Source organism: Myxocyprinus asiaticus, chromosome 5 (genome assembly GCF_019703515.2).
Source record: "Myxocyprinus asiaticus isolate MX2 ecotype Aquarium Trade chromosome 5, UBuf_Myxa_2, whole genome shotgun sequence".
Lineage (NCBI taxonomy): Eukaryota > Metazoa > Chordata > Actinopteri > Cypriniformes > Catostomidae > Myxocyprinus > Myxocyprinus asiaticus.
Genome location: NC_059348.1, coordinates 20638984 through 20780664, shown reverse-complemented (window position 1 = coordinate 20780664; position 141681 = coordinate 20638984). Strand labels below are relative to the sequence as shown.

General features: G+C 39.2%; 9 protein-coding genes and 1 pseudogene across 28 annotated transcripts; 5 read left to right on the top strand and 5 right to left on the bottom strand.

Moving 5' to 3' along the window:
• Positions 1–2289: 2289 nt before the first annotated feature.
• On the top strand, positions 2290–19264 carry LOC127441251 (S-arrestin-like). 5 transcript variants are annotated; one of them, XM_051698435.1, is made up of 20 exons: positions 2290–2427; positions 5457–5570; positions 6045–6061; positions 7200–7263; positions 7587–9173; positions 9444–9504; positions 11487–11547; positions 12349–12393; positions 12497–12696; positions 12846–12905; positions 13068–13135; positions 13373–13508; positions 13632–13716; positions 15160–15232; positions 15318–15455; positions 17700–17777; positions 17891–17905; positions 18163–18215; positions 18323–18363; positions 18611–19264. In XM_051698435.1, the coding sequence occupies exons 6-19, from the start codon at positions 9457–9459 to the stop codon at positions 18349–18351; spliced, it is 1089 nt and encodes a 362-aa protein (XP_051554395.1). In that variant the 5' UTR covers positions 2290–2427; positions 5457–5570; positions 6045–6061; positions 7200–7263; positions 7587–9173; positions 9444–9456; the 3' UTR covers positions 18352–18363; positions 18611–19264. The 5 variants fall into 5 exon arrangements, with proteins under 5 accessions (XP_051554395.1, XP_051554394.1, XP_051554396.1 ...); XM_051698434.1 differs by lacking the exon at positions 2290–2427 and having other exon boundaries at positions 4808–5570; positions 7587–7634; positions 8368–9173; XM_051698436.1 differs by lacking the exon at positions 2290–2427 and having other exon boundaries at positions 4808–5570; positions 7587–8943.
• Positions 19265–22163: 2899 nt separating this feature from the next.
• On the bottom strand, positions 22164–32861 carry LOC127441141 (complement C1q and tumor necrosis factor-related protein 9A-like; annotated as a pseudogene).
• A 1528-nt stretch (positions 32862–34389) lies between these two features.
• On the top strand, positions 34390–42235 carry LOC127441247 (vitamin K-dependent protein C-like). 2 transcript variants are annotated; one of them, XM_051698425.1, is made up of 9 exons: positions 34390–34504; positions 35027–35110; positions 35532–35689; positions 35795–35819; positions 35898–36008; positions 36563–36703; positions 37373–37494; positions 37674–37791; positions 41551–42235. In XM_051698425.1, exons 2-9 carry the CDS (start codon positions 35038–35040, stop codon positions 42108–42110), a joined length of 1308 nt encoding a protein of 435 aa, XP_051554385.1. In that variant the 5' UTR covers positions 34390–34504; positions 35027–35037; the 3' UTR covers positions 42111–42235. The 2 variants fall into 2 exon arrangements, with proteins under 2 accessions (XP_051554385.1, XP_051554384.1); XM_051698424.1 differs by lacking the exon at positions 34390–34504 and adding an exon at positions 34654–34806.
• A 1898-nt stretch (positions 42236–44133) lies between these two features.
• LOC127441267 (dual specificity phosphatase 28-like) lies at positions 44134–51394 on the bottom strand. Of its 4 annotated transcripts, none has more exons than XM_051698470.1 (5): positions 51270–51394; positions 50942–51062; positions 50413–50831; positions 45787–45875; positions 44134–44744 (listed from the first exon to the last, which is right to left on the bottom strand). In XM_051698470.1, the coding sequence occupies exons 3-5, from the start codon at positions 50755–50757 to the stop codon at positions 44723–44725; spliced, it is 456 nt and encodes a 151-aa protein (XP_051554430.1). In that variant the 5' UTR covers positions 50758–50831; positions 50942–51062; positions 51270–51394; the 3' UTR covers positions 44134–44722. The 4 variants fall into 4 exon arrangements, with proteins under 4 accessions (XP_051554430.1, XP_051554432.1, XP_051554431.1 ...); XM_051698472.1 differs by having other exon boundaries at positions 51161–51331; XM_051698471.1 differs by having other exon boundaries at positions 51170–51331.
• Positions 51395–67940: 16546 nt separating this feature from the next.
• LOC127441238 (pre-mRNA 3' end processing protein WDR33-like) lies at positions 67941–87438 on the top strand. Of its 4 annotated transcripts, none has more exons than XM_051698406.1 (23): positions 67941–68115; positions 71101–71323; positions 71406–71474; positions 71561–71665; positions 73214–73309; positions 73423–73574; positions 75235–75332; positions 79051–79177; positions 79300–79454; positions 79607–79685; positions 79775–79885; positions 80143–80237; positions 80789–80875; positions 81056–81189; positions 81306–81458; positions 81584–82351; positions 82509–82572; positions 82917–83178; positions 83306–83377; positions 83957–84102; positions 84191–84292; positions 85681–85878; positions 85981–87438. In XM_051698406.1, the coding sequence occupies exons 2-23, from the start codon at positions 71120–71122 to the stop codon at positions 86154–86156; spliced, it is 3453 nt and encodes a 1150-aa protein (XP_051554366.1). In that variant the 5' UTR covers positions 67941–68115; positions 71101–71119; the 3' UTR covers positions 86157–87438. The 4 variants fall into 4 exon arrangements, with proteins under 4 accessions (XP_051554366.1, XP_051554365.1, XP_051554368.1 ...); XM_051698405.1 differs by having other exon boundaries at positions 85978–87438; XM_051698408.1 differs by lacking the exon at positions 84191–84292.
• An 838-nt stretch (positions 87439–88276) lies between these two features.
• LOC127441265 (vesicle transport protein SFT2C-like) lies at positions 88277–89568 on the bottom strand. Its single transcript, XM_051698463.1, has one exon. The coding sequence runs from the start codon at positions 89368–89370 to the stop codon at positions 88696–88698; it is 675 nt and encodes a 224-aa protein (XP_051554423.1). The 5' UTR covers positions 89371–89568; the 3' UTR covers positions 88277–88695.
• A 2363-nt stretch (positions 89569–91931) lies between these two features.
• On the top strand, positions 91932–94838 carry LOC127441266 (dual specificity protein phosphatase 18-like). 4 transcript variants are annotated; one of them, XM_051698464.1, is made up of 2 exons: positions 91932–92005; positions 92662–94838. In XM_051698464.1, the coding sequence occupies exon 2, from the start codon at positions 92666–92668 to the stop codon at positions 93230–93232; it is 567 nt and encodes a 188-aa protein (XP_051554424.1). In that variant the 5' UTR covers positions 91932–92005; positions 92662–92665; the 3' UTR covers positions 93233–94838. The 4 variants fall into 4 exon arrangements, with proteins under 4 accessions (XP_051554424.1, XP_051554427.1, XP_051554425.1 ...); XM_051698467.1 differs by having other exon boundaries at positions 91934–92054; positions 92659–94838; XM_051698465.1 differs by having other exon boundaries at positions 91970–92054.
• A 152-nt stretch (positions 94839–94990) lies between these two features.
• On the bottom strand, positions 94991–105172 carry LOC127441259 (erythroferrone-like). 3 transcript variants are annotated; one of them, XM_051698452.1, is made up of 10 exons: positions 104754–105172; positions 104237–104356; positions 103897–104108; positions 103463–103579; positions 102875–102989; positions 100904–101031; positions 100556–100667; positions 99669–99759; positions 99455–99533; positions 94991–97636 (listed from the first exon to the last, which is right to left on the bottom strand). In XM_051698452.1, the coding sequence occupies exons 3-10, from the start codon at positions 104032–104034 to the stop codon at positions 97538–97540; spliced, it is 879 nt and encodes a 292-aa protein (XP_051554412.1). In that variant the 5' UTR covers positions 104035–104108; positions 104237–104356; positions 104754–105172; the 3' UTR covers positions 94991–97537. The 3 variants fall into 3 exon arrangements, with proteins under 3 accessions (XP_051554412.1, XP_051554411.1, XP_051554410.1); XM_051698451.1 differs by having other exon boundaries at positions 103897–104155; positions 104754–105171; XM_051698450.1 differs by having other exon boundaries at positions 94992–97636; positions 103897–104131; positions 104754–105171.
• A 1531-nt stretch (positions 105173–106703) lies between these two features.
• LOC127441240 (mitofusin-1-like) lies at positions 106704–123629 on the top strand. Its single transcript, XM_051698411.1, has 18 exons — positions 106704–106822; positions 106939–107062; positions 107667–107802; positions 108731–108893; positions 109846–109970; positions 110590–110698; positions 110922–111029; positions 111999–112152; positions 112448–112515; positions 113141–113262; positions 113518–113644; positions 114667–114771; positions 117461–117563; positions 117731–117951; positions 118125–118247; positions 118395–118591; positions 120023–120157; positions 122021–123629. The coding sequence occupies exons 2-18, from the start codon at positions 106948–106950 to the stop codon at positions 122088–122090; spliced, it is 2181 nt and encodes a 726-aa protein (XP_051554371.1). The 5' UTR covers positions 106704–106822; positions 106939–106947; the 3' UTR covers positions 122091–123629.
• A 1271-nt stretch (positions 123630–124900) lies between these two features.
• Positions 124901–141182, bottom strand: LOC127441254 (guanine nucleotide-binding protein subunit beta-4). 4 transcript variants are annotated; one of them, XM_051698442.1, is made up of 10 exons: positions 141065–141182; positions 138385–138527; positions 135291–135329; positions 134700–134806; positions 134217–134280; positions 133263–133425; positions 133051–133117; positions 132295–132496; positions 131953–132169; positions 124901–126553 (listed from the first exon to the last, which is right to left on the bottom strand). In XM_051698442.1, exons 2-10 carry the CDS (start codon positions 138439–138441, stop codon positions 126447–126449), a joined length of 1023 nt encoding a protein of 340 aa, XP_051554402.1. In that variant the 5' UTR covers positions 138442–138527; positions 141065–141182; the 3' UTR covers positions 124901–126446. The 4 variants fall into 4 exon arrangements, with proteins under 4 accessions (XP_051554402.1, XP_051554401.1, XP_051554399.1 ...); XM_051698441.1 differs by lacking the exon at positions 141065–141182 and adding an exon at positions 139975–140134; XM_051698439.1 differs by lacking the exon at positions 141065–141182 and adding an exon at positions 139975–140134 and having other exon boundaries at positions 138385–138493.
• Positions 141183–141681: the final 499 nt, after the last annotated feature.

Here is a 141681-nt window from a genome sequence, read left to right as displayed (position 1 = left end):
TTAATGTTGTGGCTGATCGTTATATATATATATACACACTACCGGTCAAAAGTTTTGAAACACTTGACTGAAATGTTTCTCATGATCTTAAAAATCTTGTGTGTATGCTTAAATGTTTGAAATTAGTTTTGTAGACAAAAATATAATTGTGCCACCATATTAATTTATTTCATTATAAAACTAAAATTTAATAAAAAAAAATAATTTCAAATGTATGACTTGGATCGAATAATTAAGAAAAGCAGCCAGTAAGTGCCCAACATAGATGGGAACTCCTTCAAAACTGTTTAAAAAGCATCCCAGGGTGATACCTCAAGAAGTTGGTTGAGAAAATGTCAAGAGTACATGTCTGCAAATTCTAGGCAAAGGGTGACTGCTTTGAAGATGCTAAAATATAACACAGTTTTGATTTATTTTGGATTTTGTTTAGTCACAACATAATTCCCATAGTTCCATTTATGTTATTCCATAGTTTTAATGACGTTACTATTATTCTAAAATCTGAAGAAAAAAATTCTAATAAAGAATGAGTGTTTCAAAACTTTTGACCGGTAGTGTGTGTGTGTGTATATATATATATATATATATATATATATATATATATATATATATATATATATATATATATATATACCAACATGAGACGACAAGGTGTCTACTATGACCAAGCTAAAACATTAACCGTTATCAGTTATTTCATACATCTTCAAATAGATAGTGAGACCAAGAGTGAGAAAGGATCAGTAGGGAATGCAAAAAAAAAAAAAAAAAAAAAAGGGAGGGAGGGAGAGAAAAACAAAGAAACTCTGATGTCATGTTATTGGGAGCATGTGGACTTTGAGCTCTGATGATAATCAACCATTAACTGGCTAGACATAAAGTCATAAAGCTTTATCACTCACAAAACAGTTCTGACCGTCGAAACCAGGTTATTTTTGAAATTTCACAGTTATTCCCTCTATTATCTGGATCGATGTGGTGTCATTTTGCTGATCTATTTGAAAGGATTTTCTGCATGAATCAATTCTATTCTACCTTAATTAGGTGTTTATAAATGTCCCACATAAACACATCCTGGCAACTTCCGCTATCAAGTTGTGTAAGGGGAGTGTACAGTAAGCTATAAAATCCATAAAGTTTCTTCTCAGTATCATGAGTCATTGGCAAAGACATTTCAGTTTCTCTTTGAAGGTGTAATCACTGGTTTAATAATAATAATAATAATACATTTTATTTGTGTAGCACCTTTCAAACATAAAATGCAGCTCAAAGTGCTCCACATGTGAATATATAAAAACATTGGAAGAAGATAATTCAAAGTAAATCAAATCAAGACAGTAAAGATCATCAAAAAAAATCACACACAACAAGAATTATAGAATTAAAAGAATAAAAAGAAAATTAGGGGAAACTAAAATTAATAAAAGGTACAACATTTAATATTATGATTAAAAAACAAAGTAAAAATTAATAAAATGAATATGTTCAAAATAATTGAGTTGATAAATGATCACTGATTTGATAAATGAGACTGCCAATCGCACAGTCTCAATTTCTTGTGGGCTGTTTTCCAAGCATGTAATATAATCATGTATTCAATGAACACATAGTTAGTATCACACTATATAACTAGATAATACATTTATTATAAAGTGTACCTTGCCAGAGGAGGCTGGTTCCCTCCAAAGTTTTTTCCCCCTCCACTACCTAAACATCTTATGGAAGTATTTTTTCCTCGCCATAGTTGAATTTGGCAAGATCATTGGTTGCATTAAGGCACAATTTTCTGTAAAGATTCTCTGAAGCAATATGTATTGTGAAAAGCATTATACAAATCAACCTGACCTAACCAAACATGGTAATTGTATCATAAGAGTAAATGTGTCACTCTGGCCCCATGAAACGTTCACACCCTTCATCGATATCATTGTCATCACGAGCTGAGTGGGTTCTTGGGTGCAGCTTTGGCTTTATGACCCTCTGCAAAGGTTTAAGTCCTGCTGCTTAACTGAAAGTTGATTCAAACTCAGGTATCATGAGCAGGGAGAGGACTACTCTACGAACTCTTCATTGCTGAATGATCTGTACTCTTTGAGTTTGGATTCCATCACAGCAATCTAGCACAGTATGCTTAGAATTTGTGTGTGTGTGTATGTGTGTGCTCGGCCTTGTGATTTTCACTCTCTTTGTGTGAAAAGTTTGGGGTGACAATGTCAGCCGCATTAGAGGTGACTGGATTCTTCATGTGTGTGGCCAGCTGGCTGGTCACTGGGGTTTCTGTGGCTAACGACTACTGGAAGATCTCGAGTTTGTCTGGGAGTGTGATAATTTCAAACCGTCAGAATGAGAATCTGTGGCATGCATGTGGCGAAGACAGCTCTGGAGTGTCAGATTGCCGAGACTTTCAGTCCATGCTGTCATTGCCAGGTAGGGCACCAATTTACTGAAACTAGTTTTCTGGGCTTGTTGTAAAAACTCACAGCCATATGACAGTTTTTAGAGTGATTATTTCATATCAAACATGATCATGTAATGGATCATTCTAGAATCTCACGATAGATTTATGGGGAACTACAGTTGCAATCAAAATTATTCAACCCCCCCCAAGACAGTAAGGATTTACAAAGGTAAGCATTTCTGATGACCCAGATTTTTTTTTTTACTTTACATCTATATCAGTTGAGTGATACATTCAAATTCATAGTGTGAATATATAACCTAATATTTGTAAATAGCAGGATTTTTTAAACATACAGCCATGTCATAATTATTCAACCCCTATTGCATGTAGCTGTTTCTTAAATATGTAAAGCTACACAAGTAATTGTTTTAAAACAAAATTAAGTCATCAATCTGCAATGGCACTTATTTAAGTTTTAAAATGTAAGTTTAGCATTGTAAGCAAAAATGTATTTCTATGCAAAAAATGCAATTAAAAATAAGCTGTCTCAAAAGCTAATTGAGGAGATTATTTCATTACACAAGAAAGGTCATGGCTAAAAGTACATTTCCAAGGAACTTCAATTTCCAATAGACAAAGTTGGCAGCACCATTCATACATTTTTTAAATATGGTACAACAGCAACCTTCTTGGGGTGTGGAAGAAAGCAAAACTTCACCAAGGGAAATGTTGACTTGAATATTCAAGAAGTAATAGGAAAGACCTGTGGAGTCCTGGAAGAAGGTTTTATAGACGTATGACACTAAACTGAAAATGAGTTTTAGACCCATGGGTCAGCAGTACGTCTGGAGTAAGATGACAAGAATGACACCATCCCCACAATCAAGCATGGAGATGGGTCAGTCCTGTTTTGGGGGTGTTTTGCGGCTACAGGAAACGGCTATACTGATTATGTGACTGACACCATGGATTCTTTCAGGTATCAGGCCATTTTGGCATGAAAAATGTGATGCCTTCAGTGTGTAAATTGAAGCTCGGTGATTACTGGAGACAATAGTGACAATAACTCCAAGGATACATCCAAGTTGTCCAAAATCTGGTTCAGGGATAGGTCGTGGAATGTCCTTAAATGGCCCTTTCAGTCCATCAGTAAAATCCCATTGCAAACCTTTGTTGGGATTTCAAGGAAGCAGTGGCAGCACAGAAACCAAAGAATGTCAATGAGCTGGAAGCTTTTGCTCAGGAGAAATGTGTAAAAATTCTGGTGTCCGAAGCCTGAGAACACTTACCTGAAACATTTATTTGCTGTTTTTAAGGATAAAGGATGCTCCACAAATGATTGACTTTGGGGGTTGAATATTTTTGACATGACATTTGTGGAGAGAATTAGTTATTTTTTATTTTAAAATTTGGGTAAACTGAACTCTTTGTTCTCAAAATCACTCAAATATGTATTAAAAACATACTTTGACTGTTTACTGAGGTTTTAGTTGATGTGTTTTAGTTCACATCACCAGAATGTATTGCTGGTCAGGGGGGTTGAATAATTTTGATTGCAACTGTATAACTGGATATAGAACATGACAAAATGGTTTGTTCATGACCTCAATCTCTAGCAGTCATTTTGTGTTGTAGTAGTCATTATATAACAATACGAAAAAGTGCCTAAGCCCACTTTATCTTGATTCCCTTTTTTCCAGAACTGACTTTTTCTTAAATGATAAACATATGAATCACAAATCCAAAATAACAATCATTTCAAAGGCCACTATAATTATTTTAATTAATACTTTTATTTACTGTAATTATTATTAATATTATTAATACTTTAATTCATATAATCAGTTAAATGTAGTTAATTTTCTCATAAACTATTGACCAAAAACTCACTCATGAAAATATGATGATGGTCTATGTAATGTAAAAGTAAACCTGTACACTGCCATACAAAGGCAAAACACAGTAACTACAAACTTTGTCCTGTGATAGATGGGTTTGGCTCAACTTTGCTTGAATAAAAAAAAAAAAAAAAAAAACAGAAGTGTAAAAATTTGATAATTCATTTTTTGCTGGACAATCCAAAAGCTTTTTCAGTTTCAATGTTGGCGCATTGACTGTGTTTTGCCTTTGTAGGGCAGTGCACACCAACAAAGTTACATGTGTATCCTTGGTTTTAATCTATATGTCAAAGACTAAACTCAGAAACTGTTCTCTATGTTTTTGTCTCATTTTCAGTGCATATTCAGGTATGCAGAGCATTAATGATCATTGCCCTAATCTTTGGCCTGATCTCTATAATTGTAACTACCATGGGGCTGAAGTGCATTCAGATTGGACAAACGAAAGATGAGTCCAAAAGCAAGATTGCAGTCAGTGGTGGCATTCTATTCATCCTTGCATGTAATCACTAAAAGCATTATGAACTATATCTGTCTATATACAGAATATGCACAAAATTCTTCACAGTCACAAAGTAATTAAAATATTAAAGGGATATTTCACCTAAAAAAACATTCTGTTATCATTTGTTCCCCCTCGTGTTGTTCAACCCTGTATTACTTTCTTCTGTGGAACACAAAATGTTGTAGAAAAAAAATGTTGTGTTAGGCAGAATGGCAGCTTCAGCATTCACTTTCATTGCGGAATAAAGATGCAATGAAAATTAATAGTGACTGACACGAACAAATTACCTAATATCTTCTTTGTGTTCCAAGAAAGAAAGAAAGTCACATGGGTTTGGAACAATATGAGGGTGAGTAAATGATTACAGAATTTTCAATTTTGGGAGAATTATCCCTTTGACAATTTCTATAGCTGTTTAATTGCCTAAATTTTTTGTTTCATCCCATTTAGCATTTCTGTATTGATATTCAGTACTTATTGAGAGTAATGTTCTTCTTTTGCACAGGTCTTTGCACTATGGTGGCCGTATCTTTGTAGGCTGCATGGGTGGTTAAAGAATTTAATGACCCATTCTATGGTGGCATCAAGTGAGAAAACTCACAAACATATTCTCAAGCACATACTTCCACTAATCATTCATCTGTGTTTGCAGGTTTGAGCTGGGTTCTGGTCTTTACATAGGTTGGGCTGGTGCAGCCCTGTCTATACTGGGTGGTTCATTCCTGTGCAGTGCCTTTAAAAGAATCTCTAAAGCAAAACCTAAAGGGTAAAGTTCACACTTAAGACATTTTTCTATCTTCTTTTTCAAACATCTGACCTTAAAACGTCTATAAATTATTAAATATCAGACTGCTCTCATGGGAAAATCGGAGACAGCAGGTTGATTGTTTTGTCTGCTAAAATCGGTCTATGATTTCTGAATGTTCCGAACCCTCTAGTAGCCGAAGGTGGAACTACTGCTGAGACGAAAACAGCGTTCTTTCACTTACTTCTTTGAATGAATGTGGTGTTAAACGGCTGATTGTTGGAAACATTTGAGTAGTAATTACATGAATATAGTCCTAAACCAAACTCTAAACAAAACCATAACAGTATTGATTGGAAATCAAAAAAAAAAATACAATTTCACGTGTGATCATGTTGCTTGGCTACTTATTTCTCTAATCTTGTTTTGTCTCTGTCTTTTGAACTTTTAATGATGTTTTTTCTCTGTTGTTTTTCTCACATTTCTTTTTAAAAGGGCATACTATCCAAGTGGTAAGCCAGCGACCATCTATACATCAGCTCCTCTATCTAACACAGACAATCCAAGAGCCTATATTTGAGTTACCAAGATCATCCACATGAAAAAGTCTGAACTGTTGTTACATTGTTGTTTGTTTTATTCTCTTATGTTTTTGCTACTTTTTTGTTTTAGGACTGTTGTTAATGATGAATTTAAAATCACTTTAATGCAATTATCATGGAATACTGCCGAATGCTTGGAATAAAATTAGTTTGATTATCTAGGTATGCATGTAACTGTATAACCATGGTGGTTTCAAATGTTGAAGTTTATTTGTAATGAATAAACATACTTGGTTCAAGTAGAGACCATTTAATGTCTCTAAAACTAGAGAAACAAGTTGATTCTGTTTTACATGGATAATGGTGTGTGAAATAAAATTGGAATAAAATATACAACTGAAAACTGTCAGAAGGTCTGATTTTGTGACCATTTAAAGGCACAACCAAACTTTCTGAAAAGTAATCACATTTTCACTTAACAGTCCATTTATGGATCCTATTTCTTCTGCTAGATATATGAGTTCCTTTAGTCAGTATATCTTTGCTGCTTTCAATGTTTAGTAGCACATTTTAAAGTAGGATGCATTTTCCTCTCTACTTTAGCTCCCTCAGAGAGAGACAAATGTCTATGCTGTGTTCCTGTGACAAAGGAGCATTAAAATATACAACTGCCACATCTGTACGGCAAATAAGCAATTTCATTTTGTACTTTTCAAAATCAATAAAATCAAGTTAATTTATAGTGCTTTGAGGCACAAGTGCATTGCACTCACATCATAGTGAAGGCAGCAAAAAGTATCAAAGGTTTCAAAATCACAACTGGCAGGGCCGTATCTAGCTATAAGCGGTATAAGCAGCCGCTTCAGGCCACGAGCCACCAGGGGGCCCCACAAAGGGGTTTTATATATACAGTATATTTTTAAATATACTAAAAGCTAGAGTAAGACTCTAGCTGTTGAGCCTCAATTAGACCTTTATAGAGGGCCCCCCTTGTGGCCAGAGAGGGAAGGGAGAATGTAATTGCAAGGAGAGTGTTGTAAGCTAGATGTGACAGGCACGTGCACGCTCAAAGGTTTTATTTTTTCTTTTCTTTTTTTTCATTATGGAGCGCACCTATAAGTCGGGAGTGGGGGAAAAAAAGGAAGAGGAGGAGAAACGCAGCCAGACCACTGGTAAGAAATGAATGTTAGCCAGCTACCTGGTTGGATGGTGTTTGTTCGTTGTCATGCATTTATTTAATTGCAACAATTAGTTAGTTAACATTTTGCAGTTGTCCTGTTCAAGGTACATGTTTTCAGACATTTCTGCTGGCTATATACGTAACTAAGGTAGTCAATACAATTGTCACAAGAGACATAGTGTTGTAAGCCAAGATTAGCTCACAGACTCACAGAAAGCTTTCTTTATTTCAGTTAGTTAGCTAGCTAGCTGACGGTAGTTGCTGCACTGGAGAAGATTGAATAAAGCAAATTTATCTTGTATGCATTATTTTCAGGTGCCATATTGAAATATTTAGGGGCATCAAAGGAAGCTGGAGATTCAGGTACACAAATTCCTTGTAAATTAACATTTTGCATGGAATCATTATATACAAAATGGCTAATGCAAGAGCCTGTCACATAACTTCTGTAGAGTTTTCTCACTGGTCAATGTAGTTAATGTTAATTTAAAAAGATAACTTTCGTGTCATACTGTATGGTATTAATGTTTCTATGAGCAAATAATTTATTGTTAATTTTGTTTTTTGCGTTTTGTGTAGTTAATATATTGTAATTTGTTAAAGACTGTATTGTGTTGTCATTCTTGGGTGTGCCTGGATCCGGGGTGGGGCCTTCAAGTAGGATTTTGCTTAGGGCCCCCATATGGTCAGAAACGGCCATGCACAACTGGAATCAAAGAAAGCAAATTTGGTAAAAAAACCATGTTAACTCTTTGTACGAAAGGTGGGATTTCCTTGCTTTCATTGAAAGCACACAAAATCCTCTTTGGAACATTCTCAGATATTGCAGGCTAAAATTTCTCATCGGGTTTTGCACAAACTTGTGAAGGGGGGGGGCGTTCACAAGTTAAAATCCACTGTATTTGGGAAATAGTTTAATTCGTACAAGAATGTACAGTAATGCACTGACATCGCATTTTTTGTAAATCACATGTAATGAACACTCAATCATGTTTAAGGTTCATCCACACACTCAAGTAATGACCGTATGTGCACAATGACCATGGCTGGATATAATCCAGTGCTAGATAACAATTACTTAATCTCTCTTGTGAAGGTAATCCATCATCAGCTTCATAGGGTTTAACACTGCTGACACTGACAGGCTGGGATTATAACTGAGGCACTATCAACGATTAGTACCTTTAAGTAACTATTCCATTGATTAGATCTATATGTACTGTATGTATTCAAGCGTCCCTGTATCCACCTACCTATTTCTATTCATGCCTTAGAATGGATTATGCCTTTAAATTATAAACATTGCTGCCCAGTAGAGAATTTATAATGTCTGTATGCTATCCTCTCTCAGCACTACTAAACTGTGAGTGTTTTTGCATTTTTGCACTTTTCATACAAATGTCCATATTTCTCAACCAGTTGACATACAAGGTTTTCATCTCTATCTGCAGTACTTGTTTGTCTGATATATATCTTAAGCTGTTTCCACCAACCGCATAATTTTCCTGAAATCTTCATCCAACGTGAGCTGTTTACACTCACCACAGACACAGTTCTTGGCACATGACCTAGGTCTGACAAAGGAAGCGTGAATTATCGTGCCCAGAGGGTCAGTGCTTTGTAATCTCCTCCAGTGCTGACCAAGGGGAACCAACCCAATCCGCTCATGCAGGTACAGCACCTGCAGGAAACATGGCTGGGTATGTGTCTGTGTCCATCTGTATATTTGGGCGGGCTGGAGAATGGGCGAAAGGGATTGTAGCTGACCTGATTAGTTGATTAGGGCAATACCTCCTGACATCCTGGGTACATATACAGTAGCAGCTCCTCCCAACAGGTCACTGCTCTTTCTGTGTATGTCTCCAGTCTCAGATCTCACAAAAGTCGAATCATCACTACCAGGTATGAGGTTCATATTGGATATAGAATTTAGATGGCCTGTTGTTGGGTGTTTAATGGCATGAGGGATGTTAATTTGAATGTTAGTTCTAAAGTGTTAATACAAATTTCTGTGCTGTAATATTGGAAAGTCTGGATTAAGCCTGCACATTTTAATATGCTTTTTGTGTTTTTGTGTTTGTTAAAAGCCAGTGACTGACTGTGAAGGTTTATAATACATAATGGCTAAGCATTAATCTAAGTATACTGTTTTCTTTTTTCATTCGGCTCAAGACTTTAAGCAATAATGAGTCCAAAACATGTCATCTTCAAGAAAATATCCAAGGACAAGTCGGTAGGTTGAGTATTGTCATGCTTAAGCAATATCAATTTAAATGAATTTTTCAGGTTCAATACAAGTTAAGCTCAATCTACAGTGGCATAATGTTGATTACCAAAAATAATTTCGACTCGTCCCTTTTTTTTTTTTTTTTGTTGTTGTTTTTAAGAAAATGAGGGATGAGTCGAAATAATTTTTTGTGGAAATCAACATTATGCCACAAATGCAGTCAATTGAGCTTAACTTGTATTGAACCTTCCTTTAAAAATATATGGTAAAAAAGTTAATAGCCCTATGAGGAAAACTGTCAGTATCTTCTTCAAAAGACTGGAAGCTTCACTACTGTCACACATTCCCTGTTGTTTGTTTTGACTTTTATGTTGAAATTCTGGTTTAGTTCCCTGTTCCTGTTTCCTGTTAGTTTTGTAGTCCTTTGTAGTTTCTTTTCATGATTGGTATTCCCATGATTGTTTCCCCAGGTGTTCCTCATTCCCTTGTTTTCCCTTGTGTATTTAAGCCCTTGTTTTTCCCTGGTTTCTTTGTCAGTCTTCATCTGTATTATGCTGTGCTTTGTTCTCTGTGTTTTGTTTCATTATGTTCTGAGTTACCTGGTTTACCTTTATTTTATTAAAAAGGCTGCATTTAAATCCTCATTCCTCTCTTGTCTCGTCACAACTACAGTCTTCAATTCACTTATAATTAAATGTGATATTTAATGGAAAAGAATATATATATATATATATATATATATATATGTTATGATGTTATCTGAACAATAAAGGCAAAGGTGTGGATTGGATGATATGGACATGTCCCTGTCAACTTTCAGAACTATTGAGAATGTCCCAACCAACATTTGGGCAATTTTACCACTTAGAAAATAATTTAACTTTATGATATTTTTTAATTTAAATTAAAATTTTAATGACTATTAAAAATTATCAGTATCATTATTCATGTGTAAATTATTGTCCGACATCTTCTGCATAAAGACGTTGTCACGTAGCAGCTTTTACTTTTCTCAGCGCTGTTCAGGGTGCACCAATCACAGCGGTTAATGATTACTGTAAAAGAGCTTTTTTAATAATTCAGCGAATTCCAATCAAAAGTGAACATCCCTATGCCCTAGCCTACTCATTACAAAGGACAGAGCTCTTGATATGGGTAGTCTGACGGGAGAATGGCATTACAGTTTGAATGTACCCTTCACTAAAAGTCTTGTGAAAGGGCCCTTTGTGAAAAAATGAAATTTCTTACTTTTGTTTGGAAGGACCCTTCAAGTGGTGTCCCCTTCCTGAAATGCTCTTCAAGGGCGCAAAAATGCCACTGGGAAAACACCCATTCTCTGAAGATTACACAGGCAGATTTCCATTTGAATCTTAGGTCCAATCCTTTAAACTAATAGATTTAAACAAGCATACTTTTCGTGTAAAAATGTTTTCTATCTAAGTCAAAAAACATCCTGAGTTTTGTATGCTGCCCAATGGATGACTGTGTTTTTACGACCGGTTGCGCCCTCTTGAGAGAGACATTTTGTTCCGGTATACAAATTAACTTGCGGTATGATTTTAATGCATTCTTAATATCAACATTTTGAATAATGTCCTCCTTGCAATATGTTCCTACCAACTTTCAAACCAAACCTACGCCCTTGAAACAAGGGTAGTACTTTACAAAGAGGTTCTATATGTTAACATTAGTAAATGCATTAGACATCATGAACTAACAATAAACAATATTTTTAAGGCATTTATTCATCTGGCTTAATGTTAATGTATGAGAATAAAATTGTGTATTGTTAGTTCGTGATTATATTGCATCAACTACTGTTAACATATACAACTTTTCATTTTAAATTGTATATCTTGAAATTAACATAAACCAAGACTAATAAGTATTGTTCATTGCTGGTTTGTTTTAACTAATGTAGCTAACCAATACAACCTTATTGTAAAGTGGTACCCAATGAAGTAACGTTTGTTGTCTGTTTGCACCAGGTGGGTGTGTACATGGGAAAGAGGGACTTCATTGACCGTGTTGACTCTCTGGATCCAGTGGGTATGTGAGAAAATCACTTTATCAGCTTGTTATATTAAAATTTAGTTCATCCAAGCATGAAAATTCTCTCACCACTCACTCATCCGCATACCATCCAAGATGTGTATGGCTTTCTTTCTTCTGCTGAACACAAACGAAGATTTTTAGAAGAATATTTCAGCTCTGCAGGTCCATACAATGCAAGTCAATGGGTACCAAAATTTTAAAGCTCTAAAATGCACATAAAGGCAGCATAAAAGTAATCCATACAACTCCAGTGGTTAAATCTATATCTTCAGAAGTGACAGGTGTGGATGAGAAACATATCAAGTGCTTTTTTACTATAAATTCTCCTCCCTTCCCAGTAGGTGGCGATATGCAAGAAAAATGTGAATTATCAAAAACAAAAGAAGAAGAATGTGAAAGTAAAAGTGGAGCTTTATGGTAAAAAAAAAAAAAAAAAGGGGACTTAAATATTGATCTGTATCTCACCCACATCTATCATATTGCTTCTGAAGACATGGATTTAACCACTGGAGTCATATGGATTACTATTATGTGCTTTTGGAGCTTCAAAGGTCTGGCCACCATTCATTTGCATTGAGAGGACCTACAGAGCTGAGATTTTCTTCTAAAAATATTTGTGTGTGTTTGTGTTAAACAGAATAAAGAAAGTCATACATATCTGGAATGGCATGAGGGTGAGTAAATTATGAGAGAATTTTCATTTTTGGGTGAACTGTTCCCTTAAAGCACTCATCGTGTTTCCTTAAAACGTTCATTTTTGTTAATGCCACAGTGTTTCTCCCTCTCTGGTATCAGATGGCGTCCTTCTGATCGACCCTGAACAGCTGAAAGGGAAGAAAGGTGACTGATTTATTCAGAAAGCACTCTATGAAATGGAGCCTAGCGTAGGCCTGTGAATGACAACTGTATAGAGATCTCACTTTATGTTTCTCACGCCCTCTAGCGTATGTCACCTTATCCTGCACGTTCCGATATGGACGCGATGACATGGACGTGCTGGGCATCGCCTTCAGGAGGGAAATCTACCTGTCCACCCGGCAGATCTACCCACCTCTGCAGGACAAAGATCAGGGCATTCTCACCAGGGTACAGGATAAACTACTGCGCAAGTTGGGTCACAATGCCTACCCGTTTTTCTTTGAAGTGAGTAATTCACATTGTACCTCGAACATACATTTGTACTGACAAACTCATAACAGCTTGCTATTTTTTTATTTATTTATTTTTATTTTTTTATTTTTTTTGTCTGTTTGAGGATCTAATATAGTCTGTTTCTCATTTTTGTTTAATAGTTCCCAGATAACTTGCCTTGCTCAGTAGGACTGCAGCCAGTCCCAACTGATGCTGGAAAGGTAAACATATCAACATCATAACATTTTGTAAACTTAACATAAGTTTTGAGATACTGAAGGCAGTATATGGCATTCTATATTAGTGTTTATATTGCATAGTTTCCCTTGGTTTTATGTTATAGATGGCTACTGCATAACATTATATCATTTTTGTTTTCACAGCATTGTGCCATTGAGTTTGAGGTGAAGGCCTTCTGTGCAGAGAGCCAGGATGCCAAAGTTCGCAAACGGTAAGTCCATCTAGATGTCTTGTTTCATAGCCTCTATACAGCTGAAAATACTGTATGGTGAATACAGCTGCATCCAAACCAGTCATATCTATTTACACTTTTAATCTTTTTAATGTTCTACCTGCATATTATTACTACTCCCATAATATGCATCAAAAGAGAGAGCAGGTCCTGTCTGTAGAGCATTGATGCATATATGCTCCCAGCAATGGCTCTTTTCTCTTCCCAACCTATCAGGAGCTCAGTGCGTTTGATGATTCGTAAGGTCCAGTATGCTCCAGAGAAGCCAGGACCAGCACCATGTGTGAAAACCACTCGTGACTTTCTCATGTCTGACAAACCACTGCATTTGGAGGCAAGCTTAGAGAAGCAGGTGGGTCACTTTATTTCACCAAACCAGATCACTAGTTGGAACATGCATCTGTCATAATCAGATAAATCAATGTGAAGTTTAAATAGAATATTTTGGATCTTTCACAATTTTTCTCTCTTGTAGACATATTACCACGGAGAACCTATTAACGTACATGTTAAAATTAGAAATGATTCCAACAAAAATGTGAGGAACATCATTCTTTCTGGTGAGAGCGTCTCTGATGAACACATTTACAAATATGTAGACACATGGAATTAAAGGGATAGTTCACCCAAAAATTAAAATTCTCTCATCATTTGCTCATCCTCATGCCATCCCAGATATATATGACTTTTTTTCTTCTGTAGAACACAAATTAAGATTTTTAGAAGAATATTTCAGCTCTATATGTCTTCACAATGCAAGTGAGTGGTGGCCAAAACTTTGAATCTCCAAAAATCACATAAAGCCAGCATAGAAGTAATCCATACGACTCCAGTGGATAAATCAATATCTTCAGAAGTGATATGATAGGTGTGGGTGAGAAACAGATCAATATTGATGTCCTTTTTTACTATAAATCTCCACCTTTGACTAGCCCCAACCAGTAGGTGGCGATATGTATGAAAAATGTGAATCGCCCAAAAACAAAAGAAGAAAGTGAAAGTGGAGATTTTAAAGTAAAAAAAAGGGTTTAAAATGTATCTGTTTCTCACAAATACCTATCAAATCATTTCAGAAGACATGGATTTAATCACTTATCCAGTCTTATGGATTACTTTTATGCTGCCTTTATGTGTTATTTGGAGATTAAAAATGTTGGCTGCCATTCACTTGCATTGTATGGACCTTCAGAGCTGAAATATTCTCAAATAAATCTTCATTTGTGTTCTACAGAAGAAAGAAAGTCATACACATCTGGGATGGTATAAGGATGAGTAAATTATGAGAGAATTACTATCCCTTTAATTGACGAATAAACTCATTATCTCATATCTCACTGTGGTCTTTATTCCCTGCTATTTTTTTCCCCTTTTCTCCCCAATTTGGAATGCCCAATTCCCAATGCACTCGAAGTCCTCGTGGTGGCGTAGTGACTCGCCTCAATCCAGGTGGCGGAGGATAAATCTCAGTTGCCTCCGCATCTGAGACCGTGAATCCACGCATCTTATCACGTGGCTTGTTGAGCATGTTACCACGGAGACATAGCATGTGTGGAGGCTTCACACTATTCTCCGCGGCATCCATGCACAACTCACCACGCGCCCCACCGAGAGCGAGAACCACATTTTAGCGACCACGAGGAGGTTACCCCATGTGACTCTATGCACCTAAGCAACCGGGCCAATTTGTTTGCTTAGGAGACCTGGCTGGAGTCACTCAGCATGCCCTGTATTCGAACTCGCGACTCCAGGGGTGGTATTCAGCATCAATACTCGCTGAGCTTCACAGGCCCCATTTCCTGCTATATTTTGAGAAGTGGTTGACACAAATGCATTGCAATAATCGCTCTTCATTCCCAAGTCCTGACTACCGACAAATAATGAATAACCATTCGTGAATCCTCCCGGTTAACCGGATATTACAAACAGTTACCGTTACCGTTTCCCTAATACACAGTCAGTCATACTTCAGCAGACTGATGCATTTTTGATTATCCGATTTGCAGTGGAACAAATCGCCGATGTGGTGCTGTACTCCAGTGACAGTTACATGAAGGCAGTGGCCACTGAGGACTCTGGGTAATAGTTTGATTCAGATGTAATCCAATAAAAAGATGAAACTCTTAAAAGTCTTAATCTGATTAAAGATTGCCTTTTGGTTCAGGGACTCTGTTGACTCTGGTGCCAAACTGGACAAAGTCTATGCTTTGCTCCCCCTACTGGCCAATAACAGAGATAGGCGGGGCATTGCACTGGATGGAAAACTGAAGCATGAAGACACCAATCTAGCCTCTTCAAGCATGTAAGTCTCCACGTAAAACATCAGCATGAATTACAGCAATGGAAGTATTTAAAGGTACACTATGGAGGATTTCTCGTTTAATTTTACATTAGAAATGAACAAAATAGCATTATTGAGCCAGTACATAAAAAAAATCCAAACCGCGTTCTTGCCTTATCCAGTCACTACGGTAAGCCTACAATAATGATTTTACATTCAGAACTGTTGGGTTCAATTTGGTAGGAAACATCAGGCTTCCGTCATTCATTCTTGCATGTTTACATCATGTCCATAAACAAAGAAAAGAAGGTCCAACTATTCGGGCAGCATATATGCAACCTACTTACTCAGAAAATATGTTTTCGTATATACAGTGGTGTGAAAAAGTGTTTGCCCCCTTCCTGATTTCTTATTTTTTTGCATGTTTGTCACACTTAAATGTTTCAGATCATCAAACAAGTTTAAATATTAGTCAAAGATAACACAAGTAAACACAAAATGCAGTTTTTAAATGAAGGTTGTTATTTTTAAGGGAAAACAAAATCCAAACCTACATGGCCCTGTGTGAAAAAGTGATTGCCCCTAAACCTAATAACTGGTTGGGCCACCCTTAGCAGCAACAACTGCAATCAAGCATTTGCGATAACTTGCAATGAGTCTTTTACAGCGCTGTGGAGGAATTCTGGCCCACTCATCTTTGCAGAATTGTTGTAATTCAGCCACATTGGAGGGTTTTCGAGCATGAACTGCCTTTTTAAGGTCATGCCACAGCATCTCAATAGGATTCAGGTCAGGACTTTGACTAGGCCACTCCAAAGTCTTCATTTTGTTTTTCTTCAGCCATTCAGAGGTGGACTTGCTGGTGTGTTTTGGATCATTGTCCTGCTGCAGAACCCAAGTTCGCTTCAGCTTGAGGTCACGAACAGATGGCCGGACATTCTCCTTCAGGATTTTTTGGTAGACAGCAGAATTCATGGTTCCATTTATCACAGCAAGTCTTCCAGGTCCTGAAGCAGCAAAACAGCCCCAGACCATCACACTACCACCACCATATTTTACTGTTGGTATGATGTTCTTTTCCTGAAATGCAGTGTTACTTTTACGCCAGATGTAATGGGACACACACCTTCCAAAAAGTTCAACTTTTGTCTCGTCAGTCCACAGAGTATTTTCCCAAAAGTCTTGGGGATCATCAAGATGTTTTCTGGCAAAAATGAGACGAGCCTTAATGTTCTTTTTGCTCAGCAGTGGTTTTGGTCTTGGAACTCTGCCATGCAGGCCATTTTTGCCCAGTCTCTTTCTTATGGTGGAGTCATGAACACTGACCTTAACTGAGGCAAGTGAGGCCTGCAGTTCTTTGGATGTTGTTGTGGGGTCTTTTGTGACCTCTTGGATGAGTCGTCGCTGCGCTCTTGGGGTAATTTTGGTCGGCCGGCCACTCCTGGGAAGGTTCACCACTGTTCCATGTTTTGCCATTTGTGGATAATGGCTCTCACTGTGGTTCTCTGGAGTCCCAAAGCTTTAGAAATGGCTTTATAACCTTTTCCAGACTGATAGATCTCAGTTACTTTCTTTCTCATTTGTTCCTGAATTTCTTTGGATCTCAGCATAATGTCTAGCTTTTGAAGATCTTTTGGTCTACTTCACTTTGTCAGGCAGGTCCTATTTAAGTGATTTCTTGATTGAGAACAGGTGTGGCAGTAATCAGGCCTGGGTGTGGCTAGAGAAATTGAACTCAGGTGTGATAAACCACAGTTAAGTTATGTTTTAACAGGTGGGGCAAACACTTTTTCACACAGGGCCATGTAGGTTTGGATTTTGTTTTCCCTTAATAATAACAACCTTCATTTAAAAACTGCATTTTGTGTTTACTTGTGTTATCCTTGACTAATATTTAACTTGTTTGATGATCTGAAACATTTAAGTGTGACAAACATGCAAAATATTAAGAAATCAGGAAGGGGGCAAACACTTTTTCACACCACTGTAAGTCTCGAAGGACTTTCTTCTTACTATCAGGTATCCATCAGATCCATCCGTGCAGAAGAGCAGTGCTGGAGAACAACTGACGTAAATAAATAAATAAATTGTTCATACCCAAATAACTTGCAATTTTATGTCAATATAGAGCCCAGAGTTCCATAGTGTACCATTAAGAACAAATATTTAATTTGTTTTATTTTGTATGTTCATATGCCTGATAAGGAAGTATTGTTCACCTGGCTTTATTGTTACATGTTACAATGTTTCAATGCTGTGTTGCAGCCTCAAAGAGGGTGTGCTGAAAGAGGTTCTGGGGATTCTGGTGTCTTACAGAATCACTGTGAAGCTGATTGTTGGAGGGTCAGTATCCTTCTACACAACTACTACAGTATATACCACAAAACCACATATGCTTAGTATGTTTTGTGTCTGGAGTGTGACATCCTAATGTTTTTTGTTCTTTTCCTTAATAGGATAATGGGATCCAGGTAAACTTTATTATTGATTGTCTGAATCTTGCGGTGAACACAAAAGGTGATATTAGGCAGAATGATAGCCTCAGTCACCATTCACCTTCATTGCATCATCACTGCAATGAAAGTGAATGGTGACTGAAGCTGACATTCTGAGTAAATGATGACACATTTCATCTTTGGGTGAATTATTCCTTGAAATCTTGGAGTTAGAATCATTTATATCTGTAAAGCATGTACTGTATGTGTGTGCTTTGTGTTTTATATATCAGTGAGGTTGGGGTGGAGCTTCCTTTTCAGCTGATGCACCCGAAGCCTGATACAGGTATAATATACGGGTGTGCGTGAGTGTCCTTGCGTATGTTCTTCTCTCTCTCATAAATATTTTCTAATACACTTATATACAAATATGTACATGTAACTCTTTTAAAGAATTGTCCTTTCCCTTTGATGCCTCTTGAAGTGAAAGAAAGGTCAGTCTTTTTATATATATTTAGTTCTATGTATTTAAGTACTATTCATTTCTTAAGGGTTTAAACTTTTTTTAATGAGAATATTATTAAGTGCAACTTTAAAACCTCATTTTTATACCTCATACCTAGTTTTATACCAAATACCTCTTTTTTATTATTTGCAAGTCTCAAGAATACGTTTGTCATTCTCTTTGTCTCTGTTGTCTGTCTGTCTTGTCTTTTTATGTGACTGTGTGGCTGTATGTAGTGAAATGGAGGATGAAATGGTGTTTGAAGAGTTTAAGCGCTCCTATTTAAAAGGCATGATTGAGGATGAGGATGAGGGGAACATTTCACAAGGCGAGCAATGAGGAACACCTGTAGAATTCACCAAGAAGCTGTCACATCCTTAAAGCTGTTGCAAGCAACCATATAGAGGAGATTACTGCAATAGGGCACTACACTGGACTCCTTAACACTTTTTAGAAGATAAAGTTGTAATTAGCAAGGAATTCCAAACTAGAGACCAGCTGTACTGTGGAATGATATTTCCTCAGCTGCCTGAGCAAGACAAGGATGTCTTGATGTGGGTCATGTAACTGAATGAATGGAGAGCTGCTTCTCACCAAACTGGAGTTTGGTGACTATAGGTGACTATAGCTGCTAAAATAGTATAATGTCCTAGCTGTTGTTCCAGCTGTAAAACACATTATTTTTGTGATGATTATCTTAATTTTGATTGCAAAATTCTGAATTTTAATAATACCTAAAGGAAAGGTTTATAAAAGTTTGTATTGTAATAAAATGCTATGGCTAGATGTTTATTTACATTCATTGAAAAGATAAAAAAGGGAGATTTCCCTAACAGTATAATCTATTTTACAAAGATAAAAAAGTCTGGACTTAAATATACTTTTGAGTTGTTCTTCTTTCTTATTATTTAATAATAATAATGTTTCAGATACTATCTGTATATCTGTATATTCTGGGACTGGTTCAATTTTCATGCACACACATGAATTTCAGCATGACACCTTCAGCAAGGTGAAATGACTAACATATTTTCATCCATATATGGAGTTCAAAACAGACCAAAAGCACTGAATAGATACTTTTGTTTGTAATCTCAATAATGATTTGTATATAGCACAGTTGTCAGATTCTTAGTTGATTGCCAGTCAAGGAAATTCTATAATCATCATATCTTTCTTTCTGTAAAAACAATGATCAGGGAGTAAAGTGTACATTTATTTAAACCAAAATAGCATGAATTTGCAAGTGTTTCTTAGGTCACTGGAGCCATGTACAAAATCATTCATAAGAAAATGTATTAATTGCTATAGCTATAGCACTCATATTGAAATGAACCCTTTAGTTATCTAGCTTGTTGTTATCAACTGCAGCCCAGCTGATATTAGCTATTATTATACTGTATTATCTTACTCCAAGATAAAGCACATGCATTGAGATTAAATCCTTTGTCACTCATGCATTAAAATACAACTTAACTTAAAGGATTGGTTCACCCAAAAATGAAAATTCTCTCATCATTTACTCACCCTCATGTCATCTAAGACCTGTATGAATTTTTTACATCGGCAGAACACAAACAAAGATTTTAGAAGAAAATCTCAATTCTGTTGGTCCATACAATACAATTGAATGGGTGCCAAAATCCACATAATGGCAACATAAAAGGACTCCAGACAAATCTGGTGGTTAAATCCATATCTTCAGAAGCGATATGAGAGGTGTGGGTGAGAAACAGATCAATATTTAATTATTTTTATACTATAAATTATCCACCTTGCTCAGTCAATCTCCACTTCACTTTCACATTCTTCTGTTTTTGGTGATTCATATTTGTCATGCATATCACCCCCTACTGGGCAGGGAGGAGAATTTATGATAAAAAAAATGACTCCAGTGGATTAATCAATATCTTCAGAAGCGATATGATAGGTGTGGGTGAAAAACAGATCAATATTGAAGTCTTTTTTTACTATAAATCTCCACCTTTGACCAGCCCCAACCAGTAGGTTGTGATATGCACGAAAAATGTGAATCGCCCAAAAATAAAAGAAGAAGAAAGTGAAAGTGGAGATTTATAGTTTAAAAAAAAAGGGCTTAAATATTTATCTGTTTCTCACACACACCTATCAAATCATTTCAGAAGACATGGATTTAACCACTGGAGTCTTATGGATTACTTTTATGCCTCCTTTATGTGGATTTTGGCGCTTCAAAATTTTGGCACCCTTTCACTTGCTTTGTATGAACCTACAGAGCTGAAATATTCTTCTAAAATCTTCATTTGAGTTCTGCAGAAGAAAGAAAGTCATACACATCTGAGATGGCATGAGGGTGAGTAAATGATGAGAGAATTTTCATTTTTTGGTGAACCATCCCTTTAAAATAAATATTATAATTAAAAAAATAATAATAATTGAAATAATTATCCTTCTTAATTTAAAGTTAATAAAACAAGGCATCTACTTATGCATGGCTTTTAAAACAATTTGCACACATTTAGCTGTCATACATCAGCTGACATAATTCACCATTCTTATATGACCTGTTCTGTCAGCTCACATGAATAAAAGTGAAGGGGGGACCATTCTTGTCCAAAAGAAAACACATATTTCTTTTCACAATATGTTGATAAAATGAGGTAGCACAGTCAATTCCCTCATATGAACCACATATTTGCTGGCTTTGCCAGAAAGCACAAAGTTCACTGATGCCTTTCACAAATATACAGGTACCAGGGGCATCATGTATAAAATGTCTTTCTTAGGAGTGTGCGTAAGCACAAAATTCAGATTTTGCATATGCACAAAAAAAGCCAGATTTATAAAACCATGCATATGCCAGAACCTGCGCATAGTTCTCTTAATTAATCCCAGCTAGCGGAAGATTGTGCGTACATGCACGTGATTCATTCCCCACCCCGTCTCCTCCCCAAAATAACCATATGTGGTACAATGCCTGTTTTTACTATGCATATCCTCATCTGAATTCAATTACCATATGCATTTCACCATCCAGACACATGATTACTGCGTTTAATGGTACGAGAAACTGTATTATGAGATAAGACTGTAAATGTCACATGTGCCCAAAAGGTTAGATGCTGCACCATTAAGAAACATTATTTATTAAGATATGAACTTGTTTTCAAAGAATATATCTTGAATATCCCTTGGGAAAATGTTTTTATCTTTACAATGTGCCCCAACTACAAAAAACTATATGCAATTCCATGCAGTCAGATATGTAATTTACATAATTCCCCTTAATGTGTAGCCCATCTGGCACCACAATCATGCCACGGTCCAAAGCACTGAGATCACATTTTTCCCCATTCTGATGGTTGATGTGAACATTAACTGAAGCTCCTGACCCATATCTGCATGATTGTATGCACTGCACTGCTGCCACACAATTGGCTGATCGCATGTATGATTGTTGGTGCCAGATGGGCTTGTTTGAGTATTTCTGTAACTGCTGATTTTCATGCACAACAGTCTCTAGAGTTTACTCCGAATGGTGCCAAAAACAAAAAACAATCAGTGAGGGGCAGTTCTGCGGATGGAAATGCCTTGTTGATGAGAGAGGTCAACAGGGAATGGCCAGACTGGTTCGAAATGACAAAGTCTACAGTAACTCAGATAACTGCTCTGTACAATTGTAGTGAGAAGAATAACATCTCAGAATATTATTCTGAGATGCGGGTTGGCGCTGTTTTGGCAGCACGAGGGGGACCTACACAATATTAAGCAGGTGGTTTTAATGTTGGGTTGGGGTTGGGTTAGGTCATGTTAGGGCTGGACATCTGGGGCAACAGTTGTGAGCTCCTCTATTTCACCCCAGCTGTAGGTTCCGTTAATAGGCTCAGGAAGATCACGTGACATTGGCATTTCACAGCTGTCTGGGTAGAGCAGGAAGCCAGTGAAGGTACTGCTGCACTCAGTGTTGGCATCCACTGGAATTGACATCCTTCACCTGTAGCCACACTTCATCACCCATGACAAGGTGTAGGACCACTGTACCAAGATCTGTCACCCCTGTACTTTTCACAATATGTAGGAAGTTGTGGAAGAGCACCACTCTGAGCAGGTTGCTGGAAACTGCTAAGTTGTAGCTGATGACATAGGTGCCATTAATAGGAGCCCTGTAGATGCCTCTGACGGGGTCAAAGTTAAACGCTCTGTTATAAATATCATCAATAAGAGGAATGGGTGAATCTGGCTGCGGGAAACTGCTGCTTAGTGTAGCTAAAAAAGCAGTCTGGATTGCCGGAGAGCAAGGGCCAGGAAGACCGATTTCACCAATATCACCCTTTTGCCCTTTGACTCCATTTACCCCTGCTGCACCTTCATGGCCAGTGTCTCTTTTACTACCTTTTGGTCCTGGAAGTCCGATTGTGTCATTTGTGCCATCTAGACCATCCTTGCAATGGCACTCACCCATTTCTCCCTGAATTCCTTTCTGGCCATCTAAACCTGGAGCTCCAGGTGGACCACTATCCCCCAGATCCCCTTTCTGCCCCTTCAGCCCAGGAGTTCCTCCCAACCCTGGAAGTCCTCTTCCCCCAGTAATCCCAGGTGGGCTAACTTCTCCTGGAGGACCCTGGATGGAGAAACAAGTTGTTGGGCACCCTCCTGGCTCACCAGATGATCCCTGCTGTCCTGAATCCCCATCCACACCATTGTCTCCTTTATCACCTGAGCCAAAATAATTAGTTACTTAGGCCTTGTTCATACTGCAGGGAAAATCAGGTTTTACTTTTCTTAAATTCATTTTTCAGCCTGACTGTTTAAACAAGTCAATTTATATGGGTCAAGTTATATTTGGCCAGATCTATTTTCTTTTCTGTTCAGACTGCAGTTGCTTTTGCTAGCATGTCCATATTAGTTGTTATAGTAATGATGCAAACTTAAGCAGGTTTACCATGTGCGAGTCTTTTGCGATAGATGTTTCACCATTGATTGTTTTTCGAGGACATTACCCAAATCTGAACATTCATGGCAGACAACAGCATAAAAAAAAAAGAACTCAGTTAAGCAAAGGATATGGACCCATAAAAAGAGCATACGAAGGGAAATATTTTACAAGCTTGTTTTTGAATGAAATTTGCTAAACAAATTTCATGTGGTTTTTCCCTGTTCAAACTACAAAAAACTAAACAGATGATGCAGATAGACGGAAAAAAAACAACAACAAAAAACATTTTTGCTGCCCGTCTGAGCGAGGCCTTGGTGATTCTGATTAAAAAAAATAAATAAAAGGGCAACATGATCACAGAAATGAAAAGATGAAAAAAGTTATTTCCAATACACTAATCACCATTTTAAATCATAATGTATGAAACAATTATATTAAAATCAGTTTATGTGTAGGGTCTAAAAATGCCCTTAATGCCGACAAAGTGAGTTATTGTTGAGCGTAAAACATGTTCAAAACAATGCAAGGAATGCTAAAAAATGCTAAAAAAACAGGGTCACTTAGCATTTCATGTCCAATAGAGGAGGTAGAGCAGGGGTGGGAAAAGTTGTTTGGTACAATAGTTCACCCAAAAATAAAAATTCTCTCATCATTTACTCACCCATATGCCATCCAGGATGTGTGTGACTTTCTTTCTTATGCAGAACACAAATGAAGATTTTTAGAAGAATATCTCAGCTCTTTTGGTCCTCACAAAAGGACATACATCATGATGGCGCCGCGAATGGCTGCCTTGGTGTGGAGCTCCTCAGTTCTTTTGTTGTTTTTTTTGTTTGTCCTGTGTTTAATTTGATCTTTTTCCAGTCATTTTAAACAGAGACAAACTGCTGAACATTCGACAGCATGTACCAGACAATCTTTTCCCGGACACAGGCGAGGAAGATGAGCCGGTGCGCTGGTCAAACTCCGTCGGCACGGATTTCGAACAGCGCTGCCGAATATTCACTTAGCGAATCTCTGCTCTCTTCCTAACAAAATGGTCGAACTTCATCTCCTCACCAGCACAAACAAGGACTTTTTAACCTCTGCTGCCTTGTGCTTCACAGAAACCTGGCTGAGTGAAGCCATTCCGGACAGCGCGTTACATCTGCTGGGCTTCCAGCTGTTCAGAGTTGATTGCATTGCGGAGTTAACGGGAAAAACGAGAGGCGGTGGAACATGCTTTTATATCAGTGAAAGTTGGTGTACAGATGTAACAACGTTAAAGAGGATGTGCTGTCCTAATTTGGAAGCACTCTTTATTAACTGTAAGCCTTTCTACTCGCCGCGGGAGTTTTCCTCGTTTATTCTGGTGAGTGTGTATATCGCACCAAATGCATGTTTGAACACAGCTCTGCAACAGCTGGCTGATCAAATCACAGACATGGAACAACAATACCCGGACTCAGTTATTATTATTATTATTGGGGATTTTAACAAAGCAAATCTCACACGTGAACTGCCCAAATACAAACAGCACATCACATGCCCCACCAGAGACAGGAACATACTGGATCAATACTACACAATAATAAAGGATGCATATCGCTCTGTCCCTAGAGCAGCTTTGGGACTCTCTGATCACTGTCTAGTTTATCTTCTTCCAACCTACAGGCAGAAATTAAAATCAGCCAAGCCAGTAGAAAGGACTGTAAAGAGATGGACCAATGAAGCAGAGCGGAATACAAGCCTGCTTCGATTGCACGGATTGGAGTGTTTTTGAGGCTGCAGCCACAGACCTGGACGAGCTCACAGATACTGTTACATCATATATCAGTTTCTGTGAGGATATGTGCATTCCTACTAGGACTTATTTAAAGTTCAACAATGACAAACCGTGGTTTACAGCAGAGATCAGGCAGCTTCGTCAGGCCAACGAGGATGCTTACAGGGGTGGGGATAAAGTCTTGTACAATCAAGCCAGGAACACACTGAACAGGGAAATCAGAGTGGCTAAAAGAAGATACTCTGAGAAGCTGAAAAACAAGTTTTCAGCTAACAACCCTGCATCAGTGTGAAGTGGCATGAAACAACTCACAAATTACAGGACTCCTACCCCCAACCCTGTAGGGAACCAACAACTGGCTGATGACCTGAATGTGTTCTACTGCAGATTTGAAAGGCCCAATCTCACACCCCGCACCCACTCTGACCTTCACTTCACACCAACACCTCCTGCAACCCCCCTCCTCCCCCCTCCTGCTACTCAACCTACACTTAAGATCTGTGAAGATGATGTGAGCCGTGTCTTTTGAAAACAAAAGACAAGGAAGGCTTCAGGCCCTGATGGCGTCTCACCAGCATGTCTTCGATCCTGTGCTAACCAGTTGGCCCCCATCTTCACACAGATCTTCAGCAGATCACTTGAGCAGTGTTAAGTCCCATGCTGCTTCAAATGCTCAATCTTTATTCCTGTCCCAAAGAAACCAAAAATCACAGGACTTAATGACTACAGACCTGTCACCCTGACGTCTGTGTCATGAATTCATTTGAGAGACTGGTGTTAGCCCACCTGAAGAACATCACTGGACCCTTTCTAGATCCCCTTCAATTTGCTTATCGAGCAAACAGGTCTGTGGATGATGTAGTCAACATGGGATTGCATCATATCCTGCAACATCTGGACAGACCAGGGACATATGCAAGGATCCTTTTTGTGGACTTCAGTTCAGCTTTCAACACCATCATCCCAGCTATACTCCAGAATAAATTACACCAAATTTCTGTTCCCATGTCTATCTGTCAGTGGATTACCAGCTTTCTGGCGAACAGGCAGCAGCTTGTGAGACAGGGGAAACTCACTTCTAACACCTGTACAATCAGCACTGGTGCCCCCCAGGGATGTGTGCTCTCCCCACTACTCTTCTCCCTCTACACCAATGACTGCATCACCAAGGACCCCTCTGTCAAGCTCCTGAAATTTGCAGACGACACCACTGTCATCGGCCTCATCCGAGATGACGATGAGTCTGCATACAGATGGGAGGTTAAACAGCTGGCTGTCTGGTGCAGTCAAAACAACCTTGAGCTGAACACTTTAGGAGAAACACCCCAACACTGACCCCCTCACCATTCTAAACAGCACTGTGGCAGCAGTGGATTCATTCAGGATCCTGGGCACTACCATCTCACAGGACCTGAAGTGGGAGACCCACATTGACTCCATTATGAAAAAGGCCCAGCAGAGGTTGTACTTCCTTTGCCAGCTGAGGAAATTCAACCTGCCCCAGGTGCTGCTGATACAGTTTTACTCAGCAGTCATTGAGTCTGTCCTCTGCACTTCAGTAACTGTCTGGTTTGGTTCAGCTACGAAATCAGACATCAGAAGACTACAAAGGACAGTTTGGACTGCTGAGAGGATTATTGGTTCCCCCTGTCCCCCCTTCAAAAAATATACACTTCCAGAGTGAGGAAAAAGGCTGGAAAAATCACTCTGGACCCCACTCACCCTGCCCACTACCTTTTTGAACTGTTGCCTTCTGGCCGACACTTCAGAGCTCTGAGCACCAGAACCGTCAGGCACAGGAACAGTTTTTTCCCTCAGGCTATCCATCTCATGAACAGTTAAATTGCCCCATTGAGCAATAACTATGTGCAATACACAGTTTAGTCTTTCTTATATTTATCCAACACATCCAAACTCTTCTGCTATTTCATTCCTCTGAAAAAAAAACAAAACTGAAAAGCACTGTTCATAACAGATTGTATTAGATTTGCACTACCCATGTGTTTGTATGTATGTGTGTGTCTGTACGTATGTGTATAATTAGATGTATTTTTTTTAATTATTATTATCTATGTCTTGCTGCTGTTTTTGTATTGTTGTGCACTGGAAGCTCCTGTCACAAAGACAAATTCCTTGTATGTGTAAGCATACTTGGCAATAAAGCTGATTCTGATTCTGATTCTGACAATGCAAGTGAATGGGTGCCAAATTATTGAAGCCAGCATAAAATTCTTGAAGTCAGCATAAAAGTAGCTTAATCCATGTGACTCCAGTGGTTTAATACATGTCTTCAGAAGCGATATGATAGGTGTGGGTGAGAAACTATCAATCAATATTTAAGTCAATTTTTACTATAAATTCTCCTCCCTGGTCAGTCAATCTCCACTTTAACTTTCACATTTTTCTTGTGTTTTTGGTGATTCACATTCTTCATGCATATCGCCTCCTACTGGGCAGGGATAAATAGTCAATCTTTCATATTTTATCTAGATCAACCAACCAGTGGTGGTCTTGCTATATACTGTGTGTGTGTGTGTATATATATATATATATATATATATATATATATTTTATACTGTTGATCATGATTATTTTATGTTTGTTCAGAATGTAAGAATACATTATGAACATTCATAATCTTAACAATATAGAGCCTTTAAGGTTGAGTAGCCTGTCAGGAACAACTCGGGGCACCTTTCCCACATCGTGATGTTGCGAGCTCTCTGCGAGTGGGGCGCTCGATTTGGGGCACCTTTCTCACATTGCAATCTTCCCGGGGGTAGGGTGGCACGATTTGGGGCACCTTTCTCCCATCGCGAGTCATGCACTTTTTATAGTAAAAGTGTTTAATCTTTTAAGATGCAAGGAACTGAGTGAAAAGTACGTGTTTATGAACTGATAATTTGCTGTTTGACTCATGATTTGTTTGAAAGTGAATAAAAGTCATTGTAGCAGCTTTAGTATTTATTTCACCAGGAAACTGCTGCAATACGTACTACGAGACGCATAAAAATCATTTTGCAAAATGTAGGAATTGCAACGTGATTCTTTGAGACCAGGCTGGAATTTGCTGAGAATGTTGTCTCACTTACCATTGACACCTCGCTCTCCTTTGGATCCTGTGTAGCCCAATGAACACTGACATCACCTATGACAAACTTTCACAAACATCACCTATTTGACCTTTAATAAGGGGAAATGGAAGCATGATTGTTAATGCTCTCCTTATCATCTGTATGCATTCCAATATATGTTGTGATCAATCACCAGAGTCAAGTTTGGTATGGAATGGATTACAATGAAAAAACAAAAAGTTGAGTAAACTTAAAGAAAAGCAACCAGATCCAAAGCATTTTCGAGTTTACTCAACTTCAGGCAAATTAGTTGTACCAACTTAATACAAGTTGGATTGTAATTTCCATTAACTCAATACAGTAAGTTCAGCAAACTCAAAATATGAATGATTATTAAGTAAAAAAATAAAATACTAGCATTTTTAAGTGCAGCTGTCCTTAAACTCAATATTCTTTATTAAGCAGATCTACATAAGATCATGTGTCAGCTCCACCACAGTACCAAACAGTTGGTCCAACTAAAAAGGTGATCTAGGTAACAAGTACTTCAAACTATTAGAAGTTCTGTGATTCTCATTCAGAAGGCTGCAGCCTAGTTAGGCTGGATATCTCAGATGCCACATCATCTAGCACCATCGAAGGCCATCTCAATTGTGAGGACACTTTGAAGGCAGCCTCGTTTCGCAGCCTTCATTCAGCCAATTTTGAAGGAATGCATCAGGTGTGTTCCTCGTGGCCTTCAATCACCCACAATCCTTTGCATAATTCAGAATTTTTTTTAGAATATATCGGAAAATAAATCAAACGGATGTGTGCCCTCCTGGTGTCTTCCTCCATTTGTACAAAGTAGTTGTAATGGTTCACAAATAATTTATTTTCGAAATTTTCACGGTGTGACCATGAAGGCGGACTTACTAGACCATATCATTCATAGTGCTCAGAAGGCATTATAAATGAAGCCTAACAAGGCTGCAGCCTTTCATTTGAGAAGCACCTCATAATCTAAACTTTATAACCTTAAATCCTTATTCTTTCATCCCTTTTTGTTTAAATATAATATTAACTCTCTTCTTTCTTTAACCTACCTTCTACAATCATATATTACATGCCCTATTGTTTCTTTCTCCCAGTTAAGTGAACTTAACTTAAGAAACCTCATCAAAGCGAACACTAATTAATCTGATGGTGACTTTAAACTAAACAACTTTTCACAGCAAAACATAACTAAAAACACCCATAGAGCTAAAACACCTAGTAAATAAAAACAGATTATTTACTAATTATTTACATGGCACACTTTGACCAAACAACTTAAATAAATGGATTGTGGGTACTGCCTTCAGCCGCAATGCTTCTCCGGTAGGCATGCTCATCAGCTGGTGCAACAACATGAAGTTCATTATGTTTAGCCTTACAAGGTTCCCACAAAATGGACAATCTTATGCAGTTATTTTTCAAAATTTAGGAGATTATTCTGCCACAACTGGCCTCCTCAGGACTGTACATCAGTGATGAAACTGAACATGCCCAAAAGCCTGTTACTTTTACCTTCACCACCAAACGTCATGGCATAAAAATGTACTTATTTGTTTGTTTTAAGTAATTACAACTTTTTGTACATTAGATAGTTCAATGAACTTTTAAAATTGAGTTTATATGACAAAACTGAAGTTGGATTTTTACAGTATATCAGCAACAGTTGATTTCATCTGTCTTTAGAATAGCAGTGGATTGTCTCTATTTACCTTTTGGTCCCGTAAGACCAGTAATTCCTGGGCGCCCTTGAAATCCTGTCAAGCCTCTCACTCCTGGACTACCGGGAGGACCTAAGACAAGGAAACAATAGAGAAGGTATAGTGCGATTACTGCTATATCATAACTGAGAGCACAAACATTTAGGTTCCAGATGAAAAGTGTCTGAGAATTATTAATTAACCTGGCTGCCCCAGTCTCCCTTTGGGCCTCCTTTACCCCCTTTATATGGGAACAAATACAGAACCAGGGTATTTGATCCTCAGGTGGAGGCACTAGTGCTTCGAGAAGCATGTCAGAGTATGAAAGGTCTGGTTGTTGTCCAGTAGGCAATGTGCGAGATCCTTGAGTTGTGTTCCCAGCCAAAGGTTTTGGTGGCAGGGGATATCCGTCTGGCGGGATTGATAACATGGGCATAGGCTATCCTGGCCTCCGGATTGCCTCCTTTTGCCAAAGGGTTTTTGTATGGTAACACCTGGCCCCGGGATTGCCTCCTTTTGCTAAAGGGTTTTTGTCATAGACATATGTAGGTATGTTATTATGCACAGCAGAGCCATCGAAGTAGTCAAAAGGAAGAATGGGACTGTCAGATGAGCCAGAAGGTGGAAGCCCTGGGAGCCCCTTTCCATCAATGATCATTCCCAATGAGAAGGCAGATGAGACCACCTGTCCCACAATTATCCTTATCATCTGAGAAAAAAATTAAGAGAAAAATGAAGAAAAGGAAGGTGAGCACAAAGAGGCAGTGCAACTGAGCAGCTGTAACTCTCGAGAACATAATCATGAGCAATGAGTTCAACATTCAGTGCTTCTCAAATGAAAGGCTGCAGTCTAGTTAGGCTTTGTCCTTCATAGACCAGACCTTCTGAGGCTGTAGGCTAGGCTCCTCTTCAGCTTTCAACGCTACGAATGAGACGGTCTAGTAAGTCCGCATTGCTACATCATAGGTTTCCGCCTCCGTGGTCACGCCGTGAAAATTTCGAAAATAAAGTATTTGTGAACCACTACAACTAATTTGTAGAAATGGAGGAAGCCACCAGGAGGGCGCACATCCGTTTGATTTGTTTTCCGATATTTTCTTTCAAATAAAATCTGAATTGGTGATTGAGGACCACGAAGGATGCACGTGATGCATCCTCCAAAATAAGCTGAATGAAGGCTGCGTAACGAGTGCCTTCCAAGTGTCCTCACATTGAGATGGACTTTGATGGTGCTTGATGACGTGGCAGCCGAGATATCCAGCCTAACTAGGCTGCAGTCTTTTGATTGAGAAGCACCGATTGTATTTCTACAATGTCTATAGGGGTCAGGAACCCTGTTCCTGGGGAGCCACAATACTGCATGTTTTGTATGGCTTCTTTATCTGATAAACACAGTTCAGGTCATGAAGCACCCTCCTAATGAGCTGATGACTTCCATCAGGTGTGTTAAATAAGGAGACATACAAAACATGCAGTACTATGGTTCCCCAGGCACAGGGTTCCTGACAATTCTCAGGGGTACAAGAGAATTATTATTTGACTCTATTTTACTGCTTTGGATCTTCTTATTGGGCTTTATTCATGAAATATGAGCAAAATAAATATCTGTGTAAATTGTTCGGTAAATTCTTTTGTTGCCACATTGGATGATGTATGGACAATATACACAGACATTCATTCTGCTCATTGTAAGTAAAGTTTTACTGTCAAATTAGACATTTTCTTATTTAATTATAACAATGTCAATCACACCTCTTAGCTATCAAACCAACAGCACTTAGAGTTAAAGTACTTCAAATTAAAATAACACTTCCAATATCAGAATAAAGCACCAGTTAGCAAGAATATACATAATATGTAATAATTAATTTGGGTCATTATCAAATATACTTACATGTTGGAGGGAGTCTTGAGCCATCATCTGGGTGAAACCCTTGTGTTATTGCACAGTGCAACCAAAGCATTCTTCAGTTTATATGATGAGAACCTAACCCTCTCCCCATAGGCCAGCAGACAAAGCATTATACCCAGGATAGCATGGGGCTCCTGCATGCAAAATTACCTCTTTAGTGTTTAACAACATGGTCTGGAAAGTGATCATCAGTAATAATAATAGTGAACCAACAAAAGCCATCCTCCTTGTTTTCATCTCTTCCTTGTTCCTAAAAGGATCTGGCTGATGTTAAGATAAGAGACACCAGAATGAAAACAAATCGCTTTGAGAAGACTGGTGTTGCAAAACCACAATTTTTTTTTGTGTTGTCTTAGCTCAGACAGGATGTTTAATAAAGATGGATTAGTGAAAGTACTCCCAATTTCCCTCAGCAGGGCCAGTTTGGTGGTCATTTTTCAGGATATTGAAACAGTAATGAATATGTGTTCAGAGCACCATTTGTGACTAATCTGTGAGGGCTCCTGTAGCTTGTAGCTTGTAACATTGCCAAGGCTATGGATTTGACTTCTGAGGAACACACAAAACGAAAAAAAATTATAATAATTATATAAGATTTAATTTTAAATAGTTACATTTTTCAAGTTCACACACTTGTCTTTGTTACTGTTTCTGATACAATTGTAGTTTTCCCTGTAGTGATGCAAATTTTAAGAGGTAAACTTTAGCTTGCTCATGGTTCTCTTGACATCACCCTGCACAGAACTGTTGAACTTATGCCATGAGACCTCATTCTCACATGTTAAGGTAAGGAAAACACCAAGAATTAGTTTCCTAAAGAATTAGCTTCCTAAAACAGACCAATCCTGATGGCTTTATCTTTTAGGGCCAATAAATTGACACAGAGAATGTCCTGGGGTCACACCGCACTCTTCTTCCACTTTGCAACCCAAGTCTGCTTCATTCTTACAAACTCATTATCAATCAAACGGTATACTTGAAATTGTAGCCACTGGAACAAGGTCTGAGCACAAAGAAGATGAATGGCTAACCTTAATATGTGCCCTCATTTCCACACCCTGAGACACAAATGAGTCCCCAAGTGGCATGTTTCTGTGTGCTGCTGGTAAAGCTCATCCTCGTTTTCTTAAATGGAACCTGCATCTTTAAATCTACACATACAACATGTTGGTTTTATTTAAGATGCTAATCTGTTTAAGCTACTGACTAGCACACCTAGTCACCAGAGCATGTTGTGGTTTGAGCATTGCATTTCTGAGACTCAAAATGGGATACCAGTGTGTTGGTGTGTCCCTGGCTAACATGCTCATATTTCTGAACTAGCAAGACAACATTAGCTGACAAACTTAACCAGCAAGAATCCACAAGACCATGCATTAATCGACTTAACTAGAAAGGTCAAGATGGTCAACAAGCTACAAAGTTTTGATGGTGAATAGTATAGCTGTGCTAGGATTGCCAGACAGTACAGCCACCAAACCAGCATAGCCACGTTAGAACTAGAATAGTTTAAAGAATACAGATATCACAGATATTATTGTTCCACTGTAAATAAACAAAATTTTTGACACCCTGCTTGGTAGAATGTACACACCTGTGTGTGCTCTTTTTGGTGCCATTGTGATTAATTGTTTGTCTTGATCAAATGTCTTATGTTTCCAATAAGAGGTGTGTGCTGACAGCTTTTATTTCAAGATCAGTATCAAATACCTATATTGTGTGCAGTATTCATGTTTTAGAGAGTACAAGAATGCATGACCCATTATGCAACTGAAATATTAGCTAAAAAAAAAAGAATTTATTAATCAAAATGGGGGTAGATGCGAGAGTGCATTTATTGACAACAGGTAAGATCCATTATTGTAATGATAAGTCAACGGAGTTGAGATCCATGTGCAGCTTTAATCATAATAGATGTAGTAATACAGACAGGCAGGGGTTCAATCACCAGCAACAGTACTATCAAAGGAAATCCAGAATGGTAGTAAATAAACAGGCAAGAGGTCAGGGCAGGTGGCAGACAATCACAGGTTATATCCAGGAAATCAAGGCAGTAGTAGGCAAGTAGCAATGGGTCAAGACAGGGTAAACAGACCAGGATCATACACCAATAATACAGAAAACTCAGAGAACACTTAGAAATTTCAGCCAGGGCAAAACAAGACTTCACAATGATAAAGAGTGAGAGTGAGTCTTAAATAGCTGAATTAATGAGAAACAGGTGAGCAGGTAATCAGTGCCAGGTATGGGGATTGTGGGAAATGTAGTCCAGATAGTAAAAGTCAATACCTGGGTGATGGAGCCTTCTGGTGGTGAGCGGGAGGAACAACAAAGGCGGGATTCGTGACAACTATAGAGAGAAAATACCAATGTGGGTCAATTTGGACAAATACCTAAAACAGGCAAGGTTAAAACTGGAACAATTTTAATGCTTCAAGAATTGTATGAAAACATGAAAATGCATTATTACAGATCATATCAGTTACATTGAAAGATATACCTATAGTGAAAATTATAAATTAAGAGGTTATGAACCACAAATGGGATTGTGTAGTAAATAAGCCATATTAGCTGTAGTAGAGTTTGACATCAGTAGGTGTATGTGGGCAGACAGAAGACGAGAATTCACAACTATTCAGACTGTGGACTCTTAGTAAACAGATTTAGTTAGTTATTAACACACTTTAAACACCACATCCATCATTCCAGTTTCTTTCTTATTTTTCAAACTGTAAGTTAATATTTTTTAATAATATGTAAGGGTTTGTTAAGTCTTCAAGAACTGATTGATTGTTTCTGCTATAGTGGAAGATATTAATGTACTCGCAAATTAAATTTCTCATTCAGTTTATCTCAGCCAATATTGTTTGTACTGTGCAGTATTTGTTGGAGTTCAGTTAACTTGCTAAAGGCTGTATGTGTTGTGCCCTCGTACTAGGTTGTAGACAAAGCAGAGATAGATAAAAGTTAAGGCAATTAAAGGTTTTGGTTTCATATTTCTTCCAATATAGTTCTCATCTGAGGACAAATCTGGTAAGAATTATTTGTGTGTGTGTGTGTGTGTGTGTGTGTGTGTGTGTGTGTGTGTGTGTGTGTGTGTTATTACATAGTATTTCAGATAGTGTATACTTTGTCGCCTTTAATATAATCACCCATGTACTTCTAGTCAGTTTAAATATGGTAAAATCTTCAAATCTAACAGATGTTCATTGTTGAATTAAAATTGTAGTTTTATGTCTTGATGTATTTACAGGGACTTATACCATGATGAGGAGCCTTTTCCTCTGTATCTCAGTACTGGTTATATTTTGGTCTGCCAGGGCTCTCTGCAAGACAGGTAATGTATGAGAAATAAATATCATTTTAGAATTTATAAACGGTTGCAAACCCAAAAAATGACATTCCTGTCATCCATTACTCACTGTCATGTCATTCCAAACCGGTATGACTTTTTATCTTCTGTGGAACACAAGAGGAGATGTTAGGCAGAATGTTAGGGACTGACAGCCTCAGACACCATTCACTTTCACTGCATCTTTCTTTTTCATATAAAGTAAATGGTGAGGAGGCTGTCAGTACAAATGTCTTTACATTACAAAAAACATTTATTTTAATTTATTTTTTAAACACTCTTATGAAGTTTAATGGTCATCAGAAAAATTTTGTTGTGCGCATTGTTGAAAACTAATTATAAGTCATTATCTCTGGTGCCAATTCAGATTTTTCTGTTCTATGAACCTTGGATTTGTTTTGGTCAGTTTTTTCTAGCAGCCAAAAAGCACACATGCTCCTGCGTTCAAGAAGAGCTAACACATTTATGGAGGAAATAAAGCCCCCATCATTGGAGCGTGAGTGTAAGGAGGAAATATGCAGTTTCGAAGAGGCGAGGGAAATCTTCAACACCCGGGAGGCCACGGTTAGTCTTGTTAGCATTTAAATTTATAGATGTGTTTTTCATTCTTTACTTTTTTTTTTTTTTTTTTTTTAATTATGATCCAATATTTTTTTGTTTTTTTTGCAGCTGGATTTCTGGACGGTGTATACAGGTTAGGCTGGTCTGTCTTGTGGAATATCGCTGCAGGCCATCATATCTTTTACTAATTATATGTGTTGTGTGCTCTTAGATGGAGACCAGTGTGCCTCAACTCCATGTGTTAATGGAAAGTGTGTGGACCTGTTTCAGGATTACTTCTGCAACTGCAACCCTGGGTTTGAAGGGAAACGTTGTGACTCGCGTGAGCCTCTATCTCTCTAAGGGTGCTTTCACACTCGAGTCTTGAAAAGGTTGTTTGGGTGTATAGTTCTTTGAACTGGGTTACAGTTTGGTTCACAGTTGGTCTGAAAGCAGTCCATCTGACATTGATGAAGCATAATTTGCATCTTCACATGTGGCATAAAAATATAATTTACACAGTCTGACTGAAATCAAACTTTTAAAATGGGCTGTAAATGTGCTGGGTGAAATCAATCTCTGGTTCGGACCAACAATCGAACAAAGTGTGAAAACACCTCTATATACAAGTTACAGCATTTAACCTAAGAGAATTATCAGTAATTGATTTTTCTGGCATATTTAAATTAGAGTGGTTTCATCCACTAATGACTGGTGCAAATAACTCCCTTTGCCCTTGCTGTATTTTGACTGCTTATTCAATGATTTTTTTTTAATATACAGTGCAGTGCCTGATTTGGGACATTTAGCAGTGAATTTCTGGAGTTCTCTCTAGTGGTATGCACTGAGGTCATGGTGACAAATATCCTGACAGCAGTTTTGTGGTTTTGTCCTCAGGCATCACAGCCACTAACTGCTCTGTGAACAATGGTGATTGTGGTCATGATTGTCACGAGAAAGAGGACGGTCTCGGTCGCAAATGCAGTTGTATTAAAGGATACCAGCTCCAAGATGACTCTAAAAAGTGTACTCCCAAAAGTATGTTTTTAATTTTATTTTTAAGTGTCGTGCACAAACAAACAAAAAAAAAAATGTTAAAAAAAATGTGCATATATATATATATATATATTATTATTATTATTATTATTATTATTATTATTATTATTTTTATTTTTTTATTTTTTTTAAGTGGTGGGAGGGTAGAGCCTTTATGAGCAGAAACACTGTACAGAGTGAAAATGTGCTGTTATTACTTTACAGAGCTTTTTCCAACCTGAACTGACCTTTAAAATTACTTTTGTTGCAGTAACCTAACATAGTCATGTGGATTTAGTCATATTAACTAATATTTTTGACTTGAATAAAACCAATCATTTAGATATTATCACATGAAGCATTTTAAGGTTACCTGACAAAAGATTTTTTACAGTGTAAAAACAATAACAACTTTGAAATACATGGCAATTCACAAATGCATGCAACAAAATGCACAAATATACATGCTTTTTTTTTTTTTTAAGGCTTACAATACAATGTAATGTGTAAACTGTGAAGCAATCAGTTGACAGCTTGTAAAATGTGTTATAAAATGTATTATCTTCCAATCATTTCTACCATTTGTAATTTATTTGTTGCATCTCAAAGTGTAAGAGCCCATATCATTGGAGTCAATGAATTATGGTATCTGTGCATGTTTCTCATTTACAGATGAGGCTTCATGTGGCCAGATTCGACTTGCAAAGTCATTCTATAAGAAGAAGACTATGATAGGTTTACAGCCATGGCTTATGGGGGGTACAGTTGGTAAAAAGGGAGAGAGTCCCTGGCAGGTACTGTCTTATCTTATATAATATCTATGTTGACTAAAGAGGCAGATATTTATAAATGTTAATTTGGACATTATATATTGTACCAAAACCTCTGCTAGAGCCACATTTTTTTTTCTTCAGTTTGTAATGCAATAAAATGCTTTGTAGCTACCTAATTACATTATGTGTGTATTTTGCAGGCACTTATACTAGATCATAAGGGTAAGCTTCACTGTGGTGGAGTTTTGATTGATGAAAACTGGGTTCTCACGGCAGCTCACTGCCTAGAGTCAAGCACACGCTTAACTGTCAGACTAGGTACGTAATTCATTTTGGCTATACTAAAGTAACTCTTTAAAGTGTAATACTTTTTAATCCCCCTTCACATTTATACTTTGCCTGCGTTCTTAGAAGATCCTTGTCAGGTCAAGTCAATTTTATTTGTATAGCGCTTTTCACAATACACACCATTTCAAAGCAGCTTTACAGAAAATTATGCTGTAACAGAAAAAAACAATTTTATATATATATATATATATATATAATTCTAGAGACTGTTGTGCATGAAAATCCCAGGAGATCAGCAGTTACAGAAATACTCAAACCAGCCCATCTGGCACCAACAATCATGCCACGCTCCAAATCACTGAGATCACATTTTTTCCCCATTCTGATGGTTGATGTGAACATTAACTGAAGCTCCTGACCCGTATCTGCTTGATTTTATTCACTGCACTGCTGCCACACGATTGGCTGATTAGACAATTGCATGGATGATTGTTGGTCCCAGACAGGCTGGTTTGAGTATTTCTGTAACTGCTGATCTCCTGAGATTTTCACGCACAACAGTCTCTAGAATTTACTCTGAATGGTGCCAAAAAAATTAAAAAATAAAAATAAAATAAAAATAAAAAAACATCCAGTGAGAAGTGAGTGGCAGTTCTGCGGACGGAAATCTCTTGTTGATGAGAGAGGTCAACAGAGAATGGCCAGACTGGATCGAACTGGCAAGTCATTTAGGACATCTACTTTGTGCATGACACGAGTAATTTTTCCAACAATTGTTTACAGACAGATTGTTTCACTTTTAATTGACTATATCACAATTCCAGTGGGTCAGAAGTTTACATACACTAAGTTAACTGCGCCTTTAAGCAGCTTGGAAAATTCCAGAAAATTATGTCAGGCCTTTAGGCAATTAGCCAATTTGCTTCTGATAGGCTAATTAGTCAATTGGAGGTGTACCTGTGGATGTATTTTAAGGCCTACCTTCAAACTCAGTGCCTCTTTGCTTGACATCATTGGAAAATCAAAAGAAATCAGCCAAAATCTCATTAAAAAAATTGTGGACCTCCACAAGTCTGGTTCATCCTTGGGAGCAATTTTCAAACACCTGAAGGTACCACGTTCATCTTTACAAACAATAGTACGCAAGTGTAAACACCATGGGACCACGCAGCCATCATACCGCTTAGGAAGGAGACGCATTCTTTCTCCTAGAAATGAACATAGTTTGGTGCGAAAAGTGCAAATCAATCCCAAAACAACAGCAAAGGACCTTGTGAAGATGCTGGAGGAAACAGGTAGACGAGTATCTATATCCACAGTAAAACAAGTCCAATATCGACATAACCTGAAAGGCTGCTTGGCAAGGATGAAGCCACTGCTCCAAAACCACCTTAAAAAAGCCAGATTACAGTCTGCAAGTGCACATGCGTTTGAAGATCTTACTTTTTGGAGAAATTTCCTCTGGTCTGATGAAACCAAAATGTAACTGTTTGGGCATAATGACCATCGTTATGTTTGGAGGAAAAAGGGTGAGGCTTGCAAGCCGAAGAACACCATCCCAATCATGAAGCATGAGGGTAGCAGCATCATGTTGTGGGGGTGCTTTGCTGCAGGAGGGACTGGTGCTTCACAAAATAGATGGCATCATAAGGAAGGAAAATTATGTGGAAATATTGAAGCAACAAGACATCAGCCAGGAAATTAAAGCTCGGTCGCAAATAGGTGTTCCAAATGGACAATGACCCCAAGCATACCTCAAGCTGTGGCAAAATAGCTTAAGGATAACAAAGTTAAGGTATTGGAGTGGCCATCACAAAGCCCTGACCTCAATCCGATAGAACATTTGTGGGCAGAACTTAAAAAACATGTGTGAGAAAGGAGGCCTACAAACCTGACTCAGTTACACCAGTTCTGTCTGGAAGAATGGGCCAAGATTCCAGCAACTTATTGTGAGAAGTTTGTGGAAGGCTACCCAAAATGTTTGACCCAAGTTAAACAATTTAAAGGCAATGCTACCAAATACTAACAGTGTATGTACACTTCTGGAAATGTGATGAAAGAAAGAAAAGCTGAAATAAATAATTCTCTCTATTATTATTCTTACATTTCACATTCTTAAAATAAAGTAGTGATCCTAACTGACCTAAGACAGGGAATGTTTTCTAAGATTAACTGTTGGGAATTGTGAAAAACTGAGTTTAAATGTATTTGGCTAAGGTGTATGTAAACTTCTGACTTCAACTGTATATATATATATATATATATACACACACACACTACCGGTCAAAAGTTTTGAAACACTTGACTGAAATGTTTCTCATGATCTTAAAAATCTTTTGATCTGAAGGCGTATGCTTAAACGTTTGAAATTAGTTTTGTAGACAAAAATATAATTGTGCCACCATATTAATTTATTTCATTAAAACTAAAATTTAATTTAAAAAAAATAAAAAAAACTTTTTTGAAATGGATGACTTGGACCAAATAATAAAGCAGCCAATAAGTGCCCAACATACAGGTGCATCTCAATAAATTAGAATGTCGTGGAAAAGTTCATTTATTTCAGTAATTCAACTCAAATTGTGAAACTCGTGTATTAAATAAATTCAATGCACACAGACTGAAGTAGTTTAAGTCTTTGGTTCTTTTAATTGTGATGATTTTGGCTCACATTTAACAAAAACCCACCAATTGAAGTCCAGTAATAATTCCCATAGTTCCATTTATGTAATTCCATAGTTTTAATGACTTTACTATTATTCTAAAATGTGAAAAAAATTATAATAAATGAGTAAGTGATATATATATGTATGTATGTATGTATTTAAACTGAAGGATTTTGTATGAACTGTACGATTAATGACTAAATGTCTTTTGAAGTCCATTCTAAATTAACTGGACAAGTGCACGTAGATGCAGTGTCTTTTTTTTTTTTTTTTTTTGGCTGATGACGACTTTAGTTGGCATTAATTTGTTGTCTAAAGCAACATGCAATACAGTGCACATGTTGCATAAGAGACCATTGCCAAGACAGGTGGCTGAGAGTTATTAGCCTAATATTCTGTATAAGGAAAAGTTCACCCAAAATGTTTTATTTTATGTCATATTGACAAGCCCGTATGACGTTCTTTCTTATGCAAAACACAAAAGGAGATGTTTTAATGAATACATCAGCCCTGTCTTTTCGATACAATTGCACTGGACAGTGCCTCACTTTAAAGCTTAAAAAGAAGTATCATAAGCGTAGTCCATGCGGCTTGTGCAACATATTCTAAGTCTTCTGAAGACATGATAGGTTCTGTTAAGAAACAAACCGAAATTTAAAAATGTGAAAAATCACTTAAATGTCGTGTTATTTCTCACTAATTCCTTTCTAGTATATGCCCAATATTAAAAAACAACCATTACCATGTGCCAGTTTTGTTAGTGATGTCACTGTATTTTAAAATCTCAGTTTCACCTGTCCTCATGCATCACAGAAAACAGTATTTTAAAAAAAAAGTACTTTTTTTTTTTTTAAACATCAGTTTTCAGTGACATAATAGGCTGGAGAAAAAAAACAGTGACAACTTTAAGTTTTCAAAAATATCATATTTGTGTGAATGGGGCCTTAGTCTGGCAAAGTTAGAAAAATAACAGAAATTTAAAAAGTAGCTCTGATGATGAACAAAGGGTCCTGATTTTTTTATTTTGCTATTAGCAAACAAAAATATCAGCATCAGGCAAAAAAGGTACTTCTGTGAGGTCAGTTTGAATGTTTTTAACCAAGTGTCATTATCATCTTTCCAGGTGACTATGAACGATTCAAGATAGAAGGAACAGAGATGGTCTTTACCATAAAACAGGCCATCGCTCACCCACAATACAACCGTTTCACAGTGGACAATGACATAGCTCTGTTGCACTTGTCTGGACCAGCAACATTTTCCACATACATCCTCCCAGCATGCCTCCCTAGCCGGGACTTGGCAGAAAGAGTGTTGCATCGCAACGGTACCATGACAGTTGTCACTGGCTGGGGGAAGGATAATGAGACAGCTAAACATTTCATTTCAACTCTCAACTTCATTGATATTCCAATTATAGACAGTAAAGTGTGCTCCAGCTATATGATTAACAATCTGACGCAGAACATGTTATGTGGTGGCGTGCTGGGGCAAATAAAAGATTCTTGTAAGGGGGACAGCGGGGGTCCGATGGTGACAATGTATCATGATACATGGTTCCTCATTGGTCTGGTGTCCTGGGGAGAGGGCTGTGGGAAGAAAAACAAACTGGGTATCTACACCAAAGTGTCCAGCTATGTGGATTGGATAGATAGCGTTCGTCAGAAGTGGGATAAAGTTTAGGCCTCTGACATCTCTGTCTTTTTCTGCCTATCAATGAAACTAATGCATCACAGAAGTTCCTAGAGTGTTCCATAGTTATTTCAGTGAGGAGAATGACGTAATAAACACTGTCCTTTATTCTGCAATGAATTCTTCTGATATTTTCCTGTTCTGGCAAACAGTTAAAGTGGACCAATTTTACACATTTTATCTTATAATGAGGTTGAAAATGAACACACACTTGCATATTCTAATTTTTTTTAGCAATTGGATCCAGCTACTTGAATAATGTTGTTATGTGATTTCTTTATTGGGTCACACAAAAGATTAAAGGCCCCCGTATACTTTATAGAAAATTGAAAACGAACAGGTGTGATGTCATTTCAAACAAACTCTGGCCAAAACGAAGGTGCTTTTGAGTTTCAGTGGTTCATAATAAGCCTGCCAGCTTACTGCTATTTGTCCATGTCATCAATAAGTGTGACCTGGAGCTCAGCCTACTTTGAGGTCGACAGTTAATAGAGTGCAACAATAGTGCCTGCCCACTTTTTCAGCCGTATCAGTTCCAGAAGTATTTTTCCCATTAATTTTCTCCATAGACATTTCTTAAAATTCTTCTAGGTAAATCACAACATCACTAACTTAATTTTAAAGGAAAAAAAAGTATTTGAAAATCAAACAAAATGACAAAGGTACAAGGCTGTGTACTTACGTCTTTCATGAGGGCACAGAATACAATCCCATGAAGCATTGTGAATTATGTTATTGAAAAAGAAATTATGGGAATATATCAAACTATTGATTTTAGGGTGTATTTTATAAGTATATAAACAATATATTTTACGTTTATTACAAAATATTTTTATATGTAAAAATAGATAAGTAGTTTAAGGGTGAAGGGAGAATGATTCGATTACGTCATTCACAGTGGTGCATCATGGGAGAGGGCTGTCGCTTTGAGGCATGTTTGGTGGGATTTGTTGGCCACGTTTCTCTGATTGGTGAAGATTTCTCTGCTGGACCATGGGTAATGTAGCTGTTCACCGGGAATTCCACTATCAGAAAAGATTTTTAAACAATGAAGCTGAAATAACACAGACGGATGGCTTCAACGGAAGCATATACCATCGATGAACAACCTCGTAGCTCGCGGTAGGTCTGCCTCTAAAGGTTTATAAGTTATAGTTGAAAATCAATTTGTGTATGGGATTAATTAATGGGATTTTTACTTCCTGAACCAGACTGTTGCACTCTATTCCAGTTACATTGTTCAGTCAGTTAAGATCAGTCAACATGAACACACCAGCGTGCAGTTTTTAGCGAGCTGATGCAAATTACCAACATCTGTACGATCATTTGCATAGAGACATTTTCCAAGAACATGTCATGTGATTTTTTTTTTTTTTGTTTAATTAGTCTACAAAAGGAATCAAATCTACTCAAATACTCTTAAGTGCCCATTAACTCTGTTTTTTGTAATGCTGCTTCAATCATGTGCCATATGCAGCCGAAAGCCATTCACACATCTGCCCAAAGATATGCCTCTGTTATCATCATACTTCTGTCTGTATTCTGACCGATTAACACTACTTTATTCACCCATCTTTGCAGTACTATCAATGTCATCATCATAAATTACAATAATGAGTGTAATTATGCATATTATAGCATATAGCACGTTAGCGCCATGCATGAGAATGTAAACATGACAAATTACACATTCTCTACTGCATAAATCATCAAGTGGTAAAAAAGCTCATTTTACTGATCTCATGTGAATTCTATTATAGAATAAGGCATTTAGTCATTGATAACACATTTTACAGTCATATTTGTTACGATTTTATGTGTAGTCATGTGTGTCTTCATATTTAAATGCTCCTCTAAATGCCTCCCCCAGCGGCATGGCTGGTGTCTGAATGTTCGCAAACAGTATTTCATTGCTCGACTGTTTCAAACTTTGGCTCTGAACAAAGAACGAAGAAGAACTTCACTGTTAGATTACCAGGGCCTTGAAGCAGGGTTCAACAGTTTGTACTAATAAATGGGTATAATACAGTGCTACAGTACAGCCCTGCTGAGAAAAAGGTGGTTTGCTGGTCTTAGCTGGCCATCAGTCTAGTTTCCACTAGTTAGGCTGGTCTTGTTTAATGGTTTTAGAGGGGTTTCAACACTTTTCAGCTTTTTTAAGGCTAGGAGACAAACAAGCAAAGATAAACCAGCTTAACACCAACTTAACTACAGCTACTGTCAAGTATAAATTTAAGCTAGTTTACCAGCACAACACCTTTTAGGCTAGTTCAAATTGATTTCTGCAGGGACAACATTTAACAAAGACAAATGAGATGAGTTATATGAAAGTACTAGAGCAAGGCTTTTATATAGTTACATTCAGCTTTTTACCTGACTACAGAAAAAATTAAATAACCAAACAAAATGCCTATCAGTGCAGCTGGGGACATTCCTGAGGATAAAACATTTAATATACAAAACATGACATATCCAGCAAATGGTTTCTGCATAGAAATAATAATAAATACAACTTTTAAAGTTCTCTATGGACTTTTAGTCACACTTTGATGAATGTCCTCTCTGAGGCAAAAGTCAGTGTCAGGAGAAGTGGAAGAACAGCTTCATTTTTTTGGCTGTGTTGGTCTGAAAAGGACAGAAATGTATTAACTATTTGGAAAGGTTTGTTAACAGGACTGAATCTAAAAGATTTTAAAATATATATATATATATTTTCAGTTAAACAGTAAAACCTGAGGCTCCATTGTCTTATTATTAGCCTACTGGCAATAAACAATGATCCTGGTTTAGTAGTCTGAAACAACTTCCTTCAAACATTAATATGTAATCTGACCATTTATGGTAGGCTGATTATATTACTTCTTACTTTTTATATTTATGTCAATGCATAGTCAAAACCATTATCAGCCAAATTAAAGCATATCTCTAAAGGTGAAATTGTTAATAAACAATGTCAACAAGGCAGAAGCATTATGTAAAGGCAATATGCAAATACACTACAAGGGATCTGTCTTAAGACAAAAACCTTAGGATAATAATTCAAGGCATGCATCCTTATTTAAAGGGACACATAATTTCCAACAACCTGAAGAATAAAAGCCCATGTGTAAGGCCTCAAATCTTATCAAGTATTATATTAATAGAGCTGTTCAGGTTGTAGTCCACAAACCCAGAAGAGAATTCACCATAGGTTCCCTCAAGATTTTCCTCTAGGTTTTTATAATGGCAGTTTTGGATTTATAAGTCAAATAAGGTCTGTGGTAAACATTACTTGAAGACACGTGGACCGGTGGACGTTTTGTTCTACAACATAAATTACAGTCATACCTCAAACATGAATTTTGAAGCCATATTGAAGCAACACATTTAAAAAAAAAGGCAACTTCAATATTCACATTTGAGGTATGACTGTGTGTAATGTATGTTGCAGAACAATATGTTTAAGTATCTTTATGTAATGTTTAGCAAAGACCTTATCTTACTCATAAACCCAAAACTGCCATTATAAAATCCCATAGGAAAATTGTAGGGTTTGCCTATAAATTGACGTCACGGCTGAACAGCTCTATTGTCACAACAGGTCAAAACCTGAATGTTGGTGATGTAGTACCAGAAAATATTGGTATAAAGTTAAAGTGGAGTGGGGTTGGATCTGCTTCTGGCTGACCTCCTGATCTTCAGCTCCTGTTCGTATCTCTCCAGCTGAGTCCAAAATCCTGGATTAGGTTCCACTACGGAGCGGGCAGTTTTAACAACCTGATAAAAAAAATAAATAAAAAAAATTTAAAAAAAGAATTAGAGTAGAACTGAGCAACACAATATATCACACTAAAATCATGTTAATCCATATAATGTTTATGTCTTGGCTATACTTTTCAAGCAGTGTGTAATATTATCTAAAGGTTGACTGATACTGAATTTTGCGGATGGCGATAACTGGTACAAAAGGCCGATAACCGATTAATTGCCCGATAGTATTAGTTTCGATTTATAGAATGTAAAAAATGTTCTCAGTTGTTCCTTACTAAGACAGGCACAGACATAGAGGCTACAAAATAAATAAAATCCCAGATGTAATCCATTGAAATTCATTGTTTAACCAAAATCTCAATAATAATCAAAAGAAGAAAAAAAAAAAAAAAAAAAAAAAAGAAGACGACTTTTAACTATAAACCCCAAAAACTCTGTGGACTCTTATTTTGAAATGACAGAGACACACACTCTCACTCTCTCTCTCTCTCTCTCTCTCTCTCTCTCTCTCTCTCTCTATATATATATATATATATATTAAATACTGTACAGTGCTATACAGGGCTATAGCAAGGAATTCAAGGAATTTCACATAAAAAATGTCAGAAGTTTACATACACCTTAGCCAAATACATTTAAACTCAGTTTTTCACAATTCCTGACATTTAATCGTAAAAAACATTCCCTGTCTTAGGTCAGTTAGGATCACTACTTTATTTTAAGAATGTGAAATGTAAGAATAATAGTAGAGAGAATTATTTATTTCAGCTTTTCTTTCTTTCATCACATTCCCAGTGGGTCAGAAGTTTACATACACTTTGTTAGTATTTGGTATCATTGCCTTTGATTTGTTTAACTTGGGTCAAACATTTTGGGTAGCCTTCCACAAGCTTCTTAAAATAAGTTGCTGGAATTTTGGCCCATTCCTCCAGACAGAACTGGTGTAACTGAGTCAGGTTTGTAGGCCTTCTTGCTCGCACATGCTTTTTCAGTTCTGCCCACAAATGTTCTATTGGATTGAGGTCAGGGCTTTGTGATGGCCACTCCAATACCTTGATTTTGTTGCCCTTCAGCCATTTTGCCACAACCCTGGAGGTATACTCGGGGTCATTGTCCATTTGGAAGACACATTTATTTATGACCAAGCTTTAACATCCTGGCTGATGTTTTGAGATGTTGCTTCTATATAGCCACATAATTTTTCTTCCTCATGATGCCATCTATTTTGTGAAGCACCAGTCCCTCCTGCAGCAAAGCACCCTCAAAACATGATGCTGCCACCCTCATGCTTCACGGTTGGGATGGTTTTCTTTGGCTTGCAAGCCTCACCCTTATTCCTCCAAACATAACGATGGTCATTATGGCCAAACAGTTCGATTTTTGTTTCATCAGACCAGAGGACATCTCTCCAAAAAGTAAGATCTTTGTCCCCAAGTGCACTTGCAAACTGTAGTCTGGCATTTTTATGGTGGTTTTGGAGCAGTGGCTTTTTCCTTGCTGAGCAGCCTTTCAGGTTATGTCGATATAGGACTTGTTTTACTGTGGATATAGATATTTGTCTACCTGTTTCCTCCAGCATCTTCACAAGGTCCTTTGCTGTTGTTCTGGGATTGATATGTACTTTTTGCACCAAACTATGTTCATCTCTAGGAGACAGAATGCGTTTCTTTCCTGAGCGGTATGATTGCTGCGTGGTCCCATGGTGTTTACACTTGCGTACTATTGTTTGTAAAGATGAACGTGGTACCTTCAGTCATTTGCAAATTGCTCCCAATGATGAACCAGACTTGTGGAGGTCCACAATTGTTTTTCTGAATTCTTGGCTGATTTCTTTTGATTTTCCCATGATGTCAAGCAAAGAGGCACTGAGTTTGAAAGTAGGCCTTAAAATACATCCACAGATACACCTCCAATTCAGTACACCTCTTATCAGAAGCTAATTGGCTAATTGTCTAAAGGCTTGACATCATTTTCTGGAATTTTCCAAGCTGCTTAAAGGCACAGTTAACTGTATGTAAACTTCTCACCCACTGGAATTGTGATATAGTCAATTAAAAGTGAAACAATTTGTCTGTTAATAATTGTTGGAAAAATTACTTGTGTCATGCACAAAGTAGAATTCCAAAACAACTTGCCAAAACTGTAGTTTTAATGACTTCAACCTAAGTGTATGTAAACTTCTGACTTCAACTGTATACAGGCGCATCTCAATAAATTAGAATGTCGTGGAAAAGTTCATTTATTTCAGTAATTCAACTCAAATTGTGAAACTCGTGTATTAAATAAATTCAATGCACACAGACTGAAGTAGTTTAAGTCTTTGGTTCTTTTAATTTTGATGATTTTGGCTCACATTTAACAAAAACCCACCAATTCACTATCTCAACAAATTAGAATACATCATAAGACCAATAAAAAAAACATTTTTAGTGAATTGTTGGCCTTCTGGAAAGTATGTTCATTTACTGTATATGTACTCAATACTTGGTAGGGGCTCCTTTTGCTTTAATTACTGCCTCAATTCAGCGTGGCATGGAGGTAATCAGTTTGTGGCACTGCTGAGGTGGTATGGAAGCCCAGGTTTCTTTGACAGTGGCCTTCAGCTCATCTGCATTTTTTGGTCTCTTGTTTCTCATTTTCCTCTTGATAATACCCCATAGATTCTCTATGGGGTTCAGGTCTGGTGAGTTTGCTGGCCAGTCAAGCACACCAACACCATGGTCATTTAGCCAACTTTTGGTGCTTTTGGCAGTGTGGGCAGGTGCCAAATCCTGCTGGAAAATGAAATCAGCATCTTTAAAAAGCTGGTCAGCAGAAGGAAGCATGAAGTGCTCCAAAATTTCTTGGTAAACGGGTGCAGTGACTCTGGTTTTCAAAAAACACAATGGACCAACACCAGCAGATGACATTGCACCCCAAATCATCGCAGACTGTGGAAACTTAACACTGGACTTCAAGCAACTTGGGCTATGAGCTTCTCCACCCTTCCTCCAGACTCTAGGACCTTGGTTTCCAAATGAAATACAAAACTTGCTCTCATCTGAAAAGAGGACTTTGGAACACTGGGCAACAGTCCAGTTCTTCTTCTCCTTAGCCCAGGTAAGATGCCTCTGATGTTGTCTGTGGTTCAGGAGTGGCTTAACAAGAGGAATACGACAACTGTAGCCAAATTCCTTGACACGTCTGTGTGTGGTGGCTCTTGATGCCTTGACCCCAGCCTCAGTCCATTCCTTGTGAAGTTCAGCCAAATTCTTGAATCGATTTTGCTTGACAATCCTCATAAGGCTGCGGTTCTCTCGGTTGGTTGTGCATCTTTTTCTTCCACGCTTTTTCCTTCCACTCAACTTTCTGTTAACATGCTTGGATACAGCACTTTGTGAACAGCCAGCTTCTTTGGCAATGAATGTTTGTGGCTTACCCTCCTTGTGAAAGGTGTCAATGATTGTCTTCTGGACAACTGTCAGATCAGCAGTCTTCCCCATGATTGTGTAGCCTAGTGAACCAAACTGAGAGACCATTTTGAAGGCTCAGGAAACCTTTGCAGGTGTTTTGAGTTGATTAGCTGATTGGCATGTCACCATATTCTAATTTGTTGAGATAGTGAATTGGTGGGTTTTTGTTAAATGCGAGCCAAAATCATCACAATTAAAAGAACCAAAGACTTAAACTACTTCAGTCTGTGTGCATTGAATTTATTTAATTCACGAGTTTCACAATTTGAGTTGAATTACTGAAATAAATGAACTTTTCCACGACATTCTAATTTATTGAGATGCACCTGTATATTGCTGGGCTTCCATCCAAAATGTTTAGTATTTTTAAGCGCATTTCTAAAAATTTGACTTAAAAAAATACGAATAGTTGCGCGTTTCCATCCACTACGCAGCCTAATGCGCATTATCATGAGGGAGCCACCTCAACATAATGGAGCAGCTGAATGACCTCTCCCTGTTTTGGAGACAGTTTTATTTGCAAGATTGGAGCAAGTATCTCATTTTATTAAATGCATCCACGAGACACAGCAGAATAAGTGTAACATCTGATATAATGTGGGCTGAAATAGCTGCGATGCCCACACACTGCCAGTTTCCACATACCTGAGAGCACCCGCTCTCAAAACTGTTCTGGCAGATTGTGAGGACCCACTTTATCCACCAGCTGTGGGTCAAACACTTCCGATTGACAAGAGCTATGTTCAAAGAATTGTGTGCCAAGGTCAGACCTATCGGTAGGCTAGTCACATCAAGCTATTGCACACTCATTTGCATTTTTACCTACCAGATGAGGTTTAGTGAGGAATAAAGTTCATTATTATTTACGAGATATGAAGTTGCACACACTATGTATGTGCTGACGGGGGACGTTAGTCACATTTTTCCCACAACGTTTGGTCAAATGCTCCCGGAAGAGGTGTGGTTTAATCATGTGTAAATTATGTATAATTCAAGGATGAAATACTTAACCTAAGGCTTTAAAATAAAGTTACACAAAGCCGACTACAAAATGACTTCAAGTCGTGAAAATTTGACTTAACAGTTCCTACCTGGAAGGCATCTGTTAGGGAAAGACCCTGATGTTTCATTAAATAGGCCACACAGACTGTAGCTGAGCGACTGCGTCCATTCTTGCAGTACACAACTGTGCGGCCTCCCCGCTCTGCCTCACTTGCTATGGCATCAGCACAGTGGTCAAAATACATGTACAGGTCTTCATTAGGATCATCATAGACAGGCACACGCAATGTGCTGACCCGCGTAGATGGAAAAGGCTGCTGCTTGGATACGTTGATGCAAAGAGTGACCACATCTTTCTGGATGAGTGCATCATTACAGGCTGACCGTGCATTACTGATTAGCAGACAGTCTGTAACTGTGCACAACTGCAGCATCTCTCAGTGTATTTGTGACTATATGATTGATTATGTATGTGTCTTGAAGGAGTAATCACAGATCCACTGGATCCCTAATTCAGAGAGACAAAAATACCCCTTATATTGTATTTAGTATATCAAACATTAGTGTTCTTATAATAGAGGTAGATGCATAGGTCAGACACTGAAGTAGTGAGCTTACCAAACTGTAAGCTATATATATTGCATGAGCTGGGAGACTTGGCCAAAGGATTCCCCTGGTCCTAATGCCCCCACATTTATTTGAGAAGCGATCTCTCTTCTTACTTTAGAGGTCTGGTGAGCTGTTGATTAAATCAGACAAGAAAGGACAATATCAAAATAAATTTGCTGAGAAAGCAAACACATGCAAAAGTAGTCAAATTCACCATCCAACCCTGACCCCATTTACATGCTCCCGTCCAAACTGGTCTTTCTCAGCAGAGATGGACTCAGTCTTACACCTTCATCCAAAGCATGACATAAACAATGAGCTCAGCTTAAGAAATCACTCTGATCTGCAGTTTCAGCATGGGATGATCCTCTGGCGGATGTGTTAGCACCTCATCATCCTCCCCGCAACTACAGTCCGATGGCAAGAGAACGTGCAGTGAATGCACATGCAGCTGCATGACCTCGCCCATTTGTCTGTCAATCATCACTGTCCTTCCTCTCACTGATCACCGTAGGAGTAAAAATAGCTTTGCTTCAGTGTTACTCGAAACCTAAGCCTCATAGCCAGCTGACACAATCTAGATTTCATCTGCTTCGGGGCCAGTACTAGGATGTGATCTTTGGTTAGGGCAGTTAAGGGGTTGGTGGTAGGTAGGTTGGGGATTTTTATTTTTTTGGTTGGGGGCACAAGGAAAATGTATGGGGGCAAGGCCTTCCGTATCCCCATATTAGACCCGGCCATGTTCTGCTGATGTTTTTCAAAAAAACTTCACAGGACAGAATGATTCTGATTACTGTTGGGGAATAATCAAATGAAATCTTTTCAGTGTTTTGGACTCGGCCTTAAATGTATTAATGGCGTATCGACACAAATTAGACTTGTATCATTAAAAAATGTTACGATTTTTTAAAATAAGACTGTTGTGCAGTCATCTCTGTAGTTTTAATATTGGTATAAAATGTAAGAACTATTTTTCTCCACCTCCACCCACCTGTGTACAATTTTAGAGAGAGTGTCCTTTATTCTACAGCTCCAAAAGTGGCAACCCTATCCACTATGGCGGGAACTCTGTGCCAAAACCCAAGCGTCTGACAGACAGAACATCTTGTGCTTTGAGTGTCTTACACAGCGGGTGACCCACGTGACGACTTCATGACGTCAACGTCTTGAAATTAGCTGGTTTTTAACTAGGTATGGAGCCAAGCTGTTGTTTAAAGACTATAAATGGACAAAAAATGCACTAGATGTAGATATTTTATACCTAAAACAATACTCAACCATTTTTCCTGCATCCTGCCATACTTCCTTCAATAAGCATTTAGAGAAAGGTGTTGTAGGCTATTTTAAGTCATTCTGAGTGATGAACTAATAGCTATAAAAAGCTACCACCTGTCTATCATGACTTTCTCTAATTTTAAAAGAAACTTACATACTACATTCCATGACAGAAGAATCTTATGTTCTATTTTTATTTGCTTTTGTATCTGTATATTTTTGGATCACACAGGAGAACATAAAAGTGGAATTGGAAGGTGAAGTGGACCTATGACATTGCAGTTGGGTTGCCATTAAGTCACAGAATTACCCGAATATTATGAATACATTACATAACTGGACCATTCTAGGTAAGCTTGGGACATTAGGAGATCGTAAAGATGACGGACCCACATACCTGGGTGAAAGCTTCTTGCAAGGAAGGCGTAGGCAGAGGTCCCGAGTAGATAACCACACACATTGGCCTGGTCGGAGTGTGGGGAAAGGTCTACGGTGTCAGTCTGCCTGTAGTTTCTGCCGACGTACCACCCTTTGAAGGTGAACATGAGCTGATTCCCAATCCTGGACACTATGCTGCATCCAATGTTGGACAGAGGGCAATTTAGTGGGTTCTCCTGACCAAGGGAAGAGGGGTGGTTGATAGCCTAGGATGCACTGAAAAGGAGTCATACCAGTTGAGGAATTACATTAGGAATTCTGAGCGTATTCGGCCCAGGGGAGAAACCGACACCAATCGTACTGGTTACTGAGACAGAAGGTGTGAAGGAAGCGGCTCACCTCCTGATTAAGGTGCTCTGTCTGGCCATTAGATTGATGATGATATCCAGAAGAGAGGTTGACGTTGACATTGAGGAGTCTGCAGAATTCTCTCCACACCCTTGATGTAAACTGCGGGCCCCGGTTAGAAACAATGTCCTCGGGCAGGCCATAGAGTTTGAATACATGATGAAAGAGGGCCTCTGCCATCTCTAGAGCTGAGGGTAACTTTGGGAGAGGAATGAGGCAGCATGCTTTCGAGAATCGGTCCACTGTCACCATAATGGTGGTGTTATCTTGTGAGGGAGGTAAATCCGTGAGGAAGTCAATTGCTATGTGTGACCAGGGTCATCGAGGGACAGGCAGGGTGAAGAAGTCCTGCAGGGAGAAGCCTAGAAGACTTGTTTTGTGCACAGACAGAGCAACCTTTTACATATTGTGTGACATCGTGGGCCAGGGTAGGCCACCAGAACTTGTTTCGGACTAACTGAATAGTGCGATTCTCACCTGGGTGTCTGGAACTCGAGGAATGAACCCAGTGAATGACTCGGGGGCGAAGGTCAGTTGGCACATAGGTGCGATCCCTAGGACAACTGGGAGGAGATGGTTCGGTCTAGGCAGCTTGTTCAATATCCCTCACAATACTCCACTGAACCGGGGCAGCAATGATCGAGTGGGAAAGTATGGTTTGCGTAGGCTCAACAGACTCAGAGGGATAGATTCCCGATAGGGCGTCGGCTTTAGAGTTTTTAGAGCCAGGGCAGTAGGTAGCTGAGAAGTTGAATCTAGAGAAGAAAAGAGCCCAGCAGGCCTGTCTTGGATTCATCCTTTTGGCAGACTTTAAATACTCAAGATTGCGGTGGTCAGTCAAAACAGTGAAGGGATGATGTGTGCCCTCTAACCAGTGCTGCCATTCCTCCAGAGCAGCTTTCACTGGCAAGAGTTCACGGTTTCCCACGTTGTTATTTTGTTCTGCCGGAGTTAGTTTGTGTGAATAGAAGACGCATGGATACATTTTAGCGGGATTTCCATGGCGCTGGGAAAGAACTGCTCCGATGCCAGTATTTGAGGAATCAACTTCAACAATGAAGGGGAGTGAAGGATCAAGATGTCAGAGTATGGGGGCTGAAGTGAAGTGATGTTTAAGTGTTAGAAATGCAGAAGTGGCTTGGGAAGTCCAGACAAGAGCTTTAGGTTCCCTATCTGTCACTCACTCTAAGTTGTGTCGATGTAATGACACTAGGGGTCACTCTTGAGAGACCCAAACACTGTTTTTTTGAAAAAAGGCCAATAAGAATTGGCGTGTGGAATTTGCATGCCACTCCCCCGGACATACGGTTATAAAAGGAGCTGGCATGCAACCATTCATTCAGATTTTCTCTTTGGAGCCGAGCAGTTCTATTCATTGAGCTGAATTCATCCGCCGAGTTCATTCACCTCTCTGCTGGATCTTACGGTGCATTTCAGCGGCTTCTCCCCCTCTGCATCTGTGGTTTGCAGAGAACGCCCCTGGGCGCTTCGGCAGAACATTTAAAAGAGTATATTCTAAAAGAGTATATTTTCTTTCTGAAAGAGCGGCACACACGGAACGTCTTTTTAAAGACGCGTCTCTTTAAAGATGCCTTTCTGTTTGTGTGTTATTCCTGGTTACGTTCGTTATCTCTTCGCATCCGACGGCCACGATCACTGTCTTACATTTCTGGGCACTACCCATGTGGAGACATCATTCGTGGATGAGTCATGTCCTCATTGCAAGACCAACCCAGCGGTTCCCCGCACCGGTCCTTCTACCTACGGGTTTGAGGCCATGTCGGTTAGCACTGGGGGGGATTTGGGGACATCAATGGGACCACCTCCGCCGGGTATCCCCCCACGGACCTCCCATTCCCCAGCACGCTAGCTTGCCCCAATCAGGCTCTCGCACGAGACCGGCAGCTCATCTCAGCGTGAGTTCGACTTCTCATTCGGAGCTCTGGAAGACAATGAGTTATCAAGTGCAGCATCGAAGAGCTAGTCTGACGGAGAGGCTTCGGCTTGGCTTCCTCCTTCGGTTGCCCAGTCTCACTCCGACGCGGAAATGGAGGACATGCTTTCCCAGATGGCCTGCGAGTATTGGGCTAGAGTGGAACCCTCCACTCTCCGCTGAACCCTCGCGGCTCGACAATCGGTTCCTGGGCACGGGGCACCGCCCAAGGCCACGCCTGCCCCCGTTCCTTTCTTCCCGGAAGTGCATGAGGAGCTGACAAGATCATGGGAGGCACCTTTTACTGCCTGGTCCCGGTCTTTTAGCTCCACCTCTCTCGCTACCCTTGATGGCGGAGCGGCCAGGGGGTATTCGGTGATCCCCCAGGTGGACAAGGCGCTCACGATGCACTTGTGTCCTCAGAGTGCCGCCACCTGGCGTGGGCGCCCGAAACTCCTGTCCAGGGCCTGTAGGTTTACGTCATTCCTGACGGCTAGAGCCTACGATGCTGCTGGACAAGCCGCCTCCGCCCTGCACGCCATGGCTCTCCTGCAAGTACACCAAGCCAAGGCGCTAAAAGAACTGCACGAGGGTAGTTCTGACCCGGGATCGATGCAGGAATTAAGCTCTGCAACCGACCTCACTCTCCGGGCAACGAAGGTCACGGCGCGGTCTCTCGGGCAGGCAATGTCCACCCTGGTGGTCCAGGAGCGCCACCTTTGGCTCAACTTGGACGAGATGGGAGAAGCGGACAAGGCACGGTTCCTTGACGCCCCCATTTCCCAGGTTGGCCTGTTTGGCGACGCCGTCGAGGACTTTCCCCAGCAGTTCTTGGCGGTGAAGAAGCAGACAGAGGTTGTACAACATATCCTGTCTGCTCGTCGCCAAAGGCGTCCTCCTGCAGCAAAAACACTGGCTCCGCCACAGCCCGCCCGTTGCCTAGCTCCAGCGTGGAGCCCTCCGCAGGAAGCAGACGCCACCCGTCTCGCGACTGGCCGCTAAGAACCCGAGGAAGGCTTCGAAGCGACCCCTAGACGGGCGACCCAGGGGCAAGGAGACCCACTTCTCTGGGGCTGGTCGACAGACCACTCCATCCCCCGGTGGAGGGTCGGGAGAATCTTGTGTTGCCGCATGCCCAGGAGGCTGCGGCACCCAAAAGCCTGACAAAAGAACGGTTCCCTCATCTCCTGGGTCACATATCCGGTGCCCACGGCCGTCGTCACGACCACTGTCCACAGTCCCATTTTGGATGGCGGACCCCCCGCCCCTGTGTGCCCAGCTGTGGCACAAACACACCCACATGGGATTGGTTCCAGTGGACTACGGGGACGAGATTCCTCCTCCCCCCTCCTCGGCCAATCTAATGGTATGCGGCAGGAGCCAGGTAAGTGCTTCGATGTCCCTGGACTCAGCATGGCCATGGGGATTGAGTCTCCTCAACGTGGCACCTCGAGCTCCGCCCCGCCACGAGGCCCCACCCGCCGGTACGTCCGACGTGATCATTCCCTTGGTCCCCCATGGTGCATGGCTCGTGCTTTCCAAACTGTCGCGATGGCTGACCCGGACCATCCGACTCGGCTATGCGATTCAGTTCGCCAGGCGCCCGCCCAGGTTAAGCGGCGTCCGCTTCACCTCGGTGAAGGCGAGAATGCCGCTACCTTGTGTTTGGAGATCGCTACTCTTCTGTGCAAGGGCGCGATAGAGCCTGTCCCTCCAGCCGAGATAAAGAAAGGGTTCTACAGTCCTTACTTCATTGTACCGAAGGCGATGGGTTGCGACCAATATTGGACCTGCGAATACTGAACCGGGCTTTGCACAAACTCCTGTTCAAGATGCTGACGCAAAAACGTATTCTAGAGAGCATCCGGCATCAAGATTGGTTCGCAGCGGTAGACCTGAAGGATGCGTACATTCATGTCTCGGTCTTACCTCGACATAGACCCTTCCTGCGTATGCCTTCGTATGCCGTCTTCACGAAGGTCGCAGAGGCTGCCCTTGCCCCGCTAAGGGAAGTGGGCATCCGCATCCTCAACTATCTCGACGACTGGCTAATCCTAGCTCACTCTCGAGAGTTGCTGTGCACACACAGGGACCTCGTGCTCCGGCACCTCAGCCGACTGGGGCTTCAGGTCAACTGGGAAAAGAGCAAGCTCTCCCCGGTTCAGAGCATCTCTTTTCTTGGTCTGGAGTTGGACTCAGTCTTGATGACAGCGCGACTCACGAACGAGCATGCACAGTCGGTGATGAAATGTCTGAAGGTGTTCAGATAGAGAACAGCGGTTCCACTGAGACTTTTTCAGAGGCTCCTGGGGCATATGGCATCCTCAGCGGTGGCCACACTGCTCGGGTTGATGCATATGAGACCGCTTCAGCACTGGCTTCAGACTCGAGTCCCGAGATGGGCATGGCGCCGCGGGACACATCGCGTGGCCATCACGCTGATCTGTCGCCGCCTCTTCAGCCCGTGGACTGACCTTGCATTTCTACAGGCAGAGGTTCCCCTAGAGCAGGTCTCCAGGTGTGTCATGGTTACAACAGACACCTCCAAGACGGACTGGGGCCGTATGCAACGGGCACACAGCACACTGCGTTGGCACATCAACTGCCTAGAGTTGTTGGTAGTACTGCTCGCCCTGCGGAGGTTTCGACCGTTGATCCAGGGCAAGCACGTGTAGCATCGCTAGCGTACATCAACTGCCAAGGTGGTCTACTCTCCCATTGCATGTCACAATTCACCTGCAGTCTCCTCCTCTGGATTCAGCAGCGCCTCAAGTCGCTACGAGCCACTCACATCCCAGGCGACCTCAACACCGCAGCGGACACGCTGTCACGTCAGGTTACCCTCAGGGGACAGTGGAGACTCCACCCTCAGGTGGTCCAGCTGATTTGGAGTCAATTCGGTCGAGCACAGGTAGACCTGTTTGCTTCCCGGGAATCCTCCCACTGCCCACTCTGGTACGCCCTGACCGAGGCACCCCTCGGTATAAATGAGCTGGCACACAGCTGGCCCCCTGGACTATGCAAATATGCACTTCCCCCTGTGAGCCTACTTGCACAGACCCTGTGCAAGGTCAGGGAGGAAAAGGAGCAGGTCATCCTAGTAGTACCCTACTGGCTCACCCAGATGTGGTTCTTGGATCTCACGTTCCTCGCGACAGCCCACCTTGGCGAATTCCTCTGAGGAAGGACCTTTTTTCTCAGGGACGGGGCACCATCTGGCACCCATGACCAGACCTCTGGAATCTCCACGTCTGGCCCCTGGACGAGACGTGGAAGACCTAAGTGGCCTACCACCCGTGGTGGTAGACACGATCACTCAGGCTAGGGCTCCCTCTACGAGGCGCCTGTATGCCTTGAAGTGGCGTCTGTTCGCTAAGTGGTGTTCTTCCCGATGCGAAGACCCCCAGAGATGCACAATCGGATCAGTGCTTTCCTTCCTGCAGGAGAGGCTGGAGGGGCGGCTGTCCCCCTCCACCTTGAAGGTGTATGTAGCTGCTATTTCGGTGTATCACAATGCAGTAGATGGTAAGTATTTGGGGAAGCACAACTTGATCATCAGGTTCTTGAGAGGTACTAGGAGGTTGAATCCCTCCAGACCACGCCTCGTCCCCCCGTGGGACCTCTCTGTAGCCCTTCAGGGTCTACGGGGAGCTCCCTTTGAGCCCTTGGAGTCTGCTGAACTTAAGGCACTCTCTTTGAAGACTGCCCTCCTGACTGCGCTCACTTCCATCAAGAGGGTAGGAGATCTGCAGGCGTTCTCTGTCAGCGAAACGTGCCTGGATCTCACATGATCCTGAGACCACGACTGGGCAATGTGCCCAAGGTTCCCATGACCCCATTTAGGGATCAGGTGGTGAACCTGCAAGCGCTGCCCCAGGAGGAGGCAGACCCAGCTTTGGCATTGCTGTGTCCAGTGTGAGCTTTACGCATCTATTTGGATCGCACGCAGAGCTTTAGAAGCTCCGAGCAGCTCTTTGTCTGCTTTGGTGGACAGCGGAAAGGAAGCGCTGTCTCCAAACAGAGGATCGCCCACTGGGTCATTGACGCCATCATGATGGCATATCAGGCTCAGGATGTGCCACCCCCTGCGGGGTTACGAGCCCACTTTACCAGGAGTGTGGCAGCCTCCTGGGCCCTGGCCAGAGGCACCTCTTTGGCAGACATCTGCAGAGCAGCGGGCTGGGCAACACCCAACACCTTTGTGAGGTTCTACAATCTCCGGATTGAGCCGGTCTCATCCCGAGTAGTGGCAGGCACAAGCAGGTAATTTCCGGGACAACTGGCCGGGTGTACTGCTTGCACATAGCACCTTTCCCCTCCCTTGAGGGGAAGACGTGTGCTCTTGACTCCCAGTAGTGTTCACAGACTGTGATCCCTGGATGACTTTCCTCAGCCCTGTGGCAGTTGAGTTTGCAGAGAAACTCGCTGACAGCTCAGTAAGTGCTGATATTTAACAGTAAGTGCCTGTGTGATATTTTCCACAAAATCGTTTCCCTGTTGGTAAATTAGATCTTCCTTGGGCAGGGGCCCCTCTGCCCCCGGTCGCCATGCATTGTAGAAACTCCTCCCCCTTTGGGTAGGACCTACCATGGGACCTCTCCACATTACATACTTCCGACAAGACTCAGTAAGACCATGTGACGTATTCCACTCAAAATACCCCCCCCACGGTGTCTTCCCCTTGGTAGGGACACCCCCGACGCAGATACTTATGGCTCCCAGTCAGTTAACAAATTCCACTCTTTTTGGGGAGAAAAGAGAGGGAAAAGAGGCCTCGGCTGGGCTACCCTGTCCCTATAGTTGGGCAGTCGACTTGTTCCTGATGGACCGTTCGACGCTCATAAGAGCTTTGGGGGAGGTTGCATGATGGCCTGGTGCGCTGGTTATGAGGCACACAGCAGTCTGCCCATCACACACCACCAGTTCACGCAACACAGTTCAGCTAGTTGTGCCGTTTTGTATAGGGTCCCCTAGTGTCACTACATTGACACAATGTTGTGTGAGTGACAGATAGGGAATGTTCTGGTTACTTGCCACAATGCTGAACTACCCGCTGAAAGGGCCGGGACCTGGTCTCGGCTCCTCAGCACAAAACCTGAATGAGTGGTTGCATGCCAGCTCCTTTTATACCCATATGTCCGAGGGAGTGGCATGCAAATTCCACTCACCAATTCTCATTAGCCTTTTTTCAAAAAAGCAGAGGAGTTTGGGGCTCCCAAGAGTGACCCCCTAGTGTCACTACATTGACACAACGTCTTGTTCCCTCCATCAGGGAACGGAGGTTATGAAAGTAACCAGGATGTTTGCCTTTGAGTAGAGAGGCTGCGATGGAACTGAAGTCACGAATAAACCTTCTACAGAAGTTTTCAAAGCCCAGAAACCTTTGGAGTTCCTTAACTGTGTGAGGATGGGGCCAGTTCCTGACAGCTTCGGCTTTGGCATTGTCCATATGTGCTCCTTCCAGACTGATCACGTACCCCAGGAATGTAGTAGCGGTGACATGAAACACACATTTCTCAGCTTTGATGAACAAGTGATTGTTCTTGAGGCGAAGCAAGACTTCCCGGACATCTCTCCTATGGACTTCCAGGGAGGGTGAATAGATGAGGATATCATCAATGTAAACTATGACACAATGATTCAGCAAGTCTCTGAAGATTTCATTCATAAAAGCATGAAACACCGAAGGTGAGTTAGAAAGGTCATAAGGCATGACACAATATTCATAGTGACCTGAGTGTGTGATGAAGGCAGTCTTCCATTCGTCCCCCTCGTTGATACGAATGAGTTATAGGCATGACGCAACTCCAATTTGGTGAATACTTTAGCCTCTCGTAGTTGTTCTAGGGCGGCGGGAACCAAAGGAAGATGATAGGGGAACTTAATGGTGATTGCGTTTAGTCCACGGTAATCAATGCAAGGACGGAGACCCCCATCTTTCTTCTCCATGAAAAAGAAACCCGCTGCCGCAGGAGAGGTGGAAGGACAAATATGCCCACAGTGAAGAGCTTCCTCTATATACTCCTCCATGGCCTTGGTCTCAGGGTTGGATAGGGGGTATATGCGGCTTTTAGGTGGCATGGTGCCAGGAAGGAGGTCAATCGCACAGTCAACCAAGTGATGAGGTGGTAATTGGGTTGCATTAGTCTTGCTGAACACAGAGAGAAGATCGTGGTAGCGTGCAGGAATGAATGAGGGTTCTGGTACAGGTACTGGGGTGACTTTAGTGATGCTGAGTTCTATGGGTAGGATGGTTCAGAGACACGAGGAAAACAGGATGTTCTCCACTTGGTAATCTCTCCATTAACCCAGGAAATTTGTGGATCATGTTTAGCTAACCAAGGGTAACCCAGAACGATAGGATTGGAGGGGGTGTTGGTGACCAAAAATTGAAGATGTTCTTGATGTAAGCTTCCTACTTGCAGAGAGACAGGTTGGGTTATGAGTTGAGTGGTGCCTGTGCAAAGTGGTCATCCACCTAGTGCTGTAACAGACACTGAAGGTACACAAGGAATTGTCACTATAGAAAGTAGTTCACAAATGTGAGAATCAATTAAATTTCCAGCAGCCCCCGAGTCAATGAGAGCGCTGACTGAAATAGAGTTAGCACTGGAACTAACTTGGACTTCAACACATAAACTTCTATTTACTAGAGGAAACACAGCATCTTCACTCATCGAATTTTTAGGGTGAAGCAGGCAGGAGGAGAGGAAATGGCCTGGCTCTCCACAGTACAGACACATGCGAGCATTAATACGTCACTGTCACTCCTCCCTAGTCAGCCATGAATGGCCCAATTGCATGGGTTCAGGTGAAGTGGTGGTGTAGTGGACTAAAGCACTGAACTGGTAAGCAAAAGGTTGTTGGTTCAATCCCCACAGCCACCACCATTGTGTCCTCGAGCAAGGCTCTTAACTCCAGGTTGCTCTAGGGGGATTGTCTAGGGGGATTGTCCCTGTAATAAGGGACTGTTGCTTTGGATAAAAGTGTCTGCCAAATGTAAAAATGTAAATTAAGTCATGGCTGAAGGTGTGGTCTTAACAGAGGTGTGGGAAAATTGTCGATCATAATGGAGAGTGAGATAAATTGATCCAGGGAGAGGTTATCATCTCAATTGGCCATTTCAGTCTGTAGTTGGAGAGATAATTCATTACGGTATATAGTCTTTGAAGCGGCAAGTGTGCGGAAGGTTAGGGCATAATTGGCTGCTGTGGCCCCACCTTGTATGAATCGAATGAGTCGATCCTCGACATCCTCGCCTCCCACTGGAATTTGGAAAACACTCTTAAATTGTGATGTGAACAAATCAAATGAATCACGGATTCCACACTGCCGCTGCCCACTCTAATGCTCTGCCAGTGAGCAGTGATGTAATGAAACCCACTTTAGAGATTTCGGTGGGGAAATAGGAAGGGCATTGGGCAATATATATGGAACATTGCAGCAGAAAACCCTCACACTGACCAGGAGTGCCATTAAATTTTTCTGGAAGAGCCAGGTGAGGAGGATGAAAACTACAACTGTGGAGGGGTGCTAGGTGATACAGGTTGTGGGGCCACTGGTGCTGCAATATCACTCAGCCCTGAGGGTCTACTGGGAGGAGCCGCCCATAGAAAACTTAATACTTCTTCCATAGCGGTAGAGAGTTGTTCCAGCCGATGGTGGTGGGAGGCTAGTAGACCCGACTGATCATTGAATGCCTTATGTAAAGAAGAAAAATCTGCTGGATCCATTGGAGGCGAAGTCTTCTGTAATGAATCAGACTGAGAGGCAGATGTAGGATCCATATGCAGGTTTAATAGAGTGATCAAACAGGCAAAAAGGCCAAAAACCAGAAAGCAGTCCAGTGAGGCAGACAAATCCAAAAGGAGAAATTCGGAGGCAAAATCCACAATAAACAGGCACAAGTCAAAAATCCAAAACAGGGATAAACGCTTAGAATTGCAGACTGAGAAAGAACTGGCAAGACTTCACACAAAATGATAGAACTCCAGGGCTTAAATACACAGATAATGAGTAATAATGAACAGGTGTGAGAGATAATGGCAGGAGGCAATGCATGATGGGGGTTGTAGTCCAGTGAGGGGTTAGTATTCAGGGGATGAGGATCGTGTGAACTGGCTAGGATAAGAGACAGCAGATGATGTGACAATCACCATTTTACCTTATAAGTTTGATATACCGTAGTTAAGAATTACATTATTGTACAATTGTATAATGTAGTGCCATTATTGTCCAGAAGATGGTGTCAATGTATTAGAAAATTTTCTGAACTGCTTTAAACTGTTTATGAAATGTTTAATATACAGTACTGTGTAAAAGTTTTAGGCATTTCTGAAAAATGCTGTCAAGTCTGGAGTTTTCACAAATAATGTCATAAATAGCTTTTATTTATCAACTAACTTCATACAAAGTGCAGTAAACTTTTTTCACCGCAATTTACTGAGAAAAGGTCAAAAGAAATTGTAGATAAAAGAATAACATCACACAAGTTTTTAGGTTTTATCTTTGTCTTAAAACCTTCCCCACAACAGGTAAGTCCTGTGATTTTTAGCCTGCTATCCCTAAATTTGTCCATTAAAGAAGGGGGAACACATCCTGACAATGTGCTGAGAATGTTACTGTCAGATACTGTCCCCACTCTGTTCAATAAGAAAGAAAGCTCACACAAGTATTACATGGAAGACTTTAATAACATTAAAAAATAAATTGTGCATACTTACCTTTTAGAATATACAACACAGTTGACTTTAGTTTAAACCGTCATGGTAGCCTTGCTGTCTACATGTTTTTCACACAAGTTATAGATGGTGATAATTTGTTTTATATCACTACAAATTTCAGTAAATACAAAAATAAATGGCAAAATGGGCAATATTTAACACATTACAAAAAATTGAAGAAAACAATATACCTTTTAAGTTGTGGGAATAAAATAAATATACAGGTGCATCTCAATAAATTAGAATGACTTGGAAAAGTTCATTTATTTCAGTAATTCAACTCAAATTGTGAAACTCGTGTATTAAATAAATTCGGCGCACACAGACTGAAGTAGTTTAAGTCTTTGGTTCTTTTAATTGTGATGATTTTGGCTCACATTTAACAAAAACCCACCAATTCAGTATCTCAAAAAATTAGAATGCATCATAAGACCAATAAAAAAAAAAACATTTTTAGTGAATTGTTGGCCTACTGGAAAGTATGTTCATTTACTGTATATGTACGCAATACTTGGTAGGGGCTCCTTTTGCTTTAATTACTGCCTCAATTCGGCGTGGCATGGAGGTGGTTAGTTTGTGGCACTGCTGAGGTGGTATGGAAGCCCAGGTTTCTTTGACAGTGGCCTTCAGCTCATCTGCATTTTTTGGTCTCTTGTTTCTCATTTTCCTCTTGACAATACCCCATAGATTCTCTATGGGGTTCAGGTCTGGTGAGTTTGCTGGCCAGTCAAGCACACCAACACCATGGTCATTTAACCAACTTTTGGTGCTTTTGGCAGTGTGGGCAGGTGCCAAATCCTGCTGGAAAATGAAATCAGCATCTTTAAAAAGCTGGTCAGCAGAAGGAAGCATGAAGTGCTCCAAAATTTCTTGGTAAACGGGTGCAGTGACTCTGGTTTTCAAAAAACACAATGGACCAACACCAGCAGATGACATTGCACCCCAAATCATCGCAGACTGTGGAAACTTAACACTGGACTTCAAGCAACTTGGGCTATGAGCTTCTCCACCCTTCCTCCAGACTCTAGGACCTTGGTTTCCAAATGAAATACAAAACTTGCTCTCATCTGAAAAGAGGACTTTGGAACACTGGGCAACAGTCCAGTTCTTCTTCTCCTTAGCTCAGGTAAGACGCCTCTGACGTTGTCTGTGGTTCAGGAGTGGCTTAACAAGAGGAATACAACAACTGTAGCCAAATTCCTTGACACATCTGTGTGTGGTGGCTCTTGATGCCTTGACCCCAGCCTCAGTCCATTCCTTGTGAAGTTCACCCAAATCCTTGAATCGATTTTGCTTGACAATTCTCATAAGGCTGTGGTTCTCTCGGTTGGTTGTGCACCTTTTTCTTCCATACTTTTTCCTTCCACTCAACTTTCTGTTAACATGCTTGGATACAGCACTCTGTGAACAGCCAGCTTCTTTGGCAATGAATGTTTGTGGCTTACCCTCCTTGTGAAGGGTGTCAATGATTGTCTTCTGGACAACAGTCAGATCAGCAGTCTTCCCCATGATTGTGTAGCCTAGTGAACCAAACTGAGAGACCATTTTGAAGGCTCAGGAAACCTTTGCAGGTGTTTTGAGTTGATTAGCTGATTGGCATGTCACCATATTCTAATTTTTTGAGATAGTGAATTGGTGGGTTTTTGTTAAATGTGAGCCAAAATCATCACAATTAAAAGAACCAAAGACTTAAACTACTTCAGTCTGTGTGCACTGAATTTATTTAATACACGAGTTTCACAATTTGAGTTGAATTACTGAAATAAATGAACTTTTCCACGACATTCTAATTTATTGAGATGCACCTGTATATATATATATATATATATAAAATCAAAGTAATTTAAAACAAAACATTCAAAATCAAGGAAAAACATAAACAATATCAATATCAAAATTCCAAATTCCTGTGATTTTTAGCTTTCTACCCCTAAATTTGTCCATTATAGCAGGGAACAATAAAAATTGTTCAGTATTAACACCAGCAAGGTATTGTAAGGTATTGAATGGGTTTTGGTAAGTGCTTGTGAGTTGAAGAGCTCAGATGAAGCTACTAAGTGTGCATTTGAATCAAAATGATTATCACTCATGCATTCATAAGGTCAGGAATTTACTCTTTTGTGCAAGGCTTAAAATACCAATTACAAATAACAAGAGTATTAAATTTACTTACTGTACATACATTGTATCTGCTACTGACACAACAGTTTCCGTACTGGCAGCTTAATTCACCCTTGGATATTTTTCAGCAAATTACCTTCAATAAACATGGGGTTATCACTCTTGTTCCCTAAATAGTCCCCCAAGTGGCAAGCACTGCAGCACTGGCTTCAAAAACACTATTTCTCAAGCTAATATTGTTGAAGGAATTAACATTGATGTTTACATTATAACACAATTGTTAAAATGTTTTTACTCTACAGAAATCCTGTGATGCCTGGTTTCACCATATGTGTGTAGAAAGGCCAAAGATAGAGGATACATTTCTGTGTGCAGCATGCTGAATCTCAGTGAGAAACAAAGGAACTAAAAGACCAAAAAACAGACAAAGAAAAAAAAATGTATAAAGTTTAATGTAATATTTAATGTTACATACTTGTAATTTTGATATTGATATTGTTTGTTTTTCCTTGATTTTGAATGTTTTGTTTTGAATTACTTTGATTTTCCATTATATTTATATATATTATTTATAATATTTATTTCATTCCCACAACTTAAAAGGTATATTGTTTTCTTCAGTTTTTTGTAATGTGTTAAATATTGCCCATTTTGCCATTTATTTTTGTATTTACTGAAATTTGTAGTGATATAAAACAAATTATCACCATCTATAACTTGTGTGAAAAACATGTAGACAGCAAGGCTACCATGACGGTTTAAACTAAAGTCAACTGTATTGTATATTCTAAAAGGCAAGTATGCACAATTTATTTTGTAATGTTATTAAAGTCTTCCATGTAATACTTGTGTGAGCTTTCTTTCTTATTGAACAGAGTGGGGACAGTATCTGACAGTAACATTCTCAGCACATTGTCAGGATGTGTTCCCTCTTCTTTAATGGACAAATTTAGGGATAGCAGGCCAAATATTACAGGACTTACCTGTTGTGGGGAAACAAGTCAGCAGTATGAATTTGACACATATATGAGCTTTCTTTCTTATTGAACACAGAGGGAACAGTATCTGACAGAATAATTCTCAGCTGTGAGGATGTGTTCCCCCTGCTATAATGGGGGTGAATTTAAGACAAAAATAAAACCTAAAAACTTGTGATGTTTTTTTTTATCTACAATTTATTTTTATCTTTTCTCATTAAATTGTGGTGAAAGTGTACTTGTTGGGACAGAAAACCATCAGATTTAGTTTACTCTAAACAGCTGAACTAAAGTGGACAACGGAGCTCTCTAGTGACCAAATCACACAACTGCATTTCTAAAAGAAAGCTGGACTAAGCGGAAAAAAGAGAAATATGATCAATATGTGCCTTGTGAGAACGGTCGCATATTTAGCCTATATAATCACAGTTATGTGAGTGAGCACACATTTCTTCCAAAAGTCTACAATATTCAAAATGAAAACTCTCTCACAAATAGAATATTATTTATTAATAGAAATAACAGTAGGTGGTTGTGTTCATAAAGATATAAAAAAAACAACAAACATAGGTTCTGTTACCCCATTTTCAGTCATGAAATTTGCCTTTCACTTCTAGAATACAACAGCGCGCGCGTTGACTTTGAAAAATGAAAACAGGACTTTAGATTCTTCTGTCATGGAATGTAGTATGTAAGTTTCTTTCAAAATTATCAGAGAAAGTCATGATAGACAGGTGGTAGCTTTTTATAGCTATTAGTTCATAACTCAGAATGACTTAAAATAGCCTGCAACACCTTTCTCTAAATGCTTATTGAGGGAAGTACAACAGCATGCAGGAAAATGGTTGAGTATTGTTTTAGGTATAAAATATCTACATCTAGTGCCTGTATTGTCCATTTATAGTCTTTAAACAACAGCTTGGCTCCTTACCTAGTTAAAAAAAACAGTTAATTTCTAGACGTTGACGTCTCGTCAGGTCGCCACGTGAAGTCCTCAAGTGGGTCACCCCCTGTGTAAGACGCTCAAAACACAAGATGTTCGGTCTGTCTGTTGGACGCTTGGGTTTCGGCACGGAGTTCCCTCCATAATCCACACCTGCTTTTGACTGACATGTGAATGAATAAACAAGCAAGCAGTGACGCAGTCCTCCCGCCGTTACGTCTGACGTCATGACGTTGTTTCGTGTGTTGAAAGTAGCTAGATGAGAGGAAGCCTCGAGATGGAGGCAGGGGGGTAATTTAATGCAAAAAGGACAGTTTGGAGACAGTTGACTTTTAAGTTTCAGAAAAAGAATACAACAGTCTCCACAAGGAAGAGTCGCGTATTAAATGTAGATATATAGACTCAGTCAGCACTGGATATTTTGGGTGAGTTTCTCAAGTATTGACCGGGCGCCATTTAAACACACTGTGCGGGAGACAGGGAAGAAATGACCGCTCTCACAGCACTCATTTGTATTATGAAGCGGACAATTTCTGCTCTCAAGTAAACCAAAGTCACTTTTATTTGTTATCAGGAGGGGTGTTCTGTCATTATGGTGTTAGACAGTGGAAATGTGGCCTGTTTATGAGGGCCTGCTTGTTGTGTGTTAGCTGGCTAACGGCTAACAGACAACCTCGAGCAACACCAGACGACAGGTATCAATTATATAGCAGCAGCAGCCAAGTCACGTTTTGTTTTTAGTGTCTAAATGTAATAGATAAGCGTCGTTAAGAGTTGAATCACGTGTGTTGGTTTCGTTGTTGAGCTCTGGATTATTGTAACAGTGCGGAATGTAACGCGCCACCTTTAAGAATCGACTTTCAACTCAATTTTCATGTCTTACTGGCCTTCACAAACCCGTCAACGGTACTAATATAACTCCAGATGTTGCTAGACACCTTTACATTGCTTTAAAGTCGATGGCTTTTAGCATTTAGCGAAACTGCATTGTTTGGACGATGTGTTTGCATTGTACCACCATGCCACTAAATCGACAGGAATAAAGTATTAAAGTCGCATATCCAAGGTTTACTGAAAAATAGAGTCGAACTGTATTTACTGTTGCTTCACTGAGTCTCATACAATATTGTTATCGGCTGGCTATCATTATTTATAAATGTGTTAATTTATCAATAAGTTTAGGCTCAGGTACTTAATTGCGCTTTACCTCATACTTGCTCAAGAGTTCATGTGTTTTTCATTATTGACATTTCTGTTTCACTGGAAGACCCTGTTACAAGTGTGCAGGACAAACTTTATTTTGTTTCATTTTAACTTAAATTCTCGAGGTTATTGGGTTTTTGAGATTTTCTGTGGTGAGGAAATACAATTCAAATAATTATTTGGTACAAGTTTATGAAATGTCTATATAGTGATAACTAATTGATTAGGCCTATATCACAGATTAACATCATTTTATTACTACTTGTGACACGTGACAAAAGATATTATACTCTATCATATACCAGTTGTGAAAGTCCAGTCCATGTATTGCCCAGTAGCTACTTTGGCCCTATTCTGCTCTAATGTTGTTTAAATAACATCAGTGTTATCCACCAATAAAATCCGTTTTAAGTTTTCTGAAGTGAGATCAAGAGAAAATAACTTTTATTTACAAGTTTTATTTGTTTTTTTTTTTGTTTGTTTTTATAACTCCAATCAAATTAATAACATTAAAAATCGAATGTTGAATCTCAAGTTGACATTTATGGCTAAATAATTTCTGAAAATTTTCTTTGAAAAACATGTTGCTTTCAAAACTTTTTTGCACTATTTTAGACACTTCACATCAGTTTCAGTTTTCTGACATGCAAAATAATGGAATTTTCATGCCAGTAAATCTTTGAAAACCTCTGTATTTTTCAAGGCTTTTACGTTTTAATGACAGTGTGTGTGTTTTGCAAACTCATGAGGGAATTAATTTGGTTATGTTTATATATGTTTTTAAAGGATAAAAGCCTCTGGGGTATAATTTCCTCAATCCATCATCTAGCCTTTGTACAGTGTATAGTAGTTGCACATGTCTGGTTACAATAGAGTTGGGAGATAGAAACTCAAAAAAAAAAATGTTTTGACGGTATTTAAAATCTCAATATATTTATTTACTTACTTTGAAATGTCTTTGGTTTGTTTTTTCAAAGGAACCATTTCAACCAAAAGGCGCTGTTGCCAAGTAGATTACAAATGATTAAAGCAAAAAGTATAATACAGTAAAATGTAGTTCTTCATATATTTAAGGCCACGCCATTTTTCACTAAATTAATACAACAATCTGTTATCAGATTTATTTTCTATCATTATAATAAATAGAAATAAACTGCAATTTTTTATCTACTTATATTATTTACTAAACATTTAATAGTATGTTAATTGTCGCACAGGGACTTCCATGAACATTTTTGAGTGCTGCAGTTGAGTGTTGAATCTGTGCTTTCAAGAAATTAGCTGTAACAGAAAATGAATCTTACCTAGAGTTAACCTAACTGTCTTGATGTTTTTACCACATACATTTCAATAACATCTCATTTAAAACTATCTGTCATGATGCTCTCATACCGATGAGTCTTACAGTCTTTATGAAAGTTAGTGGCAGAGTAAAAAGTGCATTATTGCGAAATCATTGGGACATTCACAGTGTTGGTTAGTCTTACATCTCCAATAAATTGATATAGAATATATGGTAAATATTAAGTATATATTGCTCATCTCTGAGTAACATCAGGGTGTTTGTGGGGAAAAGTTATACAATCAGTCTACTTGATTTTGCCATTAGTACTTGCAGTGAACTGTTTACATTTAAATAAACTTTTTACAGAAACCAACAAAATTTTTAATAAGCAATTTCTTTACAATATTTACAATCTTTTACCTATCCTGTAGTTTGTCATCCATCTTTACATATCATGAACACTCTGGTTTTTCCTGTTTAGTAGTCTTATCCCATCCTCAAAACCTCTTTTGTTGATTACAGTATCATATTTCTTTGTTACAAAGCTAAGGCATGCAGTCCACAGAATATATTGATATAGCGTACCCCATAAAATAGCCTAACTGTTTTAAGGAGAATAAGAGAAATTTGTTACAGAGGTTTAATATGGATAAGATTGTGATTTGGAGGGCATTAGCATTGGGAGATGAGAGCAAATTACATTTTAAGTCATAAGTTAAGCAAGTAACAAGCAAGTTATTCACTGATTCCTTTTATGTGTTGCTGGACACTGGTTTAATATTTCAATAATCAGAGGTTGGTTACCTATGGTTAAATGTGATAATTTCATGCAAAATGTTTGACATGATTTTTGGGTTGTGTTCAATTAAAGTTAGCTGATGTCAGAAACCCCAAGTAAATGGCCTCCCCTTCACATCCTCAGGTGTTACAGAACTGTCACCATGGCAACAGATTTGGGCTCTCCTCCCCGATTCTTCCATATGCCTCGGTTCCAGCACCAGGCGCCTCGGCAGCTGTTCTACAAGAGGCCAGACTTTACCCAGCAGCAGGCCATGCAGCAGCTCACTTTTGATGGCAAGCGCATGAGGAAAGCTGTCAACCGCAAGACCATAGATTATAATCCCTCTGTCATCAGATATTTGGAGGTAATGACTGACCAAGAATGGAACAGGAAATTTAGCAGAACCCCTGTCACAGTAATGTAAATGTATTTCAAATTACTCTTAGAATCGGTTGTGGCAGCGAGATCATCGAGACTTCCGTGCTGTTCAACCAGATGCTGGCTGCTACAATGATGTGAGTATATAATAATTCACTGCTACTTTGGGTGGCATTTACATGATTTTTGGTCATTTAAATTAAATGCCTGTCTTTTCTTGCAGCTTGTTCCTCCAGTTGGTATGCTTAGTAACCCTATGAATGCTGTTACGACAAAGTTTGTTAGAACCTCCACCAACAAAGTCAAATGCCCAGTATTTGTTGTACGGGTAAGTGTTAAGAACATATGTTTGGATGAAAACTGGAGTGGAATATCCATGCCTTAAAGAGATAGTTCACCCAAAAATAAAAAAAATTCTAAACCAGTATGGCTTTCTTCCGTGGAAGACAAAAGGAGGTATTAGACCAGGGGTGGGAAACTATTTTGGTAAAGGGGCCACATCGGGCTTTAAGTAGTGCACAGGGGGCCACATAGTATTCCTTTTGAGATACGTTTCTGCATCTTTTAAGACCAGAAATAGTTGTGTACTCAATTTTCTGAAGTGCATATGTGACTAATGGGACTATTCTGCAATTGCATAAAGTATTGTATTGCTCTACAAAGGTAGATACTTTTCTATCAGGCATTAAAAAAACGGAATAAAGGCTGAGCTTATAAATTATTTATTCTACCATCTCTACTTCTCAGTTTATGTATTATTCAATTGAACACTCTACATCAGGGGTCTGTTTTAATAAATAAATAAAAAATAAAAAAAAACGAAAATTATAGAACTTTTAATGTTTGATGAAAAGCGGGTGAGTTTGCTTATTTTATTCTCAAAACATTACCCATTTACATGCTAAAAGGGTCATGATGCAGGTCTCGTCAATGGTTTGACTTTCCATTCAGCACACAACTGAATAAAACAGGCTGCATGACTATGATAAATGATTACTGCAAAAGTTAAATTAGCATAATGGTGCGAGTGGACTTCAACATTTCTAAATTGCACAAATAAAAAATACATATACATATTCGTCTCTCACTTGCTTTTGCTCGCGTGTCAATGATTACCCCTCTGCATGTCAATGATGCTGAGATCTACTTTTATATTTAATTTCATCACTGAGAAGGTTTTACCTGCAAACTTAGTAACACCAAACATCACACGCAGCCTCAAGAATGGACACAGAGTGGCTGTATAACACTTTTCCTTGAGCAGAATATTGCCCTAGACATCGGCAAGTTTGTTCAAAGGGGAAAGCAAGAGCTTGAAGGAGCGCAGTCATGTGCATGGTTTTCAAATTGCACAAAATAAGTATGACATTAGGCGGAATATTTCCAAATTGTCCAAGTATAAATCTAGAATTGGGGGTGTTGCATCTCTTATCTGGCAACCCTGAGCATGTTAAATGCTTGTGGAGGCACGTTAGGTACCAGTGCAAGATAACTGAAATATCCAATAAAAAAAAATGCTTTTAGGATAAATGATCCACAGGCCACATTAAACCATGTGGAGGGCTGGATCCAGCCCGTGGGCCGTAAGTTGCCCAGGTCTGTATTAGACTGTTAGGGCCCCCGTTACCATTCAGTTTCATTGTATCTTTTATTCCATACTATGAAAGTGAATGGTGACTAACATTCTGCCTAACATATACTTTTGTGTTCCATGGAAGAAAGAAAGCCATGAGTACATTATGGGTGAGTAAATTATGACAGAAGTTAACATTTTTGGGTGAAATATACCTTTTCATATCCCATTTTTATTTGTGAATGTGCTACTTTTTTCCCCTCTATTTGTTACAAATCTTTCCCTTCTCTGCCCTTCTTGCAGTGGACTCCTGAAGGCAGACGACTTGTGACAGGTGCCTCCAGTGGGGAGTTTACTTTGTGGAATGGGCTCACTTTTAACTTTGAGACAATTCTGCAGGTAACCAAAGGCCACATTTAGATCTATGACACCACCTCATAACCTAAAAATCTTGTTTAAAAGGGGTTTATTTATTCCTCTCTCTCTCCCTCCCTCCCTCCCCTCTCTCATAGGCTCATGACAGCCCTGTCAGGGCAATGACCTGGTCTCACAACGATATGTGGATGTTGACTGCCGACCATGGAGGTTATGTGAAGTACTGGCAGTCCAACATGAATAACGTCAAGATGTTCCAGGCTCACAAGGAGGCGATTAGAGAGGCCAGGTCTATACACAATCTACCATTTTCTGTAGTTAACCCAAGCCTGTTACTGCCCCTGCAATGGCAGGGTTCTGCCTGTAGGGGGCTCTCCTCAGTGTTGTCAGTTTTGATATTCTCTTCCCTGTGCTGCTCAATGTTCATGTCCTTGATTATTGACACGTGTGTGTTGTTTTTGCAACACTGCATTTATTTGTCACTTATGAGTTATGTATCCTCATTTTTTATATACATAACTACTTTGTACAGAAAAGGTGTATTTTCACACTTTCAAATAAAGTATTCCCAGTTATCTATATTCTAAGGTGATGACACATGCAGCCTAGAAACAAAAAAATGACCGTTAAATACAACCTCAGGGATTAAAGTTTTGTCGTAAGGGTATAATGGTCCTCCGTTTTGGAGAGGATAGGCAATTGTCCTTGCACTGGTGCACTTGTAGGAAACCTACATGGCTCTAGGTTTCATGTCACAATGGTATAACAATGGGGAAAGAGCTGTGCTTCCCCTACTGGCCATCAGAGTCTGTGCCACGCTTTCAGTCAGTCCCACAAGATGACTCTTCCCTAGCTTCTAATAAAAGTACTGCTTCTAAATAAAGATTTTAATAATAAAGATGACATATTTTCACGTTGATACAACTCTCATATGGGTACAAATGCACATGGCTGTTGAACCTTTTCAACCATGATCAATAGTGATGTGCAGGTTTATGATTCACTACCACTCATTTTGGTTCACCCAAACACAATGCAGAGCACATAAAATTGACCCTTTTGATGCAATAAAAGGAAACCTGTCAGCACCAATAATAATTATAAAAAAATGGGTAACAAAAAGACAGATGCCACACATTTAAAACCAGTTGTGTTAAATCATCAGATTAATAGTGCATAAGTGAAGGTAAGAGAGGCTGAAAAGAGCCCTTTTTTATGTATTGTTTTTGTTTTTTGTTTTTTGTTTTTCAAAGAGAGAAGGAGAAAATTCCTTCACACTGCCATAGTTCGCAAGAAACCCAATATGTACCGAAACAGCATTGTTTAAGTCATATGCAAGGCTGTTTAATTATTGTTTAACATGCTTTTCAAAAATTGAGTGCACAATAAGAGGGTTTGTAGTTTTTGCTTTTAGGTGTTACTGTAGTGTTTCATGTTTGGCAAGAAGTGGTGTAATTAAGTGTTTTAGGAGTTCAAAGAGTGATGTTGTGAACTGAGGCAGGCTCGGTTTTGGCAAATGTTTGGACCAGCGTGTGTTGTGTGTTCTGGGAGAATCTGTTTAGGAGTTCGTATTTAAAAACTACATGATTAATTTAATTGGTCGAGTTAATAAAAGTAAATATATTTCATGCCAATGGGAGTTATGCAGAATTCCTTTTTCTGATGTTGTAACGGCAAGACGTAAGATACAGGGAAGATGCTCTTGCTTTTTTTTTTTTTTTTTTTGTAAGAACCGCTAGTCATTTGAGCATCCTTGTTAAATTAGATAAGCAATTAAGTTTAATGATGGTACTGTTCTGTAGAAAGAGCCATCTTAACAGTCTGCTAAGGAGATGGATGGTTCTTTGTAAGATCAATTCAAAGGGCCCCCACAGGGTGTAAGGTGTCCACCCCACAGAGAGCTGCCATGTTATCCTTCATTGTTGATTCTTTCCCTGCTGTGTCTTCAGTTTCTCTCCTACGGATAATAAATTTGCCACTTGCTCTGATGATGGAACTGTACGCATCTGGGACTTTCTGCGCTGTCATGAAGAAAGAATTCTCAGAGGTATGTTATATAAGATGTGGAGATACTCACAAATGCATTCCTTTAAACACACAATCACACTATCATCTGGGTTCACAAACACACCGCCTTTTACACACATCTGCACACTTTACCATGGGCTCTTAGTGTCAGATTACTGATCTTGCACTGTTATTGGCAGTTTTAGGGGTTCTGTAATGTGTTTAAATAAATATTCATTAGACCTTGTGTTTAAGAAAGTACCAAATATTGTACGGCTTACTGACCAATGTCAGTGGTCAAAGCATTTTACCTTATTATCAATCAGGTAAGATATCCATTTTTTGTATGCTAAATACAGTGTAGTTATCTTCATGTTAACAATGTTTTGTAACTTGTTTAGGAATGATTGTTTTCTTTCTTGTGGAAATTATGATGCACATGAACACAGGAAAAATATTTTTTCTTCTCTTTCGTTTTGTGTCATCAAATTGATTCAATGCGTTTCCTGCACACTTTTCACTGGATTACTGCGTCTAGTAACCCTCTCATGTGCTATAATGTATTTAACGCTCCAGAGTTATACTGTAGTATTCTAAAAACTTAACGTCATTTTGTAATTTTGTTGTGAAATGTTGGACTTCAATCTTTCATCAAATAAAATTGTATATTTATTAATAATATAAATGCAACATGTTGGCATAGTATTTCAAATAGTTTCTTGTCTGCAGAGTGCAGCAGTCTGGTTGCGGAAGTAAAAATCCCATTTCATTTGTCCATAGGGGAATTGATTTTTAACGATAACTTATAAACCTACTGTGGGCTTGTTGATCAATGGGATGTATTCCTGTTAATACTATCATTCTGCATTATATCAACTTTTTTTTAAAATTATTATTATTTTTATCCCCTTTTCTCCCAATTTGGAATGCCCAATTCCCACTACTTAGTAGGTCCTCGTAGTGGCACGGTTACCTCAATTTGGGTGGTGGAGGACAAGTCTCAGTTGCCTCCACTTCTGAGACAGTCCGCGCATCTTATCATGTGGCTCGTTGTGCATGACACCGCAGAGACTCCCAGCATGTGGAGGCTTGTGCTACTCTCCGTGATCCATGCACAACTTGCCTCGCGCCCCATTGAGAGCGAGAACCACTAGTCGCGAGCACGAGGAGGTTACCCCATGTGACTCTAGCCTCCCTAGCAACCGGGCCAAATTGGTTGCTTAGGAGATATGGCTGGAGCACACCCTGGATTCGAGCTCGCAACTCCAGGGGTGGTAGTCAGCGTCAATACTCCCTGGGCTACCCAGGCCCCCTGTCAACTTTTATGTTTTGGTGAAGAACTAACCCTACTCATGATCATAAAGGAAAAGATCCACCAGTTAAAGATTTGCGGCTAAAAAGCCCAGCAGCGACCATCCATATACCCATCATGACGCATTCAAATCAGTCTCTCTGCACTCTCAAACTACTTTATATGTTTGTATATATCAGAATATTTTGCTATAAACTTAAAATAGATATTTTTGTACTTATATTTTAATATTTTTCCATAGTTTTTTGTTGGATTGCTTCTTAGAAACGCTATTTGTCATTTCCAAATCTAGCAGGAGAATTTGCCTAAAAGAGCAGCTACAATATACTTTCAGTAATTTGAGGTAAAGACACCAAGTTAACAGTCGCTTTATAGTCTAAAAGGGAAAAGCCTGGCTGTTGTAACCTCTGCAATATTATAAAATATTTTTCTGTTACTTTCAATTGAGTAATACAAATAACACAATTGTATGTGAGACATGTATAACTGAACTCACCAATGTCGAAAAATAACCTTTCATGTACAGACCTCATCACGGGAGATATCTTCTCCCTATTTACAAGACTGATTTCAGATACAGTTAAATTAACTGCCAGGTGAACACACGATTGGAAAAAAGAAGAGGCTACTTATATTGAGAAAAGTGCTGTGACATTGGCTAAGATAAGTAGACTATGGTGGGGCTTTTGGTTTTTAGATTTTTTACAGTTAACATTTTAGGTTCAGTTAAAATTCAGCTATATACCAGTAACAACATGTTAGTTATTTCATAGTGAATGTTTCTTCTGTGTATGTATGAGTGAGTGAGAGTGAGAGAGATTGTGAAAGAATGAGCGTCAGAGAGACAGTGGATTTTGGAAACAAGTTTGTGATAAAATAAAGCACTTAAAAAAATGAAAATAAATAATTCCAGGTTAAAAATGTTGTTCAAATTTGCATGGTTTTTCTTGTTCAATTTACAGGCTTCATTGCTGTTGAGATTATTGACTTTAGGTTGAAAAATCCACTGTGTACAATTACTATTACAAAACACAACTGATTGCATACAATTTAAATATGCGTTCTGAATACTGTTTGTGCACCTGGAGAGGTCAAATATGTTTTCCCTCACAAGATGCATATGCTGAGATCTTTTTGAAACTTTTACTTGAAGGTAGTCTCAAATGCATCTTTGTGCACCTTCAATAGGGGCCCCTAGAATCCCAGTCACAGAGCACACTGAATTTCAAACATTTAAAACAAGGGAGATTTAACCCAGGCCCAATTTATGACCTGTTAGATCATGTTTACCTATTAGATTATTACTGGAATAATATTAAACCTCAATTTTGGAAAGTAAAATATTGTTATGCTTCAGACCTGTCAGTAAACAAATCAGACTAAATGTCTGAAATCAAATAAAGTGATAAATCACCACAGTACTTCAACAAAAGGCAAACAGCAAAAGTTTTACTCACTGCTGTTAGACCATTTCCATTATGTGAAATCTGTCTCCCCATGTCGGTAAAATTTTTAAAGGTAATTAAACTGAAACGGCCTTAGGCTATGGCACTGTCCCTGCTGCAGTGATCTGAAATAGGCTTACTTGTATCTGAACCATTACAATTGAAACATTTTAATTTCCAGGTTTAGTGGTTAGCATCTAGTTTTTGCCATATGGGCATTTTTCATTTGGCCAAAATCAACATCATGCATTATTCAGGTAATTTTTGTATCTACCTCATTGATTTACATAAAGACAGAACACATATTTTTGGATTAATTTTCTGTTTCAGCTATTTTATGCCTCCTATTTCTCTCATTTGTGCACATTCACAAGCACACACCATTCATATCAGTCAATTAAAAACAGCTGTTAAATGCATGCAGCCTTTGGAGGAAAAAATAAATAAAAAAATAGCACTTGTGTAAACATTTACCTTCCATGAGATTTATTATTTTGTTTATGCAGTGGTACACATTTCAAAATTAGTGGTGAACATTTGTGACATGCTCCATCATTCGAGTTACTTTGACTCAGAAACACGTTTTGAGTTTGGTGCACTTGAGTGGAAGGTCTAAGCTTTCTAGCTATATAATTATGTTCTTACTCTAAACCATTGCTGAGATTTAAAAATGTAAATGCTTTGCCTCTTATTTTAGTGTATACAACTAAAAATGTGTTTCTGGGACAAAGTGACTCAAAATGATAGGAGCAGGTTGTGGCTTTTATTTAGCCTGGTTTCACTCAAGAATTTTGAATATGTAAACCTATGATCTTTTTAAAGTGATGCTAGAATTGCTTTAAAAATTTGTAAAAAAATAAATAAATAAATCAAATAAAAAAACCTGTTACACTGAGTAGCGATGTTGTTTTGAAATATGAATGTATTACAAATAAATGCAATGTCTCTCCCTGGATATAACACATTCACATTTAAAACCTGCATGTTTAATTGGTCTGCAGGTCATGGAGCAGATGTTAAGTGTGTTGACTGGCATCCCACTAAGGGTTTGGTGGTATCTGGCAGCAAAGACAGCCAGCAGCCTATCAAGTTCTGGGACCCAAAGACTGGACAGAGTTTGGCAACGCTGTAAGTTAACAAGCGGTTCATGTGAGAGGATAGTTAGAGGACCCTGTAATTTTTGTACTAATGTATTTCTTACCTGAATGGTTAGCATGTCAGAGTCTAATTTTCCTGTATTTTTCCCTCAGACATGCACATAAAAACACAGTCATGGAAGTGAAGTGGAACCTCAATGGCAACTGGCTGTTGACAGCATCACGTGACCATTTATGCAAACTTTTTGACATTCGCAACCTCAAAGAGGAGCTGCAAGTTTTTAGAGGACATAAGAAAGAAGCCACAGGTATAATCTTTATTATATATATATATATATATACACATACATACATATATATATATATATATATATATATGTATGTATGTATGTATGTATGTGTGAACTGGGCTTTTGCACATGGAGCAGTCTGCATGTATACTCATGTTTTCTGGTTGCAGCTGTAGCCTGGCACCCAGTTCATGAAGGCCTGTTTGCCAGTGGAGGCTCTGATGGATCACTGCTGTTCTGGCATGCAGGGTGGGCACCACTTCCAACCATATATTAAAATTAAATTAAAGTTGGTCATCAGTGTATTTGAGTGCTAATGAATGGAAATATGCTGGCAGTGTGGAGAAGGAGGTGGGTGGAATGGAGATGGCACATGAAGGAATGATCTGGAGTCTAGCCTGGCATCCGCTAGGCCACATCTTGTGTTCAGGGTCTAACGACCATACCAGGTGTGTGTTTGCATGTAAATATGTCTGTGCCACAAAAGGTAACCTGTAAACGACTTCTATTGTAACTATTAGGTAGTTGCAATGGAAACCCTCAGGCAATTACAGGTATCCTTTTATGGTATACCAATTAAAGGGATTTAGGTAGGCCTGTTATAGTTATCTAATGCAAGGGGTGATGAAAGTACTTGCCCAACTCATGCCCTGTAAAAATTTGTTTGATTGGACATTAGCTCATTACTATGCATTGTCTTCCTCAGTAAATTTTGGACCAGGAATCGGCCAGGCGACAAGATGAGGGACAGATACAATCTTAATCTGTTGCCAGGGATGTCAGAGGATGGGATGGAGTATGGTTAGTATTACTTGACCACTTACAATATAGGAGCCCTAAAGAGGATGTGCATATTCCTATATGTTAATAATGTTTTAATATGGGGGGCCTGGGTAGCTCAGCGAGTTAAAGATGCTGACTACCACCCCTGAGTCGTGAGTTCGAATCCAGGGCGTGCTGAGTGACTCCAGCCAGGTCTCCTAAGCAACCAAATTGGCCCGGTTGCTAGGGAGGGTAGAGTCACATGGAGTAACCTCCTCCTGGTCCCTATAATGTGGTTCTCGCTCTTAGTGGGACTAGTGATGAGTTGTGTGCAGATGCCACGGAGAATAGCGTGAAGCCTCCACACACGCTTTGTCTCCGCGGTAACGCGCTCAACAAGCCACTTGATAAGATGAGCAGATTGACTGTCTCAGACATGGAGGCAAATGCAATTTGTCCTCCACCAACCAGATTGAGGCAAGTCACTACGCCACCATGAGGACTTAGAGTGCATTGGGAATTGAGCATTCCAAATTGGGGAGAAAAGGGGAGAGAAAAATATATTAATGTTTTAATATGGGATTTTCTAGATGATATGGACACCAATAGTGTTGCAGCCATTCCTGGCATGGGAATCCCAGAACAACTGAAGGCTGCCATGGAACAAGAACAAATTGGTTAGGACACAAAGTACACACACAGTCACTTATTGTTAATGAATGTTAAAGTATTTTTATTAAACAATCACTATATGCCATTGCTAAATATCATCAATGTAGTCTGTTCTTTAATAGAAGAAAAGGACAGTCAGTAATTGGCTAGTTAATGGTAACTGGTTGTTCTGTTCTCTGGTAAAGAGACAGTTGCAGAGTCTGAGCTGAGCATCCCAGGGCTGGACTGGGGAATGGAGGAGGTCATGCAGAAGGACCTGAAAAAGGCCCCGACCAAGAAAGTTCCTTATGCAAAACCCATTCCAGCTCAGTTTCAACAGGTCAGTATGATCAGCTTGTACACAACAGTGTGGCTGTAGTATTGGCAGCACTGTCAGACATACAGATTTGTAAGATATGTTGATAGTCATAGCAATGCATGTCTTCTATTCAATAGGCATGGGCGGAGAATAAAGTTCCAGCTATGCCTCCTGGAGAGGTTCCAAAGGAGAGGAAAGATGAGAAGAATGTCGATAGCAAGAAGAAGACTCAAGCAGAGATTGAGCAGGAGATGGCTGCACTGCAGTATACAAACCCAATGTTGCTAGAGGTCAGCAGATATTCCTACATATACAGTTTTAGCTTTGTATCTTTAAAATCTGGATATGTCTGTATTATGCAGATCATCAGTGGTTCATTTATTTTGGTAACAAGTTGTCTTTTTTTTGTCCATAGCAACTGAAGATTGAGAGAATGGCACAGTTACAGGAGCAGGGAATGCCTCCCCCTGCTGGACAGTCAGGGCCAATGCCTCCCTTTCCAGGTCAGGGTGGTCCAATGCCCCCTCCGCCACAAGGTTTCCCTCAGTCTATGCCCCCCCAACAGATGCCCCACAACATGTCTCCAATGGGCCCAGGTGGCCCGATGCCTAGTGGTCCATTCATACCTCCAGGGCAGATGGGTCCCCCAGGACCTCCCATGCACCAGGGGCCCCCTCCACAGGGCATGATGGGACCTCCAGACATGCATGGACCTCCACGTCATCCTGGCCCTCACAGAAACATGGGACCCCAGGGTCCTCCTGGCATGCATCCTGGCCCCAGAGGCATGCAGGGACCTCCTCAAGGAGGAATACCTCCAGGGTCTGGTGGACCTCCAGGTAGTATGATGGGACCACCACCACGAGGACAGGGGCCTCCCCAGGGAGGAATGATGCATCAGGATATAAGGGGACCTGTGCCTCACGGAAACATGATGGGCCCTCAGGGGCCCATGGCAGGGGGTATGATGGGGCCTCCGCCCAGGACTCATGGCAATATGCAAGGCATGGGAAACATGCATGGGATGGGGCCTCCTCCAGGGGGGATGCATGGACCGCCAAACAACATGCAAGGTCCACCGGGAAACATGCAAGGTCCTCCAGGCAATATGCAGGGTCCTCCACCATACATGCAAGGCAAACCACCACACATGGGTGATGGAAACAGAGGACAGTTCAACCAGGTGAAGGCGGCATACAATTAGAACAGCAATTAGATTTTAGAAGAAAAAAAATCTTTCACTACATGGCACATACATGAACGCTAATGACAAAATTGTTTAACAGAATTAAAGTGTTGGTAGAGTCTTCTATTTCTTAAATGTTATGCATGCTTTACAGGGCCAGAATCCTGGGCCTCAGTCAATGATGCATGGAATGGGACAGCAGGCTCCTAACGGGAAAGGTAATACTCATTGAACACCATATTGTGTGCGTCTGTTTTAATGCTTTTAACAAATACAATTATTACATTATGGAAGAGAATCTTTTCATATCAGAATTGACAAGTACATGACCTCTTTTGGAGGTGCTTCCATTATACACAGATCTGTTTGAGCCTTCGAATAAAGCTAGCTTCTAGCTTTTTGCCGACTTCTTAAAAAAGTTTGAATATATCTTGTGTGTCTTTCGGAGCACGAGCACAACACCAAGGATATTTGTGGTCTGATTAATGTTTATACATGCTGGAGTACATGAGTTATTAGTAATTTTGTTTCCTCTCTGTCCTATTGCTCTTTGTGTGAGTAGATGGACCTCGGGGACCACCTAACCATCATATGGGACCCCCAGCGGAGCGACAAGGCACGGGAGGACCAGGTCAGGGCTCAGATGGGGGCCAATACTGGGGTGAGGAGGGAGGCTATCAAGAGGGCTGGAGAAGAGGCCCTGGGGGTCCTGGCCAGGAATACTCAGGAGATCCCAGAGGGCACAGAGGAGGAGGCCCAGGAGGCCAATGGGAGGGCCAGGAAAGATTCCCATCACATGATGGAGAGTTCATGGGCCACGACGGGTACATTTCATTCAACACAACCTTACTAGTGTGGTTATTATTTACTAGTTGTTTGTTAATTGGCCAGAATCCTATGGGTTAGTATGTAAAATCTCTGTTAAATGTGTCTGGTGACTCAACTCTACAGGTTTGACGGGTATGAGGGCACTGGTGAGGAGTTTGACCCAAGGCAGAGACGACCACCGCATGGAGATGACTCGTAAGTTGCACAACGCATGAGATTTGTCTACAATCAGCTATATTGTGTTGTGTTTGGAGAAATACTGTACATATTATTCATAACGGTACTTGAGACTGGAAACTTGGACTCTAAACCTATAATTGAAGTGCTATTCCAGGGGCCGAACGGGTCTGAGCATGGTGAATAACGGTTCCAGTAGCATTTCCAATTGAGCACGGTTTGGTATGGTACGATTACAAATCGTTCCTGACCCATATTTCTCAGCATGCTTAGCTAACCTTACTCAACCATACTGGTGGAACGCCTTTATTACATGGTGACTCACAGTTGGTCACTTGCTCTGTCAGTCCATTCTAATTCCAATTTTGCAGTACCACATTGGAAAAAGAAACCGTAATCATGCCAACGAGCCCAGATTGGTAAGGAGAACCGTTCGGCCCTATGGTGGAAAAGCGACTTTAGATTATAAAGTGATTTTATTTGGATTTTTCACTTATTTCACTTACAAGAATGCTCTTAATCTGGAACACTAGTTTATAACTGAACTCAACTGATTGCTAAATGCACATTCTATATTGTCTGGCTCTGTGTGTACAGATATAGGAGGGGTGGCATAAGCGGGCGTGGTGGGATGGGAGGCTTCCAAGATGAGTACGGTGGAGATGAGAGCTTTGATTCCCAAGAAGACATGGGCCAAGGTTGGGGAGGTAGAGGAAGAGCACGTGGCGGGCCACCAAGAGGAGGTAAGATGTATTCCATTCACCATTCCATCAACCCACCTTGAGTCCGTTCAATGTGAGATGTCAGGTTTGACCATGGCATCTTTCTTAGGTGGTGTTGGAAGAAAGGGTCTTCTCCCAACTCCTGATGATTATCCCTCTCACTTTGAAGGAGGAAGAAACCAGGAGGGCTGGGAGGGAGGGCGAGATTCAGGTAGAAACACATGGGGTGGATGCCAGTATGTGCTTGTTGCTGCAGTGCAGTTAGACGTGCTTGAACAGATTTTCATTGTGGTACTCAGTACGTTTACATGTGCAGTTATAATCGAGCTACACTGGGTTTTTGCTTAGTCAAGTTATATTCTTCATCCGTCTGTCCAAGTATTCAGTGCAATGCGTAATTGAATATTTGAAGAAAGGACGTTAGCTGAGGAAGTGAAGCTTCTCCAAAATCTCTGCTTGTGGGCACATAAATGGATTGTTGCCTCTTGTTCCATTTATCATCTTTGCCCTGTAATAACTCTTTTGGAGGTGCTTCCATTATACACATATCTGTTTGAGCCTTCGAATAAAGCCAGCTTCTAGCTTTTCACCGACTTCTTAAAAAAGTTTGAATATATCTTGTGTCTCTTTCGGAGCACGAGCACAAAACCAAGGATATTTGTGGTCTGATTAATGTGTATACATGCTGGAGTTACAATCGCATTATCTAGGTATGTTAATGCAAAACATTTACTGGTATGATTTTAGTCAGTCTTAAAGTATTTACATGAAGAAAAAGAACAAATTATTGTTGTAGCGTGACTGAAATCAAACTTTTAAAGTGCATGTAAACGTACTTAAGCAATAAAGCTGAGTGCACACTATATGATTTTAATATAGATTTTCCTGTTGCAGGCAAATTTGTGAAATCTGCTACAAAAAAATAAGATCAAAGCCAATTTGGAGGACAGGCTCGTTAGGTTTTTGCAACACACTATGTGACTCATCGCAGAGGCATGTTTGAAAGTATTGAGAGAAAATCTTGTAGCGCAAGCAAGGATTGAGTTTACTGAAAAGCGCTGGCCAATAGAAAGTCAGGAAACTAGGGGATGGATCTGTGTAAAAAAATAAAATATACAAGGCTTGTAATGTCAAATGTAATTAACCTTTTGGGCATCCTTATGTTATCACCCCAATATCCTCCAGGTCTTTTTGGCGAACAGCCCATTTTTGCCCATTTCTGTCTTAACCATTGTCTGCTCCATTTTCATTTCTTTGTCTTTTTCGTTCTTCATATTTTAGCACTAAGAAAAACTGAACATTAAATGGAGCCTAAGGCAAAGTTTGTTTTTTCTGACTTAACATGCTCTCTGTTGATGATCTGTCCAGATGGATAATCTTGAAATAAGTAAACCTCATCTGCTTTTGATCAAATAGTGTCCACTGCAGAAAGAATGTTGTTATATTAACTGCAGCATTTTTTTGTGAATTTTATCAGCCGTGTACTGTACACTTGTCATTAGCGTTAAGTGAACGTGTTTGCCTTGTCGTTTGCGTTCATAGATCAAGGTAAGCATCAAAGATCCACCAAAATTAATGCTGGTACATTTGTTTGTTCAGGTCATGAGGGCTATCGAGATGGTCAGCGGCCAGACCACAATATGCATGACAGTCCCTCTCCAGCCAGTAGAGAGCGCTCTTCCTCACTACAGGGCATGGATATGGCCTCACTGCCACCACGCAAACGGCCATGGCATGATGGCCCTGGCACCGGTGACATGGACTCACCTGCCGCAGGACCTGATGACAGAGGAGCAGGTGAGTGAAGATATTAGCCAATGATTTGTTTCACTTATTAACCCATTAATATTATATAGTACAATAAGCCATAGTTGTTAACTAACATCCAACTCTCAGTAGGTCGACCACCGCCAAGAGATGAAGGTGGTTATGGGCCCCCATCACGGGGAGGACGAGGTGGTTGGGGCCGTGGTGGGCCTCCTAACCCAGGTGGACCCGGTCCCGGTCCCAATGCAGGTCCGATGGTCAGGCGAGGGGCTCCACGCGGTGTCATGAGGGGTGGTCGTGGTCGGTAGGATTAGTCACGCCCACTTTCCAGGGCACATGGGGGCAAAAACTGACTGCAATAATGACAGACAAAAAGAACCACACATGGCCACGATAACAGCTTCCTTCATGGCCTAATTATGCAGGCTTGGACAGGTGCCTGGATGCACATAAAAAAAAAAAATCTGAGTGGAACTCTGTGCTAACCATTTTAGCCAACCTTTATTGGTGGCAATGGTTTAGTTTTTTCACTCTGATCTATCAGATAGAAGGTGGTGGGAACTCCTGACGCCGCCTGCTGATATCCAGATTTTGGACATGATCATACATGTACCCATGGTACAGGGGACTAGTTCTCACCTCACATTTCTGGGTTTTACTCAGTTTGTGGTGAAGATGCCAGCTGATGAAAGAGTGGCTCATCATGGTGTGAAGAAACATCTCTTGTAATGGACTTATATTTGTGGTCCAGAATACTTATTTGTGATGCATGGTACAACTCTTTGTAGAAGCTTTAGAGACACCCCTTCCCAAACATCACCTCTACACTGAGCAAAGCCAACCGTAACTGAATTTGTACCAGTTCCTGAGCCTCTTCTCTCTTGCCTTTTTTGGCTTAATGATTGTGATGTTAAAACATTTTGTGTACCATTAAGATCCTCAGAGTCAGATCCTATCGTCAAGCAACTTTAAGTCAATCTAAGTAATGGGCAATGCAGAACAGGCATCATTTTGAAGACTGTGTCTATTACTAGAGAAAACTGGACTCTTGATTGTTTCCTTCCCCAAGTGGCTTTTTGCCATTTATTTAAATTTCATTTTTATGTAAAATAATGGAAATAATCTTTCTGTAACATTACCAGGCTACTCTGAGTGAAGAGGCTGCATACTCTGTTTCTATGTGTACAGTTTGTCATAGTATTGTCATATTGTTTTGTCTCTTTTGTATGGAAACAAAATAGAATTTGTGCAAAGTTAATGTAAACCATATTCACTCCTGTCATTTCTTTGATTTTACTGACAGTGATATTTTTCAAGGGTACAAACGTAATACTAACTGAACACCATTGTTGTTTTCATGAAGTCTACAAACTGCACCGATATGCTAAAAAAATCATCAATTTGAATTTAAACCAAGTGTTTTTTAAACCACTTCATTGATCCCAGGAGGGATGAAATTGTATGAAATTATATCAAGTCCAGTCTTAAAGGAATAGTTTCATCATAATTTACTCACCCTCATGTCATTCTAAACCCATTTAACTTTCTTCCTTATGCGAAATACAAAATGAAATGTAATGAATATCATAATCTGTCATTTATTTTTTTAAGCTTTAAAGTGAGGCACTAGTCACTGCTGTTGTATTATAAAGGCAGACCGGGATATTCATAAAAGGGATAGTTAATCCAAAAATGAAAATTCTCTCATCATTTACTCACCCTTATGTCATCCCAGATGTATGTGACTTTATTTCTTCTGCAGAACACAAACGAAGATTTTTAGAAGAATATTTCAGCTCTGTAGGTTCATATAATGCAAGTGAATGGTGATCATAGCTTTGTAGCTCCAAAAATCACATAAAATAATCCATAAGACTCCAGTGTTTAAATCAATGTCTTCAGAAACGATATAATAGGTGTGGGTGAGAAACACATCAATATTTAAGTCCTTTTTTACTATAAATCTCCACTTTAACTTTTAAACAGCCACCACATGTGACTTTCAGATGTAAAAGTGAAAGTGGAGACTTAGGAAAAAAAGGACTTACATTTTTATCTGTTTCTCACTCACCTATTGTATCATCTCTGAAGACGTTGATTTAACCACTGGAGTCTTATGGATTACTTTTATGTTTCTTTTATGTGATTTTTGGAGCTTCAAAGTTTTGGCCACCATTCACTTGCATTGTATGGACCTACAGAGTTGAGGTATTCTTCTAAAAATCTTCATTTGTGTTCTGCAGAAGAAAGAAAGTCATACACATCTGGGATGGCCTGAGGGTGAGTAAATGATGAGAGAATTTTCTTTTTTGGGTGAACTAACCCTTTAATCCAAGAAATCCCTTGTGACTGTAAGGCAGTTAGCAGGTGCAGAAGTGATGTGATCTGTCCTGAAAGCGACATAAAGCTTTAACACATTCTCCCAATGTTCAGTTTACTGGTTTACCACTGTGAATCTTTTAATGACAGATTCAACTGTATCCTTTGGTCCCCCAAAATTGAATATTTGGTCACATCCTTGCCTTGATCAGTCAACACATTCTTGGTTTGATTAAGTGAGCTTAGTAAGCACAGAATCTTCACATTGTTTATTTACAAAGGTAATGTTCTAGGGGGAAGAAGTTCAGAATTCTAATTGCATTAGATGTATTCACACAGTCAGTATTAGTTCAGTATGTGGTCCCTGTCACAGTGCAAATTACAAAGTTTGGGTCTCCCCATCCATATGAATGCTGCTTGGTTCTTGTCTATACAATCAAACGTGGCAGTACCAGTAACTCTAAAAGAGTGTAAACAAACATTTCCACGTCTACAGTCTCTGTGTGTCATAGTCAGTGAAATCCGCGCTCATATCGGCATGGTCTTGCCGCTCAAAGTTCTTTTGATGGCCGACGCAGCCATGCCACCCACAAATCTCATGCCAGCACTCCCACCCGGCAGCAAAGCCACTATATATCCCACAATAGCAGTGATCTGAAGGCAGGCACCGAGAGCGGTCAGCAACGTGCTGTGAAGACTCAACGCCGCGTACAGGGTGCCCACCAGAGAGCACAGATACACGGCTGCTCCCGGTGTGGGAGTCGCGATGAGTTTACTGGGTCCACGGAGGACGGCCGCACCGAGCAGGGCGAACACGGAGCCGAGCGACCAGAGAAGGGCGAACTTGCGCGCCTTCAACAGGAGCAAAGGAGCGTACAGCGCTGACAGTCCGAAGCACAGAGCCGAGAAGATGATACACGTCCCGAACGCGATTAGTCGCTGGGATCGACTCATGCCCGGCAAACACGGGTCCGGTTCTGATGACCACGGCCAGGAGAACCCGCTGCTCGATCCCTGGCCCGATGAAGCTCCACGACTGCTGGGGCCAGCGAACGGACTCGACCACTGACCGAACCAGCTCCCCGGCACCGCCACGGGCTCATCTATGTCTATGGTGGTGCTGGAGCTGGACTGTGATATCGTCTTCGCACCGCTTTTAGACTGGGCCAAATATTCCTGGAGTTGTCGGTTTAATTCGGCCATAGTGACAGTTACAACGCAAACAGGAAGTTGTGGCAGACTGGCAGTGTGATGACGTCTCGCAATGACGTTACAGTGCGCGACGGATGTAGAATTCACAAATGAAGTTAAATAAAGGCAGATTTCATTTATGTACTAACATTTCTAACGGGAAAGTGACTCTATCCAATACTTGATCTGTTCTTTTGAATTGCGTTCTAATTTTTATAATGTTCAGCCATATGGCAGAGTAAAGTTACAAAGTTCACTAAAAAATAAAAATTTCTGTCGTACTCACCCTCATGTTGTTCCAAACCTGTTTGACTTTTTTCCCCCTCTGTGGATCACAAATGGAGATATTTTTCTGAATGTCCAAGCTGCTCTTTTCCAACAAAGGGAGACCGTGACAAATCTCCATAAAATTGAAAAAGTACAACAAATGTTGTCGATGTGACTCATGCACTATATTCCAAGTCTTCTGAAGCCATAAAATAGCTTTGTGTGAGGAACAGACAGATATTCAAATAATTCTTATGCAAGTCTTACCCCAGCCATAACTCAAATCTCATTCTCCTTTGGCCATTTTCAAACTTGGCACATTGTGGTCATTTGACATCATTGAAGTCAAACCTGTTGTGACGTGTCTTGAGACTTAAAGTTTAGCACAAATGAGATTTGAGAACTACAGCAGGGGCATTTTATAGCAAATAACAACTTCAGTTTGTTCCTCACAAAAAGCCGCTTTTAAAGGTGCACTCTGTTTTTTTTTATTTTATTTTATTTTTTTTTTTGTGTGTGTTATCTTAAACTTATACAGTGACACTTAGCAGCATGAATGCAGCATCATTCAAAATCAATAGTTTTCAGTCACAAATGCCATTGTAGAACTTCATTAGTCACAATTAGCCATTAAATCCAAGAGTGACAGTGTCCAATAACAGGACAGTTACTGAGATTAAGTGAGTAGTGTTCAGCTGGTCATGTGATTCAAACATGGCAGCCCCCATGTGCAGACCCTCTCAATGTAGAATAAAATATATTTTATAAGTTTACTGATATGACTGGAGTCGTCATCTCATGTGAGTGCTCATGATTTTATTCATTTCTTTAGGAGTAAAACTTTTTTATTCAGGAAAAAATTACTGAGTGACATGGAAAAGCACTCGAGTCATGTGGACTATTTTTGTGATACTTTATGGTGCTTTTTTAGCTTTTTGGAACTTGACAGCTGGGCCCTGGTCACTATTTGCTTTCATTGTAAAGAAAAGAACACCTTGGACACTGCTGAATATATTATTTTGTGCTCCATGAAAAAAAAAATGGAAAAAAAAAAAAAAAAGAATATCAAATTTGGAATTGGAATTTGGTTTGGAATGAGAAAAGGGTGAGTCTTTGATAAGAGATTATTATTTTCAGGCAAACTGTACCTTTAATACAAATACAACAAATATATTCACATATACAGAACAGAGGTGAAAAAAGTGACTGATAGCAGGGTTCACAGCAAAGTTAAAGGAATTGTTCACCCCAAAAGGAAAATTCTCATCATTTATGCCAGCCTAAATATGTATGACTTTCTTTCATCTGCAGAACACAAATGAAGATTTTTAGAAGAATATTTCAGCTCTGTTGGTCCATACAATGCAAGTGAATGGATGCCAAGATTTTGAATCACCAAAAATCAAATAAGTCAGCATTAAAGTAATCCAAAGGACTCCAGTGGTTTAATCCATGTCTTCAGAAGCAATATGATTGGGGTGGGTGAGAAACAGATCAATATTTAAGTCCTTTTTTACAATAAATTCTCCATGCTCAGTCAATCTCCACTTTCACTTTCACATTCTTCTTCTTGTGTTTTTGGTGATTCAAATTCTTCATGTATATCACCCCCTACTGGGCAGGGAGAATAATTTTTAGGAAAAAAGGACTTAAATATTGATCAGTTTCTCACCCACACCTATCATACCACTTCTGAAGACATGGATTAAAACACGAGTCGTATGGATTACAATTCTGTCATCATCTTTTGATGTCACACAAGCCCTGTGTGTTTATCTCCTTAGGACACAAAATCCAGGTCTCTTTTTTCCATACAATAATAGCTGTCAAGCTCAGAAAATTCAAAAGACTACCATACAGCACTATATTTAAAGTTTTCTGAAGCCATACAATATCTGTCAACATGACTGATCGTAACTGATCATTATTATGTTTATATTGAAATTGGTATATTCCTGTTTTGTGTTCAGTAACATTTTAAAGAAATATTTTTCTAGAGTGCAGAGTTACTGCCACCATTTGGCTTAGAGCTGTATTATGGATGTCAGTGTCACCTTTAAGGAAATTTTTGAACACCTTTTTAATCCTCATTCATGGCCAGACAGTTACCATTAGATTATTTAATTGAGTAGTCTGGTACCTAAATGCATTTATACATGAAAAGTCAGTTGAAAAATCATTTGGTTGGCTAAATGAAGACAAGAAGCTAATACCCCCCTGGGCTTATCCACCGCTTCTGAGCAAGTTTAAAATTAATCTCTCTCTCCATTGGCCAGTTGTCTTCAAAGCCTTTTTAGGGTTTGAACATGCCAACAGGGGATCTGCTTTGCACTCTAGAGTAGAGCTCAAATGTGAGAGACAGACCACACCAAGGGACCAGGTCAGTTACTGAAACCAAGCCTTAAAACACTGGACACATAAAGTACATAGTAAGCTACTATTTTAAATATACTTAAATAGTGTACAAACAATACAGTAGAAATGTGAACTTAACCTCAAAGTGTTCTGACTGTATTTCCATAAACAGGTGTCTGTGCACGCATGTGATTCAGACACAATTGGCAATGTTCCCAATGGTAGTGGAAAGTTCATATGAAACTGAAAACCGCAGCTCACGTGTCACTTTATTTATCTTTTTACATGTGTTCATTCAGTTAAGTTGCCTGAAGGTCGGAGAAAACAATGTTTTTCTCTTGTTGTCTTATGTAACTTTGCGTGTATGTATTATTCAACCTTCGGGCATATTCCTGCTCCTTTGCAGTTTACACTTTGTTTTTTACTTTTTTGTGTGTTCTGTGTTGTTGTCTTCTATACTTTTACTCATATTTGCAATATTAGTTATAGATTTATCCCAACATATAACAATATATTGTATGTTTACAATATTGTCCTGATCCTTTGGGGTTTACCCTCTTTTCATTGTGTATGTTGGGCTCTTTGCGTACTTTTCTATTTCTTACAATATTTTCAGTGCATTATTGCTTTATTTTAAATATGATTCACAAAACTGATAATATATCTTTCTCTTCCAAGCAGCTCTATGTCGATATCACAGATAACACCAACTCTCTTCCTGAGCGGGGCTGATGCTCCTAGGAATCAGGCACTCATGACCCGCAAAGGGATTACGCTCATTGTGAATGTGACCCTGTCCCACACCTGCCCTATCTACCCGGGCGTGGAGTGTGTACGTGTTGCCGTGTCCGACTTCCCCAATGCCCGTCTGGGTGATCATTTTGACCCCGTGGCAGCTCGAATCCACAACAACAGGGCTGGGGGAACCCTAGTGCACTGTGCTGCAGGCATGAGTCGCTCACCTGCACTGATTATGGCCTACCTCATGAAATACAAAGGAGTGACCCTACGGCAGGCACATAACTGGGTTAAAGAGAGTCGACCCTATATTCGACTTAATACAGGATTCTGGGCCCAACTCCTAGACTATGAGAAGAAATTGTATGGTAAGAATACTGTGAAGGTGGCCGAACCACTGGATCCACTGCCAATGCCCAGAACACCAAAATTGACAACCAAGTATAGCATGAGACAGTGTCCTCCATCTCCAAGGCTTGGCCGACTTAGAAAATATACATCTTTTGCTCTTTAATCCAAGAAAAAAAGAACTGATCTCGGGAGGTTTTTGCCAAAAGTAGAAATGTTGTCTTTTTAGCCACTTACACTTGGTTGGTAATGCAATTCACTTTCAAGCATGATTTTTCATAATGTTTTTTTCATTTTAATGTGGCCTGGCTGGAATTCCAGGATATAATAAATGACATTTTAAATCCTTTTATGTTGCATTGTTTAACCAACAGAGGACAGTGTTGGAGCATCAAACTCAAACCATGTACATAATAAAAAGCTAGGGGTAACCTGCAATTGTTACCATAAGGAGCTATATACTGTACCTGATCTAACCGTTAACATTAGGTTTGTTGGCATAACTTATTGTATTTAGGTTGATTCAGTCATGTTAAATCAGATTTCTGACTTGAATCAAACCAGTTAATTTAGTTGTTACCACATGAAGCACATTTTTGTCAGTGTATGAAACCCAGGACAAATGAATGGAAGGCCAAAAATTGAAAATTGAGTTAATAATAGACATGTTGCATTGTATTATATACCAGAGCTCTGTTTAGATGTCTTTGTTATGATAAATGTACAGAAAAGATTTGCTTGATTTTTTACTGTGCATGGGACAAGGACTTAGGCAATTTTTCTAAGCAAACCTACGTATATTAATCATCTGACAAACCTTTAATACTGTTTAATGGTGTGTGTTTTAATACAAAAATGTAACTAAATAAATAAATAAATCTTATCATCGATTTGACCCAGTGACCCAAGGTAAGGATTTCTCAGAGACAAAAAAACAAAAACAAAAAAATCTCAGATTATCTCTCATCACCTTTTTAATTCAGGTTTAAAATCCTCGCTATCTCCATTTAACAATGTTTGTTTAACGCTTTTGACAATGTTTTGTTGATGCCGAGTGAGTGGAGAGAAGTTTTAGACATGCTTCTTTTGGTGGGATGAGGGAATGTACTGACAGCTGAGAGAGACAGCAGGCAGACTAGAAATGTCTGGGAAGGAAAGACACAAATTTATCCTGAAAAATACATATAACTTATTTTTGTCCGAAAGCCTGCCATCTTGAGCAATTAACAGAAAACAGCCTGGTGAACTATGTGAATTATGTGACTATGTATTGGGATAAAGTGAAGTATATGTGTGTGCCAGCTCGTGTGTGTGTTTAATGAGAGACTTTCAGTAAGCCCATCATGGGATAAATAACCATATCATTATCATGCACTCATTTATCTTTCTGCACATTATTTGACAGCAAACCGTCCTTGTAAGGTAATGCAATCTGACCACAAATGCTATGTTAGATGTTTCTCTCGAAGGTATAGCAGAGCATTAATTTAAATGGATTGTATGTGGTGGTGGGGGGGGGTACCTTTGTCCGTGCACACCAGCATTACCATTAACTAACATTAATATTTGTATGTTAATAATTGTGTAAATCCTGCCCTTTTAAATACAATAAAAAAGGCTTTGTCCCCATGCATTGCTAAATTGCTGTGGAAACGAGACCTCGATAAACTACTGCTGTTTTTGTGGTGGTAGTTACTTTAGAAGTTCATGCTGAAGACATGCTGAAAAGGTATCTGTTTTCTGAAGTTTTTCAGTAATTGTATGAATTGTAATTCACCCATAAATTAATATTAAAAATTCACTTTAACAGTGGCCTGTAAATTATTCAGATAACATTTTTTCATACAGCAGAAGTTGTGCGTGAAGCCAAAGCTTTAAATACAGTTGTGCTCAAAAATGTGCATACCCTTGAAGAATTGGTAATAAATGTACCATTTTTAAAGAAAACATGAGTGAACAGGCAAAACACATTTCTTTTATTTCTTATGGGATTCATATTCAACTGTAGGTTATAACAGAATGGCACAATCATAAAACAAAACATGGCAACAAAGAAAAAAATTAAATTACCCCTGTTCAAAAGTCTGCGTACCCTTTGTTCTTAATTCTGTGTATTGCCCACTTTAGCATCAATGACAGCGTGCAGTCTTTTGTAATAGTTGTCTATGAGGCCCCAAATTCTTGCAGGTGGTATATCTGCCCATTTGTCTTGGCAAAATGCCTCCAGGTCATGCAAAGTCTTTGGTCGTCTTGCATGAACTGCACGTTTGAGATCTCCCCAGAGTGGCTTGATGATATTAAGGTCAGGAGACTGTGATGGCCACTCCAGAACCTTCACCTTTTTCTGCTGTAACCACTGGAGGGACAACTTGGCCTTGTGCTTAGGGTCATTGTCATGCTGGAAAGTCCAAGAGCGTCCCATGCACAGCTTTCGTGCAGAAGAATGCAAATTGTCTGCCAGTATTTTCTGATAACATGCTGCATTCATCTTGGCATCAATTTTCACAAGATTCCCCGTGCCTTTAGAGCTCACACACCCCCAAAACATCAGTGAGCCACCACCATGCTTCACAGTGGGGATGGTATTCTTTTCACTATAGGCCTTGTTGACCCCTCTCCAAACATAGAGCTTATGGTTGTAAGTTCTATTTTGGTCTCGTCACTCCAAATTACAGTGTGCCAAAAGCTGTGAGGTGTGTCAAGGTGTTGTCGGGCATATTGTAACCGGGCTTTTTTGTGGCATTGGCGCAGTAAAGGCTTCTTTCTGGCAACTCGAACATGCAGCTCATTTTTGTTCAAGTATCGTCATATTGTGCTCCTTGAAACAACCACACTGTCTTTTTCCAGAACAGCCTGTATTTCTCCTGAGGTTACCTGTGAGTTTTTCTTTGTATCCCGAACAATTCTTCTTGCAATTGTGGCTGAAATCTTTCTTGGTCTACCTGACCTTGGCTTGGTATCAAGAGATCCCCGAATTTTCCACTTCTTAATAAGTGATTGAACAGTACTGACTGGCATTTTCTTTTTTTTTTTGTGGATTTTTCCCCTTTTTCTCCCAATTTGGAATGCCCAATTCCCAATGTGCTTTTTAAGTCCTCGTGGTCACGTAGTGATTCGCCTCAGTCCGGGTGGCGGAGGACGAATCACAGTTGCCTCCGCGTTTGAGACCGTCAACCTGCGCATCTTATCACGTGGCTTGTTTAGCGCATTGCCACGGAGACATAGCGCGTGTGGAGGCTTCACACCATCCACCGAAGCAGCCACGCTCAACTCACCAAGCGCCCCACCGAGAACGAACCACGTTTTATAGCGACCACGAGGAGTTTACCCCATGTGACTCTACCCTTCCTAGCAACCGGGCCAGTTTTGTTGCTTAGGAGACCTGGCTGGAGTCACTCAGCACGCCCTGGGATTCGAACTAACAAGCTAGCGAACTCCAGGGGTGGTAGCCAGAGTATTTTACCACAGAGCTACCCAGGCCCCACTGACTGGCATTTTCAAGGCTTTGGATATCTTTTTATATCCTTGTCCATCTTTATAAAGATCCATTATTTTGTTACGCAGGTCTTTTGACAGTTCTTTTCTGCTCCCCATGGCTCAGTATCTAGCCTGCTCAGTGCATCCACGTGAGAGCTAACAAACTCATTGACTATTTATACACAGACACTAATTGCAATTTAAAAAGCCACAGGTGTGGGAAATTAACCTTTAATTGCCATTTAAACCTGTGTGTGTCACCTTGTGTGTCTGTAACTAGGCCAAACATTCAAGGGTATGTAAACATTTGATCAGGGCCATTTGGGTGATTTCTGTTATCATTAAGATTTAAAAAGGAGCCAAACAACTATGTGATAATAAATGGCTTCATATGATCACTATCCTTAAATAAAAGACAGTTTTTTTGCATGATCAGTCATATTTTCAAAATCAATGCCAAAATGTCTCAATTTCTGCCAGGGTATGCAAACTTTTGAGCACAACTGTATATGTTGAAACACTTTATTGGGGTGCTAACCAAGGCTCTTCCATTTATGTTAATTACTGTACTTTACTGAAATTCATTCCTAGAGCATGTTTCAGCAGTTATAAAAGTGTTTTATTACAAACATACACAAATACCAGCAATCGTTTCAAAAAGCAAATACAAATAAATAAAACTTCAACCCTGTGAGAACAGAATATATAAACATACCACATGGAAAGAATTACATACATCTCTATTAACAGCGTTTAGGTGTTGCCATTATTTTGGAAAGAAATAGCAGTGCTATCCTGCAGCCCTGGCAACAATGTTAAAATAATTACTGAAGGTGATTAGAGCCTCTTTTAGATGCTTGAAAAAGGGTCCTCCCTCTTATGCAATTATTATACAACTATGTCCTGAATACCTCGCCTAAATAAAGACCTGTATTTTGTTGGGCACAGTGATACTGGAATTTGTTTTATAGGTCATAAGTTTCTCTTTGTGTCCTCATACTCCAATAAGGATGCCAGAAAACAGACTATCTTGGAGAATTGTGAGGGCTGAGCCTGTTCCATTGTCGATTAGAATAGACACGTACTCTCCAGCCTGTGAAATACAAACCATATACATTGAGGAAGATTTGTTTGTTTGTATGTAACTATGCATGAGAGAGTAAACTAGTATTTTTAACGCCTTTGTCTTTGCATAGCACAAGGTTTCCAACAGGGAGTGACAACATTGTCAATGGCCCTGGAGCAGAAGAGGTCCCTGCAATGACAGATCAAAAAAACAAAAAAACAAAAGCAGCCCACATATAAAGGGTTTCACTGCAAAAAAAAAAATAAATAAATATATATATATATATATATATATATATATATATATATATATATATATATATATATATATATATATATTTATATATTTATTTATATATTTATATATTTGTTTTCCAGTAAAATATCTACAAATTATATATATATATATATATATATATATATAAAACAATTTAACTTTATTGTAATTTTTCCTCTTCTTTTACATATATATGAGTGAAAAACAATTTCAAAATCTGCCAGTGCAGTAAGACAAAATATACTTATATTAAATATATAAAACAGGTCAAAATATCTTAGACAATTCTGCTTCCCATGTAAATTTATCAGTAACACTTCACAATCAGGTTGCATTGGTTAACATTAACTTATGCTTTAGGTGTCATGAACAAAACAACTGACTCTATATTTTTACTGCATTTATTAATCTTTGTAAATGTTAGTGTATAAAAATACAATTATTCATTGTTAGTTCATGTTAGTTCATAGTGCATTAACTAATGTGAACAAATACAACTTTTGATTTTAAAAATGTATTAGTATATGTTTAAATTAACATTAACTAAGATTAATAAATGCTGTAAAAGTATTGTTCATTGTTAGTTCATGTTAATTAATGTTGTTAACTAATGTTAACAAATGTTAACAAATGGAACCTTATTGTAAAGTGTTACCAATTTATCTTGTTTAAAGATGTTTAGATATTTGTACTGGAAAATAATATGATTTTTTGCAGTGTTCCCCAGGCTGTGGATTTTTCTCAGCATCACTGGCAGAGAGGTTTGCAGTTTGTGTTTGTTTATAATCTGCATAATTGTTGTGTATGCTAAAGGAATAGTTCAGCAAAAAATGAAAATTCTCTCATCATTTACTCACCCTCATGCTATCCCAGATGTGTATGACTTTCTTTCTTCTGCTGAACACAAATGAAGATTTTTAAAGGAATATCTCAGCTCTGTAGGTCCATACAATGCGAGTGAATGATTCCCAGAACTTTGAAGCTCAAAAAAGTGTATAAGGGGTGGGCAGCATAAAAGTAATCCGTACGACTCCAGCGGTTAAATCCATTTCTTCCGAAGCTATATGATAGGTGTGGGTGAGAAAGAACAATTTCGAAGTCATTTTTTACTGTAAATCTCCACCTTTGACCAGCCCCAACCAGTAGGTGGCGATATGCACAAAGAATGCGAATAACCAAAAACAAAAGAAGAAGAATGTGGAAGTGCAAGTGGAGATTGACAGTAAAAAAAGACTTAAATATTGATCTGTTTCTCATCTGTCATATCACTTCTGAAGACATGGATTTAACCCCTGGAGTCGTGTGGATTACTTTTATGCTGCCTACCCCTTATGTGCTTTTTGGAGCTTCAAAGTTTTGGTCACCATTCACTTGCATTGTATGGACCTACAGAGCTGAAATATTTTTCAAAAAAATCTACATTTGTGTTCAGCAGTAGATAAAAAGTGATATACACCTGGAATGGCATGAGAGTAAGTAAATGATGAGAGAATTTTTTAATTTTTGAGTGAATTATTCCTTTGAGTATGTTTTTTATTTGCTTGTGTTCTGCTTGTCAGTTGATCGTACCTGTAGGTAAAGAGTTCCTGTGAGGGGAATACTGAATACTCCCCCTGTAGCGCTTACACCCATCACTGTCTCAAGAGACCTGCATCATTATAAACATATTAATCATGGTTTGGAACTCATATACTTGACTGACTGTGTGATGTTAGAAAAACAGTTTAGATGGTCAGTGCAATTAAGAAGTTACTGGACATGAACCTGGACCTTTACCACTTACACATTACTCTGACAAAGAGACTCTATACATATGGAGGCCTTGACACTGTCCTTCTGCCTGGCCTGAGGCCTCTTCTGAGACTCATTGGATTCTGAGAGATAACAAACAAACAGATGCACAAGTGTTTTCACAAATATGAAGGATTGTGGTAGGCAGAGACAGTGTTCTGTACAAAGACCCCACCCCTGTTCCACTGAGCTTTATCTGAGGGACAGACTGTTAGACTGGCCCATTGTGCCCCCAAACTCTCTGAGAAACGACATGATGCAATCAGGAATAAGGCATTGCATGTGCTTCAACTTGTAGCATGATGCAATACAATTTATCTTTCAGATTTTGAATGGTCCAAGCCAGGCTTCTTCAACTCCAATCCTGGAAAACCACCACCCTATAGAGTTTAGTTGCAACCCTGCTCTTTCACACCTGTCTAAATTTTCAAGTAAGACAGTGATTAGCTTGTTGTGGTGTGTTTGATTACGGTTTAATTTGAATGGTTATTTCATGTAATATGTCATATACAGTTTACACAATAGTCATTGATTTTTCTAATTAAGACAATGTACTTTCAAGAAATTTTGTAGGATTTACTATCACGTTAAAGTTGCAAATTGTCCCTTTAGCCGTTATGTCCTATATTGTCCCAGATTTAAGCGGTGAAACGCTAGAGATGAATCCTCTCTCCCCCTTGGACATTTAAATGTCCCATATTGAATCCATAGTGTCCCACCCCCAGTTGGATGGCAACCCCACCTCATGCACTGAACAGAATACCCAAAATAACTTCTTTTATTCAATGCAAACCCTCAATGGTCCTAGGCAGAGAGGAATTCAGGGGGAGACTCAATTCATGACACAGGTCCTAGATCAAGCAATTCTCAATCACATACCTAGTAGCAGACTAGCTGTGAGCTGGTAGAACCCAGACACAGGAGCTGTGTACCGGCCACTGCTGGTGTTAAAGCCCTGTCCTCTCTGATGGAACTGCTCTGTGTTTGATGGCTGTGGAAAACACAGAGAAATGGAATTATTAAATATGCCACAGCCACTCTCTTCCATTGCCAACACTTCTCCTCTGCTTGCCAGTCTGTTTTACCATCATCCGAAGCTAACGTCGCTGCTAAACCAATGTACTTAATGCAGTTAGGGCTACTTCTGACAGGCAAAAATTTTAGAGTTTAAATTTAATATCATAGTTCTGGAGTTTCTAGTTTAGATGGGGTTGTTTTTCCACTCACAATGTTAAAGGGATGGACCTCCTGCAGACTGCGACGGTGGACCAGCAGGTTGTGGTGCAGTCGGCAGCGGAAAGCTGTCGCCACACGAGGGGGTTGATCACAGAGCAGACAGTGGGTTCCTACCATCTCTGAGTGGAAAGAGAAAGGCAGGATTTTAAGTGAAGTTGATAGTGGAACATTCTCCCATTCTTATCAAGAGTTAAAATCCATTGATCCAAATACATCTCCACTGTTTTAAATGGCATGGGACATGGGCAGAATGCAGTAGACTACAATTTAGAGTTGCCGCAAACTTGTCGCAAATTCACCACTCATCATTTTTTATTCACTCTTCATTGCCGCCTAAGGTTGGCTGCAGGTTCACCAATACTTCAAAGAGCTGCAAACTTCTGGCAAACATTTGCAGCTTATAGAAAGCTCTTTTGCATGTGAAAATAATGAGTGGTGAATTTTCAGCAAGCTTGCCAGAACTCTACATCTTTTGCAAGGGTATGCAGCCTCTCAGACTCAAAAACACAAAAATACATGGGGGCCTGGGTAGCTCAGCGAGTATTGATGCTGACTACCACCCCTGGAGTCGCGAGTTCGAATCCAGGGCGTGCTGAGTGACTCCAGCCAGGTCTCCTAAGCAACCAAATTGGCCCGGTTGCTAGGGAGGGTAGAGTCACAAGGGGTAACCTCCTCATGGTCGCTATAATGTGTGGTTCATGGTGAGTTGTGCGTGGATTCCGCGGAGAATAGCGTGAAGCCTCCTCACACGCTACGTGTCCACGGTAACGCGCTCAACAAGCCACGTGATAAGGTGCGCAGATTGACGGTCTTGGACATGGAGGCAACTGAGATTCATCCTCCGCCACTGGATTGAGGCAAGTCACTACGCCACCACGAGGACTTAGAGCGCATTGGGAATTGGGCATTCCAAATTGGGGAGAAAAAATAGGATAAAATAAAAAATTTTAAATTGTTAAAAAACACTCAAATACAGCCAGTGGAAAATGTTTGGTATTGTCTTTTACTGACACTTGGCAGCATTTAAAGTCATTAAACAATCTCACAGTGAATAGGAGATGTAAATATTTGGACTGTGTGAGTGTGTGTATGAGCAGACAGAGTGGATGGAAGTGTGAAGGGATGAGAATGCTGGAGAGTTTGAGTGTGCGGCGCCACTGCACTTCTCTGTGTGAATAAGAGCCTTTATGTTTTATATTGCTGTCAGAACAGCCTGCAGCTCACTGCAAAAGAGCACAAACAGACCTGTGTCTGCTTTCCTGGCAATGATCCAACACTCATTCCACACACGCACACACACACACATGCAGACACACACACACAATCTGGAATCCATGGAATTCTTTGGCCAGGCCAAGTCAAATCCACGTCCTGGAAAATTGCACCTATTAAGAGATCAGCCCAGCCCACAATCAGTCTAGCAGCCTCCCCAACAAATGAGCATAACAACACACATCCCAAACATCAAGCAATGCTGAAAGTGACCTAGCCCAAACAAAAACACATGCAGCCATAGAACCACACAGTGCAACTAATCACAAATTGATTGTGCCATACCTTTAATGACATATTCAAATGTATTTAACAAACTCTTTGAAATATTTTGATGACAATGCAGTTACTAGACACTAATTTAACTAAATTGTGCTGATATCTGGTGTCTTTATGTAGTGTACATCCACTGCCTCAACACAAGTGAGAAGAATCTTTAGATGGAGCATAATGTAAGCCAAACAGCAACCTACAAATTCACACAAGTCGCAAGAGTGTCAAATGACACTTTAACAGCTTGTTCTTTACTTTAAAAAAGTGATTTATAATGGACCGATAATGTATAAAAATCTCCAAATTTTGGAAAAACCTTACCTCATACAAGCAATCATGAGATACAGTCTTTGTTTTCACTCTGGCATGATGGGCAATGGTGTGCAAACAAGCTTGCATTCAGAGATTCTACTATACCTTTCAGTTTGACTTGGAAGTCCTGTATCAATTCTTCATGATGAGGCAGTAGGGGGCCAGGAGGACCAGGAGGCCCCTGGGGACCAGGAGGGCCTGGTGGACCTGGAAGGCCATGCTGAATGTGTAAAAAGTTTTCAAGTTACCATAACATTACATACAAAACCAAAGAGAAATCCATCTGAAGGCAAAGGATTAGGCACTTTCTCAGAGTAGACATGTTGTTGTATGGGCCTCATTGTGTTTCTCTGTGCATATTGTGCACTGTTTGAAAAAAATTGCAAAAATTTTACCTTTAGGGACACAACAGCTGGTCACTGGGGCTGTACCCTCAAAGGTACACCCACAGCACCCTTTACATGTCTGTTGGTACAGTGGGTGTACCTTTGAGGGTACTGCCCCAGTGAAAAGCTGTTGTACCCCAAAACGAATAATTTTTGCAAATTTTTTTTCTATTTTAGTTAACCTCTTTATAAAACTTTATAGAATATTCAATGTACTTTTCACTCTATGTATTAATATCATTCATGTTTAGCAGTGGAATAATTGAAACATTTTCTCTCTAGGCTTATATGCTGAATCACAGACTACCTTGGAGAGTCTTTTGTTTCCTCTTGGTTTCTTATTTCCACCCTTGTTGGAGTTGTCCCTAAAGACTATCCATGTCCTGTGGGGGCTCACAAAGGCTATGTCAGAGGATACAGTCTCCTGTAAAAGATATTAAGCATTTCAGGGCTTAAGATAACAGCAATTTCTTCAAAGTGTGTAACAAAGCTACCAATACAGCAAATATGCAAACCTTTCCTGCAAAAAGGAATCAGCAATTTATAATGAGATCACATTCTCCACACGGTTTACAATGGTAATTAATATACTTTCCCTTGTGTGTAATGGTAGTCACACCTCTTGCAATAAAATTCTAAGAATTATGCTGTACATTTCAACCTGATTTACATTGTGGCATTGTGTGCTCCCTTTAGGCCTTGACAGGTGAACAGCAGGTGTGTATATGGAATATGACTTACAGGGCTCTCAGTGCTGACAGTACTTTTCTCCTCCTGGAGCTCCATACTCTCATCGCTCTCTTGTGTGGTACATGTAGTCGACAGTATGCTTAGCAGCAAGGCCAGCACTGCCCCTCTTGCCCCATGCCTGAGCTTCATGCTGCAGTGTCAGTAGGTGAATGTCCACTTCACTCAACCCCTTGTAGGCTGCTCAGTACACAGCTTCCATCTCTCTACAGGGAGGAGACCAGACGTCCTGTGGGTTACAGTGCAATTGTTCCTTAGTAAAAAAGAAGATCCAAGAATGGAGGTGAGGAATCAGTGCAGGTTCTTTAAAGTGTGAAGACAGTTGTGACCTTACTTTTGGAAGAGTCCACAGTTTTAGGTGAACCTCAAGCCGATGATGGTTCTTAGGCTCTAGACTTGAAGAAGATGCTTTGATCAGTGGTTTGGAGATGGTCTTATGTGATTTCCAAGGTGGCTTTTCAAATGGAGAAGACAATCCAAAGTTTGGTTCCAATCAGTTTGTAATATTTTGATTGTCCTCATGAAGCATTCATAAGTGATAGGTGCCTGTAAGGTCTCTACACTCTCCTGCTTCTCAGTCATTCAGTCTGCCCCATGTCATCCAAGATTCTCTATGCCCCCTGACTGCAGTCTAAACTCTCTAAGCTTGAGTTATGGGTGTTCAGCCTATGTGTTATAGTCACACACTGCGTAAAGGTGTGTATTCCATAAATACTCTGTGTGTGGCTTTGTTAATGTGTTTGTTAATTGTTAGTGTCTGTTGCTCAGTTGCAGCGTGATTGGCTGTGATAAAGCCTGTGTGTGGTATACTCAATCACTCTCTCTCTCTCTCTCTGTGGGTGGTATCTCACCTTCTTCTTTCGGTTTTTAATAATGTTGGATTGTCATCTGCTCTCCCCGGTGCCTTTGGACAGCTGTCTGTTTATGTTTTCAATAATTCCTTCAGTGGTGATAATTTATTTCACAAGTTGAGCTCTTGCCAGGCTCCAGTTTATTCCATGTCCAGCTTGTGTCTCACCTTCTGTGTCAGTGGCTAGATCAGACAAGATTTCTCTGTTTTGAAGTCTCCCTTTCACGCTCTACTCTTATTAGCGTCCTCTCAGTCCAGACTCCTCCTCCTCTTCTAGTTTGTCCACTCCTTCTGATATCTGCTGCTCAATCTTTACCTTTCACTTTGTCTCCCTTCAGCCTACTGTCTCTTATATCAGACCCTTTCTGTCTCTAACAGTGTCTTCCTGGGTCCCCTTCCCTCGTTTGTCTTGTGTTTGGCTCATGCTTCTGTTCCTGCCAACATTTACTCTCTCCCATCATCATCAGCTGCAGGGTCCTAGTGCCTATTTTATAGGTTTATAAAGTGGAATTATAGTTGTAATAGGGTTTACTTTGCTCAGAGTCCAAGATGTTCCTTTCAGTTGAAATAGAAGACATGCAAATCTACAAGATTTAACCGAAATAGTTCACCTAAAAATGAAAATTCTTTAATTCTTTCCAAACCTATATGACTTTCTTATGTGAAACACAAAAAGGAGATGTTTTAATGAATATCCTGGTCCGTCTGTTTAATACAATGGCAATTGGTTGCGACTCACATTAAAGCTTCCCCAAAGGACCCCTAAGTATCATAAAAGTAGTCCATGCAGCTTGTGCTTCACATTCAAAGTCTTGACATCCTTTAAGAGTTCATGAGTACACGAGAGAAGCATAGACTACCTTTATGATGCTTTTGAGTCATTTTTTTAAGCTTTAAAGTGATGGCCATTATATTGAAAAGATAGACTGGACTAGGATATTCATTAAATCTCCTTGTGTTTTCCACATAAGAAATAAAGTCATACGAGTTTGGAACTATAAGAGGGCATGAGTACATTATGACAGAACTTGCATTTTTTGGTGGACTATTCCTTTAAAATGTCAGAAAATGATGGGAAAGTGCTCATTTAGACTATATCCAAAATTTGCAAGCAGTGAAAGATATTTGGGTGGGGCAGAAATGTGCATTTCAGATATGCTGAATTGTTCTGTTGAAAATGATGACAGTTCAGGGGAAAGTTGCACACTTCCATGCAGCAAACCGCCACACCTCTTTATTTATCAGTCTTTTGCTCTTGCTTTTTCCTGGCTAAGAGAACCGCATCTGTGTGGTCTTTAGACTAGACCACTGTGCATGAAACTACTGAAGCTTTAAAAATGTTGGAGCACTTGAGCCTAATTAAGTGCAATGTTTTTACAAATTTCAAACAAAAGAACATTGGCACCATCTCTTGACCTGTTGGCCAAATACTTTTAAAACAATCAGGACAATTTAAATGAGAAATGGTTGCCACACACACACACACGGCACATGCCATTATAAAACATTCACTGCTTGCATCTTTCAAATATTTTTTAGAATATTGTATATTAACATTGCACAGAAATGTTTTACTGTACTTTAAACCAACATGAGAACTTCAAATACACAGCTATTATTAAATATTAATTCAGAACCACTGCTGCAATAATTCACAACATACGTCAAGTAGTATTAAAAAACAAAACAAAAAAAAAACGCAAACTTCTGACTGTCAATCTACTGTACATAAAACAATATATTGAATACTAAATCTACAACTAACTGTAATAAATTGCATTTTGTGGTTAGATAACAGGTGATAGGAATCTGTCCACTTAATTAAGTCCTGGATAAGAGGATTTGAGTTCACTAGTGCGGCTTTGCACAGACTTGCACAGACTGTCACAACATACTTTACACAGGCAGGCTTCTCTAAATATTACAGGAGTTTATAATACACAAAGTAACAATCAAGCCCAGAATAGACATTTTGGAAGAGGAGTAATATCCCTATAATGAAGATGCTCATTGACCTAATTTGAAAAACGGCACCAACTGAGCGCCTTCTGTTGTCATTCTTTTTGCAGAGTGAGTACCAATGACTTAATATGCTTTATAGGCTTCAACTAGGATTACATATATATTACTTTTTTCACCCTGTGTTTAGTCATCTAAGCTGTGAATTATACTGACTGTGCTTTCAGTATTTAAACATGGAGCATGATGATATTTCACCACTGCAGCACTTTGTGGTGGCAAAGAGGACAATCAGTGCTGTCTTTGACCAGCTGCTAGAGTTTGTTAGAGAGGGGTCAGATTTTGTAGAGGGTGAGTTGGATCGATTTACACAATTATCCCTTTTCTAATTACTATCTATGTATTTTGTTTATTTTACTTACAAAAACGTACCATAGTTTTATGTTATTTGGACATATACGATGGTTATACCATTGTTTATAGACAAGTGACATAAGCACCATTCACACATGCAACCAGGTAAATTACAGGAAAAATGCTGGGTTGCCTTTTCTGGTAAATGTAAATGGAAATTTTTAGGTAATGATACAACTTCGCACTAAGGGAAATTGCCAGAGCAAAATTTACCAGCATTTTCAAAAAGGTTGTGTTCACACATGACCTCTAACCTGAAATTTGCAGGTAAATTTCTGGAAAAGGATGTAGGTGTGAAAGGGGCTATAGACATATACTATGCTACATGAAAGTGGTTTTATAATTTATTACCAGAGTAATTCCATCTGATACCATTACTGTACCACAGTACTGCAAAAGTACTTCTCTGAAAGGGCTGTCATTATTTCCTTAAACACTGTTTCTTTCACCTAAGTCAAGTCTTTGGAGAAGAACTTCTGCTCGTGTTCTTTACTCTGAGGTGGTATTTGACATAAGCTGTGTATATGTGTGTGGTACCCAGAAACATGGAAGAGTGAGGATCTAGAGCATGTAGCGGAGGAGCACCAGTGTCTGCAGATACATGCCTGCTCCAGGAAACTCACCGTCATCAAAGATGTGTTAGCCCGCAGACATATGAAGGTGGCCTTCTTTGGCAGGTAAACCCACAGTGATGACTGATCTAAGTGTACTGGTATGTAAACCAAATGGTGAAAACAGGCCAGTAGAATGAGGCGAAGTATTAATGTTTTTGCTCCAGTTATTGAGGTGTTCAGTCAATATGAATAGCATTTTTTGATTTGTAAGCAGATATAATATGTACAATATTATATTACCATAAAATTGCCATAAATTAGGCAGCCAAATCTGAACAGTACTCTGAGGGGGGCTTATTTTTAGCATCTTTTTGCAGCCATTTTTTCACTGAGCATGTTTTGATTCAGTGTTTGAGCTACTACTAAATGAATAGTTCACCTGAAATTAAAAATGATCTCCTCATTTACTCACCCTCATGCCATCTCAAATGTGTAAGACTTTCTTTCTTCTGTAGAACATTTTCATCATAGAATATTTCAGCTCTGTAGGTCCATACAATGCCAGTGAATGGTGATCAAGACCTTGAGGCTCCAAAAAGCACATAAAGGCTGAAATATGACTCCTTTTTTACAAATTTTTACATCAACATTTTTCTTGGTGATCATGATTTCAAACATGATTACAGTTCCTAGCGCCATCTAGCGCTCTGCATATGCATCAAGCATTAGGAAGTGTATTCGAGCTTGAAATCATGATCGCCAAGACTGCTGATGTCAAGATTTATAGTGAAAAAGGGAGTTACATTTTGGTCTGTTCTCAGAAGACATGGATTAAACCACTGGAGTCATGTGGATTACTTATATTCTGCCTCTGTGTGCTTTTTGGAGCTTCAAAGTTTTGGTCACCATTCACTTGCATTGTATGGACCTACAGAGCTGAGATTTTCTTCTAAAAATCTTTGACAAGATGAATTTTCATTTTTGGGTGAACTATTCATTAAATAAATGAAGATAAATAAACTGTTTCTGGGTGCTTAATGTTGTTTCTCAGGACCAGTAATGGAAAGAGTACAGTAATTAATGCCATGCTAAGGGAGCGGGTTCTGCCCAGTGGAATTGGCCACACCACCAACTGCTTCCTGAGTGTGGAGGGCACAGACGGGGAGCATGCCTACCTTACCACTGATGTCTCTGAAGAGAGGAAAAGTATAGAAGTATGAGGCAAATATACTAGTGTTCATTTTAGATAATTACTATATGCTTTATAATAACTAGCGTTATAGAGCAGTTCAGAAATTATGTCAATTTGCAGGCTACCTCAGAAGGTTACTTGACCGTGGGTTCCCTCAATATTTTCGATTGTATTTTTAAAATAGCAGTTTTCAATTCATAAGTAAAATAAAGTCTGTGGTTAACATTGCCATTTTTTTCTACCACATAAATCTATTATTTGTCTGCTAAAATCGGTCGTTCATTTTCAAATTTCTGAATAGCCCCCAGTGGCCAAATCTGGAACTATATTTGTGTGCATGTGCACCTTCGTGTGACGCACTGTGCAAGACATGAGCAAACATTATACGAATGAAACCTTTGAATGGATGTGACATGAAAGGCACAAGAAACAATTTTCGGGGACATTTGAATAGCAGTTACATTAATATACTCCTGACACAAACCGTAAACTTAACTTTAACAGTACTGAGATTACAGCGTTCTTTCACTTTCTTTTTTGCAAATGATAATGGCCAGAAATCAAAAGGGATGTCTCGTCAAAGCACAGCATAGGCAATTTTCCCCTTGCCCGGAATTTGGCACATTGGCTGCGACTTCAGATGTAAAACAAATTGGAAGAAACATGCAGATTTCCTGTGCTGTCATGTTGACTGAACAGCTTTATAACGCTAATTTTAATGTAAAATTCATAATTATTATAATGGCTTGAAAATGTAAATTTTTAGCACAACAAAATGAACAGTTCTGTTTTTAGCACATAAAACAAAGTTTCAGCAAGCACCACAGGAAAACTCTTTATATAGAGTGTGGTATTTTAAAAAGATATATAGCATCTGTGTGAAAAGGTTTTCCAATATTGTGGCATGATTTGAATACTTTGTGTCATCCTCTATTTTGTTGAAGCTCTAAATTTTGTATCTGTTCACTCTACAGACAGTCAATCAGTTGGCTCACGCTCTGCACATGGACAGGAATCTAGATTCTGGCTGTCTAGTCCGAGTATTTTGGCCCAAAACTAAGTGTGCCCTGCTGAGAGATGATCTGGTCTTGATGGACAGGTATGGACCACTCAACTCTGGGCTAGGGTTGTAAGAGCTGGATTAAGGTTCAGTAGGGGAGGTTTTGGCAGACAAACAACAGACCTGGCTTAAAGGACAATCGCTGGCATACTCTTTGCATCCTTGGCAGGTGAATGGACTTCTACAAGGAACTTTACAAGGTTTGACGTGTTATGAAGGGGGGAGCAAGCGAAAGCACTAATGGATTTTGGCAGTGCTGCCCTAGATGTATCATGGGTGGTAGGCTAGTGTAACGGGAGCCAGCTGGTACGTGATAGCTGTGCAGTGCATGTAAACCTCACTCTCCTGGACTCAAGAGGCACACTAGCAACTGACACTAGAGGCTGTAGCATTTAGCCTCCTCGCTAGCACGCCTGCCTCACATGCCGGTTAACACCGGTTCAAATCCCGCTCAGAGCGAGTCAAGCAGCACCAGTTACAGTGGCAGCCTGTTTGGTGTATTCACTTGACTTAGAAAAACCACGTTTAATTACTGTTTACTGTTTGCTGAAAAGCAAAACATATACTAAGTCACGTGTTCTCAGATCAGAGATTATGAACAAAGTGTGGTCTGTATTTCAGTGAAATAGTACTGACCCGTTCCTTCTTAACCTCTCAGCCCAGGCACTGATGTCACATCAGAACTGGACAGTTGGATTGACAAGTTCTGTTTAGATGCTGATGTCTTTGTACTTGTGGCCAACTCTGAGTCTACCATTATGAACACTGTAAGTAGACAAATCAGACAAATCAAATCATGCAATGTTAAGATAAGCAATTAATCACAGTATGTGCTCCATATAAAAACAACACAGATTTACATGTATTTACTCACTAAACAAAACTCATAAACCTGTATTTTTTTTCTTTTTTTTCCTGCAGTTTCTCATTGTCACCTTTTTCCTTAATGTTGTTGCTTGGTTTAAATTATGTTTTAATCTGCTTTGAAAGGAGAAGCACTTCTTCCACAAAGTCAATGAGCACATATCACAGCCCAACATTTTCATCCTAAATAATCGCTGGGATGCATCTGTCTTAGAGCCTGAGTATCTGCAAGATGTAAGTTTTATATCAAATGATTCACAATGTATCACTAGTGATTCACCATTTATAAATAAAATTGAGATTTTATTTATTGCATATTTCTTTGTCAATAACATACATTTCAGATTCATAGCTAATGATATGACATCAGATTATTTGCTAACACTTTATAATAATTTTCACTAATAGGTAATTAACAAACTTTATATAATGCTTATCTTACAAGCTTTTTCAGCATTTAAATTACATTTATGTATTTGGCAGATGCTTTATCCAAAGCAATTTACAGTGCATTCAGGGTATAACTTTTAGCAGTTTGTGTTGCCAAATACGATGACTCTCTGAATAAATTTCAGGTGTTATAATGGATATGACAAGTTGGTTGGTTTGGTTTTGGTAGACTCGATCTGCTTACGACACTGCTGCTGCTGCTGCAGAGCAAGTGCGAAGTCCTGCAACTGCAAGAATATAGACATGCTGCATAAAGCACGTAGAACATGCTGCTGTTGCACAATTAGACCTACATACAATCCCCTTGAAGCAGATCTAGACAAGTGGTGCTGGGGAGGAGGAGGATTTAAGAAAAAAAAAACTCACATTGCTGTGGTGAAACCAGCTTTTTCTGCAAACAACTGAGGCAATTTAAATGTTACACAAAGTGAGAGTGCCCAAGCTGATTGGCTAAAAGTTTACATGTCAAAAGGCCTATCAGCTTGACCACACAGTATGCAAGCCAATTGGCTAACAGATTACATGTTCAAAGGACCTTTCAGAACTTACAATTATTTTCTTTACAAGAAATATTACAAATATGAATATAATGAAGACAAATGTACATTAACAATCTTTTAAGTATTGTATAATGTAATAGTGTTGTATAGTAATAGTAATGAAAGTTATTCTGAACTGTTACTGATTATGTTAACTAAAATGATAAAAAAATAAATAAAGGTGTTTGTTTGTTTCTCCTTTATTGTCTTTCAGGTGCGAAAGCAGCACATGGATCGCTGCATCAGTTTCTTAGTTGAGGAGCTGAAGGTAGTGGACCTTAACAAAGCACCTGACCGCATATTCTTTGTCTCTGCCAAAGAGGTGCTGAGTGCCAGGATCCAGCGCGCCCAGGGAATGCCAGAGACTGGTAGGCTCCACTGCTTTGGTTTGTTTTTGACACTGTTCTGGAGGGAGACCAGGAAAAACTAGGCTTAGCCAAGTCAAAAATGAGGGTAAAACAACCATAAAACCATCTGCTAATATATCTTGGAGTGGCCAATTGAGTTGATACAATGACTTTGAGAATGATGCTTAGGGTGTTGCCATAAAGTGTTGAAAAATGCACAAAAATGATGCTCAACTGCACATGATTCATTTCTTATTTCATGTTGTATTGGCTGGTATTATGAGGACGAAATGGGGCATATGCTTTTTATTTTCAGGCGGCGCTTTGGCTGAAGGATTCCAGGAGCGACTAAGGGAGTTCCAGAGTTTTGAGAGAACATTCGAGGTGAGAATGCACTCGAACTGTGGTCACCGGCTCCAGAATAATCATTGTCTGACAACGAGGCTAGAAAACAATGAAGATTAAGGGGAGCTCGGAAAAGTAGCACATTGGAAAATGAGTCTTAGTTTTGTCTGCCTAATGTTTAGACTAGAAGAGAATTTATGAGGGCTTTACCCAGAAATGGTGTGATGTGATGATGATCCCCTCAAGCAAACTGTTTTGCATCTGCTGCTGGCTTCTAGATGTGTGAGATACTTGGCCTTCCTCATAGATTCCAGGCTGCTTTTCCCATAGTGCCACATCCCTGAGCCAAGTTCATGGATTTGAGTAGGTGAGCGTACCTCACTCTATCACTATGTCCTCTCACATTTTTTGGATCCTGGGATGAAAATTCACAGTAATCTATGATGGTAATAACAGATGGGTCTGTAGTGATTCAGCCTGGCAAACACACAATGAATAACCAATGTGAGAGTGGAAAGCAGCAAAACATGTCACCCTTGTTGATGGGTTGTAGATACAATCTTACTGTTGGAATCTTGTTTTGATTAGATGTTTTAATCTTAATGTGATCTCTGATAATTGTGTCACAATGCTGGCTCAAGAACATGCTTCATGGATTCCACAGGAATTTATCTCACAGTCTGCCGTGAAGACCAAGTTTGAGCAGCACACAATCAGAGCCTGGCAGATCACCGAGTCGGTCAAGGCTATCATGGATGCCATCAATATTTCTTCAGCAGAAAAGAAGTGAGTTCCAGAACATTCTCTGCTTTATAATGGAGGGTTTCTCTCCAAGCTCTCAAACACAGTATTGGTGACACTATTGAATCAAGGCCTGAGACTTCAAACCTTTATGTTTTTGTGTGGAATACAAAAGGAGATGTTAAACAGAATGACAGCCTCTTTTAACTATTTAAAAAAGGTATTCTACATGAAAGTCAGTACAGTTTTTTGTAGTCAAAAACTGAGGCTTCTCTGCTGTTTGTATCTGTATATCCATAGAGTGTTCTCACTAGAGGAGCGAGAAGCTCTCATGGACCGGTTAGAATTTGTGCAAAATCAGCTCAACTTCCTGACAGAGGACATCAAAGACAAAATAAAGGCCATCACTGACGATGTGGCTGCCAAGGTAACCTACATCATCACTCCTTACAAAAATTTACCAGAGTAACCATAATTTCCACCAAAATACATCTACATTTTACATAAAAGGCATTTAGCTGACATTCCAGATCCAGAGCGACTTGCACAATGCTTTAGCATCTCATTTTAATCAACAGATGGCAAGCATCACTATGAATTCGACAACAGAATGTCAAAGTTCTGCTTCAGAAATCGGTCTATGCTTACTGATATTTGAATCACAGCCCCCAGTGGCCAAAGCAGGAAGAGTTGTTGACCAATTCCCGGGTGAAATGGCCACAGAGTGGGGCCAAAAGTGAGTTGTATTTTTAGTTGTAAATGATGTAATACAGTCAACAGGAATGCATATTTTACTAACCCTTCATTGAAACCCCAACCCTAAATCTAACCGTCAGTGGAGTAAATATTTTATTTAAAAGCGAAAACACAATGTCCATATTGCGCTCATCAGTGTTTATGGGAATGCAAATACTTCCTGGTTCCCACAGGACCAGAACCCATGTCTCTGAGGTTCTTCATGCAAACAGAATTGATGTAAACATGCCTGATGGGGGATGCTGCTTGTCAGTAATTCAGCAAAATGGGGTCGATTTCAGGGTACATGAACTTTCAGAAGCAACATGTTGATTTCCCATGTGATTATGTACATGTGCATACAAACATGTGCTACTAGTGCAGTGAACCTAAATCAGATCAAATACAAATGCATACATAAAAAATACATAATTAATGTTAGTACTGTAAAATTAAAATACATTATGAGATCTCCTAACAGTGTGATTAAAGCAGTGGATAATACACAGTTAACACAAGTGTATTGTAGTAACAACTGTAATAACTATGGTATTTTGAAAGTATGGTTACACTGGAAAGTTTTTGTTAAGGACTACATGAAGATCTATGTACTGTACACATAAAAAGACAATCTCTGCTGATATCTGAACCTTATGTTTTCTCTACTGTGTTGAAAAGGCTTAATGATGTGACATTATCACGCTGCTCTTCTAGGTGTCCAGTGCCCTGGCAGAAGAGATTCGTGGCCTGTCTGTTGTTGTGGATGAATTCTGCACTGATTTTAGCCCTGCCCTGGATGCCTTAGCCCTGTACAAAACTGTACGTTTTGATAACGCACCCTGTGAAATAACAGTAACAGACATCCCAGTTTTTATATTTTTTTAATCAACAGATTAGTAAGATTACTGTAGAATTATCTAGTACAGTCTAACATATACCAAAGAAACCTAAAGACATCATTTAGGAGTGCATTATGTCAACTGTTCACTGACTGATCTCCGGAGATTTACCTGTGGAAACACAGCTGTCTGTGTGATCAGTGTAACAGGATTGAGAAGCTGGACTTTTAATGTCCTGCTGGTCCCTATGCACAAAGAAATATTACTTTAGATTCAGAGAAAATGTTCAACGATTAAAAGCTTTTAATGTGACAAAGTCTAACACTACTTTGCATTAATTTATTCAGCTAATGAATAATTTAGTGAATTCAGATGGAATGAATTTGGAAACTTCCTCTCAGAATAACAGTGAGCATAATATTCTGAGCCACAGACACACACTGCACACACTGTCTTCTTCTTATTCATTATCTTTGTCTTGTTTTCTAGTTCAAATATCGTAATGCCCTTAAACCATATAAATTCATGTGATAATATTGTGATAACATTGTGACAAGTACTATTGAAAAACTTGTTTTCAGAGAATGTATGCCAGATAGAAGTGTATTTTGTCTTGCTCTATTGACAACTTTGTGTCTTCTGTTTTAAGCATACTTTAAACCAGTGGTTCTCAAAGTGTGGTCTCAAATTTTGCTCACTGTCACGCATTCAAAAGAAACATATGCAATTTCTTTTCCTTTCTCCTTTTCTCCTTAAGCCTTGTTCATACATTCTCTTAGCACCACAGCGCATCATGTGCATGCCATGCAGTTCTTGACAGCCCAAAGCGTTTATGTGCCATCAGGTGCACTCACTGCGCTGCGCATATGTAAACGAAGACGTTTTCATGCGTGCATGCCAGACTTATTGGGTGAAGAGGTGAATTTACACTTAAATTTCGGCCTGTTTCTTACACAAGAAAGAAACAAGTATGGCTTCAGGAGAATTGAAATATAGCACACGAGTGATATGGATGACTTTTATGGTGCTTTTATGTGCTTTTGGAACAATCGCAATCCTCTTATCCCTCAATCTTGTGTTTCACAGATAAAAAAAGTCATGCTGGTTTTGAACAACTCGGGGGTGAATAAATTAATTTTGGGTGAGCTATTAATTTTAACATTGAACTGTTTGTTATTCAGCAGAACAGTGAAAACTGAAAGAACGCATTCGGTTTTCATTGCATTTTTTAAGAAATCTTTTGTTGTGACATGAAATTGAAAGAAAATGTTAATCTTTTAAAATCTTTTTTATATATACAGTATATAAAAACTCTAAACATACACTGGTGGCCAAAAGTTTGGAATGATGTACAGAATTTGCTCTTATGGAAAGAAATTGGTACTTTTATTCACCAAAATGGCATTCACCTGATCACAATGTATAGTCAGGACAATAATAATGTGAAAAATTACTATTACAATTTAAAAAATGTTTTTATAAACTTCTTAAACCACTTCAAAGAGTTCTCATCAAAAAATCCTGCACGTGCAGCAATGACAGCTTTGCAGATTCTTGGCATTCTAGCTGTCAGTTTGTCCAGATACTCAGGTGACATTTCACCCCACATTTCCTGTGGCACTTGCCATAGATGTGACTGTCTTGTCGGGCACTTCTCACGCACCTTACAGTTTAGCTGATCCCACAAAAGCTCAATGGGGTTAAGATCCATAACACTCTTTTCCAATTATCTGTTGTACAATGTCTGTGTTTCTTTGCTCACTCTAACCTTTACTTTTTGTTTTTCTGTTTCAAAAGTGGCTTTTTCTTTGTAATTCTTCCCATAAGGCCTGTACCCCTGAGTCTTCTCTTTACTGTTGTACATGAAACTGGTGTTGAGCAGGTAGAATTCAATGAAGCTGTCAGCTGAGGACATGTGAGACGTCTAATTCTCAAACTAGAGACTCTGATGTACTTATCCTCTTGTGTAGTTGTACATCTGGGCCTTCCACATCTCTTTCTGTCCTTGTTAGAGCCAGTTGTCCTTTGCCTTTGAAGACTGTAGTGTACACTTTGTATGAAATCTTCAGTTTTTTGGCAATTTCAAGTATTGTATAGCCTTCATTCCTCAAAACAATGATTGACTGATGAGTTTCTAGAGAAAGCTGTTTCTTTTTTTGCCATTTTTGACCTAATATTGACCTTAAGACATGCCAGTCTATTGCATACTCAAAACAAAAACAAAGACAATGTTAAGCTTCATTTAACGAACTAAATAGCTTTCAACTGTGTTTGATATAATGTCAAGTGATTTTCTAGTGCCAAATTAGCAATTTAGCATGATTACTCAAGGATAAGGTGTTGGAGTGATGGCTGCTGGAAATGGGGCCTGTCTAGATTTGATCAAAAGTTTTTCTTGTTTTAAAGTGGGCGTGACCAAAAAAATCACAGAGAACCACTGCTGTAAACCTACATTTAACACAAGTGAAAAAACTGCTGGTGGAACTAGACAAAATACACTCATTTAAGACACATTTGCTGGAAAGAAGTTTTGATATCTTCTGCAATCTGTCAAATTTGTCTTATTTTAAGCATGTTTAGATATTTGTACTGGAAAACAGTAAAAATGAGCACTGTATTAATGACAAATTTCGGCAAATATGCTATAATCGTTCGTGTGCATTTTGTAGAAACTCATGGCCTATGTTGAGGAGCGAATGGTGAGGAATTTGGACCTCCGCTGCTCCAGCAGTATAAACGGCTGTGTGTTGTCATCTCAGAGAGACATCATGGGTACACACACACTACTGACTCATACTAACAAAATCATACATCACATGCAAAGCTTTATCCACTGTAACACTTCAGTATGTAAGATTTTCCAGGCCAAAATATTGTAAAAGACATTGTACACTAAACAGCTTTCAGCATGGATTGTGTCGTTTCATTCCCATGTCTAGACACCATACGACCTTTGCTGCCCCCTGCTGCCCGAGGTCAACTCCACCTCCCCAACAGGAACTTCAACATGACCTATGACCTGAATTTTGCCAGCCTCTGCGCAGATTTCAAGGAGGATATTAAGTTTCAGTTCTCATTGGGTCTTACATCTTTGGTGAATCGTTTCCTGGGGCCTGCTAAAGCAAGACAAGCTTTGAGCCTATTGGACCAGAATTTAAAAGTAACTTGCTATTCTTTTTTTTTTATTTATTAACTTTAATTGCTCCAATGGGATGATAAAATATAAAAGGATTTAAACAGGTCTGTAGAAGTAAACAGATGAGCATTTTGTCTTTTATTTCTGAATGATGAACCTCCAGTAATACAAAGGATTTGATTTGTATCTGTGCACAGGCCACCTCATCCTCTACTTCCATGAGAACCCAGGCCCAGGAGGATTTGGCCATCTCTGTGGCAACAGGGCTGGTCTCTCTCACTTCCAGAGCATCTATGGGCATGTTGGTCATCGCTGGAGTGGTAAGAAATACCTGATTAAAAATCTGTTTATACCAGGAGGAATCACTTGCCGGATGCCAACATCTTTGAGTTCTAAAAACATTCAATTTATATTGTTTATACATTTAAGAGATTTAAACAGATTTTTGTGGCGCCATGTTTGGACAGGTGTGGCGCTCTGTGGGATGGAGAGTCATCGTTCTCTCTGTGAGTCTGTACAGTTTGCTCTACCTGTACGAAAGACTCACCTGGACCAACGGCTCTAAAGAGAGAGCCCTCAAGCATCAGTTTGTGGACTATGCCACTCATAGACTGCAAGCTATCGCCCATATCATCAGCAGCAACTGTGGACAGCAGGTTCAACAGTGAGTGTCAGACTGAACTAAAGAATTTCATAACGTTTGAAAATGTTTCTGTGTTCTTTCACTGCTCAAATTGAATACTGTATATACAAGTACAAAATATAAAAATATCATGAATTCTAACATAAGACGCATAAGACACGCCAAACAATTAGAAACCGTTGATATGTTGTTGCTTTGATGGTGATTATTGTTAGACCCTCTGTCTCAAGAGTAAAGACTTTTGAAATTACTTTGTTGGAATTTCCACCACAGCACTGTATAATAGTATTATTAATAAATACTACTGGATGGTTGCAGGTAGGTGCGTGAGACACAGACAAATTTGTAGGAAGAGGAGTGACCCCATACCCTGCCGCAGCTCAATCCTCAACTCATTTTCCCCTCTAGAGTACAATGGTTTTTTAATGAGACACAGTTTGAAGTCCATTTTTATGATTCTTATGCTCCGAACACTATAATTAATGTTCAAAAATCTTTATATATATATAAAAAGCTAAAATATCTGAGACTAGGGAGGATATTTACATAAACAGCAATGTTTCGGTAACACTTAATAATACTGTTCCATTCGTTAACATTAGTTAATGCATTAGGTATCATGAACAAACAATGAACAATATATTTTCTACAACATTTATTAATCTTTGTTAGTCAATAAAAATACAATTGTTCATTGTTAGTTCATAGTGTGTTAACTATCGTTAACAACTAAAACTTTTGATTTTTATAAATGTATTAGTATATGTTGAAATTAACATCAACCATGATTAGTAAATGCTGTAAAAGTATTGTTCATTGTAAGTTCATGTTAACTAATATTATTAACTAATGTTAACAAATGGAACCTTCTTTTAAAGTGTTACCAATGTTTCTCTCTTAAGACTTTGCTTATAGTAGGATTATACTAGTGAATAAGATGGTCGATCAAGAATGGAAAGTGACCACTAAAACAGAGGCCTAGTTGTGAATCAGTGTTTAATATTAGTCTAGATCATGTATAAGGCTACAATACATATCTGTCCATTTTGAATTCCCATTTGAATAAAAAGTTATCCACATCCACAAACCAAAACATCAAAACCATCTGTTGTTCGAAAACTCTTTAAATTCAGATTTGCTTGACAGGGTCAGACACAAATCATATTGAATATTGGTTAACTGAAGACGCACCATGTACTAAATAAAAGGGTAGTTCATATGATACATCACCTGCCTTTCCCAGCACTTCATAATCATGGCAGTCATAATTACGAATCTAATCTACGAGCTGATGACAACTAAAGAGAAAAGACTGGGGTGCACCTGAATGAACTAAAAATAAACATGCATTTGATGAAAATATTACAAAATTTGCAGCATTGGCTTGAATGATCCGTAGCATGAGGGTGTGCGGGTGAAGTGTGAAGGATATGCGTCTTGGCATTCTTGCAGGGAGATGGTGGCCGTCTTCGCCCGCATGTGCCAACAGGTTGACAAGAGCGAGATGGAGCTTGAAACGGAGATCCGCAGACTCAGTGCCAGAATCCAGCGGCTGGAGAGCGTCCAGAGACACTCCAAAACTCTCAGGTATAACAGTCATGGTGTGCGTGAGAGATATTGAGAGAAAATACTGAGAATGAATGAATTGACAGCTCATACTGGATATAATTACTCTTAATTGAAAGCAAATCCTTGTCTTCTAAGAATTTTAATGGTTGGGCGGCATCATTTAACATCATTGCATTTAGGTTCATCTGCTTTTTTTTTGGTTTTTTTTGTATAATATCATGAGTCATAGGCTAATTGTGTTTATGTTATGCTTTCTGATTTAATCATTTAATGTTAAAATACTTTCTCCGATCCCAGCTTAATGCGCAAAGACAAGTAGCCTTTAAGTAATTTTGTAGGTTGATTTAGCCAAAACACTGTGGCGCTATCAAAACATTACCAGTCTCGACCAGACAAATAACAGCAAAACACAAACCTTAGTCTGGGTAGCAGCATATTTAAAGGAATATTTTGGGTTCAGTACAAGTTTAGATCAATTGACGGCATTTTTGGCATAATGTTGCTTACCACGTTTATTATAAATAGGGGGAAAAAAAACCATGCGGTAACAGTAAGGCACTTACAAAGGAAGTGAATGAGGCCAGTTCATACAAATAAAAATACAGTTTCAAACGTAGCCACAAGACGTAAATTTTTGTGTTATAAAATCAGTGATTTATCAGTGTCAGGTTTATATGGTTTATATATTCAACTCTACTATTGGATATAACTTTACATAGATCAGGCAAAGTCTCTGGATCATGTAAGCAATTTCATCACACTAACATAATGTTAAACTGAAATATAAAATGTTTGCATTTTGCTATACTTTTTAAACTGTGTATTTTAGAGCTTATGGACTGGCCCCATTCACCTCTGTTGAAAGTGCCTCACTGGAACTGTGACTTTTGTTTTTGTTTTGTTTTTTACTTAAAGGGATAGTTCAACCAAAAATGAAAATTCTCTACTCACATTATTTACTCACCCTCATGATATCCCAGGTGTGTATGACTTTCTTTCTTCACCAGAACACATTTGAAGAAAAATAGAAAAATATCTTAGCTCAGTAGGTCCTTAAAATGCAAGTGAATGGAGATTTCTCTTTTGAAGCTCTAAAAATCACAGACAGTCAGCATAAACATCATCCATACGACTCCAGCGGTTAAATTAATGTTTTTTTAAGCAATATGATCACTTTTAGTGAGAAAAAAGATAAATATTTAAGTATTTTTTTAACTATAATCAAAGTCTTTCTAGCAAGTACACTGGCGGCCACCTTTGAAAATGCTATGTCAAAGAACATATTTCAAATCAGCAGCACAATCTGACAATGCTGATATCATAAATTGTGCTTCTTTACCAGCTTGTATAGCTAATGCGCATGCACCAAAAGCGATCATGTCGCTTTAGAAGACATTAATTTAACAGCTGGTGTCGTTCTGGTGAAGAAAGAAAGTCATACACACCTGGGATATCATGAGGGTGTGTTAATAATGAGAGATTTTTCCTTTTTGGGTGAAGTATCCCTTTAAATGAAGGACGAGTCAAAAACATTTTTTTTTTTTTTTGTTTGTTTTGTTTTTTGTGGTAATAAACATTATGCCACAAATGGTGTCAATTCAGTTGAACTTGTATTGAACCCAGAATATTCCTTTACTTTTTCATGATTGAAACGGAAGCTGTGAGGGATAGACAGTGTGTAAGCCGAGATAGGAGAAAGTATTTTGATGTCTGCTTTAACTAAGGTCTGTTGGTTTAACCTGTGGTGCGAGTTTGTTCAGAAAATCTGTTTGAAAACAATAATTAATTTTGCAATTCCATTCTGTGACACTAATGGCACAGAAGATACACACTTCTGCTTTTAGTGGTCTCAACTGATAATATTACTCGTTTTATTCACAGGCACAAAGCCACTGATCTTGAGTCACAACTGGAGTATTTTTCAACACATTATCTACAGATTCAACATTAACAGAGCAGAAAGTATTCACTGAGAGCTGGATTAAGACTGTCCTCCATTGTTGAGAGCTGGAACAACCGGTTTTTAATAACAGCATTTGTGCTGTATGAAAAGATACATTTAGTCCATATTATTTATTTTATAATGACAGGTTAGTAGACATGACATAATTTTGTAAAGTTGACATGTCTGATGTGTGACATGTAAAATCCATCTGAAATTTGCATTTTGATTATTCTTTTAGAATTTTGCATCCATTATAGCCTCATATTGAGATTAAAAGTTATATTCATACTTCGTATGATACATCACTCATACTAAAAATGTATTCGTCACACTACAGGACCATCTAAAATGAACTATTGAAGGCAAAAAGATGATTGAAAATGGAAAAAAATAAAAATAAAAATAAAACCGGTGAAGAAATAATGGCCAGTTGCAGGTCCTAAGATATACACTTTTCCTTGATGTTTATAAAAAATAAAAATAAAAATAAAAGTTCATGGACACGTTGTATTAAATACCAAAACACTAAATACTTATAGCACGATCAGAAATTAGTACCATTTACAAGAAAAAAATGCCCTTGATGAAAAGCCTTTATTGATTATGAGAACAAATAGTAACAGGTGTCACTGCCACTGTACAAATACAAATAAACTCTGGTGTTAAAAAAAAAAAAAAGACTTAAAAATATTCCACAGCAAGTGATCATTGTTTTCTGAACAAACGTAATGAAATAATACAAATCTGTTAAAGTAAATTAAGACGAATGTGTGTTAGAGTCAAGAGGTTTTGTCTTCTGATTTTGTCCAAAGTGTCAGACAGAACCGCAAAAAACAACAAAACAAACAGAATTACTGAATAAGAGAATCAAAAACAAAATAATTTGGTCTTTAATCAGATAGTTATGGCATCTACAGTACCATCCATATGCTTTTTGTCCAGTGGCAGATTGAGGGGGGTATTTAGGGTAAGGGCCCACACAGACAAGTGGGCGCCCTGAACTCCACCAGCCATCTCATTTACAATCACTCCCTATCTATCGCTGAAATCTATATAAAATACATCAAAACCACTATGAATTATGTAAACCACAACTTGTGTTTTGGGTTGAGTGAAAGTCTGTTGTTAATATGATTTAAAGATTGCACTTGGGTTATCGGAGTACTGTTCATAAGTATGTTCTGTCCTAAATAATAGAACGTTCTTGCATTGCCCAAATTGTAACAAGTTAAAACAAATGCAAACACACAAACAATATGTTGATTTTTGCTTTGAGTGTCAACACAGGATAACACCTCTAGTGTACTTTCTTTTTTAGAAACGAGGTCAGGTCATTTCTTTGTTGTGATCACATGATTGACGTGAATTGCTGCAATGAGGAAATCTGCCTCAGGGTTTCAGTGCAGTAATTTCGTTGTTTGGTAGCGTAACCACCTCAGCAAAAACAACTGTGGCCTAGTTCCGATTCAGAAAAATTAAGCTCTCGCTCAACCTCCTCTAACAATGAGACTTGCACATCGGAAATTGCGGGGGAAACTTTTTTTTTTTAGAAAATATAAATATTCAGAGCTCATGTCATAGATTATGCCGAGTGTGTACTGTAAACAAAAAACAAATGCTGATTGAGAAAGATTTGGATATTCCTGAAGCCCCATTATTTGTAACATGATAGTTCTAACACTTTAAAATGTAAAATAATTTTCACAGTTGTTAACTTTGTTCACACTGATTCAGTTTCTTGCTAAGTTTTTACTTCATAAAGGCCAGGCTACTGAGCAGAACCAAAAACAAAAATTCTGTGATCATTTACTCACCCTATTGTTGTTCTAATCCCATTTGACTTTCTTTCCTCTGAGAAACACAAGTGTCATTGCATGGTAAAATGGCACAATGAAAGTGAATGGTGAGGCTAATATTCTGTCTAACACCTCCTATTGTGTTCCACAAAAGAAAGCCAGTCATACGACTTTGGAATAACATGAGTAAATGGTGATGGAATTTTCATTTTTGGGTGAACCATCCCAAACAAACAGTCAAATAAAAAAAGCATTGAGGGTAATTTTGTAAACAGTATTAAGGGAGCAAGCTGATTTCTGAATTCAGTGGACTGTGGCCTCGCTAGCACAGTGTTTGATCTTATCCATAGGATAAGTCTCAGTTAGCTAGCTGAAATATCCATAGGATAGTATGTAGCTTGCTCCTCCAGGTTGAACTTCAGAGAGCGCTTAACTGGTCAATTAGAAAATAAAGAGCTATTTTTTTGATGGGACTAAAATATCACATGAACTACTGAATCATTTCAGGTAAAAAAAAAAAAAATGATTTGCCTTCATCACACTATGCAAATTCAACTTCATGTACCTTAAAGCAATGGTCTAAATGTTGTAAACACTCAAAACAACTTAAGAATTGAAAAACACCACTAAGTTTCCACATATGTTTGGATGTCCATTCACAGCATAACTAACTGCATGATTCAAATAAAATATTGAAACGAGTGCTTAAAAGATTTATCTGGTGAACACTAAACAAATGTCAAAAAACAAAAAGGCATGAATTAGAAAACACCGTTCAAAAAAACAGAATGCAATCTGGAATTATAAATGGAAAAGTTAATTCAACAAGCACTCTGAATATATATAAAAGCAATGTCCAAAACTTTTAGTTCAACAGCCATGATTAAAAGCAAAAACAACATTAATACAATTTTTAATACGCTCACAAAACCAGTCTTTGTGATCAGAGTTCATTCATATCAATTGGCACAAAATTATTACGGTGATTTCGGTGAACTGTGATGGTTAAGGCTTGCTTTCTGTTATTTTTTTTAGTCTTACACAGGCAAAGGGATCTATACCTTCAAAACTTACATTTGTGGAAAAGACACGCACAGTATAGCTTGTCTTATAAAACCATGACTGTTTGTTTTTTTTGTTGTTTTTTTTAGCTTTCTTGCCACAGAGCTGAAGTACTACATTAATTCAAATATGTGCAGAAACATCAGTGCGTGCCGTGTTACATGACTATCTTCTAGTGCATAAGCATACAGTCCTAGCTACATCCTCATCTCAAAAGGGCAGGTTTTCAGAGTATGTGTAGGAAGGCAAACAATGCTGTAAGTCAGAATGGCAGTGGCCAAGGCCTCTTGTTACTTATTAGGTGGCACCTCCTGCCTGCTCACCAATGGCAAAGTGCCACAGAGCATCAAGGCCGTGCTTGGTTTTTGGATTCAAACAAAATGCTGAACCGAACCTTAACCATAAATGTGTAATACATGCAGTATGTTCAGCTGGATCAATATGGAAAGCAGCAAATTTGAGACCACATCTATTGACAGTAAAGACAGATCACAATGGTGGAACCTTCTGAAGACAGATGGGACAGACAGGCTGCTGGTAAATCCTTCTCTGCACTTAGTAATACAGTCTTAACACACTGAAATAAGTCAAACACTGTTGTCGGGCTTAGAGGACAGCAAATACAGGCTTAGTTACACTACCAACCTGAGACTGCACCATTTATTATGGAACAAACTAACACAGCCAATGCAGTTAAAGTACACTTAAAGGGATAGGTTACCCAAAAATTACAATTCTGTCTTTAACCCATCCTCATGTTGTTCCTAACCACAAGACTTTCTTCCATGGAACACAAAAGGAGATGTTAGGCAGAATTTTAGCCTCAGTCACCATTCACTTTCAATGTATGGAAAAAAGATGCAATTAGAGTGAATGGTGACCGAAGTTAACATTCTTCTTTATATCTATATTTTATGTTCCATTTAGGTTTTGGAATGATATGAGGGTGAGTAAATGACAGAATTTTAAATTTCTAGGTGAATGATCCCTTAAAGGTCAAACACTAATGCAACAATACTGTGCAAGAGCAGGTCAGCCTCATCTTCACTACTCAACTCATCCTTCTGTTCATGACATTGATTGGCCTTTGGGTATGGCAAATATCACTGTGATTGGGTATAAAAAAAAAAAAAAAAAAAAAAAAACAGGGACAGTCAAGACACCCACCACGAGTATCCACACACCAGAACATCCAAACACAGAAGTGCATATGTTACACGTAAAAGCACAAAGAATGGCAGATATATACAACACAGTCTGTGCCCCACCTCTAGAGTCAGACATGAAGCCCTAGAGACAGAGAGAGAGAGAGAAGCAAGTGGAGGGTCTTCACTGCTGGTCCTCATGTCTTTGACTGACTGCTGGATGGAGGGATAGTGTGGTCTAAGGAGAAGAAAACCAGGTCATCTGTATGGAGGAAGAGTGGAAAGGAGGGGTCCGGTGTGGCAGAGGTGCACTACATTGGCTGTGATTGGAAAGAATGGCTCCCCGGAGTCCCGTCCAGTCAGTTCCATATCCTGAGGAAGCTGTCCCAAGAACCAGTGGCTACAGCCATGCCATCACTGGTCACCCCCAAACAGCTGACCCTGTTGTCATGCCCAGCTAGAACACCTGCAGAAAGAAGAGCAACAATGTAATAAGAATCTTGAATAAATAACTAGTCACTAAATAGTCAGTCACAGACAGCCATTCCAGTACAAGGATGCATTGGCTTCAATAACATTGTACATAAGAAAAGGCATGGGGGGGCCTGGGTAGCTCAGCAAGTAAAGACGCTGACTACCACACCTGGTGTCGCAAGTTCAAATCCAGGGCATGCTGAGTGACTCCAGTCAGGATTCCTAAGCAACCAATTGGCCCAGTTGCTAGGGTGGGTAGAGTCACGTTGGGTTAACTTCCTCATGGTCGCTATAATGTGGTTCTCACTCTCGGTGGGGCGCGTGGTGAGTTGTGCGTGGATGCCGTGAAGAATAGCGTGAAGCCTCCACATGCGCTAGGCCTCCGCAGTAACGCGCTCAAGCCACGTGATAAAATGCACGGATTGACGGTCTCAGACACGGAGGCAACTGAGATTCGTCCTCCGCCACCCAGATTGAGGTGAGTCACTACGCCACCACGAGGACTTAGAGCGCATTGGGAATTAGGCATTCCAAATTGGGGAGAAAAGGGGAGAAAAATCCCCCCCAAAATAAAAATATAAAAAGGCATGTGAACGCATTAGTCTATGTCCTTAAGATGATCTAAAGCGTTCAACGGTCACGCCAGATGATTCATAGATCTACAATTATTTTCAAGTACTACTTGAAATCCTTGTTTCAATCCTGAAACAGCTTGTAATTCTGAGATGATTCGTACAATCGTTTCTACGATCTACATCAACTTACAATTAGTTCTGCAACAACTAATCAATAAAATTGATAATAAAAAATAAAATAAAAAAATCAGACAATACATTTTAATATTGATTAGTTGGATATGTGCGGCGAACACGGAGAAGCTCTGTCAGTGACGTCACTTTACAGTCATGAAAAATGCTTTTGCATGATAACTTGTTTGAAAAGGCGCAGACAAGTGGAAGCGGAAAAAACACGACCCAAGTTGTCCAGCATGCCACGTCTTGTCCGCGTCATAGAAGAACCACCACCCACACACAGATGATGATGAAGCGGACTCAGTGTAATAAGTGTTGGAGCATTTCTCTATAAATTAGCATTACATTTGCTGCATACACCATGATAGTGTGTTAAAGTACATGGCAACAAGCACTGTTAATCTGCCAGTCTCCTTGTTTCATCCCAACCTACAATTATGTCAGTGATCGCCAAAAAAGCACAAAGGCACATTTACCTGACATCTCAGCAGCACCAGAGAGATGGTATGTTATGTAGGCTACTGTGTTTAAGCAGCGTGTCATGATTTGACTCAATTACAAATAAGGAAAATATGGTCAGAAATATCCCACAACCCACACTGTGAAGTTTTAATGGACTCAAATACGTGTCTATTATACAAGTTATTATTAACAGTAATTTATTAATAGTTATTAAACAATTAACAAATTTGTACTATACGCAGCCTAAATGTATTAAAATACACTGAACTAAGAATATTTTAAGAGGAGGCTACATGCACATCCAGTATTATTTGGAGTCCCCCACGTGCGTTTTGCATTATTAACGTTATTGATTAATTGATTGTTAATTTCTACGACAATCGATTAGGAAAATTTCTGAAAACTGACATCCCTGTTTTGTATACATGTATGAAATGTATGTTATGAACTAAAAATCAGGTGCGTATTTCCATATCACAAAACGGTTTCTTTACCACAAACGTCTCAATCATTTTGGTTAAACTGCGCTTTGCAGTTTAGGAATCGCTCAACATCATACCGCGGTTTCAGTTTCTATGTAATCAACTGCGCACCTTTCATAGATATCACAGTGTGCAAGTTTTAAATTGTTTTAGATGGTTTCCCCTCATCATGTAAGCACCTGTAATACCATGAGCGACTTTTTCTTAGTGAGAGTGAATCTGCACTATGTTTACAGATGACTGTACTGTATTAAACTGTATATGATGCTGAATATAAATGTACAATAATGCTGAGTCCTGATATTTGATAGTCATGATAATGCCAAATGTAATGTCTGATTTCACCAGTAAATTTATACTATGGCAAATATTATTTTACTGGATAAGCAAACACTATTTTGAAAAGAATAGTTGAGACACGTAATTAGTAACAATACTATTGTAAAACTTATTATTCATTTAAAATACTCAAAATGTATGTAATTACTGAATGTGTACAAGCATATGAATCTAACATAATTATGTATTTTTTAGCTGAGCAAAATAATTAATATTTTTATTCTGGTGTCACCATTGCCCTTTGCTGGGCTGATTTTTTGTTTTACTCTATCCCTGATGGATAATTTTACTCTTTAATGAACAGTACGTTTTGTTAGGTTTTACAAGTAAAGGAACTGTTTTGTATATTTCCTAAATAGGACAGTGATGCACCTTAATGACCTCTACCTGCATCATCTTGGTCATAGGATGGACTATACTCTTAAAATGAAGTACATAGACAACAAATTTATTGCCAATTGTGATGGTGAGCCTGTGTATCAGACTCCATCACGGGATTTTACTGCATTCAAAGAACGTATTTCTTGTTTTACTCACCCATTTTCAATGTTTATTGGGGTTTTATTATGCAAATGTTATCCGTCCTATTTATTGTATCTATTGGTGTTTTAACTCTCATATTAACTCATTCTTATGTATTTATTCCACTGATATACAGCTGAAGTCAGAAGTTTACATACACTTAGACTGAAGTCATTAAAACTAATTTTTTAACCACTCCACAGATTTCATATTAGAAAACTATAGTTTTAGGACATCTACTTTGTGCATGACATGAGTAATTTTTCCAACAATTGTTTACAGACAGATAGTTTCACTTTTAATTGACAATAAATCACAATTCCAGTGAGTCAGAAGTTCACATACACCAAGTTAACTGTGCCTTTAAGCAGCTTGGAAAATTCCAGAAAATGATGTCAAGCCAATCGCGTGCAAGACAGCGTAAGTCAGTGAGATTTACTTCTCCGCTGAAGATGTTTATGAAAATTATGATAAGAATTTAAACAGTTATTACACAGCACAAGAGGATGTTAAAAATATTATCAATCAAAACACATTTACACAACACAAATAATCACTATGAAATCATGAATAATTATAATAGATTCACACAGCACTGAGGATCACTAGTAAATGATAAAGAATTAAGGCATTTACACAGCAAGAAGAAACATTGCTGCTGCTGCTAGAGCATGAAAAAAATGTGAGATCATTTATCTATTTTAATATCTTGATTTGAAATGTTAAAAATGTAAAGCTTTAGTATTAATTTAAATGACTAACTTAATATCATTTAATACTATTAGACATTAATACACTATCAAATAATAAAAATGTGAGCAATTGGAAAATGAATAGATGGTATGCACTAATAAAGACTTATTTGTTCTTTCTTTCTAGCAGCATAAGACACAATAAAGACGTATCTGGTGTGTTAGTGTGCTTTTATTGAACTTCAAGTGAAATACTGTATGTTCATGGCATCTCTGCCAGAAAATCCTAATAAGAAGGGGTTTGTGTGGCATTCACACTTTTCTGATATATCTACAATATACTGTGGAGTGATTAAGTTTTATATTTTAAAGTCGATATTGATATTGTATTAATATCTTACTTGAAATTATATAATTATTTTAGGTTTATTTTATTTACACATATTTTATGGCCAGTGTGGGAAAATGATTGGGAAAGAATTAGTGTTTTTAAACAAATGCAAGACTGCCAAAAATATATTTCTTGCAATAAATAATGATCATAAATAACTTATTTTGTAAATTTCTAAAATTGTCTCATTGAAGTGCACTTTAAACTGGAGTGAGAGATACTGGGGGAAGTGACTGTCACTTTGCTCACAGCTGATTGGTCCAGTAACTGGATGAGATCTCTGATCGGGAACATAAACTGCCCCGGACCAGGTTAGCCGATGAGCATATGTTACTATGGTGAGGAACCCAGATGAAAGCCTATTCACTTTACTGGTACCACGAATTCAGAGTTTGCTTAAACTAAGTTTAAACGTATCTAGCTAGCTGCATAATCCTGCTTTGTGACATAGGCCACATTGGATACATGTCATAAATACATGTTCGTTTGCCATTTAAACCTAGCGTATCAGTTTAATTTGAAGCACCTTTGCTTTATGTGTCTCCCTCTCTGCGCATATGATAGAGGAAGAGAGAGAGAGAGAGAGAGAGAGAGAGAGAGAGAGAGAGAGAGAGAGAGAGAGAGAGCGCGCGCACTCTTATTCAAGTGACCAGGAGAAAGGGTACTTTTTGAAGAAAACAAAACAAGTAACTCTGAACAAACACTTCGATGTTCACAATAAATAAGTCTGAAAATGTCTGTTTGTATCTTACCTTGGTTTCAGTGAACTTGTTTACATTCAGCTGATCTGTTGGTGGATACTGTTTGATATATACATAACTTGCTCATGCTTTCAAGAAACAGGAACTTCAAAGACATTTAGTCATCAATCTTACAGTTCATACAAAATCCTTCAGTTTTAACATTGGCCACAAACAACATCTCAGTTTACTCACATAAAACAAGATTTGTACTACACATAAGGTGTCTTCACACAGCAGACTTAAGCCTGCTCTGACCCACCTCAGCCCCCAGTATCAAAGGCAGTTCTGATGCTGCTTAAATTTTTGTAAATGAAATGTAGCATCAGAGCAGCCTTAAACTTTGTAGTTGTTATAATATAGCATATATTTCATAATTTAGATTCATATTTAAAAGTATTCATTTTATGTTTCTGTTTTAATAATTTTATATTTAAATCATTAATCTCATAACATTATTTTTGCAGTTATTGCTGTGTAAATGCATTTATGCCTGCTCTGAGCAGCATTAAACGGTCTGTGTAAATGCACCTAAATGCCAGTTAGATGCAGCTTCTGTGCCACCTTTACAGTGTAAAGATGACTATAGATAACTAGATCAGCATTATATTCATGCTTGACTTTACCATTTACAATGCTTTTGGGAAAGAAGGCCCTGGCTTGATATCCAGAGACAACTCTAGGCATTCATATGTTGATTACCCAGAAAAGAGTAAACAATGTGGCACTATCAAAATATTGCTCTGTATGTTTGAGCATCCTGACCAGCTCAACATACCAACAGTGGTTCATTCAATGGGATGAGTGTGGGGCGGGACTATCTCAAAGTAATTTTTTCTGACCAATAAAAGTCTGGGAGAGTGCTCATAAAACGTGGATTTTTTTTTTGTACTGTTCTGCGTGGTGATTCTAGTGGCACATCAATTACACATTTCACCTTTATAAAAAAAAAAACGTATTTTGGTGAATATGGTCACAGATATATTGTGCATAGCTGTGTAAGGTACTGACCTGCACGCTCTCCCTTTAGCGTGTCCCACACATTGCAGTTGAAGTCATCGTAGCCAGCGAGTAGCAGGCGGCCACTCTTTGAGAAGGCCACGGAGGTGATGCCACATATGATGTTGTCATGCGAGTACATCATCAGTTCCTGGTCCGCACGAAGGTCAAACAGCCGACACGTGGCGTCATCAGATCCCGTTGTGAAGGCATTACCGTTAGGAAAGAACTGAGGAAAGAGTACAACATGTGAACAAAGTTTTCAAACACAACTCTAAATAAGCATATGAAATGCATTACACAGGATCAACAATAAGCTAGGCAGTGATAACGCCTTCCCTTTGTGACACTCACACAGACAGCGTTTATATCAGACACATGACCGGTGAAAGACTGTCTGCACATTCCGTCTCGGATGTCCCAAAGTTTGGAGGATGCGTCGCAGGCACCCGACACGAAGGTCCTGGTGTCTGGACTGAGGGACAGGCTCATCACGTCTCCGCTATGCCCTGTGAATGTGGTTGTCTGCTGACCAGTCTCAATATCCCACAGAGCACTGCAGAGGAGAAGGAGAGCTGGGTCACATTCAGCACAAACACAAAGAGCTGCATTGGATAAAGTTTGAACTCACTTTATGCAACTATAGCAGTGAACAACATGAAAAAATGTCTATTATATTCACAATTATGTTCTTGTTACTTGAACACACAAACTAATGAATTATACTGTATATCTTCAATGCACTTCAAATTGTTTTGGAGAAGAGCATCTGCCAGATGGTGAATGTTCTCTACAAAAAAATCTTACGAAAGTGACTTGCAATACAGTGCACAAATCACATTACTTGCCAATACTGGAAAAGATAAGCAGCAGAAAATACACTGCTTCATTCAGCGCAGATGACTTTTTTACTTGACAACCACAAACCAGCTCCTGAACTATTGTTGCACAGTGGAATTTACTGACAATCTATAAAATTCTTGAATTAATTCTAATTGTCTTTAGCTCACAGTTACATCATGTAATAGGGTTTTTTCATGCTCTTATCATAAATGTTGTGAAATGTAAGGAGATTTTTTAAAACAGTACATCAAGCACAGATGGTCTTACCATGTGGTATCTCCAGAGCTGGTGACTATCTGGCTATCGTCAAGAAAGCGACAACATGACAAATAACCTGATGAGAGTGAAAGAAAACAAGGCACTAAAACATGTGCTTCACCTGACTGTATCATCCACTTACATCCAACTGGCTAACGCCTTCTGATGCATTCCCAGAATCAAAGAATCACCTCACTAGCCCTGCTGTAGTCAGCATTTACCTGTGTGTCCAGGTAGTTCTCTGGTGACTCTGACGTTGCCCTCACGGGTTTTAAGGCTGTATATGGAGCAGATGTTGTCCAGGCCTCCACAGGCTACATAGTTCCCTGAGGGAGCGTAGGCACAAGTCATCACCCATGATGATCGTAAGGGAATGGCGTGAATCTGGAAAGAACCAGAGCAGCTTTGACATTCTTTTTCTATTTATACTAAATATATATATATATATATATGAGTAGATTACATAATTTTCATTTTTGGATGAGGCAAAATTTACTTTATATTGACATAGCTGAAATTTGTCATTTCTGTACCACTTCTGGAACAGAATTGCAAAAATAAACATTGTTTTCAAACAGCCTTTCGACTACGCCCCATCTTTAAATCAAACAAACAAATAGTCCCGCCCCCAACTCCCGCCATTGGTTGAGTCAATGTTGTGTGAAGCTCAATGGGTCACTCACAATAAACAGGAATTTTTCTATCACCACAGAGACAGTTTTTATAGTTTAAGAAAAATAACCTACAAACAGCTTGCTTACAGTTGTCACTGCATCTTAAACTGGAATAGGAGAAAGTATTTAAATGTAACGGGAGTCAGCTGGTACGTGATAGCTGTGCAGTGTGTAAACCTCACTCCCCTGGCCTCAAGAGACACACTAGTGACTGATGATAGGCTGTATCCTTTAGCCTCCTCGTTAGCATGCCCGCCTCCCATGCCGGCACAAGCCGGTTTGAAGTAGTGAATGAAATAGTGAAATAATGAATTTCTACAATGGCATCTTTAACTGAAAACTATTGATTTTGAATGATGCAGCATCCACACCATTAGGTGTCACTGTAAGTCCAAGATGACACAATCAAAAAGTTACTGAGTGTACATTTAATATTAAAATTAAGGTCTATATTGAGTATATACAGTATACATACATTTACACTTGTTGGGCTGGACTCACCTTGTTTGTGGTGTAGCTGTCCCAAATGATGAGTTTGCCATCTTGTGAGGCACTAACTAGTAACCTTAATGTTTAAACAAAGAAAAGAAAATGTAACAGACTAAACAAAAAAGTTTGAAAGAGGTTGAGTGTGGACAACAATTGTGACTGAACAGCAGAAATTCAGCATGTAGCATTTAAATCACAATTCACACAAACACACTGCAGGTTGTTATGTGCACAAACACGCTCCATGTAACAATTATGTCTCTTCCCTGAAGTCCTAAAACGGATGCTCGGATGGAGAAAAAGTGAATGATAGAGGGAGGAGAGGAGGGAGGAAGAGAGACACTTGAGCAGGAGGCAGCCTGCATGATCCCAGAACACCCCTGAGTTGTGAGAGCCTGCTGTATTATTCATTGAGTGTACACTGACAGAGCTGCGGGGTTCCTCTGAGAGTGCCCATCCTCCAGCCCCCTCCTGCTTCTCTCGCTGTCAACTGACCTGGAATCTGTGGCCCAGTGCATGGCGTAGATTTTGGCTAAATGTCCTCGGAGGGTCCGCCTCGTTCTCATCTGGATCCTTCCCACTGAATCCAGACCAGCTGTAATCTAAGCACACAGAAGTCAACTAACACGATGACATTACAAAGCAAGCAGACATTTCGTGCTGTTGATCACTCAAGTGTGAAATGTGTTATATTAGTTGATTGAATGGTCCAACAATTAAACTGATCATCTACAGTCAAATTAAATTGGACAAGATGGAGAAAAGTACTGCTTAAAAATGACAAGAGCCAAAAGAGAAAAAGAAATAACCCCCACATTATGAAATCATAAGTCACAAAATCAGCAGGCTGTGGGCCAATGTTTAAATTTTGATGGAGGCCTTGACATGTAAGAGGGTGTTTAATATTTCAGTGCACTTAAGAGCATGTTCAGCATGTACATCAGTGGCCGATTTGCATGTCTGTGCTGAACTCGGAGCAGAGGAGAGTGGGAACCTCCATAGACACTCCCCATCATGAGCTAGGTTAGACCAGCACTGCTCTTATGGGGAGGGGGGCACAGCAGGGGCGGCAGCAGAGCTGCTTACCTGGGACAGGCTGGAGTCGCTGCATGCTTTCCTGGCATCCTGCAATGGGAACAGCAGCATGTCAGAATGCAGTCATTCTATTGAATATAGCTAAGGAAAATGCAGCGCCTGAGTGCTATTCCCTGGCTGTCAGTTCCACATGATGCATGTAGTGAATAAAAATGTTTACAAAGTTTAATACAGAACGAGATATGTACGTTTTTCAATGGCTGATGCCGATATTGAATTGCCCCATTGAGCAACAGTTATGTGCAATTCACAGTTTAGTCTTTTTTATATTTATCCAACACATCCAAACTCTTCTGCCATTACATTCCCTTGCACTGTTTATAACAGATTTGCACTACATATATGTATGCATGTATGTGTGTGTGTGTATATGTGTGTATGTATGTGTATATACATGTATATCTATTTTGTCTTATTGTGTATTCTATATATACACTTTATTTTCTATTCAATATTTATTTATTTATTATCATTATTATTTTATTAAATTTTTTATTATTTTTTATTATTGTGTGTCTTGTATTGTTGTGCACTGGACGCTCCTGTCACCAAGACAAATTCCTTGTATGTGTAAGCATATTTGACAATAAAGCTGATTCTGATTTCTAAAGGTTTTATATAATGCAGATATATACCTAATTTGAATGATGGTAAATGAGACGCCCACAAAATGACTCAAATTAAAGAAACACTTACTTATATTTTACACAATATTTACTCAATTTCACACACACACACAAAAATTAAAACAGAAAGTCTTATTATAGGGCTGGGTATCATTACAGATTTCCCTATTTGATTTTATTCCAATTCACAAATTTGGGTATGTTTCAGTTATAATGTCCATTTTGTTTATATGAAAAAAAATTCTCTCTCAGCTAATGCTGTAAATCAATGTACAAAGTTAAAAGGTTTGCCATATATAAAAATATAAACAAATAAAAAAATTAACAACAGGCCCAAACTATGCAGTTCAATTGCTATTTATTTAACAGCTATACAGTGCTGTGAAAAATGCCTGATTTCTTCTGTTTTTGTGTATTCTCATACTAAATTGCTTCAAACATTCAAACAAAATCTAACACAAAACAAAGGCAATCTGAGTAAACACAACATATAGGTTTTTAAATGATAATGTTATTTATTGAAGCAAAAAAGTTATCCAATACCAACTGGGCCTGTGTGAAAAAGTATTTTTATAGTTACTAAATCCCCAAATCTATGAAACTGCATTCATAATGGGGTTCAGCTGGACTAGACACACCCAAACCTGAATACTGCAAGCCCTGTTCAATCAAATCAACACCTAAACAGAACTTTTTCAGCGACATGAAGTTGGATAAAAGGTCTCACCCAGTAGCACATTATGCCAAGGTCAAAAGAAATTCCAGAAATGATGTGGAAAAGGGTGATTGAAATACATCAGTCCGGGAAGGGTTACAAAGCTATTTCAAAGGCTCTGGGACTCCAAAGAACCACAGTGAGAGCCATTATTTCCATATGGAGAAAACATGGCACAGTAGGGAACCTTCCCAGAAGTGGCCAACCTTCCAAAATTCTTCCAAGAGCATAGCGATGACTCATCCAAGAAGTCACAAAAAAGCCAAGGACAACATCCAAGGAACTGCAGTCCTCGCATCAATAAAGGCCAAGTTCATGACCCCACTATCGGAAAGACACTGGCCAAAAATGCCATCCATGGAAGAGTGGCAAGCCGAAAACCACTGCTAACCCAGAAGAACATTAATGCTCGTCTGAATTTTGCCAAAACACTCCTTGATGATCCTCAAACCTTTTGGGAGAATGTTCTGTGGACTAATGAGTTGAAAGTGGAACTGTTTGGAAGACAGGGGTCCCGTTATATCTGGTGTAAATCAAACACAGAATTCCACAAAAAGAACATCATACCTACGGTCAAGCATGTTGGTGGTAGTGTGATGGTGTGGGGATGCTTTGCTGCTTCAGGGCCAGGGTGACTTGCAATAATTGAGGGAAACAAGAATTCTGCTCTCTACAAGAAAATCTTAAAGAAGAACGTGCGGTCATCTGTCCATGAGTTAAAGCTCAAGCGCAACTGGATTATGCAGCAAGACAATGATCCAAAGCATAAGAGTAAGTCCACCTCTGAATGACTCAAAAGAAGTGAAATGAAAGTTTTGGAGTGTCGTAGTCAAAGTCCTGACTTGAACCCGATTGAGATGCTGTGGGAAGACCTTAAATGGGCAGTTCATACTCGAAAACCCTCCAATATGGCTGAAATAAAGCAGTTCTACAAAGAAGAGTGGACCAAAATACCACCACAGCTTTGTGAAAGACTAATCTCCAGTTATCGGAAGCGTTTGGTTGCAGTTGATGCTGCTAAAGGTGGCACAACAAGTTATTAGGTTTAAGGGGGCAGTTTGTTTTTTCACATGGTGATATGTGTTGGATAACTTTTTTGCTTCAATCAAATATATATTATATATATATATATATATATATATATATATATATATATATATATATATATATATATACACACACACATATTTGAAAACTATATTTTGTGTTTACTCAGGTTACGTTTGTTTTATGTCATCTCATTTTAAGGTCTAAATCAATTTAGTATGAAAAATACACAAAAATAGAAGAAATCAGGAAGGGGACAAATATTTTTTCACAGCATTGTATATGCCATAGTAGTGAATGATTACCATATTCATACACCATAGATTTTACATGGTACACCAAGGTACTTCAAAGAATACCATGGTATTACATTCACCCAGCCCTAGTAAATTAACCATTGCTGCTGGTAGATTTTGGAACAGACAGAAGGGAGAAACACCATTTCTGCTGATTGGCCAACTGGGTGCAGTTATTGGACCGTTACTGATAATATCGATACAGCAAAATATTGGCCAATTAATCAGCCTAACTGATATATCAATCTATCATTACTGCTTTCCTAATGCATACACACCTAAATTGATGTAGCAAACTATGTGATTAGAATTATTTTGGTGAAGACGTGCAAATATGTCAAGTCCATGTCCCAGGAGATATCTGATCTGATTGGAGGAGCAGAAAGGGTATGGGATCTTACTCTGATCTGATTGCGCAGCTGCTCGGCCTCCTGCCGCAACTGCTCCAGCTCACTCATGGTCCTCCGAGCGTTTCACTCACTTCTCAGCTTTGATAATACTGATTAAGTCCTGCAAAACATACAAGTGTGAAGTCACGTTATGACTTCACATAATGTGAAGTCGTCAATGTAGGTAGTAAAACAGTCCACTCATGAAGAATTAATCATTTAAGACACTCATTTCACTACCAAGTCACGATACATAAAATTATCAATTTCCATATGTGATATGAAGGTTTTGTCAGAAGTCTCACAGACATGACTGGCCCTTTGGATACAGTTTATGGGGAACACAGAGAAAGTGATAAAAGTGTATGCATCAGCGTCAGTGTTTTCACTATGCTGAATGGAACTAAGGATCATCCAAACACGCTACAGCACTGCCAACTGAAGAGCTGGGCACGCAGGGCTCCTTTGTTTAATGAGGGGCAGCACTGCTTGGCACTGCCTAAAAGTTGACTTCCCTAAAAACCTAGCTATCACAACTTCAAATAGAGTCAGCAGCCGATTCAAATTATCAGAGCTGTGAGAAGTCATGTGCTGAATGAAACTCAACAGCTAAGCAAGTTAAAGACAACAAAGTACATTCAAATGCCATATGCAAATCTAACAGGTACTCCAACTGTAATATAAAACAGTTATGTAGCCAATAACCTGCAGTCCTATTGCAGCTTGACAGCAAATAGTCTGTGATCTTCAGCAATTTAACTGAATGTTGGGCAATGGCTTGGCAGTGACACATTCAAATTGACACAATATGGGAATACCCCTAAAGACAGATCAGGACTACCCTGACCTTTGTGACGCATATATACATATATATTTTTGGGAACCACAGTAGTGTGACTAACTAAGCAATGTTTGTAAAAAAACAGGAAGACTGTTGGTCCCAACCCTGCCAAGCCAAATGACAGGAAAAGAAAGAAATGACCAGATGTGCATTTTACTCCCACCAGATATGCATTATTTAAAAGCATAATAATAATACATAAAAGTAATTTCAGTGAGCATAGATTGCTTAAATAATGGAGCATCTTGTGAATCAAAGATGTCAGATCTGCTGGTCCAAGCATATGAAATCCATTTCTAATCCAAGATTTAATGTGTACATCCGGGATTGTATAATCTGACAAAACCTCCTTAATCCCGATGTGCTAATACCTAATCTAACCTATAACACTCAGACTGCCGCGATAATCTCGAAGAAACACGCTAGAAAATGCAATTCCCCACACCGACAGGAATATTGTTGGTCAACAGTTTTAATGAGGCAAATGTGCTTTAACGCCGATGTTAACGTTGCAGTTCATGTTATTTGAGGCTGTTTTGACAACAGATTCAATACCACATGTTGCACTACACTGAAACCACGATATAATCCACTATTAACGCGATAAAAGATGTAAAAGTGTCTCTGAGTGCAGATGTGTCATCTGTCAAGCTAATTAGCGAGTTATATGAAGGTAATTTTGGTTAGCAGAGTGGCTAGCGAGCTGTGAATGTATCATGTCAGACACTCGAGAGCACCACACAAACACTGGCACACATTACCTGCTGTAACAACACTACAAAATACTCCTGCAGCCTGGACGGGTGCCTCAATGTGCAGACTAAAATTTTCCAAATATTATTTCGCTCATTTCGTCTTATTTTAATCCACAACAGGGCCTCGGGCGCCAAATTTACGAGATTCAAGGCAATTCACAGAGCGATTACCACACCCATACTGATATTGAGAGCATGGCAACAGTTGGGCGGAGGAGGGGGGGAACGATAGTTTCGTGTGTTTTTAAAAGGAAGATTTCGAGTTCAGATGTTCAAAAATAAGTACAATGTGTCTCTTAATGACCGGTATTGTGTATTATAATGGCACGATGATATTTTTAACATAACAGTTTGACATTTAACTAAGCAGATCCCTGTGTCATACCTGCGCTAGAAATGGTTCTGGCTATCAGCTTCCTCAATTGTCAAAATGACTGAAGTAGGAGTATAATACACTTGGATGCACTGTCACTGGCCTTTAATTTATAACAAGTATTCACGAGAATACAGCATGCTCTACTGGTTTTAAAGGACAAATATATTATAAAGACACAAATAAGTTTAAAAATTTGGTACTTTCCATAATTGTGGAAATGTTTTCATCTTTGTATGGCACACTGGCAGGTGGTCCTATGATGTTAGGTGGACAGCAAAGTGTCATTGTTTGGTTTTGAGGTGGTGAACACCTTTCACAACATAAACTCACTTTTTCACACCTAATTAAAGCCACATCCCCCCTACTATGGGTGCTGCCAGCTTGCCACTTCTAACTTTCAGTTTCAGTGGCAATTGGTTAAAGAGCAGGGGTTTTTTGTGGGGGTTTTTTTATTTTTTTTTATCAATACTTTTGCTACTAAGAGTTATTTTACATTTGGCAATTAAGATGAGCAATTATATGGGTCAAATACAGTTATGCATTAGAATTAAACAGTTATGCCAATAATTGAAGCATCTATGGCATGCTATGTGTTAAGAAACACCACCAGTATGGCAAACTCCCACACTTGCTGATCTATAAACCATATCCAGGGTATTCAGAATAATAATAATAATAATAAATGTAATGAAGTAACAAAAACCATTTTAAATGTCTTACCAAGAGTGTTGAACTCCACAGATATGAGTGTGAAGCTGGTTAGTGAAAGCCCACAGCTCCCTCAGTAGTGATGATCAGAGTGCTGTCACTAGGATAGGCAGTGGGGAATTCAGTGACCGACCAGCACATCTACACTGAGAGCTGCTCATAGTGGTGACAAGGTGGGGCTGGATGGGGGAGGCTGTATAGTGAAAGTGGGAAGACGAAGTCTTAAAGAGACAGTAGTTGTGGCACCGTCTGTTCATTTTGTCAGTGTCACAACTGAGTAAATGTCAAAATAAATAAGGATTGTTCCATGCATTTAATGATTTACTCTTTGTTTAGATTATCAGCTCTAAAAATGCAAGAAGGATTCCCGAACGTCAGATCAGTACGCAATGAAAGGCTGTCAATAATTTATTAAAACGGAAAGCTTTTCCATCTAGCGCATTGTCAACACTTTCATTCAAAGTGCCTCAATGAACTGCTTGCGGTTAATAATGTTCATATTCGCAGAGAAATCTGTGCTGATTTCGATGCTCAAAACATGCCCGCTAGCTTGTTTAAAGGAATAGTTCACCCAAAAATGAAATTCTCTCATCATTTACCTACCCTCATGCCATCCCAGATGTGTGAAT

What these genes read in the sequence shown, in the direction of transcription:
- LOC127441267 (XM_051698470.1), bottom strand. Translation starts at nt 50,757, where the DNA reads ATGCTGCAGTTGTGCACAGTTACAGACTGTCTGCTAATCAGTAATGCA. An exon ending in CCCTAACAGATGCCTTCCAG is followed by an intron (nt 45,876 to 50,412) that starts GTAGGAACTGTT and finishes TTTTTTTATCAG; the next exon opens with GTTGTTAAAACTGCCCGCTC. An exon ending in CAGGAGCTGAAGATCAGGAG is followed by an intron (nt 44,745 to 45,786) that starts GTCAGCCAGAAG and finishes TGTCCTTTTCAG; the next exon opens with ACCAACACAGCCAAAAAAAT.
- LOC127441247 (XM_051698425.1), top strand. Translation starts at nt 35,038, where the DNA reads ATGATGAGGAGCCTTTTCCTCTGTATCTCAGTACTGGTTATATTTTGG. An exon ending in TCAACACCCGGGAGGCCACG is followed by an intron (nt 35,690 to 35,794) that starts GTTAGTCTTGTT and finishes TTTTTTTTGCAG; the next exon opens with CTGGATTTCTGGACGGTGTA. An exon ending in ACGCTTAACTGTCAGACTAG is followed by an intron (nt 37,792 to 41,550) that starts GTACGTAATTCA and finishes TCATCTTTCCAG; the next exon opens with GTGACTATGAACGATTCAAG.
- LOC127441266 (XM_051698464.1), top strand. Translation starts at nt 92,666, where the DNA reads ATGTCGATATCACAGATAACACCAACTCTCTTCCTGAGCGGGGCTGAT.
- LOC127441251 (XM_051698435.1), top strand. Translation starts at nt 9,457, where the DNA reads ATGAGTCCAAAACATGTCATCTTCAAGAAAATATCCAAGGACAAGTCG. An exon ending in GAGGAACATCATTCTTTCTG is followed by an intron (nt 13,717 to 15,159) that starts GTGAGAGCGTCT and finishes TCCGATTTGCAG; the next exon opens with TGGAACAAATCGCCGATGTG. An exon ending in GTGGCCACTGAGGACTCTGG is followed by an intron (nt 15,233 to 15,317) that starts GTAATAGTTTGA and finishes CTTTTGGTTCAG; the next exon opens with GGACTCTGTTGACTCTGGTG.
- LOC127441240 (XM_051698411.1), top strand. Translation starts at nt 106,948, where the DNA reads ATGGAGCATGATGATATTTCACCACTGCAGCACTTTGTGGTGGCAAAG. An exon ending in CCAGGGAATGCCAGAGACTG is followed by an intron (nt 112,153 to 112,447) that starts GTAGGCTCCACT and finishes TTTTATTTTCAG; the next exon opens with GCGGCGCTTTGGCTGAAGGA. An exon ending in ATCTCAGAGAGACATCATGG is followed by an intron (nt 117,564 to 117,730) that starts GTACACACACAC and finishes TCCCATGTCTAG; the next exon opens with ACACCATACGACCTTTGCTG.
- LOC127441238 (XM_051698405.1), top strand. Translation starts at nt 71,120, where the DNA reads ATGGCAACAGATTTGGGCTCTCCTCCCCGATTCTTCCATATGCCTCGG. An exon ending in ACATAAGAAAGAAGCCACAG is followed by an intron (nt 79,455 to 79,606) that starts GTATAATCTTTA and finishes TTCTGGTTGCAG; the next exon opens with CTGTAGCCTGGCACCCAGTT. An exon ending in AGAGGATGGGATGGAGTATG is followed by an intron (nt 80,238 to 80,788) that starts GTTAGTATTACT and finishes GGGATTTTCTAG; the next exon opens with ATGATATGGACACCAATAGT.
- LOC127441259 (XM_051698452.1), bottom strand. Translation starts at nt 104,034, where the DNA reads ATGAAGCTCAGGCATGGGGCAAGAGGGGCAGTGCTGGCCTTGCTGCTA. An exon ending in TCTCTTTGTCAGAGTAATGT is followed by an intron (nt 99,534 to 99,668) that starts GTAAGTGGTAAA and finishes ATAATGATGCAG; the next exon opens with GTCTCTTGAGACAGTGATGG. An exon ending in CAGGAACTCTTTACCTACAG is followed by an intron (nt 97,637 to 99,454) that starts GTACGATCAACT and finishes TGTATTTCACAG; the next exon opens with GCTGGAGAGTACGTGTCTAT.
- LOC127441254 (XM_051698442.1), bottom strand. Translation starts at nt 138,441, where the DNA reads ATGAGTGAGCTGGAGCAGTTGCGGCAGGAGGCCGAGCAGCTGCGCAAT. An exon ending in CTGATATAAACGCTGTCTGT is followed by an intron (nt 132,170 to 132,294) that starts GTGAGTGTCACA and finishes CTCTTTCCTCAG; the next exon opens with TTCTTTCCTAACGGTAATGC. An exon ending in GCTAAAGGGAGAGCGTGCAG is followed by an intron (nt 126,554 to 131,952) that starts GTCAGTACCTTA and finishes TTCTTTCTGCAG; the next exon opens with GTGTTCTAGCTGGGCATGAC.
- LOC127441265 (XM_051698463.1), bottom strand. Translation starts at nt 89,370, where the DNA reads ATGGCCGAATTAAACCGACAACTCCAGGAATATTTGGCCCAGTCTAAA.